Raw genomic sequence first — 121,155 nt, forward strand, 5'->3', positions numbered from 1 at the left:
CTGGCAATTTTGGCACCCACTAAATCTTGGCACTCTAGGCGACTGTCTAGTTTGCCTAATGGAAGCACTTGTCCTGCCTGCACTCATCTGTGTTGAGAGAGAATCATTGCAAGAGAGACTCAGGGTGTGCTCTGCTGACTTGGGAACAACCATTGGAAGGATGATTCAGATCTAGGGCGTATTAACGATCAGTCAGTTTTGGGATGGGGTCAGGAGGGAGATTATGGGAAGAAAGGCAGATGATGGGCAGGAGAGAAAGAGAGCAAGAATAGAAAGAGAGAGACGCTGGGCAATGTGGTCATAGCATGGGTAGAAAGAAAAGGAGAGTTTCTGGGCAGAGAGTGAGGGGAGAGAGTTTCTGTCCCAAAGAGCTTACAATCCAAGAAGCTGGGCAGAGGTGAGGGAAGAGAGAGAGACTTCAGCTTTCCTACTGATTTTCTTGGGGTTATGCAATTTTTTAAAGATATGGATCAAGCAAATACAACTTGAGATGAAATATCAGATTTTGCAGATACCACAATAATATAATTAACATTTATCAAAAATAAGAAAAACAAGATTTCCTTATCTTCAAGTTCACACAAAGTCCACCATAAGAGGAGGGGAATAATACCAAAATCCAAGAAGAAGTAAAATAAAAAGGAAAGTAAGGGGCCCCAGTGCAGTCTTCACACTCAGTTATAGAAGAAGGAAATAACAGAGGAGTTCAGGATATAGATAAAAGGGATAGGGAAACACTCAAAGGCACAATCTTATCACTTAAGAAATACCTCAATTGTCCTGGCTCAAAAAACATTAATATTTAAATCACCAAGGAGATGCAGGAAAAAAGTCAGTCCCAAAAGTTCCAAAATAATTTTGATTATGCAAATATTTTTATTCATCAAATCGGCAACTCCATTGCTCAAAAGACACAGAATTTTTTCAAGCTTGGAATGAAGAAACAATATCTCTTTAACTATAGCCTGTTGAATCCCAGCAGCTTTGCTAGTCTGACTCCTACAGTCTCTAAACATCTCCCAACAACAGTTATTTCAGCATCTTGAGCAGTAATTTTCCCTTCAAAAAGACTGATTTTTATCCACAATAAGTGCCATTTGCACAGTCAAAGTCTTACTCTAACCCCAAATGGCCTTCCAAATCTCCTCCAATACAAACTTGAAAGGTTGTTCCAGTTGAAAATCAGCCCCAATACTTCTCTGAATGACCTAGTAACTGCATACCTTCTGACCACCAATATCTCCTGTGGATGTTATTACAACCTTTTACAGATCTGCCAGGTCCTCTCCAGTACTCAAGTAGAGTTTCCTCCCACCACTCTTGGCATCACTGATCATATCATCAGCTGATGCCAGAACCTGAGGGGAATATACTGCTTTTCCCTCCAAGTAATCCACAGAAGGTTGCCTCTCATCATGATTTAAGGAGATACTCTGGTCTTGGGAGGTCGAGGGCACATCCTCCCCCCTCCTCCACACTATACAATGACCACAAACACCTGTATCCATCAAAGCAAAAAGAACAAAGGGTTCATCAGGCCAGTTGATGAAGGAGGCACAGAGACTACAGGGTAAGTTTGAGGCCTTCTTTTCCTCTTCCTTATCAATTAGAGGATATTTATGATCTAACCTTTCTGTTGGACAATTTTTAAGGTTGACATGGTTGAGTTCTTTCACAGATGATTTCATTACACAAATTTCAAATATGCGTTCAAGATTCCTGCAATGAGTGTATCCTCCAAAGTTAGTGCACAAGGCCTTCAAAAGAGCACGATGGCCGATCGTGACTGGTTACTCACACCTAATAATAAATTTCAAGACTCAAGAATCATGTGTGTACTTCCCTATAACCTCAAGTACTTTTAGTTCGACAAAGCATTAAGAAATACTAGCCGATATTGAATTTATATCCGGTTTTTTCAAGACATTCCAGTATTTGTATTTAAAAGAGCACACAATCTTCATGACAGTTTAGTACACTTTTCTTTTTACTCACAAGATTTGGCTCCAACTGAAACAATATTAGGTCACTTGCCATGTCAAAGATGTAGTGTGTATCAATTATCTTTTCAAGGGAATACATTAATTTTCCCAGATCATAAACCATTCATTTTGAGTCAACATTCAACATGTAAATCTAAGGATGTCATCTATATCATTTTGTGTCTGTGCCCGCTATTATTCATAGGTAAGACCATCTGAGCCATTGGCACTTGAGTACAAGAGCACGTTAAGTTGTATTTGGAGAGAAAATTTGGAAGCTCCCCCTTGTGAACCATTGGATATCAGCTTCTCATACATTGGAAGATCAATGATTTTCAGTCCTTTGTCAACTGTTTCCAGCTGATGACATTCAACTTCTAATTCCCATCCAAAATTCAATCGAAGACACCTACAAGAAAACCTCAGCTCTACTTATCTCAATTAAACATCTCCTAAATTCTCTGAAGCTCATAATAAACATCAACATGGAAAAAAACCCAATCCAACTCTGCCACCCCTGCCTTTACTTGACAAACAAATGAACTCTATACTCCCTATCACCCACACCAGGAACCTCGGAATTATCATTGATAAAGAACTTTCATTCAAAAACCACATATCAAAAAAACTAAAGAAGGATATCACAGACTCTACCCTAAGACATTTAAAATAGTTTCTTAACCCTTATGATTTCAGAACTGTCTTACAACTACTCATTTTTCTACTTCGACTACTGCAACTCCTTACTAATTGGAATACCTTATTCAAACCTCAAACCGCTCCAGATTCTGCACAACTCAGCAGCCAGAGTTCTGACTGGAACAAAGAGAAATGAACACATAACGCCCATATTGATCTCACTTCATTGGCTCCCAATTAAAGCACGCATCGAACACAAATCAATGACCATCATTCATAAAATTCTAAACAATGATCATCAAGGACTAAATGGCTTAAACATAACCCCCCAGAATCCTCAAGAAACCTACATTCAAACAACTCAGGATGCTTAAACACCCCCCATCAGAGATGCACATCTGACAACTACAAGAGAAAGAGCCTTTTCCATTGCCTCCCCTAAATTTTGGAACTCCCTACCTAAAGATCTGAGAACCCAACCCAACCTCAAAACGTTCAAAAAAGACCTAAAAACATTGCTGTTTCGCAAATTCTACACTGACCTTCATACTTCTGAACATCCTAACTCCCAATCGAGCTTTCATCCAAAAACCTCAAAATAACTTCTCTCCAACCAGAACAAACAAGCCTCCTCCCATTAATGATACTTTCTGGACTTGAAATGTTTAACCTCTGTTTAATATGCACATTGTTATACTTTTGCACAACTGTTAAAGAGTTACAATTTAAATTTTGTAAACCGTTATGATGGCTTTACCGAATGACGGTATAAAAACTCAACAAATAAATAAATAAAAATAAATTACAGGGATTTTGCAGTGATTTTAAACAGAATATGATGTATATGCAGGATCAATTTTTGCAGTGTGGTTACCCAATTAATGTGGTCCATAGGGCTTACAAATTTGCCCTATATATTAATAGACATGTTGTGATCCTGCCCGCGAGGAGTGTGGGCAGGCTCTTACCTTCTCGCAGCCAGTCGGGCTGCTGACGCTGCTGCTTCTCTCTCCCTGAATCAGCTGGGGCCGTCCCCGCAGCTGTTCCCATGCGGTCGACTCCTCTGCTCCTGTTTCTGCCTTCCCCTGACGTGCTGCTGTGATCCCTGGACCTTCAGCCAGCAGGGAGGCTGTCCCTGCCAGTGCCTGCTTCAGCCCGGGTCCTCACCCGGCCGGGAGCCATCCCTGCCGGTGTCTGCAGCCTCTTACAGCTCCCTGCAGCCAGCACTTCTCTCTTCAGCCTTGCAGCGTGGAGCAGTGCCTGCAGCCTGCTACAGCCCCCTGCTTCCCCTGCAGCCAGCCTTACCTCTCTCTGCTTCTTCCTGCTTCAGTCCTTGCGGCTGGGAGCTGCTCCAGCGACCTGCCTTCACCCAGCTCCAGTCCAGGGCTGCTCTGTGGCTTCCTTGGGCCCTCCACGTGGCTGAGGACGCCACCAGCTTCCAGCTCTTCTCTCCAGCTTCCTAGGGCGCAGGCGCGCGCCTCTCTGCTCCTCTTCAAGGGCCAGCCAGGTGTGGCCCCCTGCTGACCCCTCCCTGGGCGTTGTCCACCTCAGCTCTACTAAAGGGCTCAGCGTTCAGTCTGTCTTTGCCTTCGCAAGGAGTTGGTCACTCCTGAGATCCTTCGCTCCAGGAAGTCGTCCGTGTTCCAGCACTTCTGCAAGGTCCTGTGTTTCTTGTTCTCTTTCGGATCTCCTCGTCCAGTCCTGATGTCTGCCTGCTGTTCCAGTCCTAAGGTCTGTCTCTTGATCCAGTACTTGTGTTCCAGTCCTGATGTTACCTGCTGTTCCAGATGTCCATGTTCCAGCCCTGAGGTGTGTCTCCTATTCCAGTATCCGTGTTCCAGTCCTGATGTTACCTGCTGTTCCAGATGTCCTTGTTCCAGCCCTGAGGTCTGTCTTAGTCTTTGTTCCTGACCCTGATACTTTAACCTGCCTTGAGCTGCCAGGAGTGCAGTGTATCTGCCTTGAGCTGCCAGGAGTGCAGCGTATCTGCCTTGATCTGCCAGGAGTGCAGCAAACCATGCCTTGAGCTGCCTGGAGTGCAGCAACCTGCTTCTTCCCTGTGCTCTTCCGCTCTCAGCGTGGTCCGCGACCAGCCTTCCAGGGCTGTGTAGGGCGCGCATGGGACAGGGTGGTCCGCGACTTCAGTCCCGCGGGTGGTCTGAGTAGGGCGCCCCTGAGGGACAGTGCCCATGTCTTCCTTCAGCCCTCGTTCCTGACTCCACCTCTGTGCATCCAGTACCTCGTCCTGAGTCCACGTCTGTGCCTGTCCATGTCTATGCATCCTGCACCTCGTTCCTGAAGTCCACGTCTATGCCTGGGTCTACGTCGTTCCGAGTCTCGTCTGAATCCATGTTTCAGTCTTCGCTGCCCTGGCCTCCATCTGGCCTGCCCGCTTCGAGCCGTACCACTGCGGCAGGTCTGAAAGGGACTGGGAACGGTCGGGAGACTGTATTCACAAGACCAACATTGCGTTGTTGGGGTCTTCCGAAGCGTGCAGGACCAGAAGAGGGCCTGTCTTCCCAGTCATCACTCCAGCCCTGCTCCCGTCCAGCCCATGCTCGGGCATGCCACGCCACTCGCGGCACCTCTTCAGAGTTTCACTGGGGTCGAGCCGTGGCCCAAGGACACACATCTCCCAGGAGTGGGATCGCTCTCCTAGCGCTCCACAACAAGACATTTGTTATTTAAGAAGGCACAAAGGGGGGTAAACTGATCTGATTGTCCTTATTACTGTTACGGGTAGACTTTTTAAAAAGTTGCGCACATTAATAACGGGGGGTTACACATGTGGCTGGGCCTTGCGCGCCCCGCACGCATTTTCAAAGGGGACCCGGCCACACAAATAAAACCCGTTACGAGAAGAACTACTGGGCTTCGTTGAAGGGGTGGGCCTGGCGGGCATGTTCTGGGTGGGGAGGGACGGGTTGGGGGTCGGGCCGGGCTGGCGCCATTCATTGCTGTGCCAGAGCCTCGTGAGCCAGCCGGCATGCACAACTTACTCTTCAGTTTGGGCCCAAAAGTCAAAAAAGGGAAAAGGAATGATTTAGAGGTTGGGGGAGGAGAAGGGAAGGGGAAGGTTCTTCCCCATCTCTTGTCTTTAACCTCTAATTAAACAGAACAAGCAGCACGCTCTCCAGAGTCCTGCAGTCAAAGGATGCCATCAGTGGATGCATGGGGGCATGCATTCTCAGGACTTTACTCCAGGGGGAAAGATGGTTCCTATTGGAGGTGCAGTGTTTTCTACTCTATGCCTGCTGTGCTGTCGGTAGCTTTTCTGATTGACTGTTCTTTTTCCTTTCTTTCTGTCTCACCTATACATTTATCCTCTGTTCCCAGGAGCAATAGTAAGAGGAGGTTCCCCTGCAGGCAGGGATATGACCCAATATTTTACCCAATAAGGCGCTGGGAGACCCTCTTCTTTCCTCCCCTAATTCTCTCCTCTAGAAAGAAAGGAAATACAATCTTTTTAAAACATTTCTTTCATATAGCTTTGCATGTTATTGAATAAAGTATAGAGAGTGATTGGCCCCTGCACTATAAATGTATCAGCGTGAATGTGAACGAGAAGTAAGATACGAATGTTGGAAGCGGGTGAAGTATGGTTAGGGAGGTGTGTTGTGATGCCTGCCGGGTTACCTAAGGGACTGTCAAAGCTGTTTTGCAACAGGCAAGTGTCAGGATATAATGCAGCTTTTGCAGTACAATCTCTCCAAAAGAGAAAGACAAGGCTCTAAAATAGGACCTTTATCTCACTTTTTTCCCAGGACATTTTTTTTCTGATCCTATTCCAATTCAGTCAAACAGAGTAGAAAGATGGAAGGTGGCACGGGCCTCTCCTGATTTTCCAGGGGAGGGAAATAAAATGTTTTTTTTCCTCCATAAGAAAAAATGGGAGGTTTTGTGGGCAACAGGAAAGCTATCCAGATTTGCTCCTACTGTGGGAAGGAATAAATCTATTAAGGGTAGTCACCAAGTAGAGGTCAATAAAAGCTATGAGGTCAATGTTTAATAAAGTGGAAAATGGATAACTTAGCCGGCTAACGTTAGCCAGATAAGTTATCAGGGATATTCAGCGGGATAAACATCCCGCTGAATTTTCTCAAATTAAGCTATCCGGATATAAGTAGTCAGCTAATTTTGAAACCTAATTGGCTATGTTTAAATATCAGGATTCAGAGTTATCTGGGTACGTCCTAGATAACTTTAATCTTAACCAGCTATATTCAAAGAATATAGCCGATTACGTGGTGATGAGCCCAAAAAAACAAAACACAACTTAGCGGGCCTACTGGTGCAACTCCCACCTCTTACCCCAGCGACACTTAATATCGAGTCTGCCAGTTCATCCCCCTTCCTCTCCCACTAAGTTAGATAAAAGTTTAAAACCTATTGGGCTAATAGATGACCTTCCCCCCAGTGCTTTCTCATTGTACCTGAATGTAACTCACCTTGAGCTACCAATGAAAAAACTTGAGCTAAATACACAATAAATAAGTAAATAAATAAAATAACCCTTACTTTTGGCCCTTGCTTTATTTCCCCTCCCCCTCGCCACACAGCATCCCCCAAAACCTTTTGAGCTGCTGACAGAGTGGAACACTCACACCACTCCCAGTGGCTTCCAGCAAAGCTTTCACAGCAAGCTGGAAGAGTGAGCTCCACTCTTCCAGCTTGCTGGAGTGTAGTATGATCCCAATGGGCTGAAGGCCTGGGGCTACTGGGTGGGGATGGGAGGAGGGGCTTGGAGGAGGAGTTATTTTGCGAAACCGTGGGGAACAGGTGTGGCTATTGACCCTTAAACATTTTATCTTTTTTTGAGGTGGGGGGAGGTAGGGGGAAGGGTGATAGAGCCGATAGGCCCACTAAGGGGGTCATTATTTAAAGCTAGCGCACGCAAAAAGGGACCTCGTCTGGGGCGTCTGCCCCGGAAGAGGAGGAGTCGGGGCGGACGCCGCGAAGACAGTGTGGACGGCGAAAAGGTAAGGAGCCTTTTCGCTGCCCATTTCGTGCCCAATAGCACCACCATTTATGAAGTTGCTATTGGGTGCGATAGCTGCCGGCTTTCGCAGACCTGCCCCCGCTTCACCTCCCCTGCCCCCCTGCACCGCGCGATTCACGCCGCCACTGTGTTTTAGAAAATATAGGCCTAAGTTGGTTGGTTTATTTTGGAGGGGGCACATGTTACCATTTAACTGGCTATATGTTTTTTTACTATAACCAGTTAAGATTAAAGTTATCTGGGAATACATTCCCAGATAATTTTAACACTGCTCTTGGTCCCATCTAGAGTTAGCCAAATAACTTACTCAGTTAACTCTAAATATCAGAGTTAGCCAGATAAGTTATTCAGCTAAATTAACTCTGCCTCAGAATGTGCCCAAACTGCATTCAAGTAATCCGGATACATTTTATCTGTAAAATTAATTATCCGGATACAGGTTATCTGGATATGTGGTGATGATATTCAAACCTTGGCTTTTATATGGATAGCTCAGAAGTTAACCAGAAAAATCCCATTGAATATCCACCTCTATATATCTAGTTGGATAAGATAACCCTTTGTGGTTTGAAATGGAGGTAGAGTGAAGTACAATAAGTACAGGCCCTGCCTCTTGCACATCCTAAATGTCTATTGTGAGACCCTCCATGTAAACTATTGAGTGTTGCAGAACATACTAAGTAGCAGCCAAATATCTCTTTTTGTCAGCAGATAGTCAGGGCACCCTGATATTCAACCTTTGCCTTGTAGAGAGTAAACCTCTGGGTAAACTGAGCCTACTGAAATTACAGCAGAAACAATCATCAAGAATCAAATATTTTACTTACTTGATTGTTAGCTCAATACAAAACTCTATCTAAGCTTTAACTCTTTCTAGAAGATCTGTAGCTCTCAGCTGCTCTTCCTTTCATATCTCAGGCATGAACTGCAGCTATCCTCCTCTAGAAGCTTCAACCCCACAATAGTTCTATGCCAAAGGGCTGGGGGGATGAGAGGAAAAGCCGGGAGCACTGCAGCCTGTAACTGTTCCCCATAGAAAGCAATGGGGCATTTTTAAGCTCGGTTCTCCTAACATACTGATCCAATGTTCCTAGTTTTCAGTCTTGACCAAGACTTCCTGCATGCCAAATGTGGTGAATTTGCATCCCTTTTTTGGAGCATTATTATGGACAGACATGCATTGATCCCTTCAATATAATTTTTTCCAACATTTTGAATGTTGGAAAGCAAAAACATAAGTATTGTAGAAAAATATTTTATTTTAAAGTACCCGGTCTCCAAGTCTGAGGTTTATGCCGTCCAGCTCTAGCAGTGAAAATGGCTGAACAGTTGTCTCCTGCCGCAGTTCTTCCTTGATTCCTTTAGAAGAAAGCCTGGACCATGCTACAGTAAATCCCAGGGAACTCTTTGTAGAAGATGTGTCAAAGGAACATTTTAGGTAAATGCTGTGACCCTTCAATTCTGCCACAATGTCAGGAATAGCTGGAGGTGGTGGTGGCAATGATGACGGCACAGACAGTTTACCTAGCAAGATAAATTATTTAGTTATTATATTTTGTTCTTAAGCAGAATGGATAATGGAACATGGACAATAAGGAGTACATTTTAAAAAGGGTTTCATGCATAAAAATAGCATATATGCACACAAAGGGCCAGATTTTAGTAGGTACGCGCGGGCGTAGAATTGTGCGCACAACCCGGCATGCACAAATCTACGCCCGATTTTATAACATGTGCGCGCAGCCGCACGCATGTTATAAAATCCGGGGTCGACACGTGCAAGGTGGTGCACACTAGTGCACCTTGCACGCGCCAAGCCCTCGGGGAGACCAGCTGGCTTTCCCCATTCCCCCCCCCCCCACCTTCCCCTCCCTTCCCCTGCCTATCCCGCCCCCCAAGCCCGAAACCCCCCCCCCCCCCCGTAGCTTTATTTCACAAGTTACGCCTGCCTAACTTGCGCACACCAGCCAACGCCGGCGTGTGATCCCCCAGCCCTGCAGAGGCCTCTGGCCATAAGAACATAAAAACATAAGAACATGCCATACTGGGTCAGACCAAGGGCCCATCAAGCCCAGCATCCTGTTTCCAACAGTGGCCAATCCAGGCTACAAGAACCTGGCAAGCACCCAAAAAAACCAAGTCTATTCCATGTTACCATTGCTAGTAATAGCAGTGGCTATTTTCTAAGTCAACTCAATTAATAGCAGGTAATGGACTTCTCCTCCAAGAACTTATCCAATCCTTTTTTAAACACACCTATACTAACTGCACTTACCACATCCTCTGGCAACAAATTCCAGAGTTTAATTGTGCGTTGAGTGAAAAAGAACTTTCTCCGATTAGTTTAAATGTGCCCCATGCTAACTTCATGGAGTGCCCCCTAGTCTTTCTACTATCCGAAAGAGTAAATAACCGATTCACATCTACCCGTTCTAGACCTCTCATGATTTTAAACATCTCTATCATATCCCCCCTCAGCCCCCATCCCCACCCCATTCCCAGACCGCCCATTTGTTCAAGCCCCAGGACTTACAAGCGTCCCGGGGCTTCATGCACCCTGCCGGGCCTTTTGAAAATAGGCCTGGCGCGCGTAACCCCCCTACGTGTGTAAACCTTTGAAAATCTGCCCCTAATTTTTTTAACAGACTCTCAGGAAGGAGGGAGAGAGGGTGGCAGTCAGATTTAGGACAGCTGTTGTAGCACTTACAGTTGGCTAGCGAAGTTACTATTAGCTTCCTAACTTTCTACCCACCTCCCCGCTGACCTAACTCCACTATTTATACACATGTAATTTCAGGCATCTTAAATTCCACTTACCCAGATATGGCTGACTTAGGTGGATTACCTCTTTTTACAAGGGAGTTAAACTTGTTAGAAATAAATGGGTAGAACAAAACAAATGGTCCCATTTTTAGTTTCCATTGTTTCATGTGAAACAAATGGACATGCTTTTAGAAAATGACTACATATTTTGTTTGCTTTCATTTTGGATCCCATTAATGTCTATGAAGCAAGAAAAGTTCCAGGTCTGATTTCTCTTCAAGCCAGGCAAAACAGAGTCAAGAAGGGAAGGGACAAAAAGGAGCAAGTCCAATAAGAAAAACATAAGAACATAAGAAAATGCCATACTGGGTCAGACCAAGGGTCCATCAAGCCCAGCATCCTGTTTCCAACAGTGGCCAATCCAGGCCATAAGAACCTGGCAAGTACCCAAAAACTAAGTCTATTCCATGTAACCATTGCTAATGGCAGTGGCTATTCTCTAAGTGAACTTAATAGCAGGTAATGGACTTCTCCTCCAAGAACTTATCCAATCCTTTTTTAAACACAGCTATACTAACTGCACGAACCACATTCTCTGGCAACAAATTCCAGAGTTTAATTGTGCGTTGAGTAAAAAAGAACTTTCTCCGATTAGTTTTAAATGTGCCCCATGCTAACTTCATGGAGTGTCCCCTAGTCTTTCTACTATCCGAAAGAGTAAATAACCGATTCACATCTACCCGTTCTAGACCTCTCATGATTTTAAACACCTCTATCATATCCCCCCTCAGTCGTCTCTTCTCCAAGCTAAAAAGTCCTAACCTCTTTAGTCTTTCCTCATAGGGGAGTTGTTCCATTCCCCTTATCATTTTGGTAGCCCTTCTCTGTACCTTCTCCATCGCAATTATATCTTTTTTGAGATGCGGCGACCAGAATTGTACACAGTATTCAAGGTGCGGTCTCACCATGAAGCGATACAGAGGCATTATGACATTTTCCGTTTTATTCATCATTCCTTTTCTAATAATTCCCAACATTCTGTTTGCTTTTTTTGACTGCCGCAGCACACTGAACCGACAATTTCAATGTGTTATCCACTATGACACCTAGATCTCTTTCTTGGGTTGTAGCACCTAATATGGAACCCAACATCGTGTAATTATAGCATGGGTTATTTTTCCCTATATGCATCACCTTGCACTTATCCACATTAAATTTCATCTGCCATTTGGATGCCCAATTTTCCAGTCTCACAAGGTCTTCCTGCAATTTATCACAATCTGCTTGTGATTTAACTACTCTGAACAATTTTGTGTCATCTGCAAATTTGATTATCTCACTCGTCGTATTTCTTTCCAGATCATTTATAAATATATTGAACAGTAAGGGTCCCAATACAGATCCCTGAGGCACTCCACTGTCCACTCCCTTCCACTGAGAAAATTGCCCATTTAATCCTACTCTCTGTTTCCTGTCTTTTAGCCAGTTTGCAATCCACGAAAGGACATCGCCACCTATCCCATGACTTTTTACTTTTCCTAGAAGCCTCTCATGAGGAACTTTGTCAAACGCCTTCTGAAAATCCAAGTATACTATATCTACCGGTTCACCTTTATCCACATGTTTATTAACTCCTTCAAAAAAGTGAAGCAGATTTGTGAGGCAAGACTTGCCCTGGGTAAAGCCATGCTGACTTTGTTCCATTAAACCATTTCTTTCTATATGTTCTGTGATTTTGATGTTTAGAACACTTTCCACTCTTTTTCCTGGCACTGAAGTCAGGCTAACCGGTCTGTAGTTTCCCGGATCGCCCCTGGAGCCCTTTTTAAATATTGGGGTTACATTTGCTATCCTCCAGTCTTCAGGTACAATGGATGATTTTAATGATAAGTTACAAATTTTTACTAATAGGTCTGAAATTTCATTTTTTAGTTCCTTCAGAACCCTGGGGTGTATACCATCCAGTCCAGGTGATTTACTACTCTTCAGTTTGTCAATCAGGCCTACCACATCTTCTAGGTTCACCGTGATTTGATTCAGTTCATCTGAATCATTACCCATGAAAACCTTCTCCATTACGGGTACCTCCCCAACATCCTCTTCAGTAAACACCGAAGCAAAGAAATCATTTAATCTTTCCGCAATGGCCTTATCTTCTCTAAGTGCCCCTTTAACCCCTCGATCATCTAACGGTCCAACTGACTCCCTCACAGGCTTTCTGCTTTGGATATATTTAAAAACGTTTTTACTGTGAGTTTTTGCCTCTACAGCCAACTTCTTTTCAAATTCTCTCCTAGCCTGTCTTATCAATGTCTTACATTTAACTTGCCAATGTTTATGCTTTATCCTATTTTCTTCTGTTGGATCCTTCTTCCAATTTTTGAATGAAGATCTTTTGGCTAAAATAGCTTCTTTCACCTCCCCTTTTAACCATGCCAGTAATCGTTTTGCCTTCTTTCCACCTTTCTTAATGTGTGGAATACATCTGGACTGTGCTTCTAGAATGGTATTTTTTAACAATGACCACGCCTCTTGGACATTTTTTACTTTTGTAGCTGCTCCTTTCAGTTTTTTTCTAACAATTTTTCTCATTTTATCAAAGTTTCCCTTTTGAAAGTTTAGCATGAGAGCCTTGGATTTGCACACTGTTCCTTTTCCAGTCATTAAATCAAATTTGAAGCACTTTTTCAAGCAGCCCATATCAGCATGACTTCCTCATTTTTTTAAATCTGAAACTTAAAGCAAAACTTAACTTTCAGCAGTCACCATTTTGTTAAGTCATTTCTCTATTGGATTTCAGAGAGAAGAAAGAGACTTTATGAAGCTCTTAGAGTGAAAAAAATGTTTTAAAACACCATTTAGCTAAAAAAGAAATATGAGCTGTTGCCTGTTCTTTTCCCCTATGAGGAAAGGCTGAAGAGGTTAGGGCTGTTCAGCTTGGAGAAGAGAAGGCTGAGGGGGGGATATGATAGAGGTCTTTAAGATCATGAGAGGTCTTGAACGAGTAGATGTGAATCAGTTATTTACACTTTTGAATAATAGAAGGACTAGGGGGCATTCCATGAAGTTAGCAAGTAGCACATTTAAGACTAATCAGAGAAAATTCTTTTTCACTCAACGCACAGTAAAGCTCTGGAATTTGTTGCTAGAGGATGTGGTTAATGCAGTTAGTGTAGCTGGGTTCAAAAAAGGTTTGGATAAGTTCTTGGAGGAGCAGTCCATTAACTGCTATTAATCAAGTTGACTTAGGGAATAGCCACTGCTATTAATTGCATTAGTAGCATGGGATCTTCTTAGTGTTTGAGTAATTGCCAGGTTCTTGTGGCCTGGTTTGGCCTCTGTTGGTCTGACTCAGCATGGCAGTTTCTTATGTTCTTACTGTGTCATATTAGAAGTCACTAATCTCTTGAATATTACATTCAGTGTACTGTCAACCAAAGTTAAAATCAGTGCTGTAGAAAGATTACAAGTCTATCTGAAGTCTCTGCATTACAGTACCCAGATTCTATGTTTCATTGTGTATGACTGACAGGAAGGTGAACAGCAGTCTATGCTCTCTCAGCCTTTCTGTAAGTGTCACTTAGTTTATGTCAATGAGCACACGGTAGTGTGTGCTTTATATCTTGAAATCTTAACTGCTTCTTCTCAGTGTCTATGCATGTGCACACTATTGGGTGCATTATAACACTAAAACCCCACAGTCAGTGCCACTAGTGATCTGTTTAAAATTTCATCATCCACAAAGTTGAGGTGGTAAAGATTCAACAAAAATTGAAAAACCACACCAAGGGAATCGCAGAAGTACATTTAATCAAAGCTGCAATCCGTGTAATAGCAAATATTCAAAAGCTGTTCATCCCCTGATGATTAAAATTCATCATGCCATTGCCAGTGGCATCAAAGAGCAGTTATAAAAAGAATGGGAGAGGAAGCGGAAAGTTTGTTCCTCTGCAGGTACATAGGATGAGCACAATCAACACTGATGAAAGCACTGATCAGACAAGGAGTCCCCCAACCAAAAGAAATATTTTTTTAGAATGTGGAAACTAGATATACACATACAGACAGTGTCAAATAAGAATCTGGAATATTAGATGCCTGCTCCTATTTGTATTGTTCCTATCAACCAGGGGCAGAAGATGACAGAGTCACTCATCAATGGGTGGTCAATAGCAGTGGAGAAGCCAACACCAGTAAATCTAAATCTTGTCCTCCTGAACACCGTCTGCAGGAGATCTATCACATCATCAATCTATCACTTTCTATTGCAACTGTCCCTGCTGCCTTCAAACATGCTGCGATCACACCACTCCTCATAAAAACCTCACGGGACTCTACATGCCCTGCTAGCTATTATCCAATCTTCCTCCTCCCTTTCACATTCAAACTACTGAAACATGTCGTTCACCACTTCTTTTCACTTTTCTTCTTATCAAGTCATTCTTGATCTACTCCAGTCTGGCTTTTGCTCTGTACATTCCACAGAAACAACCCTTGCCAAAGTCTCCAGTGGCCTTTCCTAGCCAAAGCCAAGGGCTTTTGCTTTCAATACTGATGATCACTCTTTTCTCTGTCCTCATTAGGAATTTGGGACATCACTATGTTAAGAAGAAAAGGAAGATAAATCTGGAGATATATCAATGCTACCATTTGATGCCTCACCTTCTGCACAATATCCCATACAACCCTGGGTAGGCTGCAGTAAATATACAAAGAAATCTCCACAGTTTGTTAAAGTGATAGGAATTCGGAAAAGGCAACAATTCTTTGTGGTGCTAAAGAAAAACTGCCATGTTGCACAAGCTGTAAGCTTCTTGCTTTCTCCAGGCTGAGGCAAGGTCTCTGACTCCCTCAAAGACAACCAGATGGGGGCTTGAGTTCCACAGTGGTTCATCTGTAATAGAAAATAAAAACAGCAGTAAGAAACATGTATTGGATTATTTTTATTTTTAAAATCTTTCCAAAAGGGAAATTACTTACCAAAATGAATATGCTATTTTGATAAATGAAAGCTAATAAAGTGGTTGGCTAGAGGAGAGGATTATTAACAAGCATATCATGGCCCATTTTCAAAGTGCTGCTGAATAGCCAAGATTGCTAGCTATATTAAGAAAGCTACTGTTATCTATAGGATAATTTTCAGACAATTTAGCCTGCTAAATTGTAGCAGAAAATTATCCTAAAGTTAACTTAGCCAGTTATAGACTGCTGCTGAGCAGCTTATTGAAAAATTACCATATGCAAGCCCACCTCAAAGCCAGGTCTGCAACTAACGTCCACCACTCCAACCCTGGGCTCATCAAGCTCTTCCTGCAAAGTCCAAACATCCTTCCAAAGTCCCCAGCCACCCCAAAATACAAATGTACTTCTAATGTCCTCTCCAAAGCTCAATCAAACCTCTAAACCTACCCTTGAAGCCAAATCATATCCCCAATGTCTTACATAGAGCAATCTCTCTCTCATCTAGATGACCCACCCAGCACTTTTCCATCTCCCCTTCCTCCAAGCATCCCCAGGAGACACTACCCTCCATTCAAACCCCTCTCGCTATCTTTTCCCATCATTCTGCTACATTTTGTTTACTCACTCGCCCACTCAGAAAACCCCATTCTATCTGGCAGATGAAGGACTGCTTATGTCTTCTCTGCTCCAGCACAGAGTTCCAAATGAGGTGTATAGCACTACTTATTGGCCTTTGGAGTCCAGCACTGGAGCAGGGAGGAAGTAAGCATAATTCCTCTTTTCAGCCAGAGTGGGGATTCTGGATAGACTAGGGAGGTGAGTAGAGGAGTAGAGAGGTGGTAGTTAGTGTCTGGTTTGGAGGGGGATCATTGGGACAATGCTGGGGAGGTGATGTCTGTACAAGAGGAAAGATGATCTGTGGGAGACAGGGGGAGGAGGTCATAGGTATGATTGGGCTCTAGAGGGGACACTGGCAGGATGTTTGGCTTTCTGTTGAAGGGAGGAAATCAGGAGGATGTTTGGACTTCTGGAAAGGCAGGGGCCATTACAAAGTTGTTTGGACTTTGTGCTAGTGAGGATCAGGTCACATTATTAAATGTTTCACGTGCCGTCCACAGCAGACCGGCGGCACAGCCCCCTCACCTCTCTTCAGTAACTCCAGCGCCTGATCCCTGGTCTCTGGCGGCGGTAGGCCACCAGCTCCGTCCTCGGGCCACCCCGGTGCCTCCGGCTCAGCTACAGACCTGGTGTCCCCGCTCCATGTCGGGCCTCTCCGTGTGGCCCGAGGAGAGATGCTGCTACTCAGCACCACACCCCGCCCTAGGCACGCGCGCATCACTGAACCTTAAGTAGGGCCCGTGGCGGGAACTGAGCCGCAGCCCCGGATGATGACGTCAGTGGAGCACTGGTATTTAAGCCCTGTTATGGTTTGTGGGTATATGGGCCCTGGGCCGAGGTGAGAGACGACACCGCTGACAGGGAGGAGCCCCGTGAGCCTCACCATCAGGAGGCAAGGTCTCGGCTGCTAGTTGTGATTGACAGCAGGAACTGGAGAGAGAGAGAGAGAGAGACTCTGCCCGCAGAGGAGGGAGTGTGGTAGAAAGTCACACAGACACTGGAGTGCCACAGAGTCTGTGAAATGGGGTATACCCAAAAGGGGATTTCTCTGTAGAGCAGGTCCATCAATGGTCCACAGAGCAGGGTACACCGATGAGGTCTCCTCTGTAGAAATGATACGGCAGTGGTCCGTGAAGCGCGGTACATCAATGAGAGCTCTTGTAGAGATGAAGTATTAGTGGTATGCAGAGCAGGGTACTCACAGTAGAGATGTGAAGGTTCCAGGATTAGCCCTGAGGAGCGGGGCATGAAGAGGTCTTCAGCGCAAGGCCCTCCAAGGAGCGGATAGCCAGAGATGAGGAAAAGGGCCCCCGAGGAGCAGGTACCCAGGAACATCTCACACCAAAGGCAGGAGCTGGAACGGAAGTCGGAAGTGAGCGAAGGATTCAGCAATGAAGGAACTTGTTGCTAAGTCGTAGGCAGGCAGGACCAGCCAGCTTAAGAGTCTGTGGAGAATGACGTCATTCGGGGGGGGGGGGGTGCCCCCAAGGTTCCCGCCATGATGTGCCTAAGACTGGCCCGGGAGTGCGCACGCATGCCTAAGGAACTCCAAGGGCAAGATGGCGGTCGGCAGCGTCCATTGAGGCCCAGGAATATGGGTGTGAAGGTCCGCATAAGCTGGGTGAGGCCACAAGGCTACCCATAGGAGACAGTGCAGTGAGAAAATTGGTGAGCAACAGCGGTCACAGCCGTCTGCGACCGACAGGCGCAACAAGCCCAGGCTCCACTCCCTATCTTTGCCTTTGCCTTTGCAACAGGTCTCCTTGCTGGTCAAGTACTCGTTGCCTCCTGAGAGATTCTTCTCGTTCCTGTGTTCCTGTTCCTCATTGACCCCAGTTCCCGTTTCCTTCGTTCCTGCGTTCCTGCTCTTCAACCCTTCCTCGGATTGCCTACACAGACTTTGACTCTGCTTTGCCTGACCACGTCATTGACTTGCTCCAAGCCTGGACCTCTGCTTTGCCTGACCACGTCGAAGCTCGGACCTCTGCTTTGCCTGACCACTCCGTTGCCTCTCTCCAAGCCTGGACCTCTGCTTTGCCTGACCACGTCGAAGCCCGGACTTCTGCTTTGCCTGACCACTCCGTTGCCTCTCTCCAGACCCAGACCTCTGCATCGCCTGACTACTTTTGACTATCTCCATGATCAGACTTCAGCCTTGCTTACCACTACTTCCAGATTGCCGCCAGCCTTGACTCAAGCTTGCTCTACGATGCCTCTTCAGCCTATGTCCTGGACTTGGCCTATTCAGGCTTCGGCCTGCTCTTGCTCGGGCGCCCCCTGTCTGAATTTGTTCCTTTGGCGCCTGGGTCTCCGGGACACTACCTCGTCCAGTACTAGACTGTATCATCTCTCTACTGCTTTCTCTGGGCTGACCTCAGTCTCTCCATTGACGACAACATATGGAGGCCCATCTAAGTCTGCTGGCCCTGGCACCCAAAGGCTCAACCCGCGGGGAACGAGGACTGGTATTGGTGAAGCGCCAGCTGGTCTCCGTCCATCAACCCACTTCGCCTGCCGACGGTAGGGACCTGTAGGTCCCTACCTACGGGCTGTGTCAACCCCACCTCGGTCCAAAGGTCCACCTTCAGCACAACCCTAAAACATCAGGGGGTTCAGGATGGGGGACACTATAAGGGAGATTGGGTATGAGAGGGGCTGGATTGTCAGCTCTTGATACAGGCATAGCATGACTAGATTTAAGCCAGCTATTCCTGTGCTCAGGATTTTATTTTACTTATATATTTGACACCATTTCTTAATCACTTTACAGATAAAAATCGTCCAAAGTAAAGTAAAATAAAACACAAAAAGCAAAAATTACACAGACAAGACAGCAACGCACAATACACTTCCTTTACTCATATCCCATATGAGCAGATAGCAGACTGATGCACTGCTCTCAGATGCCATGAAACAAGTCTGTAGTGGTTTATGATCGGATTGGCCAGTTAATTAGCCATCTAGTTCTGAAATTAATGCCAGCCAGGTAACTTCTCTTCCACCCTAGCCTTGGGACTGCCCAAAATACAAGTGGTGAAATTTAGCCTTTACAATGCATTTTTAAAGGCTTTGTTCTAGCCAAGGTTAGCTCTCTCTCTATATATATACTGTATATATGGCTTTGGAAAATACCCTGAAAGGTGCAAGCTTTTAAGTCTACTAAGACCCCCTTCCTTCAGACATCCCATAGCTTTTTATTCTGCTATTTCCAAATACACAAACTAGATTGTAGAGATGTGCATTCATTTAAAAAAGAATGGTAATCTGAACTGAAAATAGCCATTTAGTTAAATCCAAAATGCATAAAAAATGGCCATAAAAACTATGAAAAATATTTTTTGCTTCAGAAAATAAGTAAATAAGAACATAACAAGTTGCCATACTGGGCCAGACCAAGGGTCCATCAAACCCTGCATTCTGTTTCCAACAGTGGCCAATCCAGGCTACAAGTACCTGGCAAGTACTCAAACACTAAGTAGATCCCATGCTACTGATGCCAGTAACAGCAGTGGCTATTCCCTAAGTCAACATTATGATAGCAATTGGCAATTTCTTATGTTCTTAGGAACTTAGCCAAACCTTTTTTAAACCCAGCTACACTAACTGATTGCTATGTGCAAGTAGCACACACTATTTTCCAAAAATAATAAAAACTAAATTCATTGGAAAAAAAATAGCCCCTAAAATGAAATTCAGGCTGAAAGTGGCCTGAAAATGAAAGAAACAAACTGAAACAAAAACATTGTCTGTGCATTTTCCTATTAGACTGAGCAATCAGCACAAGTGATAGTTCAAGCTACTGAACTAGAATTTTACTAAGTGAAATGAACTGACTTTTTAGAAAATCATCTTTGCAATAGATTTTATTTTCCTAACTAGATGCATTAATACTAAAGCATGCATAGGCATTCTCTCTGCCCAAACAGGCATCAGCTCAACATGGCAAGTTCAGGCAACCTCTTGAATATTGCAAAATAGCAGTACTATAGGTCTCCAAGTTCATAGTTCACCTTGTTTGTCAGATGTAATAAAATAGCAAGATTTACAGGCACTGCTCTAGAATTAAGGAACAGTTGTTTCATCTAATAGTAAAAACAGCTGGACCAATACCTCCATGCACCTTGTTGGCATCTCAGCTGGTTTATCAAAGATCATAAAACGGTACCATCCTGGTGACAGTGAGTAGTCACATATTAGCTCTTGATTATCTGATTGTTGTAGTCTTGAGGAGTCAAAATCAGCACTTCTGTATGGATTCTGAAGAATTTGATGTCCACCATCGGTACATTCTGCAGTTAAGAAACATAACATCAAAACTATCTCTCTAAAATTCTTTGCCAACATGTTTTGGATTTGATTTTGTCTCTGTTGGCCACTTCCTACTTCATATTTGTCCAAGCGTAATAATTGTAATTTACTTTTATTATGACACTGTAGATGAGGGGTCTTTCTTTCATAGCAAACTAAAACATTTTGGGAGGGAGAAGCTTGTAGGGAGATATCTCATGTTTTACCACTGAATCACAAAATAAATCAATAATAGCCAAAGAAGTGTACAGGCCCCAAATGCTTTCACAGCAAGAGAAAGAATCTACCAGGTGAACTTTAAAACAGTACTGTCTAGGTGGAAAAAATAGGCCTTGCCCTGATGCACTGAAGGATACTCTATCAAGATGTGCCTGTTTGCAAGTTCCTGTGTCAAAAGGAGCAAAGCAGATAGAGAGAAAACAATTTAAGCTCATAAGCAGGAGTCATGGATGGGCCAAGCAACTAGAGATTACAAAGACCCCCCACCTTTGGAAGAGAGAGGAGGGGCAGTCATAGATGGAGAAAAAAGGTTACATTGGCGGACAGCTTGGCATACAGATGTGGCAGTTCTCCCCCTGAAGCAATGGGAAGAGGGAAGAAGATTTGCAATGTGGCAGGACCCCCCGAAGTAATGGGGAGGGGAGAGGGAAAGACCTCCAATGCGGCAAAAGATCTTCCACCCACCATGTGATCATTCATTAGCTTATGCATTTTAGCAGATGGAAAGTATAGTAAATCAGTGATGGACTGTTAGGGGATTTCCTTGCAGAGGACTAAATACTCTGGTCAAAGAATTGGACTACAGATGGCACTGGAACTTATGGGGGAGGGGGTAAGGAGGGTGTAACTGGGATTTCTTGTACCATTGAATATTCTTGTTTGTTATGGAGGGACTGATTGTTTAGGAGCCCTCCCGGAAAATGTTAGTGGTGTTAAAATCAATAAAAAACCGTTTAAACATAAAAAAAGATTAATTTTATATTATTATGATTGTATTTTTGCTTTTACAAAGAAAATGTAAACCATTGTGAAGGTCAACACCAAACATCAGTATATAAAACCTGCTAAATAAATAAAATAAATAGTAACTGTTAAAAAAAAAAAAAAAAAAAAAAAGATGGAGGGGGGGGGGGGGGGGGTGGGCAAAGAAAAAGGAAAAAAGGAGCACAAACCCTAAAAGTGAAGGGCCCCCTGGGGAAGCAAACCCTGAGGGGAGTGAGTCTGGAGAGCATCTCTGAAAAGAAAGGGAAACCTGAAGCAAACCAGCAGCCCTGCTATTGAGGAGGGAGATTAGGTGTGGCCAAGAGACTGGGGCAGGAGATCAGAGAGAGGAGACTCATGCTCAGGTGTGGAGAGTGACATGGAGTCTGAAATGGTGAGGGGTGAGAGCCAGCCCCATACAACCTGATAAGTACCAGATCCTGAAGCCCGTACCACCAGCAGCTCTGCCTGTGCCAAACCCAGGAAGCAAATCTTTCCCCTGCACACATTCTTCAGACCTCCAGTCAGTGTCTGCTTCAGAGGTAAATAGAGGGATATCACCTGAAGCAGTACCAGGGGTAAGCGAGTTAGCCATAAGTATTAATAGATTAAGCAGGCTGAGGTTTATGGCATGTCTGTTACCACCCATGACACAGACCTTTCTTTAGGGAAAACTGGTGCTTAGTGGCCAGGACGTTAGAGACAGAAATTGTTATTTTCTAAATGCTAAACCCTGCCAGATCTAATAAATAAAAGCCTATTTCTGAGAAGAATACACATTGTCTTTTCCTGATTGCAAGTAAGGTGGGAAGGCAACTGGCAGTGTCCCTGTACCCCTAAACTTGCTTACAAGCCAAAAGTAGTCAGTGGTAGCAAATAAAGATATTTTGTACAATATCACAGTAGTGGGCACAAATGTGATCAGTAAAACAATTTTTGGGTAAAGCATAAGTTTTTTATTCTAGTTCAAATCAGTAACATTTGCTTTTTGCCACAAAACAAAATCCTATTCTTGACTTTTGGCACTAAATATAATCAAAAGGAAATGCTGCTGTTGTATTTTGACTTAATTTAGGGTCTTACTCTTGAGCTGGATTGATACACTGTGAATGGTTTTAGCTATGGATATGGTTATTAATTATTAATGGATTATGCTTTCTCCTGCCCAGTAAGTGTGGGGTGGTTTGGATCTCAATGTTAGATTTTTAGTGTATTGATTGTTTTGTTAATGACTGATATGCGAAATGAATGATTTTTAGGTTCTATTTTATAGAATGAATTATGTTTTGTATTTATTTATTTAGGAATAGTACTGAATTATGTTGCATTTTTTTGCTATTGTAATTTGAAATAGTTTTGTAATATGCATTGAGAATGTTTTTTCCCATTAAAAAAATGTCCAAACCAAAAAAGATTAGAAATATTAGATTTTACATTTTGTAGCTCAATTTCCTTTTTATCAGGCATATTCATTCATTTCCAAACTGCCCCCTTATAAATATACATATAATTAGGGATGAATTTTCAAAGTGTGTAAAAATGAGCATATATGCCCATAAGTAGCATCTATATATGTACATGAATTTTTACAGATCTCAAACTTACACACATATTTTTTGCTTTCACATGAACATATATGAGCTTAAAAAGGGGATGATTTAAGGGCATTCAGGGATGGGGCAACAGTTACGCACACTGGGCCGGATTTTTAAACATACGCACGCGGGGTACATTTGTGCATGCTACCCAGCGCGCACAAATGTATCCCCAATTTTATAACATGCACGCGCAGCCGCGCGCATGTTATAAAATCCGGGGTCGGCACATGCAAGGGGGTGCATACTAGTGCACCTTTTGCGCGCCGAGCCCTAGGGGAGCCCCGATGGGAGGGGAGTTCCCTCGGTGGGAACTTTTCTTCGTCCCCCCCACCTTCCCCTCCCTTCTCCTATCTAACCCGCCCCCCAGCCCTACCTATATTCCCCCCACCTTTATTTTGTAAATTACGCATGGCCAGCTGCCGGCGCGCGATCCCCCAGCATGGCCGCTGTGCCGGAGGCCTCGGTCTCGCCCCCGCGCCTTTCACAAAGCCTCGGGGCTTTGTGCCTGTCACCGGGCCTAGGCAAAATAGGCTCGGCATGCGCAGGAGGATTTACGCGCATAACCCTTTTCAAATCCACCCCATAAGTTGCTATTTTAAAAGACAGGTGAATTCTCAAAGAAGTTACACATGTAAATGTAACATAATATCATAGCAATTTTGAAAAGCCACTTAATGCAGGTATAGCCTATTAACAATGGAATGGCATATATTTGAGCCCATTTACAAGTGCAAGGTGCCTTTATACATGTAAAACCCAGTTTTAAGCATGTAAATTACACAAGTAAATTAGAAATTTAAGCCCAAAAGATTTTCTAATTGGTAAAACTGGAAATTTCACTTATGAAAATATATTGACTTACATGCATAAATTCTGATTCACACAAGTCTCATTTTATTTTCGTGTGTAAAATATACGCATATATATTTTTAACGTGTTCAATGCATTGAAATACTTGCTGTCAACTGATTGCATGTATTCACAGAGAAGCATACATATAAGCATATGTTGCAGGGCAATAAATGCCTGTTTTATAGTACATGCATATGTGCTACAGGCAGTTTATAAAATACTAACTATGGTAAAACTACACATGCTGAATCAGCCATATATGCACATATATGCTGCTGCATGGCAGTCATTCAAAAGTTATCCTCGTAGTGATTTCAATGTGTTATCTTCATATACCTAAAAATGAAATTTTCTACCTTCAGCTCAGGAGAATTCTGAACTTTAAAGCTCCTGGACACCAAGATTTTCCCTCTCCTTTTCCCATTTCAATGCTCTTTAAATTACATTTCTTTGTTATATGAGGCATCAGAAAAATATAAAAATTCCTACAAGATTTAAAACATAAGGGCTAAAATTTTTGTTTGTATACTTTACTACTTAGAAGACTTCCTATTTAACATATAGGAAAGTCTCTAAAAATGTGTTGTTACTTTAGTTTATATCTCTGAATTGCTTGATAGTCTTAGTATTCCATGGTTACTAATTGAAATAATTTGATCTAGCACCCCTAAGATCCTATATGGTATTAGGACTATTGTAACATATCTTGAATGTGGACTTGGTACCCAGAAAACCATGAGTAAACTGAATTGCAATTACAATATAGAAAACACCTCATACCATAACAACACTAAGTGCTAGCACTTAAACTGTTACAATCTTATCTATGAAAAGTCAATACTGTAAAAAATAAAAACCAGTACATCTCCTACTAAGAAAACAAAACAAGTCCTCCTGAATTGGTGTGTCATACTCCCTCTCTCACAGAGTTTAAATCCCCATCTAAAAACCAAACTTTTTGAAGCTTCTTTTAAATCTTAGGCCTGATTGTCTGCTTTTAGCCTCATCAACTAACTTACTTTTCTTACTTTTTTTAACTATTGTCTTGCTTTATGAAATACCCAAGTCTCTTCTCCTATATATTTGTCTTATTAGATTGTAAGCTCTATTGAGCAGGGACTGTCTTTTTTGTGTGTTTGTACAGTGCTACGTATGTCGTGTAGCACTATAAAAATGTTATGTATTAGTAGTAAAAAGCCAGACTCTGTATGCAGTGCAACAATGGAAAAACTGAATCATCACCATTCGACAGAAAACATAAAATAAAATTAAGAAATATAAAACATCACAATAGTGAAACCATACTAATAAAAGGTATACATATTTCAAAACAGTTGACAAATAGAATAACATTCAATAATTAAACCAACATATTTTTAAATGATTTCTAGTCATCTTGAGATTGTTGTAATTTGATAGATGGGGACTGCACAAACCTTCTATTCTCTCTCTCTCACATTCACACAATCTCCAACTTGCACACACTAGGTTACTCACACATGTCACATGCATACATGCTCTGTCATCCACATGCTATCTCATTCTCTCTCTCTCACACACATACACACAGGTGCTCTCTCTCCTACATGTGCTCTATCTCTCTCACACACATGCTCTCGCTTTCACACACATACTCGCTTACTCACATGTGCTCATACACACACATGCACTCATACACACACATGCTGTCTCCCACATACTGTCTCTCTCTCTCACACACACACAGATGCTCTTTCCCACATGCACTCTATCTCACACACATGCTCTTGCTCTCACATTCATATACACAAGCTGTCTCTCACATGCTCACATGCTTATGTTTTCACATTCCCTCTGACACATACAAAAGCATGTGTGTGTTTATGTGTATTAACAGTCCAGCCTCTCCCTAATGGACCCAAGTGTACAAGGAGGAAAGTTTCTGAACTTTCTGAAAGAAGCTTGTTCTCCTTTTGCACTTTCGCTCTTGGTGGGTTGGGATAAGTTTAGATCTGCACTTGGTCATATCTAGCATTAGAGAAACAATTTATCTGACTAACTCTTAATATTGGAGTTAGCCACATAAATTATTTGTCAAATCTGCCCTGTCTTGGAATGCTCTCAACTTGCCCCTTTTTTATTTGTCTAGCCAGATAAAGACGTATCCAGTTAATTTTTAGATGGATAAGCAAAGGGAATATTCCAAGCTAGACATTTTGATGGATAGCTCACAAGTTATCTATCTAAATAACTCTGAATAGTGACCTCTTAGAAAATAAGCCCTTTACACTGTAAGCAGAGCTGGTGTAAGGGTATTAGGCACTTTTAGCAAGCCTTCAGCCTTGCAGGACCCCCCCCCCCCCCTCAGCCCTAGCCAAACCTTCAACACCTGGCCCACCCACAAAAGTAGAAATTAAGCTTTTATAATAATAGATTTTACATGACAAAGGACATTCAAAGTATAGTTTTCTGAGATAAAAATATCACTTGCAGCAGTGCCTGTAAATATAATATACAGATTGTATGTCAACCAGAAAACCCTGCTAAAAGGCAAAAAAGAAGACACTTAAAACTCACTTGGTGTTAGGACTATTTTACCATGTTGGGTGTAAGCTTGGCACTCAAAGTCATGAGTAAAGTGAATTCTAATTACAATTTAGTAAACCTCCCATATCAAAACAGCACTAACTGCCAGCAGTGAAATAGTAACAACCCTACTATTGAAAAGGCAATGCTGTGAATATTACCCCAGGCCTTAAAACACTAATTCATGTACTATTACAAAACAGAACAAATCTAGCTGCTATAGAACCCTACATTGATACTATACGCTAGCAGAATACCTCAAGTTTGATAATGCATGCAGAACATAGACACTCATCAAATACAGAAGAAAGGCAGGCCATAAAGTAAAAATTAAAAATGTGCAGACAAAAACTGAACTGAAAAGCACAACACTAGGCTCTGTATGCAGCATAACAATGGAAAAACTGACATATTGCCATTCTTCATAAAATTTCAAACAATAAAATCAAGAAAAATAAATCATCAATAGTAAAATCATTCTATTATAAAGAAAATTTCAAAATAGCTGACAAATTGAATATCCAATAATTAAAAACTTCTAAAACTTACTAAAAATATGTTCCAACCTCAAAAACATTTTAAAAATAGAATACATATCAAACAACAACCAATGATTAAAACAAACAAGGATATAAAATCTATCATACCTGGGAACATTTGATTTCCAGATGGCCTGTGATTGTCATGGATTAGCTGACTGAGTGGGGAGCAGGGATTGTTGTGCACAAGCATTCTCCTTTTCTCTCATAAACATATATAGATACACATTCGTTCTCTCACACACAAACACACACATACACACAGGCGTTCCCACACATACACACTCTACAACACATACACATATGCTCTTACTTATGCACACACATTTGCTTTCTCAATCTCATACCCTCTCTCCCTCACATACACATACTCTCGATTATCCATAAAGTTATCCACAACCTCACTGTCCTCAATACCTCAACTCCTCTAAAACTGCATACCTCCTCTAGACCTATTAGAGTGCCTACCAAGACACCCTATTCGCTCCCCAAGCTAAAACCTCAATCAGAAAACGCGCCATCTCGACAGCTGGCCCACACCACTGGAACGCGCTACCCCACGACCTTAGATGAGAATCCTGCCCGACTGTCTTCAAAAAGAGACTAAAAACATGGCTATTTAGCCAAGCCTTTCAGGACATTTAACTTATCCTCCATACAACTTATCTCTCTGCTAGCTATCTCTTTAGCTTAACCCTCTCACCCACCCCTCTAATTGCTAATTGCCCCTTCCACTTTCCTCATCCGTCACTTACCGTATTTTCCGGCGTATAAGACGACTTTTTAACCCAAAAAAATCTTCTCAAAAGTCGGGGGTCGTCTTATACGCTGGGTATCGTCATATAGGGCACACCTGCTCTCTGACCAGTTTCTCTCAATCAAATGCATTCTCTCACTTACACACAGGCTGGCTGCTTTCTCTCTCTCTCTCTCTCTCACTTCCTCTCCCCCCCCCCCAGCACAAATGGTAGCTGCAGCAGCCTCCTCCTCCTCCAGCCCCCGCAGGCCAAGAAAGAAGAAACCCATCGGCTGCGGGAGGCTCATGCTGCTGTCTCCTTGCCCGATTACCAGCTCCTTCAACTGCTCGGGGCCGATGCTGCTATCGCCGCTGCTATTTTTTCATGCGGCACGGCCTTCTCCTTCCCGCGCACCGCACTGCCGTTGCCGCTGGGCTATCAGCACGTTCAAGCCCAGCGGGAACGGCAGCGGTGCAAAAAAAAAAAAAAGCTGTGGTATCCACGGCTGGCCTTTTCTTCTTCCCGCCCCCCCCCCCACCTTTGAACCGGAACAGGAAGTGCCGCGTGAAAAAATAGCAGCGGCGACAGCAGCATCGGCCCCGAGCAGTCAAAGGAGCTGGTAATCGGGAAAGGAGACAGCAGCATGAGCCTCCCGCGGCCGATGGGTTTCTTCTTTCTTGGCCTGCGGGGGCTGGAGGAGGAAGCTACTGCAGCTACTATTTGTGCTCAGGGGGCATGGAAGTGAGTGAGAGAGAGAGAAGCAGCCAGCCTGTGTGTAAGTGAGAGAATGCATTTGATTGAGAGCATGTGTGTGATTGAGAGAAACTGGTCAGCGAGCTCATGTGTGTGAGAGACAATGAAAGTGACTGCTCAGAGAGATGACTGATGTGTATGTGAGTGTGAGAGAGAGAAAAAGCATGGAAGTGAGAAATCTGGGTATGTGAGAAAGCATGGGAGTAAGAAGCCTGATTATGTGAGAGACAGCATGGGAGCGGGAGGGCTGGCTGTGTGTGTGTGTGTGTGTGTGCGTGCATGAGAGAGAGACTGGTTGATAAGGTGACGGTGTGTGTGAGAGAAAGAGACTGGTGTGTGTGTGAATGTGAGAGAAAGAATGTGATTCAGGGAATGAGAAGCCTGTGCACGTGGAGAGTGAGCATGGAAATGAGAGAGAGACTGGTGTGTGTGTGTGAGACAGAGAAAGTGATTATGAGAGTGAGAAGCCCGTATATGTACGGTAAGCAGAACACGGGAGTGGGAAGCCTCTGTGTGTATGTATGGCATGAGAGAAACTGTTCAGGAAGGTGTCTGGTGTGTGTGTCAAAGACTGTTTGGGAAATGATTGGTGTGTGAGAGACAGAAACTGGTCATGGGGGCATGACTGGTATGGTGTGTGTGTGAGAGACATGGGCCCTAAGGAAGAGGAAGAGGAATAGGAGAGCTGCTGGAGGGGGTAAGGAAAGGTGGCTTTTTAAGTTTATTTTTCTTGATTGACTGCCATTTTAATTATTTAATATTATGTGATGTGTCTGCTTTTTTGAAATATTTTATTGGTGTTTGGAGAATGTTTAATAGTTTTTATGAGTTTCTAATTGTTGGATATTATTCTGTTCATAGCTGTTTTGAAACATTTATTCTGCTTATTAGTATAGTTTTACAATTATTTATGTGTGGGGATCTATAGCTGCTTGCTAGTTCTGTTTTCCTAATAAGAGGTATATTGGTTTTTAGGGCCTGATATACGGTATTTGTAGTGTTGCCTTTTCATAGATAGGGTTGCTCCTGTTTGAGTGTAAAATTATTTTTTTTCTTAAAAATATGTATAAAAAAGGGGGGGGTCGTCTTATACGCCCAGTCGTCTTATACGCCGGAAAATACGGTAATTTATTTAACCTTACTCTCATCCCTTTAGGATGAATATTTCAATTCCTCTTATTTTTGGATGAACTTAGTATCTGAAATGTTTAAATAATTTCCCTTGATCTTATAAGGCTATGATTAGTCCAGAGTGTTACATTTTTTCCTGTTAAAATTTTTTAATATTTTTGAATTTCTAACTTGTTTACTGTACCGCTACATGGCGAAATTTAAGTTAAATGTAAACCGGTATGATTTGTATCTCTACAAGAATGTCGGTATAGAATAAAATAAAAATAAATAAATAAATAAATAATTTATTCAGGCAGGCTACACTCTCTCTCTCACACACATGTAAACTCACAAAGGTTCCTTGTCTCACTGACACACCCTCACACTCTCTCTCTCACAAGCACCCTCATTCCCTCATACACACACAATCCCTTTCACTCACACACATATCCTTATACAAATTCCCTCTCTCTCACTCACATACACATTCTCTCAGAGGCTCTCTCTCTCATGCACACACCCTCACACTGACTCCCTCTCTCTCACGCACACACTCCTTCACACAGGCTCTTTCTCCCTCTCAGACAGTAACCGTCACTCTTTCTCACACACACACACACACACACATACACAAACACATATATACCTTTTCCAATCTCTCACTATCATAGGCTCACATGCTCTTTTGGTCTCTCATTCTGGGCTTTTCCCTCTTTTTCTTTCTGCAGGTGGTATTGATTCTGCCCCCATCTATCCCTGGCCTCTCCTTTCTATATCTTTGGCCATTCCCAGGCCTCTCTCTTCTGCTGTGGGTGGGATGGACTCCACTTACAGCCTTGCTGGGACTAATCTTTGGTCCAAGCGGGATGGGCTCTGCTTGTGGCCTGACTTCTAATTTCTGCCATGGGCAGGATGGGCTCTGCTCATTGTCTGCTGGCCTATCTTCAGGTGTGAGAGGGATGGGCTCCACTCATGCCCCCACACAGATTCTCTTTGCTGCTCTCTAATGGTTGGCACTCTAGATTACTGCCTAGTTAATCTAATGGAAGTGCTGGGCCTGATTGTAAGCCCTTACAAAATGTAACTCATGAGCTGCCAATGAAAAGGCATGACCAAAATAAGTAAGCTATTGATTTATCATATGAAAACAACTATTTTGGCACAACAAATTAATCACTGGTAAACAAATTTCTGGGAACATTGTTTCCTCCACAACCTTCGGTGAAACAAGTAGTTTTTAACAAGCTGAACACAAATATGCATTTATTATGTCTATATCACGTAACGTTTGCCAGAAAAGTGTGATATACATTAAGCACTGTTACATGTCTGTTGCGGCATAAACTATAATGGCAATGTTGGCACCAGAAAACAAAACTAAAAATGTTTTGCCACATATTTTCATTTGTAATCACTGTCCGACGCTTCACGGATGAGAGTCCAACAATAATCACCCAGCATGGAGGGGTTCCACTTGCCTTGATACCGTTTCTCCATTTTGACAATGTCTTGATGAAACCTTTCACCATGTTCGTCACTCACAGCACCAAGTTTGTCTGGGAAGAAGTCCAAGAAGGAATGAAGAAAATGTATCTTCAATGACATGTTGCACTTCATCAATTTGTATGCCTGAAGCAGATTTTCAACCTGTTTGACATAGTCTGCTGCCTTATAGTTGCCTAGAGTGTTACAAACAACATTCTTGAAGGCTGTCCATGCAACACGTTCTGTACCTTGCAGAAGACCATCAAAGAGGCCGCCCTTCTTCACAGCTCGGATTTGTGGGCCAACAAAAACACCTTCTTTTATCTTGGTGTCACTTATGCAACATTTGCCGCAAATAATGAAAGGCTTTACTTTGCTTGTTCATTGCCTTAACAAAGTTTTTCATCAGCCCAAGTTTGATGTGCAAAGGTGGAAGAAATATCTTACTTGGATCCACCAATGGGTCGCGCGCAACATTCTTCTGCCCTGGTACCAACTTTTTGCGGAGAGGCCAGACTTTTCTGACGTAATGCAAATCTCTTGCTTGACTGTCCCACTCACAAAGGAAGCAACAATACTTGGTGTAACCAAGTTGCAGACCCAGTAGAATTTCAACTACTTGAGATCACCACACAAATTCCAGTTGTACCTCGAGTACTCAATGTGGTTCAGCAGTAGCTGCATGTTCTCATACATTTCTTTCATATGAACAGCATGTCCGACAGGTATTGATGGGTAGATATTGCCGTTGTGCAGCAAAACAGCCTTCAAACTTAAGATTGATGAATCAATAAACAGTCACCATTCTGTTGGGTCATGGTCACATCCGAGAGCACAAAACAATCCATTGAATTCACAGCAAAAAGTCAGACTGTCTACTTGGTTGAAATATTTTGTCAAATCCTCATGATGGCTGTGAAATACTGAAATTTTCATATCAGATGACAAAAGATTCCATCCTTCCAGCCTTGACCCATGCAGCTCTGCCTGACTCTTTCGATAAAGCCAAATCTCTGACCAGATGGTTCAGCTCTGACTGAGATATTAAATGAGGATTGCCGGATGTTGATGGCACAAAGTCAGGATCAGCCACAGCTTCCATCTGCGATGGCTCGCTATCATCGCCTACCTCCTCATCCTCATCATCAAGTGTCAACACCTCTGGCGGTTTTGGAACAGGAAGACTGTCGTCATGTGGCACTGGTCTCATTGACGATGCAAGGTTAGGGTACTCAAACTTTTTGTTCTTTGATGAGTATCTGTTATGGTTGAGTGGTGTTTGGGTGGATTCTTGGGTACTGTGGCAGATGACCTCACCCACGGGGAGAAGCCCCGTGGGGAGCCACAGTACTGGGCTAGACGCAGGATGCACAAACACAGAGTTAGTTTTTTTATTATACAGCTTGAAGTATACCACTAGAGGTGGCAGTAGTGAGGTAGTCTGGAATTAGCAGTCTCAGGACCCTCGGCAGAGGGAGCCCTTCTCACCCCGCAGGTATAGGGGGATTCTGGTGTAGGTTTCCCAGAAAGGTAGTACTGTGGATGAGATAGACTGAGAGTTAGATTACTCACTATATGGTTGCTGTAGGTGTGCGATTCCACCAGGTTGAAGTAGATGGTACAGGCACCGAGGCAGGGAGAGCAGGCCCTCGAGGAGTGAGTACCTGATCCCTGTAAGGCACCTGAAATAAAGCAGAAGGCCTCCGAGGAGCAGGTACCCAGGTTAGCAACTACCCCGAAGGGCAGAGAGAGAGCTTCCAGCAGCAGCACGGAAGCAGCAGAGTAGCTTAGACCGGCCGAGACCAATCCGATGCTAACTCAACGAGCTAGCAAAACAGTACAGGCTATATACCCGGATGGTGTGACGTCAGTAGAGGGGGTGTCCCCGAGGTTTGCGCCAATGCTGGAATAAAGACGTGGGTGGCACGTGCACCAGCACCCTAGTAGGTCCTTGGGAGGAGCATGGCGGGAGGCAGCACCATAGCCGTTCCGGGGATGCCGGAGATTACGGCTTGTAGACGTGGCGGTAGCCATTTTCCCAAGGTAAGCGGGAGGAGCCGTGAACAATGTGAGGCAAACAGGGCGAAGCCGTCTAGCACCGACGGACCCAACAGTATCCTGACACATTTGTCATGCAGAAGTAACAGTCAGTTATATGATCTTTCTGTTCCCTCCATATCATTGGGATGGCAAATGGCATGGATGGTCGCACACCTTTCAGCCAAGCTCGCAGACTATTGGCGAAAGATGTGCAACATATATGAGAAGCCCATGCTCTGTCCTGGTCACCAATTTTGCAGCTGAAGTATAATTTGTATGCCTTCTTAATGAGTGCAGTCATACTCCTTTTCTGTGCTTTCAGAGTAAACTCACCACAGATGTAACAAAACGTTTCACGGCTATTACGACATTAAAGCAACATTTCACAAAGTATATGAAATTAAATCCACAAGCTTTAAACTCAATAGTTTTAGCGATATGATTCGCTCATTCACACAGATGTTGCATAGGAGACTACTCATTGCTGCTGCTTATATAAGGCTGCGTCGTCAAGGAAAGAAGCTGGAATCTTGCAGCCGAGCTGGGGCTTGCCCGAGCAAGTTCTAGCATGTTCAGGCAGAGTTTCTTGGTGTATTTTTTTTAAAAAGTTAGTCTCTGTTAGATGTCACGTTGCTTATGGCACAAATGTACGCCCGATTTTATAACATGCGCGGCAGCTGCGCGCATGTTATAAAATCAGGGGTCAGCACATGCAAGGGGGTGCACACTAGTGCACCTTGCACGCGCCGAGCCCTCAGGGAGACCAGATGGCTTTCCCCATTCCCTCAGAGGGAACTTTCCTTTCCCCCCTTCCCTTCCCCTACCTGTCCTGCCCCCCAGCCCGAAACCCCCCCCCCCCCCCCGGTACCTTTGTCTCACAAGTTATGCCTGGCAGAGGCAGGCATTACTTGCACACGCTGGCACGCAATGCCCTGGCCCAGGGACTTGCAGAGGCCTCTGGCCATGCCCCCGCCCCGCCCCCGGACCGCCCATTTTTTCAAGCCCCGGGATTTACACGTGTCCCGGGGCTTTACACGCACTGCCAGGCCTTTTGAAAATAGGCCCGATGCGCGTAACCCTTTGAAAATCTGCCCCTATGGATTTATGCCTAGCAACATCCCTGGAAGGATAATCCTAGTAACTATAGACCAGTTTCAACTCTATCCTTTTTAGGAAAGATTATTGAAACTGAACTGGAGGAATTTTTGGAAACTGACAACAGCCTACTTCTGATACTATTTATCACTTTTAAAGTGCTACTAGACATATGCAGTGCTGTACAAAAACACATAAGAGACAATCCCTGCTCTTTGCAACTTACAATCTAATCAAGACAGATCTGTAAAAAGTGTATTTATTATAGAACAGTACTTGGGATTTAAAAGCAGTTGCAAGTAAGTTTTTAAACTGGAAATGAATATGGCTAGAGAGGGAGCATGATACACAAACTCAGGAAATCTATTTCAGGTATTTGGCATAGCAAGGTGGGAAAAGCTGAGTCAGGATTTGGCAGTGGAGGAGAAAGGCACAGATAAGAGCAAATTGCCCAATGAACCAAGGTCAAGAGGAATGGTACAGGAAGAGAGAAGAGAAGATAGGTAATGAGAAGTTGCAAAGTGAAAGAAGCTTGAACTATATGAGGAAGCAAACAAGGAACCAATATAGCGACTAGCGAAGAGGGATTATATGGTGATGACAATGTTTAAGAACGTTAAATCGTACAGCTGAATTCTGAATAGACTGCAGTGGGGAAAGACCAATGGGAGGAACGCAAAGAGTAAGTTTACTTCTAGGGGAAGTCTGCATTATATAGTTGCACAAAATTTGCACAGAATTGAATTCCTGTGAAGAATTCTGCTTTTGTCCAACAGAATTAGGCACAGGAACAGCAGTGGAAGACTGCATGGACTGGAAGTCTGCATTATATAGTTGCACAAAATTTGCACAGAATTGCATTCCTGTGAAGAATTCTGCTTTTGTCCAACAGAATTAGGCACAGGAACAGCAGTGGAAGACTGCATGGACTGGAAGAGAGGAAAGAATAGTGACAGTGTCAACTAGAAGTGAAAAAAGAGCAGCAGTAGGCTGGTTTATGAGACTCAGAATAGAGTTGGGATGGTCGGTGTTGGCCTAGAAAGGGCAGAAGAGATAAGCCTGCAGCACTGGCCATGGCCTGGCTGGCCTCGAAGGAGGCAGCAGTGGGGATCCAGTTGAGACTCAACAAACGAGATAGACCACGAGCTTGGTAGAAGTTAGCTGTGTCTTGCTAAAGAGGAGGTGGCAGACAGAGAGAAAACTAGGGGTCTTGCTTGAGTGAATGGAGATAACTGGGGAGGGGGAGGTTTTTCTCTGTCCCCAATCCAGAAGTCAAATCTGGGTGATGGCAAACAGAGAAAAAGCTTGGGGTTTGCTAAATGGGTGGACAGAAAGCTAGGGAGTCTTGATGGGGTGAAGAGAACTGAGGGGAGCATAGAGAAAGAGTGGGAGAGGGATTTAAGCCATGTGAAGTGCTTTCTGCGAGGCAGAGAAAGGGGCAGGGTGTTGGTTTGAGCCTGTGGGGTAGAGAAAGAAAGCTGGTGGGAAGAAAGTGATGGATGTGGTGAACCATTGGGGGGGGGGGGGGAGGTGAAGGGAGTGAGCAACCTGGGGGATTGACCTAAGGGGAAAGAGAGATCAAGCATGGAGAAGGATTTCAAGCTATAAGGGTGAGAGATCTGGGTATTGAGCCTGGGGGAGTGGAGAGTAAATTAGGAAGAGCCAGGTCTTATGAGGGGAAAATTCTGCAAAATAAAATTTAAAAATTCTGCATTTTCTTTGAATAATAACATGCTTCTGTATTGCATTATAAATTAATTATTAGAAAAAGACAGTGATTATATTATGTGATAAGAACAAATAAAGTCTGCAGAATTCGAATATATTGTGTGCAAAATTTTTAATTTTTTTGCACAAAATTCCCTGGAGGGCAAGCTACAGTTATCTAAGCAGGAGATGAAAGCATATGAATAAATCTTTTGGTAGCATGCTCAGGAAGGAAGGGACACATTTTTGTGATGGTACAGAGGAAGAAACAATACAATTTAATAGTGTTTTGCATGTGCATAGAGAAAGAGAAAGACACATAAAAGATAACCCCAAGTTTATGAGTCAAGAGAACCAGGAGGATGAGTGTACCAACCACAGAGAAAGAAAAAGAGGAAAGAGGGGGTGTAGGTTTTGGGGAGAAGACAAGAAGTTCTGTCTTGGCTTTGTTAAGGCGTTGTGATAACCAGGTGATAACAAGCAGGCTGAAATTTGGGACTGGATTTGAGGTGAAATTTCTGGCACAGAGTTACATCTGGAAGCTATCGATATAAAGGTAGTATTAAAAGCCATGGGAGGAGATCAGAGTATTGAGGAAAGAAGTGCAAATAGTAAAGAGAAGAAGGACCTGGTCAGAGCCTTGAGGCACGCTGATTGATAGAGAACAGCAGTGGAGGAAGAATCATTAGAGGACACAGTAAAAGTATGATGGAAGAAGAAAATCAGGGTATAGCAAAGTCCCAAAATCCAAAAGAGTACAGTGTCAAGGACTAGACGGTGATCAATGATGCCATAAGCAGCAAATAGATCAAGAAAGATGAGGATGAAGTAAAGATCATTGGCCTTTGCCACAAAGAGGTCATTGAAGAGAGCAGTTTCTGTGGAATGTGGCAAGAGAAACCCAGACTGGAGCATATCCAGAAGGCTTGAATTGATAGAAAATCAAGACAGTGGACATGAATGACGCATTCAAGCAGTTTAGATGGAAAAGGAAGGAGAGAGATGGGATGATAGTTAGCAGGGCAGGTAGGTTACAGTGAAGGTTTTTTGAGGAGCGGCAATATCACAGTCTGTTTGAAGGAAGAAGGAACAGTCTCAGTAAGATGACCCAACTAAACCCATATCACTTTGGTTTTCACATGTTATAGTACCAAAACAGTACTATTAGCATTAACAGATGACTTATATCAGTGCTTAGACAGTGGCCATACTTCCCTTCTAGTGCTTCTTTTTCTTACAGTGGCTTTTGACATGTTAGATTGTTTGTTATTACTGGAAAAACTGATCTGTGTGGCCAAGCCATGCATTAAATTGTACTTATAAAATCCTTCCTACTAGGTAGAATCCAGGAAGCTGTGATAGAGGATATGGGCTCTATTAGGTGAGTCTTGGATTGCAGGGTTCTGCAAGGCTCAGTACAGTCCTCCCTTCTTTTGTTTACTTGTGATCACTAGGAGAAGTAATGCAAGACCATTACATAAATTATCTTTTTTGACAGTTATTTGGGTCTGATTCCGAGAGTGCTTTTGTCAGCTGAACCTCTATTTTTTCAGATTGTTTCATGGATGAAATACTCTAAGCTCAAAATTAACCCCAATTAGACTGAGGTACTATGTGGGTCAGTAGAAAGCCAATGGATGACAAGTCAATTATTTTAGAGAGATTAACCCTGCATTTTAGCCCTCAGATTAGGAGCCTTGGCATTGTATTAGATTTGATACTGTCTATGGAATATCATGTGAAAGCAATAGCAAAAACAGCTTTTCTTTTTTATAATTAGCCAGAATTGAACATCTTTTCTCATTTCGGGATAAAGCTGTTTTTCCAATGATTATTTATACTCTTGAACTCGCCAGCCTTAACTATTGCAATTCAGTTTTTGCTGGTCTCCCAAAAAAACACTTTAAGAAAGGTTCATTTAGTGCAAAATTCCTCGATCTGTCTGCTGTTGAACTCCAGCTGGTCTGACTGAATAGCTCCATTCAGAACTCATTTACATTGGCTACTTTTTAAATATCATGCTAAAGTTTTAAAGATCCTTCTCTTGGTTTTTGAAAATGTTAAGAGTTACTGGTGCAGTGACTTTAAGAAACTGGCTGACTTACTATTTGCCTACTTGCTGGAGACATCTGCTTTCTCTGAATTAAGGCTTAACCAGTACAAGACATCAAGCCTTCTCTTGTCTTGGTCCTCCTTTGTGAAACCCTCTCTCAATGGAAGTCTGCCTGTCACAGGATCTCCTTCTCTTTAGGAAGCTTTTTACTCATGCTTTTGTTTGTGTTTAGGGGTTAAGTTGGATACTGATTCCCTTAGTAGGTTATATCTTGACCTTAAATGTATTTTGCAGTCTTCCTATTTAAGCTTAGCACAAATGTCCATGAAGGAGTGAATTTTTCCTCCAAAGTAAATGGGCAGCCTCCCAGCACAGATGTGCGGGCACCGCGAGTAACTGGGCGCCTGATGCACCCATTAGGGCAGCCGCCCCCACCGCACTGGTGCTTTGCCTCTGCCCGGAGGAGAGGGGTGGTCCAACCCTACCCCCCTCTGCGTGGTGGGAATGGCGCCGGCATCGTGTTGCCAGAGCTGCAGGGTGATGTGGCGTGGCGGCGCTGCCTGTGATGTTGCTCCTACTCAATTGGCCCGGCATTGGGGGCAGCGACATCATCAGGGTGTGCCCCGACACTGGGTTACCTGATTGGCACTGGGTCACTTACATCAGGGAAGGACGACGGGCAATTTAAAACTTGCCAGCTCCCCTTCATTCCTCGGAGCTCTGTGATTCTGGGTGAGTTCTCTTCCTCTTCACACTATAAAAAAAAAAATTATAACAGGAGCTCTAGAAATGTAATCACTTCCTTGCTTTAAGGAAGTTTGCGCTGCTGTAACTTTCCGTGAGGAATTTTGCAGCAGAACCTTCGGCTGCACCTCCCTTAGACTCTAAATTTAGAATTGCCCACTGCTTTTCGCTGCACTCCTGCCTGTTCCTGTCGCGCTACAAAAAAACTATTACAATAAAATCTTATCTTAATATGTTTGCAATTCATCCAATACCTGTTTGGGTTGCGTTATCATAAGGAGGTGCAGCCAAAGTTTGTACAGATGTCCTTGAGGTCCAACTCCTTGGCCGTAGCTCGGCAGGCCAAAGAACCATGCGCTAAGGGGGTTTTAGGTACCCTCGACCCTGAGTCCAGAACCCTCTGGTTCCGTCCCCGTGGTCCTCCCGCCTACAGGCGTTTCTGACCACAGGGGAGCTAGAAACCGACAGAGAGGAGGTTGGGCATTTGGGCCACCTCGAGGAGCAAAAGTTACTAATAAGGGAACCGTGAAATGTGGAGGAAAGTCCCATAAGACCCCTATGGGAGAGCATAATCTGGCTAAATTGTCAAAAAATGGGGGCAGTAGAGGAAAAGTGTCAGAGGGTAGCAGCAGCGGCATCAGTGCTCTCAGACCGAAACGACACAGCTAGCCCCCGAGGAAATCAAGGATTGGGCAGTCATCCAGATGCAAGTCACCCCACCTATCCCTACTAACACTGTGCCTGATACAGATGTGCAAAGTCTGGTTGGCCGTGCGGAACATGCCTCAGCATCCCCTTGCAAGCCCAATGTTAGGATCTCATGTAGCCAAGGGATGAGATGAGGTACAGATTCCCATCATGGCCAGCTTCCCACTTACCATTTGAGCGTTTCTACACCAGTCCAGGCCCACGTGATTGGCACAGGCCGTACCAGAGATCCACGTACAATGGTCACCTCTATGGGAATCCAGACAGTGTCACGAATTACTGGGGATACAGGTCTTACGATGTCTACCCATGGCCCAGGTGGGACAGATGGCCTCGCTATTCCCCCAACTGCATTTTGATCTCCACTGCCCCCACACCGTGATTTCTCACCATATCCCAATAGTTGTGAGGAATCCAGAGAGCTCAGACACTTCCCAGCCCAATTCAGAGGTAGCCACAGTCGGAGAGCGGCCTGCAGCGCCTTTGGACAGCCCGCAGCAAGATGGAGATATTGACGCTCGCAGTAATATACATCGCTAGTCGTCAGTGCACTCAGCAGAGTCCCATCACAGAATCGCTCCTCGCAAATCCGTGACACCATGGATCCCTTCAACGTTGGCACAGCCTGACAAGGAACAGGGTAAGCCTGATGTGCAAAGCATAAAAGAAGTTCCACTAAAGGAGCACAAAGGCAGGGATAGGCGCAAGCTGCCGAGACACAGGCAGGTGTCATTTTCATCTTCCTCACTTATTGGCTCTTCCAGCTCCTTATCTTCTTCCTCCCAAAGTTCAGGATCTGGTTCTATGGCATCCAAGTGTGACTGGGAGGACACTGTCCACCCCCACGAGTGGCTGGAATTGGAACATGAACTTTGAGAACTAGTGCCCAGGTCCCTTAGGCAACGTATCAGACACAGGCAATACATTGATTTGTTCCTCCTGATGGAGGCGGGGTCAGTCTAAGCGGGAGAGGAGAAAGGAGCTAGAAGCAGCCAAGCCCACCCAAATAGAGATCATAAACTAGGTGCTTGCTTTTGTGTGATTGGCCTCAGTCATGCTGCATTCAGAGCCCGCTGCAATGCAGCCCTTGCTCTCTTACTTAGACACTATCCTGGGTGCATACAGAGAATACAGTGGTTTCGCATGGCTCAACTATGATGATGCCTTCCATGAGAGAATGGCCAGCAGGTCTGCCATTTCATGGCAAAGACAGGACATCAGCCTGTGGTTCAGAAAAATGACTACCCCAGCTATTGACTCCAAACCCAGTTTGCGACCTTTTGTAGAGAGATTACATGCAGCGGGCAAACCAAGTGTATTCAAGGCACAAGTGACACCTGCTGGAAATACAACCATGGCACCTGCTCCATGACCAGTTGCAGATATAAACACATCTGCAGTCAATGTGCTGCATTCCACCAGGCTAACCAATATCCTCATGACAAGTGAGGGGAAGGAACTGGCCCTAGCCCCAAACCCTGTGAGGTGGCAAGTGATGCTTCCATGTTTGGATCATTATCCTAATAGGGCTGGGGTAAATACTGTACTGAGTGGTTTTCAAGAGGGTTTCCTTATTCCCTTCATGGATCAGCCACAAGGGACCCTGCGCAACGCTGGAGGCGTGCACGCCGCGCACCGAAGGAGCGCAACAAAGGGGCACGCCCCTTTGTGCGCTCCTGAGTGCACGACTTATCTTTTACTTTTCACAGATAATATAAGACTTTCTCTTCAAGCATAACATGAAGATTTCTACAATATTTGGTCAAGGAAGATATGTACCTCTACAATCAAAAACTACGTATCCCAGATCTCGGCAAGTAACCCCAATCATGACTTATAATACATACCCTATGCTGAATGCTATCATGTTTACAACATTAACATTTTTCTTAATAAATATTCAATCCACCAGGAAAAATACACCAATAATTTACAATTTAATAACCACCTCTTCAGCTGATATAATCTTACTTACTGAAACATGGCTATATGAACACGATATTGTGACTCTAAATAATCTATGTCCAGATGGTTACATTCCTATATCACAACCCTGTGCTGATTGTCGAGGTGGTGGTTTACTAGCGATAATCAAATCTTCACTATCTCCAGTTAAAAAAGCTATCACTATAAAGGAATCAAGAATAGAAATTCTTCTAATCACTACTAACATTGTGAACATCTGCCTGATCTATAGCTCCCCAGGAATACTCTACACTCATGAATCTCCATTATTAGAAACATTAGTTACACTACCCTGTGATTTATCTAACACAATTATTACTGGCGATTTCAATTTACATTTTAACAAGACCCAACAAAACCTTGCCCAAACAAATTTAATAGATACATTAAATGGATTAAACTTTATTCCTCTCTTGAATGACCTTACACATAGATTAGGAAACACCTTAGACCAAATTTTCCATAATCAATCTATCATTGAACTTAATCCACACATTATACCTGTTCCTTGGTCTGATCATTATCTCATAAAAGCCACAGGTAAAATTAAAATCCCATGTAAAAATATTAGTCCTTATAATTGTAATCCCATAACCTTATGTCGAAAGAAAATAACCATTGAATTATTTCTTGATACTTTGATACCAACAATTAATCAAAATCCACATTCTGACGTGACCAAAATGCTAACCTTTTGGAATAAATCAACCACAGAGACTTTAGATCAAATTGCACCTTTGAAGCCACAGAAAACAACTAGAAAAAAATCTGCTACATGGTATAATGATTCCTTAAAAATATCCAAAAGAAAACTCTACAACTTAGAATGAAGATGGCAGAAAAACCCTCTTCTTATGCATAAACAAGAATATTATGCTTATCTACAAAAATGCAAAAAGGAAATAATAAACACTAAAAAAGCCTTTTACACCACAAAAATCAAAAACGCATATGGTAATGCTAGAATATCATTTTCGATTGCAAATGATTTAACTACAATACAAAAGACACCTTCCTCTATTACATCTAATGAGTTTTGCGTTAAAATTGCTACATACTTTAGAAACAAAACAGAAGACATTTCAACAGAATTCGTCTCATTACCTATCCCAAACAACACCCTCCCTCAAATGATTTATACCTTCTCAGATTTCTCCCCAGTCAATGATAAAACCATCATCAACATATTATCAAAATCAAAACCTTCTAACAGTCCTTTTATCCCTTGTTCAGGTTTTTTACTCAGAGATTCAAAAGATCATCTTGCTCCTGCCATTACAAATTTAGTAAATGCCTCTCTATCCCAGAGTATTTTTCCAGATTCCTTAAAACAAACATCTATTCTTCCCATCCCCAAAAAGAAAAATCAAGACCCTACAGACTTAACCAATTACCGACCAATTGCCTCATTACCATCCATTGCAAAAATTATAGAATCTGCAGTACTACATCAGATATCTGAATATATTGAAGAGAATAATATTTTGCAAAACAATCAACATGGTTTTAGAAAAGGTCACAGTACTGAATCCTTACTTATATCATGATTCGATACAATCATTAGAGGCTTTGATTCTAACTCCAATTACATACTGGTACTACTTGACATCTCAGCTGTGCTTGACACGCTAAATCATGACATTTTACTTTCCACTCTGTCATAGATTGGTATTACAGGTCTTGCCCTACAGTGGTTTTCTTCTTTTCTAACAAATTGTAAACAAAGAATTATGATAGGTCATTATCATTCTGACTGGTACTCCACTAAGACAGGTGTACCACAAGGCTCTGCACTTTCAGCTTTGTTGTTCAATCTCTATCTATTACCTCTTTGCCGTCTTCTTGCTGGATTAGACCTAAATTTTAAAATTTACGCAGATGATATACAGTTTACTATACCTTTCACGGATTCCTGGACCAAAACTTTTTCTCTATTACATTTATATCTATCAACAATAAAAACATGGCTTTCCCATAACAGGCTGAAATAAACACAAACAAAACAGAACTAATCTATCTATCAACCGTACCTGATTCAATTCACCAACCACCATCAACTTTCACTTTTGAGAACCAAATCATTAACATAAAACCTCATGCAAAAAACCTGGGTATAGTTATTGATTCCAGACTTGCAATGACTGATCACATATCTGAAACTGTAAAAAAATCTTACAAAATTTAAATGTTAAAAAAGCTTAAACCACTTCTTTCGAATGATTTCCGATTGATCACCCAAGCATTAATCCTATCCTCTTTAGACTACTCTAATTCATTATACCTTGGCTTACCTCAATCTGTGATACAACCATTACAGCTAATACAAAATGCAACTGCCCAAATGTTATGTAATGTATCCCGGAGAGACCATATCACTCCTATTCTACAATATCTGCACTGGCTTTCAATTTCATATCGCATAACATATAAAATTTTGTCCACAATACACTGCTGTCCCAATATATGTGAGTATGGAAAACTGCCCACTGACGCCTAGTGCACTGCCTTGTTGGCTTAAAAGAGTACTGCTGTCCCAATATAAGCGAGTCTGAAAAACTGCCCACTGACACCCAGTGCACTCCCTTGTTGAGTTCAATTAAAAAAAACTGCAGTTAAAAAAAAAAGCCTGGCTTGCCCAGCAGCAAAAACGACAAAATATCTTTTTCAATGGAAAATTCTATCAAACTAACTAGAAATTGAATATCTTCCACCCACAACACCCAAATCCTGCTTGCAACCTACCCCAGGGGGTAAACTAAACAGCAAAATGTCACTGCTAGCAACTTGTCTCAGTGGGAAGAAACAGTTTGAGTTCAATAAAAAAAAAAAAAAGTGCAGTTAAAAAAAAGCCTGGCTGACACAGCAGCACAAACGAAGAAATATCTTTTTCAATGAAATATTCTATCAAAGTAGCTAGCAATTGAATACATATTTGAGACACTCAGACTAGCTCTGAGTAAAGCCACTTCCCCGGACCACCCCCACAAAGAAAGAGCATGGCACGCTGCATGCTTAAGGTATAAATAGTATAGCGTCTTCAGGAACAGCGTCACAGAGCACTAAGTGAGAGCGGCGATTGGCTGCGTTAGAAAAATGCTTAGCTCTGACAGGTTGCATTCTCGTCTCCTTGCCAACCTGTCTGACCCACTCTATCACAGGGCTGTGAGGTCACTTATGACTCACAGGAAAGGGCTGGTTTTTGCTATGGATACTCCCACATGGCCTTCTCCTATTTCAAATGGCCTCTAAGAAATCACTGCGAACCAAAAGAATGAAACTAATATGATATGTTTTATTTGTGGGGGATTGCCATGTGTTTCACGAACCCATGAATACAACGAATAGGGACTTATGCGTTGCGGATTGCACATTTGTTGAAAATGAATACACATCTCTAGGTTTCAGCTCTCTCAGTGTTTTGACTTTATAAAAAGCAGTCTTCAGAGCATTCTGAATCTGGGCTTTTAGCAATAGATTGGAATCCAGATGAATTCCAAGATATTTTATCATAGAATATTTTGGAATTAAAATTTTATTTATCTGAAAAGTGAATGGAATTTTTCTTATTGATGAATGGCTAATCCATAGCTCTTCTGTTTTATTCATTGTATGTAACAGTCTATTTAGTGTCATCCAATATTTTACTGCTTGTAGGCATGCAATCACAGAACTAACTGAAGGAGAGGCCTCTGTAGTAAAAGGAAACAGAAGCTGAATGTCATCAGCATACAAAGAAAACTGAACTCCAAAGCAGTTCTGTCAGAGTTAGCATATAAATAATGAACACGGCTGCTGAGAATGCAGAAACCTTCGCTGCTTAGTGGCATCCACATAGAGCAGAATGTCCAGCCCTTACTTGTTGGTATCTATCAGTTAGAAAAGATGAAAACCATTAACTGTCAGCTAGGCTGCTTTAGTTTCTGGCCATGGGTTTGCCCCTAGGTGAGAGATAAAGCTGAGCTGGACTTACTTATCTACTCAGAGCCTGATATTTTAAAACAGAGCAGGGCTGTGCTGTACTTGGTAGTCACTCAGCTCTGACACTGAAGACAGATCTTTTCACTCGCCTACCTCCTGTGAATATTCAGCCATGATATACAGTGTTTGCAGGTCGATCTTTGAGCTGTCTTAAGATGTCAGAACCCTGATTCAAATCTCTGTTAAGTGCTGCTGTATAAATGGTCAAAATGCCAGAGACTTCAAAGTGTTTTATCTTGAACTGACTGTGTTGGCTCTAAAGTTGCTCTGCTTGGAATAAACTGCCTTGCTTCTAATATTGTTGGCTCTGTTTCCTGAGAGCATCAATTCCTGGCTCCCTCACAGTATATTTATTTTAATATAGTGGTTGTGCAATGGTTATTTTATTTATCTGCTTCAATTACTATGTAGATTTAATGAACCTGATATCTGGCTATGGTCACAGTCGTCACTTAGCTGGATAAGTCACTTATCTGGCTAAGTTTTTAACTGGATTTCTCAAGGGTAGTGAATAGGTGGATTATCGATGAGTTGAGTTAGCCAGATAACCTATCTGGCAAACATATGTTTATGTGGCTAACTAGCAGAGCTGCACAGCAGCTGAATATGCATCCCATTATGTTTTATTATTTATGTTTATGTACCCCTGTTTCATGGATATTTATTAAGGTTTTAATTACTGTATATTTGTTTTGTGTATTGTTAACTATTACAAATGTATGCTTATGTATTGCTGTTAACCATCTTGGATATATATGGATGTAAGCTAGAGAATATTTCAAAACGTTTTCTCAGGACAATAATGAAATCTAAATACTCAAGGTCCAAAAAGAAATTCTCTCCAGTGCTGTTAAAATTTCTTTATATAAGTTATTATACTATACTCCAGTACTGCAGTCCTTCTATCTTAATTTTTTTATCTAAATTTTGTATCTAACTGAATGTGCTCATGCTAATGCTTATAAGCAGTGTTGCAAATGATATCACAAAAGATCCTCCCAAGTGAGTACTATATATTAAACACCCAATGTTCACTCGGTAACTTTTTATTCATTTACTTACTGGAAACGATTTACCGCTTAACCATACAGCAACTCTAGATGTTAAAGAATTAACTACTGTGTGCTTAATAAAATAATTAAGGATGATAGGTGATCGTTTCATATATTTCAAGACACCATCCAGGTGTCAATTATTGGTGTAATCATTAACAACCAACCACCATCCAAATTTTACTACTAACTTTGTTGTGTATTTTTTATTTTTATGCTAAAATTGCTGTAATGATATTCGGAAATCTTCCCATTCCACTGTGCATGAATATTGTGTGTTTTTATTTATTAATATTTTAATAAAAGTTTTTTTCTTGTGACTAGCACTTTTTTTCAATTATTGCATTTGTTTTAATGCCGTCAAGTTACCGTCGTTGTTACTTAGCTTATAAGAATGTCTCATGGTCTCCCGACTTGCGCAAGTTTCGACAAGCTGTCTTCATCAGGGTACATTCAATCCTATAATCCGGTAATGGCTTTTTCCTTTTCAACGGTGCTCAACAGAACCTCCGTGCTTCATTGCTCTCCTGACGGCGTTCACTCGCTCTTACTTCCTGTCTCCTTTTAAACCCACATCCTGGGTGCTGGACAACCAATCCACAGCTTCTAAATCAAAGAAAACCAATCTAATTGGTCATTGAGTCCCCTTGGTTGTTCCGTATGGAGTCTAAATATCCACGCCTGTTCTCGGCGATTGAGTGCTGCCTGTCCACCTTGCCCCTCCCTGATACTATCAATGACGGTCCACCGCAGTTGTTCAAAGGTATGTTGCTGTTCTATACAGTGCTGGACAATGGGAGCTGTGATATTTGCATTGTTTATACGTGAGCGATGTTCAGCTATTCTAAGTTTCACTGCCCTGCTGGTACGACCCACATATACCTTCGGGCAGCTGCATACAATCGCGTATATTACTGATTTGGTTGTACAATCAGTATTGGTTTTTCTGAAAATTTTATATCCAGAGACCGGGTCAATCCATTCTTCTCCCTCAATAGTAAATTCACATACCGTACATTTACCACATTTAGTGTGTCGATTGATTCCTTTCTTTTCACAAATTTGGGATTTGGAATGAATTACATAATCCCTGATATTTTTTCCTCTGCTAGTTGTTAATAGTGGTATTTCATTCAACACTTCGTGTAAAGCAACAATGTGCCAATGATTTTTGATTGAATTCATAATTACAGTGGTTGACGTGCTATGGGGTAGTACACATACCATTCTGTTCTGTGTCTTCACAGGTCTATATTGTAACAGAGAATCTCTGTCACTGTACCTGGCTCGTTTATAGGCTTTGCGAATCACCTTACGGGGATATCCTCTTTCAATAAATTTGTTACTGAGAATCTCTGCCTGATGTTTAAATTCCTCCAAAGTAGCACAGATTCTTCGTATACGGAAGAACTGTGAAACTGGTAAACCCCGTTTAAATGCCACCGGGTGAAAGCTCTCATACCGCAATAAATTGTTTCTGTCAGATGGTTTCCTATTGACTGTTGTATGAATGCTGTTACCTCTAATCTGTATCAAAACGTCCAGGTATGCGATGCTACTCGTACTACTTGTATGGGTAAACTTTAAATTATCATCCTGAGAGTTGATCCATACCATAAATTCACTCAGTTGATGTGCCGTGCCTCGCCATATCAAAAATATATCGTCTATGAATCTATACCAATTACTGATGTACTTCCACCAATGCGATGTATATACTGTTTTAGCCTCAAAATCAGATACATATAGATTAGCTACCGCGGGAGCCAATGATGATCCCATCGGGATTCCATGTTCCTGATGGTAAATTTTATCCTTAAAAGTGAAATAATTATTAAACAACACTAACTCCGTCAACTGTATTAAAAAATGGACGGGAATCCTGTTGGTTGTCTCATTAACCATTATTTCCCGTTTAACAACCTCCAGAGCTGAATTTTGGGGTATCTGCGTATATAAGGACTGTGGGGTAGATTTTCAGACGAGCGCGAACAGCCTACTTTTGTTTGCGCTCCAGGCGCAAACAAAAGTACGCTGGATTTTAGTAGATACGCGCGGAGCCGCGCGTATCCACTAAAATCCTGGATCGGCGCGCGCAAGGCTATCGATTTTGTATAGCCTGCGCGCGCCGAGCCGCGCTACCTCCCCCCGTTCCCTCCAAGGCCGCTCCGAAATCGGAGCGGCCTTGGAGGGAACTTTCCTTTGCCCTCCCCTCACCTTCCCCTCCCTTCCCCTACCTAACCCACCCGCCCGGCCCTGTCTACACCCCCCCCTTACCTTTGTCGGGGGATTTACGCCTCCCGGAGGGAGACGTAAATCCCCGCGCGCCAGCGGGCCTGCTGCGCGCCGGGCCGCGACCTGGGGGCGGGTACGGAGGGCGCGGCCACGCCCCCGGGCCATAGCCACGCCCCGTACCCGCCCCCAAACGCTGCCGACACGCCCCCGGAACGCCGCGACGACCGGCCCGCCCCCCGACACGCCCCCCCTCCGAGAACCCCGGGACTTACGCGAGTCCCGGGGCTCTGCGCGCGCCGGGAGGCCTATGTAAAATAGGCTTCCCGGCGCGCAGGGCCCTGCTCGCCTAAATCCGCCCGGTTTTGGGCGGATTTAGGCGAGCAGGGCTTTGAAAATCTACCCCTGTATGTCCATCGTCACCAAAATAGTAGTTTCCTGAGTGACTTGCACTTCCTTCAAAATATTCAAAAAATGAATAGTATCTTTCAGATAAGATGGTTTTTTCTGTACTATTGCCTGGAGATGTTTGTCAATGAACACCGCCGGAGGTTCCAAAATCGATCCATTTAAGGAAACTATTGGTCGGTAAGGTGGATTATTTATATCCTTGTGGACTTTAGGAATAGCATAAATTACTGGTGTCCTAGGGGCTTCCTGTACTAAATAAGATTTTTCCTTTGCTGTCAAATAAACAGCTTTCTCAACAAGGTCTGAAAGTAATGATGTCAACGCCGGTGTAGGATCTTCCTCCAAAATTGTATAATATTTTGACTGTGATAAATGTGCCAAAACAGCCTCCTCATATTTCATACGATCGATAACCACAATGCCTCCCCCCTTGTCAGCCGGTTTGATTGTGATTTCTTCCATAGCCTTTAAAGCTTGTAAAGCTTGCCTCTGTTCTTTAGTAATGTTATAAGGAATCCATTTCTTCTGGTGTTCAAAATCACCAATATCTTTTAATACCAACTGTAAAAATGTTTTAATGTTGGAATCCATGGGTCCAGGGGGGTTCCAGCGAGATTTAGGCTTCACTATGGACATATCACTGGTCTCAGCATTTTGATTCTGAAAATATAATCTCAGATTTAATTTTCTTATAAATCTGTACAATGCAACTCGACTTTCAAAGGGGTCGTGTATCGCGGTGGGAACGAATGACAATCCACTGTCTAATATCTGTAATTGTGCGTTTGTCAATGGTACCGTAGATAAATTAATCACTGCTGTTGACTTCTCGTTCGAGTCGTTCGTTCTGTTACTCGATTGGAATTTGTTAACGCCGGTTTTAATTTTTTCGTTTGTTTTTTTGTTTCTTGCACATTCGATAAAAAAATTTTTTTTGTGTTCTTCTTATCTCGCTGTGCCGGCATCTCATTATCTGGCTCATCCGACTCATCAGATCCTCCCGTACTCTCACTTGAAGTTTCAAACTGAACTCTCCTTCCTTGTAATTTGTTCCTGTTTTGCATCCATAAATATACTTTATTCGAGGAGTAATCATTCTGGTCCCTTTTAAATTTATTTATTTTGGCTTCTTTAATAGAATCCCGAAGCTGTTCCAATGTGATTTTAAACTCACCCAATTTTTCTTTGTAAGTAGAAAATGTTGAAATCGATTTCTGTACCTCTTCTATCTCCGACTTAATTTCTTCAACATCCCTCTTCACTCGATTTATTATCAGCAACATTAAGTCCATCGAACATTTGTTCAAAATAGATGAATTCAATCAAAAATCATTGGCACATTGTTGCTTTACACGAAGTGTTGAATGAAATACCGCTATTAACAACTAGCAGAGGAAAAAATATCAGGGATTATGTAATTCATTCCAAATCCCAAATTTGTGAAAAGAAAGGAATCAATCGACACACTAAATGTGGTAAATGTACGGTATGTGAATTCACTATTGAGGGAGAAGAATGGATTGACCCGGTCTCTGGATATAAAATTTTCAGAAAAACCAATACTGATTGTACAACCAAATCAGTAATATACGCGATTGTATGCAGCTGCCCGAAGGTATATGTGGGTCGTACCAGCAGGGCAGTGAAACTTAGAATAGCTGAACATCGCTCACGTATAAACAATGCAAATATCACAGCTCCCATTGTCCAGCACTGTATAGAACAGCAACATACCTTTGAACAACTGCGGTGGACCGTCATTGATAGTATCAGGGAGGGGCAAGGTGGACAGGCAGCACTCAATCGCCGAGAACAGGCGTGGATATTTAGACTCCATACGGAACAACCAAGGGGACTCAATGACCAATTAGATTGGTTTTCTTTGATTTAGAAGCTGTGGATTGGTTGTCCAGCACCCAGGATGTGGGTTTAAAAGGAGACAGGAAGTAAGAGCGAGTGAACGCCGTCAGGAGAGCAATGAAGCACGGAGGTTCTGTTGAGCACCGTTGAAAAGGAAAAAGCCATTATCGGAGAAGTCATCGATTATAGGATTGAATGTACCCTGATGAAGACAGCTTGTCGAAACTTGCGCAAGTCGGGAGACCATGAGACATTCTTATAAGCTAAGTAACAACGACGGTAACTTGACGGCATTAAAACAAATGCAATAATTGAAAAAAAGTGCTAGTCACAAGAAAAAAACTTTTATTAAAATATTTATAAATAAAAACACACAATATTCATGCACAGTGGAATGGGAAGATTTCCGAATATCATTACAGCAATTTTAGCATAAAAATAAAAAATACACAACAAAGTTAGTAGTAAAATTTGGATGGTGGTTGGTTGTTAATGATTACACCAATAATTGACACCTGGATGGTGTCTTGAAATATATGAAACGATCACCTATCATCCTTAATTATTTTATTAAGCACAGTAGTTAATTCTTTAACATCTAGAGTTGCTGTATGGTTAAGCGGTAAATCGTTTCCAGTAAGTAAACGAATAAAAAGTTACCGAGTGAACATTGGGTGTTTAATATAAGCAGTGTTGGGCTATATTATTTAATTATTGCATATTTGTAATGTGATACTATCTAACAGTAATTCAACACACCAATGTAAAAGCCTTCACTGCCTTCATTGCTATTGCAATAACTCGAAAGAAAGCTCCATATAAATCACCAACAACTTATCTGTGATACTTCTGCTGGTAATAGTCCCCCATTTTGATTTCGCTTTCAAGTAGACCTCCTACATGGAACCATGGTTCACCAAATGCTTCATCAGGGATACTTAAATTGGAGTGAGTGATTTATATGGAGCTTTTTCCTGAGTTATTACAATAGCAATGAAGGCAATGAAGCTTTCACATTAGTGTGTTGAATCACTAGTAGCTAGTATCACATTACAAATATATGATAATTAAATAACATAGCCTAACACTGCCTATAAACGTTAGCATTGTTGGCCTATGTATGAGCACATTCAGTTAGATAAAAAATTTAGATAGAAGAACCACCTTGGATGCCATTTTAGCAATAAAGTGTAGAAAATAATGATGATGCCCTTTGTTAATGTCCTGTTTTTTTAAATATGTGGTTGCCCTTTGAAGGAACAGATGACCAAAACTCTACCCCATGCTCAAGTTTTAGCCAAAAAAAACGTTATGCATGTGATTTAACATGGGCAAATATAACTAAGTCAGCCTTCAATCACCCTCAACAAACAAATAACACAAGACATGGATAAATAAACACCCTGCTTGATACAAGAATACAGCGGAAAATAAAAGCCACCATTTGATTTGATAACCTAAGAAGGGAAGTTAGGAGATAACCTACAAAAGGAAATAAAGTACCCAAGCTCTTCCTAAGTACACACTTCCTCAGTCTCACCCCCCTCCCCTTCCACCAGAAAGGAGAGGAGCTACAGTGGTGGTGGCCTGAGGGCAAACCTCTTTTGGAGTCCTACTGCGCACCACTACAAGCAAGCTGCAGTCCTTTCTGAGAGTCTGTCATATCTGAGTGTAAACAAGCCATGCCAAAGCCTGCCAGTCCATATCCCCAAACCACAACAGCAGCAGGGGTCAACCTGGTTGATGCCTGATCACAAGTGAGCCCTGGAGGCAACGAAACTCCAACTTGTTAGAATCTGTAAGTATGTGGACCCTTTGGCCGAGGCGAGAGGTGGTACTGCCCTGGGAGGAGCCCCAATGAGCCTCACTGTCAGAAGGTGGAGTCTCGGCTTCAGGATGGAATACAGCAGAGGTAACGAGGAGAGAGTGACCCCTGGAGGCAGGTCACAAGCTGATAACACAGAAGTTGGTGGAAAACACAACTTTGAGGATAGGAGATAGGCAAGGAATATGGCACACCCGAGGAGTGGGAGGTGCTGAGCAAGGTTACAGTCACTGAAGATTACATGGGGTCCGTAGAGATGTTACTCAAGAGGGTTCCTCGGTGGTAGGTCATGGTAGTGGTCCGCAGAGTGGGGTACACTGGCAAGGGTTTCTCTGAAGATATCACGGCACGGGTCCGTCGAGCAGAGCGGATCCGGAAGGGCTCCTCATGGGCAATGGTCCGCAGAGCGGGGTACACCAGAGGGGGTCCAAACGCGGATATTCCAGTCTAGGTCTGCAGCGTGGTTACTCACAGCGACAGGAGAAAAGGAAGAAGTTCCGAAGAAACCTCGGGAAGCAAGGCAGGCAGGAGTCCGGGTGACGGCCCTCCAAGGAGCGGATAGCCAAGAGACAAGGGGGGCCCCCCTAGGAGCAGGTATCCAACAGTCTCACACCACGTAAGCTGGAACCGGAACAGACGCTGAGTGAGAGTAGGTAGTTTTAACAGGATGAACTCGTTCCCAAATCGTCAGCTGTCTGGGACGGTGAGCTTAAGTATCGGAGCAGAGTGACGTCATCAGGTGGGGACGCCCCTGAGGTTCCCGCCATGACATGGTTAAAGCAGGTCGGGGAGCACATGCACGTGCCTAGGGAACCCCGCAGATAAGATGGCAGTTGGCAGCGTCCTCGCTGCTCAGGTGGGCCCGAGAATGGAGGCCAGAGGCCTAGTGGTAGCTGGCAGAAGCCGCAGGTTCGCCCAATGGAGCCAAGGTAGCAAAAAAGGAGGTGAACAGTAGCGGTTACAGCCGTCTGTGGCCGTGGAGCATAACAGTACCCCCCTTCTTAGGGCCCCCCCTGGAGGTTTGGGTTTTCTTGGGTGAGAAGTATGAAATTGCTTGATCAGTTCTTTATCGAGAATATTGGCCGCGGGCTCCCAGCTATTCTCTTCAGGTCCAAAGCCCTCCCACGATATTAGATATTCCCATCATCTACCTCTTTTCCGTACATCCAGGACGTCCTGAACTTGGTATGTGATGTCTTCCTCAGATGCCAAAGGCTGCAGTTCAGGCGGCTTTTTGGAAAATTCGGATAGAATGAGAGGTTTCAGTAAGAGACGTGAAAGGCGTTATGAATTTTGAGTGATGTGGGCAGGCGAGGGCTGTATGTCACTGGGTCCTGATGACGAAGTACGGGGAATGGCCCAATGTACCTGGGAGCAAAGCGGACTGAAGGGAGTTTCAGACGAATAAATAGAGTACTAAGCCATACTTTATCACCAGGAGAGAATTGAGGAGCAGCTGGATGATTTCTTGGACTTCTGAGCAGCTCGTTGAATAAGTCGTTTAGTGTCGTCCCACAGTTGATGCAGTTCTTGGGCGGTGGCTTGCACCACCGGAGAGGCCACTGTTAGAGATAGCGGAAGCGGAGGCAGGGGCTGACATCCATCTACCACTTGGAAGGGTGAAGACACAGTAGATGCAGAGAGATGAGAATTGAGGACAAACTCAGCCCAAGGTAGTAACTCGGACCAGTCATTTTGTTGTGAGTTCACGTATGCCTGGAGAAACTGCTTCAAGGTCCGATTTGTCCTTTCCATCTGACCATTGGCCTGTGGGTGGTAGGCCGACATGAGATCCAAGGCAATATCACATTTTTTACATAAGGCCCTCCAGAACATGGCCGTAAATTGCACTCCCTGGTTGGAGAGTATATGCCTCAGGAGTCCGTGGAGGTGGAATATATGGCGAATGAACAGTTTCGCCAATTCCGATGCTGAAGGTAGGCCAGGCAGAGCCACAAAGTGAGCCATTTTTGAGAACTGGTCCACTGTGACACAAATGGTGTTATTGCCGCTGGAAGGAGGAAGGTCCACTATAAAATCAATGGCAATGTGAGTCCACGGTTCACTGGGCACGGGAAGTGACTGCAAAAGACCCCAAGGATGGCCCGTAGGTGGCTTCTGATGGGTACAGGTGGGACACAACTCCACATATGCTTGAGCATCCTTCTTCATGGTTGGCCACCAATAGAACCTCTGGAGTGAGGAAAGGGTTCTGGCTTGACCTGGGTGGCCCGCTAGTAGAGAATCTTGTGCCCATCGAAGGATCTTTCTACGAGTGGATGGGGAACCACCATTCTCCCAAGTGGCACGGTGAATGTGTCAGAGAGAAGAACCTTGTCCGAATCGATGATGTGACACAGAACGTGACGCGGAGCATCCGGGACATCCTCAGTGGTAAAGGAGCAGGAAAGAGCGTCGGCTCTAGTGTTCTTGTTGGCTGGCCAGTACCGTGGCATGAAATTGAACCGAGTAAAAAAGAGAGACCAACGGGCCTGCCGGTGGTTAAGGCATTGTGCATGATGCAGGTACTCGAGGTTCTTGTAGTTGGTATATATGGTGACCTGGTGCTGAGCCCCCTTGAGCCAGGGACACCCCTCTTCAAAGGCAAGCTTAATTGCCAATACTTCTTTGTCCATGATTCCATAATTGCACTCCGCAGGTGAGAAGTGGCGAGAGAAGAATGAGCAGGGATGCAGGGTTTGACTGGCAGAATGCTGGCTCAGGACTGCACCAACTCCGTCATTGGCTGCGTCAACCTCGAAGATGAAGAGTCGTCGGGGATCCGGGTGGCGTAAGCAGGGTTTTTTAAGGAATGCATCCTTAAGTTTTTGAAAAGCCAACATGGCTTCGGGTGACCACTGTGAGGGGTTGGCTCCCTTGCGGGTCATAGCTGTGAGAGGGGTGGTCAATGTGGAATAGTGTGAAATGAATGATCGGTAATTAGTAAATCCAGGAATCTACGGAGCACCTTGAGGCCCATTGGTTGGGGCCAATCCTGGATGCTCTTGGTTTTCTGGGGATCCATCTGGAAGCCTCGACTTGAGACCACGTAACCGAGAAAAGGAACAGTCTCTTGTTCAAAGGAACATTTTTCTAGCTTGGCATACAAGCGATTGTCCCTTAGGCGCTGAAAGATGTTACAGACATCTGGCAATGATTCTGGAGGTCTCAGGAGAATACTAGGATGTCATCCAAATATACTATGACGCACTGATAGAGCATGTCTCTGAATACCTCATTCATCATATTCTGGAATATTGCTGGGGTGTTACAAAGGCCGAAAGGCATTACCAGGTATTTGAAGTGGCAGTTGCAGGTGTTAAAAGTGGTCTTCCATTCGTCGCCCTGGCATATTCGGACCAAATTGTAGGCCCCTCTCAGGTCCAATTTGGAGAATATTTTGGCCCCCTGGAGCCTGTCAAACAGTTCAGATATTAGTGGCAAGGGGTATTGGTCTTTCTTGAGTAATTTCGTTTAAGCCACGGTAATCTATACACGGTTGGAGGGAACCGTCCTTTTTCCCCACAAAAAAGAATCCCGTTCCTGCGGGAGACTTGGAAGGCCGAATGAAGCCTTTTGCCAGATTCCCTTGTATGTAGTCTGACATGGCCTTAGTTTCTGTTAGCGAAAGTGGGTACACCCTTCCGCAAGGAGGCTCTGAATTTGGAACCAAATTTATCGCACAATCAAAGGAGCGATGAGGTGGTAGGGTGTCCACAGACTTTTTCGAAAATATGTCAGCATACGTAGAATACTGCAGCGGGAGACCCAGAAGAGACAACGTGGTAGTTAAACAAGGCATGGGTGACATGACCTCCAAGCAATCCTTATGACAGGAGCTGCCCCATTGGGATAGTTGTAGTGTGCTCCAGTCGAATTGCGGAGTGTGAAGTTTCAACCACGGTAGTCCAAGAACCACTGGATGGATGGCCTTGTCCAGCACCAGAAAAGAGATGGTCTCTGTGTGCATGGAACCGGTACATAGTCATATGGGAACTGTGGAGCAGGTAACTTCACCAGGTAAGGGCTCACCGTGGATAGAGGAGAGCAACAGTGGTGTGGGTGTGTGGACCGTGGGGATCCGGAGATGCTCCACCAGCTGTCGGAGGATAAAGTTACCACCAGCCCCGGAATCCACTAAGGCCAGAGTGTGAAATTCCAGGGTACCTGAGTTGATGGAGACAGGTACGGTTAATGGAGGAGATGGTGACGTCAGGCCTAGGAGAAGTCCTCCGGCAGAACCTAGGCCTGGGAGTTTCCCGGACAAAGTGGGTAGGCTGGTACCGGATGTCCTGGCTGACCACAATATATACATAGGCCTGAGCATAGGCGGCAACATTTTTCCTTCGAGGATAAGTGGCTGCGACCCATCTGCATCGGTTCCTCTTCATCTGTATCTTGCGGAGCTGCGGTCTTCATAGAAGGTGCTGGGTGGATGCGGGGGGTACCCGTAGACAACCTCTTGGGTGCTCTGGTCTCATGCGAGCGTTCACGAAGACGACAGTCAATGCGACCTGCGAGGTCCATGAGGGCATCCAAGGTGTCAGGAAGTTCTCGAGTTGTTAGCTCATCTTTGATGTGCAAACTCAATCTCTCGAGGAAGATCGCACGCAGGCAGGGGTCCTAAACTCGATGACGTAGTTGGTGAGAGATCTGAAGCCTTGATGTAGGTGCAGTAGATTGGAACTGGCGATGGCTTTTCGAGCGGGATCATCAAAGACGGACCGGAACAGGACGAGGAAGCCCAGTAGATCCTGGAGGATCGGGTCCGCTCGCTCCCACAGGGGTGACGCCCAGGTCAACGCTCGTCCCTCCAGAAAGGACAGTATGTATGTCGTCTTGGTAGCCACTTCAGGAAAGTTTGTGGGTTGTAAGGAAAAGTGCATGTTGCACCGATTCAAGAAGCCCCTACAGGACAAGGGGTCACCTGAAAAACAAGGAGGTGCCGGGAGGGGCACTGGTGGCCGGAATAAAGGCGTCTGTGGAGCTGGGCTCAGTTTGGCAGACATCGAGGCAGTGTTCAGCCGGTTATTTAAAACATTTATGGCATTAGCCAAACTCTCCAAGGCTTTCTGCTGGTCTGAAATTCGCTGTGCCAGGCCAGGGATGGCCTAGAGGGCTGAGATCTGTGCCAGGTCCATGGACTTGGCAATCTGTTAGGATCTGTAAGTATCTGAACCCTTTGGCCGAGGCGAGAGGTGGTACTGCCCAGGGGAGGAGCCCCAATGAGCTCTGCCGTCGGGAGGCGGAGTCTCGGCTGCGGGATGGAATACAGCAGAGGTAGAGAGTAGGAGGAGAGAGTGACCCCTGGAGGCGGGTCACGAGATGACAACACAGTAGTTGGTGGAAGACACAACTTCAAGGATAGGAGATAGGCAAGGAATACGGCACACCCGAGGAGCGGGAGGTGCCGAGCAAGGTGGCAAGGGGGTTAGGAAGGGTGCTGTAATATGCAGCAGAGAAGGTTTGGGGATATTTTTGATGTGTGGTGACGGTTTGTGTTTAGGGGTGACTTTGATGTACAAGAGGTAATATTCCTAGTTCTCACCAAATACTTATTTATCTTGTCTGTCTGTCTTGACTAATTTGTAAGGTCTGTGGTAAAGGTACTGTTTCCTGTGAGTCTGTATAGCACTGTAGGAATCTTATAGCATTATAGAAATGAATGGAAGTAGCAGGAGTAGTCATCCTTCTGGTGCAGGGGGTGGGGGAGAAGATCACCATGCTAACCTGCTCTTTCTCTTCACATCCTGATTTTTCACTGCACACCAGTTAACACAGGGGATTTACAGCAGCAGCATGCATGCCAAAAAGTTAACACCTGCATCTCCCAAGTTTGGTCTTGGGAGGTGCAGAATAAATAATGGCAGAGAGAACAGAATATCATGCTTTTCACATGTACCCACAAAAGTCCAGTCTACAAAGACATTCATTAATTTACCTGCAGATAGGTGCACGGTTTAGCACATTCCCAATAATGGCATACAACCCTGACATAGCATGCTCTATAAACCTTTACTGTATAGCATGTTACATTTAGCACACACAAAAGGTGCTTCTTGTACACATTAACCTTTATTATATAGGCCCCAGGGTATCACCTGTGGCATCTTAATTGATTAAATTAAACAAAATGGCTCTCTCATAAGAACATAGGATATGCTGTGCTGGCTTAGTGCAAGGTCCACTGAACCCAGGATCCTGTCTCTGGCAGTGGTCAATCTAGATCACAAGAACCCAACAGATCCCTTAGACATGGCAGGACAAGAGTGACTGGGGATTGGTCTGCACCATTTGTACTTAACCAGGGACAAGATAAGGGTCGGGGTTTAGGGAAGGCAGTGTTGGAGGTCGGTAGGAACCATTTCTTTGTTACTTTTTGTTCTAGTCTGTTTACTTTTTATTTCAATTCCATTGGAAAAAATATATAAAATTAAATGAAAAGGAAGAAAACAACATAGCATTTTTGTATGTGTGCAGATCCCTCCTGCACAGCACAGTCACCACCACTCTGACATGTCTTTTCATAAAGCAGCCATCTTCTGGTAAGATTAGGCATACTCCTATGTAGTGAGGTAGTTTGAATTTTAAACTAAAGCCATTTGTTCTTCAGTAGTACAGAAGCAGATTATTTTGGGAGGCTATCTTCCAGCTACCAGATTCTGAGAGGATAAGAGTAAATAAGGTCTGAGAAAATCAGTTAAATTAAACTGGAAAGTTTCTTCTGATCCACAATAGAGAGAAGCAACACCACCAAGAACCACGGTGCTCAAACTGCAAGGAGAAAGGAAAGATAGCTTTTCTTTTTTTGAATAATCATTACAGGAACTGACAGTGCTATTAACATAAGAAAATCAAATCACAAATAACTACAAAATCAACATTACAAAGAAGTCCCCTTGCAGAAACACCGTGCAGAATTAGAGTGTGGTGGACTTCTTCAATAATGTGACTAAAGTTGTGACTAAAGTATTGCTTTTATAATGCGCATTGCGCAATACATATCTGATTTACTTTACAATGCAAACACACATTTTCTAAGGACGCGTTGCATAACTTTTCTGGTTAAGACTAATTTCAATGTTCATTAAATAAGCTTATATTTCTAATTTTCAGGCACAGATTCTGATGAGGTCCTCACAGACAGAACTACTGCTGATGCTGAATGAAACCAGAGCAATACCTGTCAATAAAACGTGCAAAGCTGAAGAGCCTCAGAACTGTGTACAAAGACTGACAGGAGAGGTACCCACTCTTATTTTATGGCGTTCTTTCAGAATTAACATTCCTTCTTTAAGGCACCTCACTAAAAACACCTATCTACGAAAAACTGCACTTTCAATTGAGAAACAAACGTAACCTGCTCCCCCCAGCTTTCCCCCCTCCCCCAGGAAGAAAAGTTTCCTCCATGGTGGTAATAGTAACTGAGTAAACTAAGCAAAAAGTTTATTATAGCACATAGAGCCCTTTAGAAATAGACCACGGTTAGGAAAACAAAACCTTGGCTTGCAATAAAGCGCTGGGTTGTGTACGTTTCTTCCTCTCTCTCCTCCCCACCACCCCCAGCTGCTCGTTTAACCTACAAAAGCCCCCCGAATCGGCAGCAGCCCCCTCTCTGATTCGCGCTTACCTCGCTGACAGCGTGCAGCCTGCAGGCACAGCACCGCCACCCAGACGCCCAAAGTGCTCTTTCCGACGCTGGCCGGCATGGCCAGGGTGACCCGGGGCAGGGCTTCCTTCGACGTAATCGTTTTTAAGTTCTCCTGCAATGCCCAGGCACGACTGCCCCGTGGGAGAGCAGGCGGGTGAAGTGCTGGGAGAGCCCAGCTAGGGCGGCCACCGGCGCTTTCACTGTCCCTTCCCGGGGAGGGCCCTCTTCTGGTAAGACGAGGCATAAGGAATGAGGCGAGTTTCACTTTAAACCCAGCCGACAGGAGCGGCTAATGTTTGGTGGCTGCCCTGTGACAGGACAGGAGGAAATAGGGTCTGAGGAAATCAAATAAACTGGACGGCTTCTCCCGCTGCACACTACATATACCAGACTGAAGCCCCAGCAGGAGACTCCGTTCATCGCTGGAACTGAAAGGGGAAAAGGAGGATTGTTTTCGTTCAATAATCTTTAAAGAAATTGACAGGGCTTTTAACCTAAGAGAATCAAATCACAAATGATAACTAGAAAATAAACATTACAAAAATGGGCAATTCCAGAAACTCCATGCTCAATTAGGGGGTCATTTTCAAAGGAGTTACGCATGTAAATGTGACATACTATCGTAGCAATTTTCAAAAGCTATTTACTCGAGTAAAGTGCACTTACTTGAGTAAATCCTATGGACAATTCAATGGCATATATTGTAGCAATTTTGAAAAGCCCACTTACTTGAGTAAAGTGTATTTACTTGAGCAAAAACCAGTTTTGCTCGAGTAAATGCTTTTTAAAATCTACCCCTTAGTATATAATGGGGTAGATTTTAAGAGGCGCGCGAACAGCCTACTTTTGCTTGCGCATCAGACTCAAGCAAAAGTACGCTGGATTTTAGTAGATACGCGCGGAGCCGCGCGTATCCACTAAAATCCTGGATCGGCGCGCGCAAGGCTATCGATTTTGTATAGCCTGCGCGCGCCGAGCCGCGCTGCCTCCCCCCGTTCCCTCCAAGGCCGCTCCGAAATCGGAGCGGCCTCGGAGGGAACTTTCCTTTGCCCTCCCCTCACCTTACCCTCCCTTCCCCTACCTAACCCACCCACCCGGCCCTGTCTACACCCCCCCCTTACCGTTGTCGGGGGATTTACGCCTCCCGGAGGGAGACGTAAATCCCCGCGCGCCAGCGGGCCTGCTGCGCGCCGGGCCGCGACCTGGGGACGGGTACGGAGGGCGCGGTCACACCCCCGGGCCGTAGCCACGCCCCGTACCCGCCCCCAAAATGTGGCCGACACGCCCCCGAAACGCCGCGTCGACCGGGCCCGCCCCCCCGACACGCCCCCGACACGCCCCCCTCCGAAAACCCCGGGACGTACGCGAGTCCCGGGGTCTGCGCGCGCCGGTAGGCCTATGTAAAATAGGCTTACCGGCGCGCAGGGCCCTGCTCGCCTAAATCCGCCCGGTTTTGGGCGGATTTAGGCGAGCAGGGCGCTGAAAATCCGCCCCAATGGTTTTCTTCAATAATGGGGGTCATTTTCAAAAGGAGTTACACATGTAAATGTAACTACTATTGTAGCAATTTTCAAAAGCCATTTACTGGAGTAAAGTGCACTTACACAAGTAAATCCTATGGACAATTCAATAGCATATATTGTAGCAATTTTCGAAAGCCCACTTACTCAAGTAAAGTGCATTTACTTGAGTAAAACTCTGTTTTACTCGAGTAAATGCTTTTTAAAATCAGGCCCAATGTGCGCATTGTGGGGGTCATTTTCAAAGGAGTTACGCATGTAGGGGGTCATTTTCAAAGGAGTTACGCATGTAAATGTGACATACTATCGTAGCAATTTTCAAAAGCTATTTACTCAAGTAAAGTGCACTTACTTGAGCAAATCCTATGGACAATTCAATGGCATATATTGTAGCAATTTTGAAAGGCCACTTACTTGAGTAAAGTGTATTTACTCGAGCAAAAACCAGTTTTGCTCGAGTAAATGCTTTTGAAAATCTGGCCCGTAGGGGGTCATTTTCAAAGGAGTTACGCATGTAAATGTGACATACTATCGTAGCAATTTTCAAAAGCTATTTACTCGAGTAAAGTGCACTTACTTGAGTAAATCCTATGGAGAATTCAATGGCATATATTGTAGCAATTTTGAAAAGCCCACTTACTTGAGTAAAGTGTATTTACTCGAGCAAAAACCAGTTTTGCTCGAGTAAATGCTTTTTAAAATCTACCCCTAAGTGTGCGCTTGTAAGCTTAATATGCACAAGACATACAGAGGTCAATATTCAAAAGCCCGCTGAGCAGCAAAGTTACCCGGATAATTTTAGGTGGGTAACTTTTCCCGAATATTCAGTAGCAGTTATTCAGGCAAACTTGCCACCACATTTACTCGGATAAAATTATCCGGGTAATTTTGCTGTTCACCAGTCTTTTGAACATCAACCAATAACTTTTATTTATTTCATTTATACTCTGCCTTTCAGACCCTTAAAAGTGGATTACATTCAGGGATTGTAAATATTTCTCTCTGTCCCCATGGGGGCTCACATTTTGTGTATGTAAACTTTACTCCGGATGCAGTAAGGAGTTTTCCACACAAAAAATATGTGCATAGAACTGAATACACTGCTTAGGGTCCTCCATAGAAATCCCATGAAAATGAAGGCATTAGCCTTTTATGCCCCAAAGCAGACAGAGACACACTGGCTTAATTTATGATTTTGCAATGCTGGAAATCTTTCCAGCACTAGTGTTAGTCTATGAGCAGAAGTTAAGAGTTCTGGTGCCAGGACCTGTGGTCAATATTTTATGCACAGAAATTGTGTTTTTCTGTGCTCTAAGCCTTTTCTTTGTACACATTTTCTGCGTTGTGTGCATTTTTTAACTCCCAATCCATTAGAATATCATTAGCTTGCTGCATTGGGAGTTAAAAAAAATAGCTCGTGCATTACATTGGCCCCCACTGTCTGCCAGATCCCATCCCCTACCTCCCAAAAGTGTGCCTGAAGCAGTGGTGTACTAAGGGGATGGGTGGTCCGCCCCCGGGGACAAGAGGGGGTGGACCACTCCTCAGCAACACATGCAGAACAGACCACATCACCCCGGTCCTTACGGACCTGCACTGGCTCCCCATCTCATTCCGTATCCTGTTCAAAACCCTCACCATCGTTCACAAATCTATTTAGAAGAGTTACTCCTCATGGCTCAGCGAACCTCTCCGACTCTCCCAATCGGCACGCCCTACTAGAGCAAACCTCGCCTGCACCTTGCAAGTCCCACCCCTCAAGAAGGCCCGCCTCTCCGCAACCAGGGACCGTGCCCTATCTATCGCCGGTCCAACCCAATGGAACGCCCTACCTGCCCACTTCCGCCTTGAGCCATGCCCCATGAAGTTCAGAAAAATGCTCAAAACATGGCTTTTCCACCAGGCCTTTCCGGACTAGCCCCCCCCCCCACCCCACTATTCACCCCGACCCCCCCCTTCTTCGATGTAAATATGTTCATTCTCATACCCACCCTGAATTTTTGTAAATATGTATTATGTATTATCATTTTCAATTTTTGTAAATATGTTCATAACTCTCTCCACCCCCCCCCCCCACACTTTTTTTTCCTCGCTTGATTTCTGGCTCCTCCTCATAGCCCCTATTCTGTTGTTTATTGTTCTCATGTTTCCCCCCTCCCCATTCAATGTAATTTCAACCTTTCGTTATGATGTAAACCGATATGATGTGTATTTTAATGTCGGTATAAAAAAAGCTGTCAAATAAATAAATAAATAGATAGGGGGAGGGATGGCATTGCCGCCAGCAGGAAGGTCCAGCAGCAGTGTGACGTGCTGGCAGGGTTCTCACTCCCTGCCAGCAAAAGCAAGGTCCTGCGGAAGAAGAGGCCAGCAGCAGATGAAGAAGTGGCCCTGTGGTGCCACCAGCGTTTCCTGGGGGCAGGCAGCAGAAGACAAGTCCCTGTGGTGCTGCCGGCATTTCCTTGGAGCCGGCAGCAGAAAAAGAGGCCTTGTAGTGCTGGTGGCATTTCCTCAGAGCTGGCGGCAGAAGAAGAGCCCCTGCTGTACAGCCAGCAGCCAAAGAAGAGCTCCAAAATGTATGTGAAAGAGCGAGAGACTGGCCCTGTGAGAGTAAGTGCCAGTATATGAGAATGTGTGTGTGTGTGTGTGTGTGTGTGTACGATAGGGTGCATATATGTGTATGATAGGGTGCATGTGTGTGTATGAAGGTATGTGTGTGTGTGTGTGTACGATAGGGTGCATATATGTGTATGATAGGGTGCATGTGTGTGTATGAAGGTATGTGTGTGTGTGTGTGTCTGTGTATGAGAGGGTGCCAGTATGCATGCAGGGGTGGGAGTGGGGTTGGGGGGTGAGAAACAGAAGAATTTGTGTGTGTGTGTGTGTGTGTGTGTGCATGTGTGAGACAGAGGAATCGTGTGTGAGAGTACAGAGGAAGTGTGTGTATGTTAGTGTGTGAGAGACACAGGAAGCATGTATGTGTGTGTGTGTGTGTGTGTGTGTGTGTGTTAGCATGTGAGAAAGACAGATGGAGGAAGTGTGCCTGTGTATGTCTGTGAGAGAGAGACACACACACACACACACAGAGGAAGTGTGTGTGTGTGTGAGAGAGACACACACACACAGAGGAAGTGTGTGTGTGTGTGTGTGTGTGAGAGAGAGAGAGAGGTACAGAGAAAGTGTATATGTGTGTGTCTTTCTCTCTCACACACCCACGCTTCCTCTGTCTCTCACCAAGCATGTATGTGTGTGTGTGTGTGAGAGGGAGAGAGCAAATTGTGTGTGATTATGCATACATACCCCAGTCTACAACCATGTTATAGGGCCATTTATCATTTTGCCATAAGGGTTTAATGCCTTCATTATAGTGCTATAAATGCAAAGTGAACCCACTTTGCTATTTTGAGGCTCTCTCGCTCTCACAATTTGCAGTAGGATGACAGCGGGAGAATTTTAAAATCCTTATTAGTTTTAATTATTGGGTGTTATTTGATGTGTCCACTGTTTTGAAAAATGTTATCGATGTTTGGGAAATTTTAAAATTATATATTGGGGGGGCGGTGCCAATGGAGGTATCCGCCCCGGTGCCAAATACTTTAGGTACGCCACTGGCCAAAAGCCCAGGGTTGCGCTGGAGGTGGACCCTTGGCCTGGTGCAGGATTGGTACAGCCCTCTGGTTGGACCCAGAGAGCACCTGCCACAGGACGTGGAGCACAGGAGGAGACAGAGGCTATCTGGAGCTTCGCCAATAACAGTCCGGGGTTTCCGCAGGTTGAGCCCTTGGGTACCCAGACCCCCTGAACTTAGGTGGGCCGCAGATGATCTCCCGGAGAGGTAGTGGAGGGGTGTGCCCACCACGAGCAAGGGTGCGCGGCTGATGCAGAGAGGGTGGACTAGACCCGAACTGGAAGCTCCGAGACCTCAGGGAGGTAACAGTTCAGGAAGGTTCTCCAGGTGAGACAGGCAGCGCCTGCAGGTCTAGTCGGGTGGAAGCCGCGGGTGGATTCCAAGCAGGTTAGTCACGGTAGGCCAGAAGAGAGTGACTGAAGTGCAAGGGTCGGAGCCAGAGTATCAGTCCAGAAGTGGTCAGCCAAAGCAGGGGTCAAATACCAAGGTCAGTCCGAGCGTAGTCAAGGCAAGAGGGTCAGTTCCAGGCAGCAAAGAGAATGGTCAGGCAGGCAGAGGTCAGTACCAGAGATCAGTCCGGGAAGGTACTACCTGGGAAGGAAGCAGGAACACACGAAGGCTCAGGAACAAGGAAACACTGAAACAAGGAAACGCTGGAACACAGAGAAGGCAAACTCAGAAACCACGGTGTTGACCCGATTGCCAAGGCGAGGTCCTGGGGGCAGACCTCGCTATTTAGACTAGGGGTTGGTGATGTCCCATTCCTTTATGTTTTCCATTCATTTCTTTGGCCCATTGAAGTATATGGTTGTGTACTGCTGAGAAATGAAACAACTGATAACTATAGCAAGCAACCAGCTCTCACTGTGTAACCTCACTGCCTTGTCAGAGCTAAGGCAGGACAAGTTGGCAAGGAGATTAGCCAGAGGAGAAATCACGGTGAAGCATCTTTTTAATTAGCCTATAGTGGCTGTCTGGATCAAGTGACACTGACCCACTCCCCTTGTAAAGTCAGAACATATCTTTTTATTAGCAGAAAAGCTAATAAAAAGCTTACTAGGAAAAGCTCTCAGAAATGTTTTAAAAAGCTTGCAAACTTTGGGATTTAGCACTGGTAAAGGTTCATTTCTGCTCTTCTGTGTGCTGCTGTGGTTTCACATAATCACTGTGCCAGACAGACAGGTCATGCATTGCTGCTGATTTTTATTTTTCTCTTCACTGGGTGAGGGTCAGGGTGGGAAAAAATGTGGACATTGCAGTTCCAGCAGTACTAGTGATTTTCTTTTTGCATCTGGACACCAGTTCGATGAGCAAGGCCTTCTCAGAGACTGAAGAGAAGAATATTATCAGGTTGCCGTTTTGTTTTTTTGTCTGTTAGTGTTTAACAGTATATTTGTGTGTGGCGTCAGTCAGTACCACTGCACATAGCACAGCACACATACACTATATGTTGTGACACCTACTTACTGGATTTAGGGCCCATGATTGCAGGATTTCAGAGGAAGCTCTAGTCAGTGGCCCCTGCCAAGGACTGTTGCTGCAGTAAATGGACTAAGTAAATTGGGAAAAGACATAAAATAAGGAGAAAAATCCCTGGGTAAATATGAATGAAGGCCTATGTGCCAAATCCCTGCTTTTCTTCAACTGAGCTGGAAGCCCAAAGAAACAGGAAGAATCTGCTGGGTGAAAAAAAAAATAAAAGAATAAAGAAAATGGTAAAGCTATACTGTGGGGGTAATTTTCAAAAGGAGTTACGCGCATAAATGTAACTACTATTGTAGGAATTTTCAAACGCTATTTACTCACGTAAAGTGCACTTATGTGAGTAAATCCTATGGACAATTCATGGCATATATTGTAGCAATTTTCAAAAACCCACTTACTCGAGTAAAGTGCATTTACTCGAATAAAGCCCAGTTTTACTCAAGTAAATGCTTTTAAAAATCAGGCCCAATATGTTTACACCTTTGTATATATATATATATATATATATATGTGCTCAACTGTGCATGGGTGAGGAGAGGCAGGAAGGGAAGGGAAGCCTGGAAGCATGGAATGTAGTCTGGCAGGAGAGGAGAGGAAGGGAGGGGATGGGGAAACCTACTATCAAAATGTTTGTGCACCCCTGCTGTAAACATTGGCATGTCAAATAGTGTATGAAGTGTAACACATTGCTTCATAAATTCCTACTTGGCGGCATGCTATAGCTTTAGACACTGGGACAGCTTGAGAGGATTTAGACAAAATGAGTTTACAACTGTAGGCTATCATTAGGGATTATTAGCATCATACAGAACATAGCTCTCTCTTTCAAAGTAAGGATTAGGATTCCATCCAGAAACACAAGAGACAGACAATGAATCCGCCCATCTGCTGCAGTTTTCTGGAAAGATCTTGACTCAACAATATACAATGGTTCCAAATGTGCAGCTTTTGTGAAAGTGAGTATGTGCATCTAATTAACTTGCATAGCCATGTCCCATTGTTTAGTATCACCCTTTCAACAAAATGCCATGGTGTGACCACATCTTGAGTATTGTGTGTATTTCTGGACACCCCATCTCAATAAAGACATAACAGAACTAGAAAAGGTGCATGGACAAAAATGAAAAAGGGGATGGAACAGACTAGGGCTCCTCAGCTCGGAAAAGAGATGGCTGAGAGGAGACCTGAGCAAAGTTTACAAAATCATGACTCAAAAATTACTAAAATAAGGAGAAACTCCATGAACCAGCAGATTTAAACCAAATAGTAGTAAGTACTTTTCACTTAGAACACAATCAAGTTGTGGAATCTTGTCAGAGGGCATGATCACGGTGTCTAGCATTGCAAGGTTTAAAAGAGGTTTGGACAGGTTGCTAAATGAAAAGTCCATAATACATTAATAACCATATAGATTAAGGAAAGATATTGCTATCTCTGGGAGCAGCCCTTGATTGTCAATAGGCACCAAAGCCAGGTGATACACAATCTTAGCTGCTGTAACTGGTAAGCCCTTTACATAAAAATCTTCTTGCCATCTCCTGTGCCTGAAGTTTAATATCTTGTAGATCAGAATAAATTTAGTGTAGATGAAGAAACTGGCTCATAGGCAACCCCATCTTAAAGCCCCATAGATGACAGCTTTTGAACAAAAGAAAAAAATTCACTCCATAGGTTTCCAAAATAGGATAGTCAGTAACGTCTGCTGATACTTAATTATTACAATGTCTAAGAAAGGAAGGATATGAAAATATGAATATATGGTAAGTTTCAGGTTAGAGACTAATGAATTCAGCTATGCAATAAATTCACTTAATCAGGCAGCTTGATCTATGTAGCAGTTCCACAAGGCATGTATTGAAACTACTCATATTCATATAGAAAGGTGTCCTCAAAATGTGAAACATGCACATTGGTGATACTGGGGGCCATGGTTGCCCCCATTGCCCCTCCATGAATAAAACTCATACAAAAAGTAAAAATAAAGAACAATTGTGGCTAATTCAATAATAAAAATATTGGGGGGTTTATAGGTGTTAGGACACCTCTCCACTATAGATAGTATAATATCCAATGCAGTATCCTGAGAGACATTGGTGCATAGTGAATCAACATCAAGTGTGATTTTAGAGGTTTACTTTCTCCTTCCTGCTTAGAAAAATATAAATGTAACTGGCTAACTGCAGTGTTCTATTGACCTAACTTCTATAAGGGTTGCTCATTGAACCATCTTTCTTCAGTGCAATCTATTCAAATGTGGTTGCATGACTTATCTTCCTTCAAAGTTGCTCTGATCTATCCCTTCTTTTCAAGTCACTACATTGGCTCCCTATTTGCTTCCTCATACAGTTAAAGCTTCTTTTACTCATCTTTAAACGCATTCACTCAATTGCTTCTCATTACCTCTCTTCTCTTTCCCTAGACTCTTACCTCACAAATTTCACTCTTATCTGAGCCCTTTTGCTCCACTGTCAATGTCAGGCTTCAAGCTTTCTACCTTGCTGTGCTATATGCCTGAAATAGACTTCCCGAATCAGTGTGTCAAGCTCCATTGCTGGCCATGTTCACATTCATTATAAAAATATCATTTTTTCGAGGTTTCTTTTAAATGCTAACCATTATCTATAATAAATAGATTTCCCATAGACTCTTGTTTGTCTTGACTAGATTTTAAGCTAAGCTCCATGGAGTAGGGATTGTTTTTTTATGTTTATCTGTACTGTGTTGCATGCATCTTGTAGTACTTTAGAAATTATCAGGACTCTTTTTTTTTACTTCAGTTTCATGGTTCCTAATTTCACACCCTTGTGAGGTCAAAACTAAATTTTTGTTGCAGTATATGGTACTGGTTCTTTTGAGTGGTATTTGTTTTTCAAAATGTTAAATCTGAAAAAGTGAATTTTTAACTTAATACTAGTATATTCAACACACATCTTTTGATATGGTTTTGAAGTTTTATATAAAATAACATCAGTGATGTGCTTAATGTTAAATGCTTTGTTTTATGTTTCTCTTGAATATACATTAGGGATGTGTGTTCAGAAGATCAGAATGTGAATTTTTTCTGAATGAGTTGATGTTTGGTTTAGGTCATCTGAACAGAATGGATGCAGTCTCTTGAAAATTCTGAATTCTTATTTGCTCATTTTGATCAATCCATTACAGATATGGGGGAAGTAAAGTCAGACAGAGCAGAACTGTGTTGGGGATGGAACAAGGAAGACGCAGAACCAATCATGTTTCAACCAGTCTATCCCAGTTGGTAGCTTCATCATTTTTTCTCAGTGAAAGTGAAAGATACATTTGAGCAGCCAGTGATCATATTTTTCTCAGTCATTCTTCTGTTGGATCTCAACGAGAGAAGGCAGAGATTTTGAATCTTGTTTTTAAGTTCCAGAGTTAAAGAAAAGATTAGAAAAAAAGCTTCAGATTTAAAGGAGGAAAGCAAAGTGTGCCCTTTAATCACTCTCACTATGTTTTAGCTGTGCTGATAGCAACAGGAATAACTTTAATCTCTTGGGGGCAATGTCTCCAAATAGGTTTGTTTTGTGCACACCATGACAAAAAAGAGCCTTAGTTATATGTCAGGCTATGCTGAGAATGATCTCAGCCTTTCTAATTTAGGGCCTCATTTTCTAAAGTATCGCAGGCCTGTGATACTTTAGAAGATGAGGGGCGGGGGGCCGAAACGGGGGGTGGGCCTGCGCTAACCGGCAGTGATCGCACTGTCACGGTGCGATCGCTGCCGGTTTCGCACCCAATAGCACCACCATAGGAGGTGGAGCTATTGGGAGCGACATAGGCAGCGAAAAGGCACCTACCTTTTCACTGTCCACGGCGGCGCAGAGTCGGCCCCGGTGACGCCCTGACTCCTCCTCTTCCAGGGCCGACTCCGCCACGACTCCGCCCCCATCCTGGTATCGTACGCGATTAGGGACTTTTTGCGTGCAAAAGGTCCTTTATCGCATGCGAGTGGCTTGGAAAATGAGGCCCATAGTCTTCACTTCAATACTTGCATTGTGCCAAAAAGAGCTTCCTTCTACAGTTCATAAAAAGTAATATGATGAATAGTGTACACTTCCTGCATTACTTACACAGAAACTCTAGAAATGCTGGGCCAGGGTTGTAGTAAGAGTGTACCACGATCCATCTGAAATTTAGATTTCCAAAGTATCGGAAGGGGGAGAGATGTAGGATTAGGGTGATGGGGAGGTAGATGAGAGGCAATTTGGGGCTTTTCCTGATGAATCAGGGATAGAGTGGAGGAAAGGGTTGGCCGATCAGCAGACTCCCACCACATTTTTTAAATGTGCATTTGGATGGGGTGCTTGGCCCAGGAGGGCCATTTCTTGAATACTGGAGATGTGTGGGAATCAGGCCACAAGCCCACACTTTACTTCCTCCCCCTTCAAAAAAAAAAAAAAAAAAAGCAGTGCCACTTAACTGAGAATATGCAATTAAGTGCAAGTTATCCAGCCATACAAGGCTGAATAACTTTAGAACTGCTCTGATGGAGGTCTAAAATTATCTGGCCAATTTAGGCAGCTACAACTGAAAATCAGCTAAGTGAGCTGGATAACTTAGGGCTACCCTCAGAACACCTCTTTTTTATCCTGCTAGATTTTAGCCAGTCCTAGATTTTAGCTGTCCCTAAATTTTAGCTGGTCCTATAGCAGGGAATGATCTCCCAGAACCATTGTGTCTCTTCTCTGACACTGCTCATTTAAAAAAAAATGCTAAAATCTCATGTATTCCGTGAAGCTTTCGATTCCAGAAACTAAGATTATTATTAATAATACCTTTTTGGATGACTTGGAGCACAAGTCATTCATGTAATTATTTAATCGTATGATTGTTAGCCATCTCTGTGATTTTAGTTTATACATTTTTTTTTTACTGTAACTCGCTTCAGTCTGTATTTGGACATAGCAAGGAATAAATTAATAAAGTATAAACTATCAGGCACGATGGTGGCGTAGAGAGGCTGCTGAACGCAGGCTGCCTGAGAATTTGACTTCCTGAACTTCTTTTTGCCTATCATGCCGTCCAAAAGAAAGGGGAAGGTTAGGATTCCCCCCCCCCCCCAGAACCCTTACCTCCTCCAGGGCAGCTGGATATCCTGCGGTTCATGAGCCAGCCGGTGCAGGAGGGAGCTGGTGAATCTGATGCGAGTCTCGGCGGGGGAGAGCGGGGATCTCCGGCGAATGAGGCGTCCCTCAGCCCTGACTTCCGTCCGCCTCCGGCGCAGCGTGACCCCGGCAGAGATGCTCCCCAGTCGCAGATCGATGACGCGGTCAAAGCGACTGGGGTGGAGGGAGCTTGTCCTTGTTGCACGCTGAGAGCAGAGAAATCTCCCCCTGCTGTAGCGGAGCAGGTCCCTAGCTTGGGAGACCCGGGAGCAGGCCAACCCAGGGTTTTGTCCAGGGAGGAGAATGGAGGAGGCTCCAGAGGACGGTGGCCAAGCTTCAACATCGATTAGCGTGCCTGGTGAGTCCCTGCAACTACCAGCGAGACCGGAGGCGGTGATCCTTGAGGCACTGTGGGACTTAGTGGCAGGGTATGGGTTTTCCATGAAACTTCTAGAGAGTAAAATGGACTCCCTCAATTATAATTTCCAACAAAAAATTCTTGGGATTCAAGAGCAAGCCAGTGAGACTTCTAATAGTATCTTGGAGACTGAAAATAAAATTCAGTCACTCCAAGCATTGAATGTGATTACAATTAAGGAACAAATGGCTTGCTCCAGACGCCTGGAAACCTTAGAAAATAATATCAGACATTTAAACCTTCGGATCCTGAATTTCCCAAAAATTGCTGGTGAAATTCCCTTTATAACACTGAAGCGGTTCCTAAGAGAACTTCTTGGTTTCTCTGATGATAATATGCCTTCAATTAACTTCTGTCATTTCCTGAATAGTAGATCTTCTTCTATAGGAGCAGCCGCTGTTTCTAATATTCCTGCTAATTTATCCAGATTTTTAGAAAATTCAAATATGGATGTAATGGATAGAAATACTTTACTGGTCGCATTTATTTCAGTTCAAGACCTAAATAATGTAATGCGTAATTTCCTGTTATATTTTACGGTCAAGCAGTAAGGATTATATCCTGATTTAGCTCAGGTGACACAAATCAGGAGAAGGGAATTTCAGTCTTTAAGGCAAGATGTTATCTCTTTAGGTATTTCCTTCACATTACGCTATCCATGTAAATGTGTTCTAAAAAGAGGTGATGACTGTTTTGTATTCTTTCAATTAGAACAGCTTCATCAATTTATGGATGCCCATAGGCCAACCACTTCTTCCTCGGTTACTTAAGTAAGTGAGATCTAATATATGTTTAGTTCCGGTAGATCTCTATGTTAATGCCCGGAATGTCATTTGAATTTCCAACCCCTCCTCTTTTTCCTCTTAGCTTATTCTTGATATACAGATTGGATAAAGGTAGATTAATTTTCTCTTTTGTCTTTATTTTGATATACAGTTTGGATAAATGTATAAATAATTGTCTTTGTAAAATTATTTGTATTGATTGATATACCCATATTATTCAACAGTAAAACTAATCCTATTTTTATCTTTTTGTAAATTATATGAAAATGATAAATAAAGAATTTAAAAAAAAAGTATAAACTATCAGCCAAATAAAGACTTACCTGACTAAAATCTATACAGATAAGTGGCCCAATATTAAAAAAACTTGCCATTTAGCTGGACAACTTGTGAGCTATACAGTTAAATGGCTTTGAATATTGACCCATTGGTATCTTGGGGTGTTGTTGCCTCTGCTGCTGATGTCTGTCAGCAAATTTCATAGAACTTGAATGGAAAGCCTCAGAGTTAAAGTCATGAATAGGATGCATTGCTTCCCCCAATGACTTTAATGAAAACAAATGAAACAAAAGAACCAAACAAAAAGAGAAACTGAACCAAAAAATCAAATCAACATTTTTTCCATGCACACCCCCAGTATACATTCTCTCATGTTGGATTTATATGCTGTAAGGCAGCAAATTAACTTCAATTTTTATTAAAATGTGTAATATAACACCTGTTTATGCTTTTATAGGTATTCTCATGATTTATAATAGAAAACCTTTTTCAGAGTCTGCATAATATAACCTTCCACATTTAGCGATTTTCCTAGAACTCATTTCATTTTTGTCCTAGTACATTTCTTAGAAATTACCATGGTTTTGGAATAAAATATAAACACTTTTTATTTATGATTGTTCCCGGGATTTTAATCATCTTCTTCCCTGAGCTCCATGGGCCGGAGGATTTACGCGCATAACCAGTCTTACGCGCGCCGGGCCTATTTTCAAAGGGCCCGGCGACGCACGTAAAGCCCCGGGACGCGTGTAAGTCCGGGGCTTGCAAAAAGAGGCGGGGAGGTGGCGGGGCGGGGTCAGAGGCTCCCGGCACAGCGGCTGTTTGCCGCTGTGCCGGGGATTGCGCGTTGGCAGTTGGCCAGCGTGTGCAACTTACTTCAGCCCCAGGGCTGAAGTAAGTTTTACAACAACAACAAAAAAAGAAAGAGATAGGGGGGAAAGGGTGGGAGAGGTAGGGGAAGGGAAGATGGGCTGCCCAGGTGTTTTCAAATGGGGGCATAAGTTCAAACTCTCCAGACATCTAGGAATTAAGAAAACCTTTGAACTGATCTCCAGGTATTTTTGGTGGCCTTCTCTGTGTAAGGATTGTAAGACTTATATCTCAGCCTGTCCAGTATTTTCTAGAAGCAAGGTCCCTCAAGCTAAACCTTCTAGTGAATTGCATCTGCTCCCAATCCTTTCTGTTCTGTGGATCCACCTCTTCGCAGACTTCATAATGGATCTTCTCATTTCCACTGACTGTACTGCCATCTTGATGGTAGTAGACCATTTTTTAATGACTGGTGCATTTCATTCCCATCTCTAAGCTGCCTTTGGCCTCTCAACTGGCTATCATCTTCATCAGGGAGATGGTCCATTTACATGGAATCCTGACCACTATCATTTCAAATTGAGGTTCCCAATTTATTGCCAGATTCTGGAGGGACTTTACGCGCGTAACCTTTTGAAAATCCGGCCCATACTGAACTGCTCCCTTGGGTTTTTGCAACCAAAATGCATGATTCTGCATTTTTTTAGCAATAAATCTTAGTTGCCAGACTCTACACTTCTAGATTAAGTAACCTGTTGCAGATTTTGGTATCTGTAAAATCACAAAGAAAAAGATGATTGTCCCAACCTTATAATAATCAATTGATATGTCACTGTTACAGCTTGTCATTGAAATGCTGGATGCCATACTCACCAAATACACAAATATCCCTTAGAAACAAGCAAAGAAAAGCTATCTTCACTGTGTGACATTCGGTTCCCGCACACTCTCTACTAGTGGAGTTGTTGTTTTGTTTACATGTAGATCTAGAAGCTGGGGATTATTGGTCCCTCCCGACGTAGTTGTACGAAACACAGTCCGTGTCACGGGACCGTGGAAATTTATAGTAAATCCCTTAGTTCTTTGTGACACATCTATGCAATTATAAATAAATATCTTTCAAAGATAAAGACTTTGGACAATTTGAGATTTCATTGTCCCATCATTTATTGTCTGTAAAACGACAAATCTTTCCTGATTCCACAATATTCCTTACAAAATGTTAAACAGAACCAGACCAAGGACCAATCACTGAGACACACTACTGGTAACCCCACCTTTCCTCAGAATAAACTCTGTTTATCACTACCCTTCATTGCCTGCCACTTAACCAGTTTCTGTCTCCATCAATCACTGTCAGGCCGATTCAGTATGGCGCGTTCGGCCAAGCACACTGTTTAGCACCTTTTTGGCCGCAGTGTTTTCGACGTGCATCTATTACCACCTTGAAAACGCCCAGCGAAACTCATGAAAACTAATAGAGCTCATCACATGCATTGCCACACATTTTACTCTCAGAAATTAACGCCTGCCCAAAGGCAGGTGTTAAGCATAGACAGCATCGGGAAAGTGTCCAGAAAAGCAGAAAAAACTGCTTTTCTGTACACCCTCCAACTTAATATCATAGAGATATTAAGTTGGAGGGCCCAAAATAAAAAAAAATAAAATAAATCTGTCCGTCGGTCTGCGGGTTCAAAAACAGACGCTCAATTTTGCCGGCATCCGTTTTCTGAACCAGTGGCTGTCAGCGGGTTCAAAAACCGACGCTGGTAAAATTAAGCGTTGGTTGTCGGACCCAATGATAGCCGTTGCTTCTGCTAATAAGGAGGCGTTAGGGACATGCTATTGTCCCTAGTGCCTCCTTATTAGTGCCCGGCCTCATTTAAATAGAGAATGGTGTGCCCAGGAGAGGTGCCTGGGCGTGCGTCGGGAGAGCGGGTGCTCAACACGGAGCACCGGCTCTCCCGCACTTTATATTGAATTGGCCTGTGTGTCTTTATTTAAAATGTATTAATCTCTTAAGATTATGCACTAAGCAATGTACAAAAGTACATACATAAAGTTAGAACAAAAAATTAGAAATCGAAATATAATAATAACATATAAAAACAGAGTATTAGCTTAAAGGCCTTAAGTAACACAAAAAAATGCAGTGGAGATTATTCAATAGTAGACTTGTTTGAAAAGAAATTCTTACAATTGGCGGTCCATAGGTTGCCTCGTGGACTGCCACTCCTATTTTCAGGTCCAGTCCTGGCACATATGGCGGGTCGCCACTAGTGATCCCAGCTGAGCTGGCTGACCCTCAGCACGGCAAGATACCACTGATGAGCAGTAGACGCTGCCACTCCTGCATTTGCCCAGTGCTTCTTAGACACATGCGCGTATGACATTGTGTAATTTAAAGGGACTGCAGCAGGAAAAGCCCTGTTGCAACCCTGGATGACGTCAGATGTGCTGATTCCTCGGCAACAGGTCCATCTGCTTCATTGGTAGTGTGTGTTGCCTAAGCGTCTTGTCTTCAACTCCTGTGTCTTCAGTGTCATTGTCTTCTGTTCTTCAGTTTGTCTTCATCTCCATTGCTGGCCCGCCTGTTCTGCTCCTTACTTTCCTGCCCTGCTTATCCATTCTGCCTTTCTCTTCAGATGGATACTCAGTGTTGACCTCGGCCTGATCTTGGACCTGCTTGACCTCTGCCTGCCACTGACCACTGCCTGCCTCTGGATATTCTCAACCCCCATCCGCAGAGACTCCCTCCTAAGACCTGCCTGCCCTGGCACCCAAGGGCTCAACCCGAGGGGAATGTGGACTGGTAAATGCGAAGCTCCAGTTGGGCCTGTGCCTCATCCGGATGCACCTGCTGACCTGCAGGGCTCCTCCCTGCAGTTGCGTCAACCCCACCTCAGCCTAAGGGTCCACGTCCACCACAGAGATATTTTTAACAATAATTTGAAGTTCTTTAAGCAATCTGCCATATGCAGAGCCTCAAGTAAAAAATTCCAAAAAGTAGGAGCTGCAATGGAAAAGGCATAATCTCCTGTTGTTGCCAGTTGTACTTGTCAGATGGTAAAACTCCCAGAAACCAATAGGATGGAGGTCAGGCACATTAACATGCTACTATGTTGATTTACAATATGTAAATATTTTCTATAATATGGATCTGCAATAGATATGTAATCGATTTTTCTCTATCCACAATGTATCTGATACTGTGATATTGAATGCTAAATGTTATTAAATTTTTATTTCAACTGTTTCAGTATGTAAATGCCTTATACAATGTAAGAATCTAAAAATACAGACTTATTTGCCAACTTTATCAATTTATATGAATGAGTTTTTTAAATAATTTTATGGGACCATCATATAACCCCTTAGTTCATATCTTTTAGAACATAGCTTATGCTCTGTTGATAAATCACAGGGGCACATGTATAATTATAGGTCCATTTTAAGACATTTTTAAAACATTTTTCAATACTATAGATTATAAAAAAGTGCACTACTTCCTAATTTTTGTGTGAGTTACTTCAGGCCCAACACAGTACCATGTTTCGCAAACTGCTGCTTCAGGGGCTGGAATCAACGTATATTCAGCCAAAGTTTTTACAGTCCCATCTTAATTTTCTGCAAAATAATAGAACATATTTAGACATCTCATTCTAAAAGTCAGATTCTTTAAAATGAGCAAAGAACTTACTTAAATAACTGGACAGCATTTTTCTTTCATGGTGTCTCGGCTTTTCAAATGCTCACGTCTCTGGAGCCTACCTGACCAGGTTTTTTAAATTTCGCGCAATGACGTGCCTTTGCGGACGTGATGACTTATGTGAACTAAGGAAATTTAAAGGGCTCCAAATGATTACGTAATGACATGTATGCACTTGAATTTGCACCTCCACTTGATGAAATTACAAAAATCCCTTTAAAAACATCAACAAAATGCCATCCATTCTATTTCTCTGTTTAGTCCAAAGGGGACCACTGTATGTAGCTTATGTAATATGCCAACTTATGTAATATGTCAGCTGTCGTTATCCTGGTTAATGTTAGCAAGTGTTACTCTACTTAAAGTATATTGCACTTGCCTCTTCTTGTGCCTCAAATGCATTACCCCATGCTTATTTACATTTCATCTGTCAGTTGACAATTTGTTTACTTTAAATATCAATGTCCTGTAAAATAAGTGAGTCCTGCTGTCTATTTAAAATCTGACAAAATTTGTTGTCATTTGTAAGAATAGAAATATTGCTGCTTATTTCTTCTTCTAGATCACTGCAAAAACATACATTAAACTTCACATTAATGCATGCTTTTAATATAAAAACTTTAACTACACTTCTCACATGATGAACGCAGATTTTTGCACTAACAATCTGTGTTAGATTTAAAAGAGCTAAGTGGCATAATTTTTCAAATTAAAAAGCTCACTGACGTTTCTACACAAAATCCACATTAACACAGAAATCTGCATGACGGCTAATGCAAATGCAATGCATTAATACCAGGTTAATGTGCGTCAAGTGCTAATGAACAGTTAACATGCATTAAAACATAAATGCCAATTAGTAAACAAGACACCTTGTTTGAGTTAGAATAAGTGATATTTACAGTGCATGTTCCCTTCATTAGTCTTGAGGAATCTGCGTATTCTTAAATTAATTCCTGGATTTCATTTGAGCATGATTGATTTTCACATTGGCTAGTTCTTATTGTTTTGTCCTTTCTGGGGTTATGCCAACTTGATTTTACTAAATTTTCACTCTCTCTTTCAATAGCCACCTTTATAATCATTGATCTTATCTTCCTCAACCTATTTCATTAACTTTTTTTTTGAAAACTGTGGGTAAAATTATTTTGCAATTAAAATATATCTTTATATTGTAACTAAAGACTTATCTTCCATACCAACTTGCAGGAAATCAAAAGGGACTGGAAGGTCGATTTTACAAGTGTTGCTTGCGCAAAAATGCACACATACATGCGTGTGTGGGCCTCGAGTGAGTAACGTGCACTTTAAGAAGCTGCAAAGTTACACATGTACATATCCATGCATGCATCAAGAATAAGGGGGAGGAAAGGGGACGGGACGTGGGCATTCCAGGGCAGGGACTAGATTTGTGTGCGTAAGTCCGTATTTTAAAAAGGCTGAACATGGCGCGCATCGGCTTGTTATCCACATAACTTTACTGCTGGTCCTGATGAGGAGCAAGTCTGGAAATCTTGAGTTTTAGGATTTTTATCACAGCTTGAGGGTTCGGGGTCAAGTGGGGTGCTTGCATGATGAAGAACCAGAGGGGTCTTGTAGACCTCGATATGAAGTGGACAAACTTTCAGACTACTTAGAAAAATTGGTTTTTCCCTTGCACGAGCATGTTTTAAAATGTGCCTGCATAATCTGTAAAAGCCACTAAAGCATAGGAGGGGCACTTTAAATGATAAGTGTGCACTTACAAGTAGAGTTTAAAATTGCAATGACTCTCCATTAGCACGTCAGTATGTACATTTGTGGACACACGCACGTTCTTTTTAAAATCAGGGGTAATTTTCAAAAGGATTTACGCGTGTAAATGTAACAACTATTGTAGCATTTTTCAAAAGCCATTACTTGAAAAAGTGCACTTAGGCAGGTAAATCTTATGGACAGTTCAATGGCTTATATTGTAGCAATTTTCAAAAGCACACTTACACATGAAAGCGCATTTACACGTGCAAAATCCATTTTTAAGTGTGCAAATTCAATTGAAAGTCAGGCCCTTAATGTTGATCTGTTTTCCTCAGATAGACTTTCTTTTATAGAAACAGAATATATGTTTTGCCTCTGTCTCCAGTAATTATATTTCCCATTCATCTACAAAACGACTACTAGCATCTCAACCTCTGATTATTAATAAAGAAGTATTTTTTAGATTAATTTTTCTTTTTTTTTTAGTAATATTTCTATAATTATTAATTTAAGAATATTAAAATCTAGATTGTTTGATCACAGTCAAAGCAGAGGTGCTTACCATAACAAGTGTTCTCCGAGGACAGCAGGGTACCAGTCTCACACATGGGTGACATTGTCCGATGGAGCCCAGCACGGAACAATTATGTCAACGTTTCTGGAACTTTGACTGAGCCTCTTTGAGCACACTCGGCATGCCATCATACCATTCATCCATGCAGGTCCCTTCAGTCCCATAATATTGAATTCATTAATAACCCTTGAAGTGGAAACCCATCTCCATGGGGAGGTGGGTGAGTTTCTTGAGGACTGGCATCCTGCTGTCCTTGAAGAACACCTGTTACAGGTAAGCAGCTTTGCTTTCTCCAAGGGCAAACAGGATGGCAGTCATCACACGAGTGAATCCCTTTACAGGTTGCCTCCCAACAAAAAAGGGGACCAACAAAACAACAAAGCACGTGCCCAATGGGCACAACAATCATCAGTTTTGTTGGTAACCAGGAGGGCAGCCTGAACAAAAACAATGGGCACTAGGTGGAAATGGAGCTGGGTTCTAAACCTCAAACAAGTTCCAAAGGACAGACTGGCCAAACCTCCTGTCACCTTTGGCAATCCCTATCCAGACAATAATGCAAAATGAATGCATGGAGGTCCCTCCAATTGCAGCTCTGCAGATCTCCTCCAGTTGATTGAAGGAAATTTCCATTGGAGGACTTTTCCTTTGCAGGGTTTGTTAGGTTGATGGCGGAAGCCATCCCTTTTCAGTTAGTGACGGGTGCTGTATATCCTCCACTACGTGCAGCATCCCAAGGAAATTATGGCAGTCCCAGTACATGAGATCCTTGTGGAGCAGGTGATGAACATGTGGGAACAACCCCTCAGTACCTACTGTAAATAGGAAAGTGGACTTGGTTTATCTCATCCAATGGGCTCTGGGATTCAACAAGTGTCAGCTACCACTCCAATCTTTTGTCGTTGAATCCAGTCTCAAGAAGGCCTAGCACCTTTGGACCCATTCCTTGGCACCACTGGAGAAGGATCAGATGCTCTTAGGAGGATGCTCTTAGGAGGAAGATCTTGCAAGGACCTATGCTTATTGCCCGCGTAGCAGCGCACCAGCTCTATATGGGCCAGTATATATGGGACATTCTTACCCAGGAGGTAGCTGAGCAGTTGCCTCAACAGCAGCAGGATATGTTCCAGACCCTGGTGCACAAGGGCCTGGACTGCGGGAAACACGGGGTCTGGTCAATCTATGATGTTTTCAAAATGGCAATTTATAACTTGAGCGCACATATGTGCACATGTTATAAAATATCCTGGACACATGCATGTGTGTGCTTAATTTTCAGCTTATGCACGCTGAGCCAAGCACCTCAGGTTTCTGCCATGTAAGTCGGGGAATTTTAAAATGGGCGCATGTCCACGCCATGACCAGTTTCACCAGTTCGTTCACCAGTTCCCCCAGAATAGAGCTAGCTCCTGCAAACTCCCTGGTTTAATAGCCTACACTCCCCCCGGGTACTCCAGACCCTTTAAACTCTGCAGGGTTGGCTAGTTTTTTGGGGTTTTTTTCATTTTCTAGCTTATAACTATTCCATAGCAGAAGTAAAGTTCTGCAGCAGAGGACCTGGGCGCTCACTGGGATGCGTGCGTATTTACATGCACATCTCTTGGCCGTGCCCTGATACGCCCATGCCCCCCCCCCCCCTGACCACATCCAAACCACACCCCTTTTTGAACCCGAGTACAATATGTGCAGAGCGGGAGACAGGCGCACAATCTGGGTGGCTTTTAAAATTCGGTCAGTGTGCACCAGCCCGGCTTGTGCACGCATTCCTCAATTGATGCATGTGCCGCCGGGCTTTTAAAATCTATCTCTTAGTCTACATAAAGAAATAACAAATACAGCAACGTCACAACAAGATAAAGTAAAACATAGCTTGACCTCTAGTCCACTATGAGGGGGAAAGATATTGTAAGATGGCATAAACACAGCCTACGGATCATCAAATAGATTAAAGCTGAGACTGAATTAACTAAACTTTACTGCTATTTAGATTTTGTCCCATGCAAAGAACTCCAGAGATGTTCTGATCAAAAAACATATTTATTTTCTTTTTAAGTTAGCATACATTTACAAGAATTACACATACTTTTTGCCAGCTATTTAATGTGGTTTCTAACTTAGTCCACTAAATAAAATATTTTTAAATACTTCCCATCTGCCTTCTGTGTCCTTACCTTCAACATATTTGGTTCCAGTTTGCACTAGCCAGCAATTTATACATAACCTTAAATTTGAAAGTTAGCATTTAATATCTTGTCTTTATCCTTGACCCTTTCTGCATGTGCATTGATCTCAAAAGATACAATGATGTGGTCACTCTTCCCTAAAAGCTCTATGGCCTGCAGATCATTCACAGTTCCTTCCTGGTTACTAAAGATGAGATCTTAATCTAGTCAGGGTTTTGAGAAGTAACTCTCCTTAAGTGCCCCTACTTGATTTACTTGTTTCCTTATCTCAGTCAATGTTTGGATAATTAAAGTCCCCTACTGTTACTACTTGCCCAACCTGGCTGCTTTCTGCATTTGATTAAATTATTTAGGTTCAATTTTCTCTGAAATGCAGGGTGACTCATAGAATATATTAACCATGGGGGAGGGGGAGGGGAGGCGGGCATAGTAGTAAGCTGCGCTAGGCTGAAAGCACATTTCTACTTGAGTTTCTGTGCACATTTCACAAATTTACTCACTATTATATATGGATTTTAGGTTTTAACTGTTAAACTACGATAAAACACTCCAGTGAAAAAAAAAAAGGTATTTATTAGACAAAAAATGGAATAACATGACTTCCCCTAATATTTCCTCACCCTTCCTTTTTCTAATCTAGATCCTGTGCTTTGTTTTTGTGCCTTTTCTATACTAACTCCTCAGCTGCACAAAGGAATGTATTTGATTCAACTGGAAAAGGTACCCAGCAATAATAGGGGCAGATTTTATAAATCTGCGCACACGCGTACTTTTGTTCGCGCACCAGGCGCGAACAAGAGTACGCGGGATTTCAATAGATACGCACGTAGCCGCGTGTATCCATTAAAATCTGGGGTCGGCGCGCAAGGCTGCCTAAGATCGACAGCCTGCGCGCGCCGAGCCGCACAGCCTGCCTCCATTCCCACCGAGGCCGCTCCGAAATCGGAGCGGCCTCGGAGGGAACTTTCCTTCCACTCCCCCGCACATTCCCTTCCCTTCCCCTACCTAACCCACCCCCCCGGCCCTATCTAACCCCACCCCTACCTTTGTCGGCAAAGTTACGCCTGCTGGAAGCAGGCGTAACTTTGCGCGCGCCGGGCTGGCTGCCGCGCTCCATGTTCCGGTCTGGGGGCTGGTCCGAAGGCCATGGCCACGCCCCCGGAACGCCCCCGGCTGAAACCACGCCCACAGCGCTGCCCCCAAAACACCGCGTCCCTCGCGACACGCCCCCGAAACGGTGCGTCACTTGCGGCATGCCCCCGACACGCCCCCGACACGCCCCTCCATGCAAGCCCGGGACTTATGCACGTCCCGGGGCTTGCACGTGCCGCCGAGCCTATGCAAAATAGGCTCAGCGTGCGCAGGGGGGGTTGGGGGTAGGTTTTCGGGGGGGTACGCGCATATCTTACGTGCATACCCCTTTGAAAATCTACCCCATAGTACCCTCACTGCAAAAACACCAATAAACATATTTTTTTATACCCTCAAGGAACCCCCAATTAGCTGGAAAATAAACACCTACATTTACAATTTATAAACACATAAAATCAGAAGTCCTATCTATATAATAAATATAATAATGATTTTAGCACACAAAAATGTGCTCATAAATGGCAGTAAAATTGTGTACACAAACTATCACAGCTCCATGCAGATCTCATGTTAATAAAGGCAGTAACTATTACTCCACAATGAAGGGAGTAGCATTACAACTCCAAAGGCTTAACATATGTTTTTTGGTTTTTTTTTTTAATAATGTTTGAAATTTAATTCCTGGGTCACAGATAGAAGAAAAGTGAACTCACATTTCTGGTGGCTATTGTTAATTTATTGGCTGAACATGCATGGTTTCAGACCTGAAGTTCCTGGGTCCAGGGTGGACCATTGCACCTTTTCAACCCTAAGGGGTCATTTACCAGACGGATCACATGCGATACCAAGATGGGGGCGGAGTTGGCCCTGGAAGAGGAGGAGTCGGGGCGTCACCGGGGCCGACTCCGTGAAGACGCCACGGACGATGAAAAGGTAAGGGCCTTTTCGCATCCTATTTCGCGCCCAATACCTACACCTTCTATGGTGGCGCTATTGGGTAGGGATGTGAATCGTTTTTTGACGATTTAAAATATCGTCCGATATATTTTAAATCGTCAAAAATCGTTAGGGCCACGATACAATACCAATTCCCCCGATTTATCATCAAAAAATCGTAAATCGGGGGAAGGGGGAGGGCAGGAAAACCGGCACACTAAAACCCCCTAAAACCCACCCCCGACCCTTTAAATTAAATCCCCCACCCTCCCGAACCCCCCCCCCCCCAAATGCCTTAAATTATCTGGGGGTCCAGCGGCGGTCTGGAACGGCAGCGGTCCGGAAATGCCTCCTGCAATTGAATCGTGTTGTCTTCAGCCGGCGCCATTTTGCAAAATGGCGGCGCAAAATGGCGGCGGCTATAGACCAACACGATTCGACTGCAGGAGGTCATTCCGGACCCCCGCTGGACTTTTGGCAAGTCTTGTGGGGGTCAGGAGGCCCCCCCAAGCTGGCCAAAAGTCCAGCAGGGGTCCAGCAGGGGTCCAGAAAACGATCTCCTGCCGTGAATTGTTTTCCGTACGGAAAATGGCGCCAGCAGGAGATCGACTGCAGGAGGTCGTTCAGCGGGGGTTCCGGACCGACTGCAGGAGATCGACTGCAGGAGGTCGTTCAGTGGGGGTTCCGGACCTCCTGCAGTCGATCTCCTGCCGGCGCCATTTTCCGTACGGAAAACGATTCACGGCAGGAGATCGTTTTCCGGACCCCCGCTGGACCCCCAGGGACTTTTGGCCAGCTTGGGGGGGCCTCCTGACCCCCACAAGACTTGCCAAAAGTCCAGCGGGGGTCCGGAACGACCTCCTGCAGTCGAATCATGTTGGTCTATGGCCGCCGCCATTTTGCGCCGCCATTTTGCAAAATGGCGCCGGCTGAAGACAATACGATTCAATTGCAGGAGGCATTTCCGGACCGCTGCCGTTCCAGACCGCCGCTGGACCCCCAGGTAATTTAAGGCATTTGGGGGGGTTCGGGAGGGTGGGGGATTTAATTTAAAGAGTTGGGGGTGGGTTTTAGGGGGTTTTAGTGTGCCGGCTCACGATTTTCACGATTTTCACGATACTTTAAACACCCAAACGGCAACAATACGATTCCCTCCCCCTCCCAGCCAAAATTGATCGTTAACACGATCGAGGACAAGATTCACATCTCTACTATTGGGTGCAAAACCGGCAGCGATCGCACTGCCGTGGTGCGATCGCTGCCGGCTAGCGCAGGACCGCCCCCCCCCCCCCGGATCGACCCCCCCGCCCCCCATTAGCGCAGTTTTCTAAAGTATCGCAGGCCTGCGATACTTTAGAAAATTAGGCCCTAAATCTGGGATCATCTGCTTCAGCACTGTAGACTAACACTACTCCCAGAAATGTGAGTTCAATTTTTATTGTACCTCTGAATCAGGAGTCCAGTCCTAAAAATACAACAGCTAAGCGCTAGGGTACTTGAGTCTAGGATCCTAAAGCCAGATGGACTCTGCCCCGTGACACATGAGGTGCAGAACCTCTGCCCTGGAACCACTGAGTCAGAGACCTGTTCCAGAACCCCTCCCCCACCTACCCACCCAACTACTTACTCCCACTCACTAACTCCCACCCACTGACTACTCCCCATCCATTCATTCACTAACCCATCCCCCACTCTCATCAAATCCTCCACTCATCCACTAATCCTTTCCCCACTCACCTAACAACCCAGAACCCACAAACTAACCCAACTCGGCCCCTGTTACTATCTGTGCAGAATTTGCTACATCGTCTCTCTAGATGTGTAAATTGTAAGAAACATGGGACAGAAAATTTTCATATACTTGACCCACTATTTGGAATTCATTGCCTAATGGTCTAAGAGATGAAGCCGACTACTTGCGGTTTAGGAAAATAATACTTTACATATGTGAGTTCTGTTTTAAGTCTATACTTGTTGCATTTTTATGTGCTGTCATTGTAGATGTTTTTACTGGAAACCGCCTAGAAATGTTGATAGGCAGTTAATACATTTTTTAAATAAATAAACCAAAGCAGAATTGTTTAAGTAGGCTTATGAGTAATTTGGCATTTTTAACCATATATAGTTTGTTTGATAAGATTTGATATGGATATTAGTCTGTAATGTATGTGTGAGTCTTGCATGTTTTAATATTTATGTATGCTATTTGTAGTCCACATTGAACAATTTTGATTGGAATCACCTCCCACTTTCCTAACAACATCCTACCCACCCAGTATCCCGCACCCCTCGCTGAGATCTCTTTGCATCTGACTAGTGTGCCTTTTATGTGTACAAACAATGCTTTATGCTACTCATATTGGGGCCATTGTAATAAGGCTGAGCTTACATTTTTTTGTCATGTACATTTTTGTGTTTGTGTGCATTTTTTAACTGCTAGTGCATTCACATATCATTAGCTTACTTACTTTTAAGCACATGAGTACAGAAAATGTATACTAAAATTTAGCAAATATTTTTTACTCATGTTTTATTACATCAGCCCCCTAGGTTAGCATTTTATGTTAAGACCTAGGTTAGCATTTTATGTTAAGACCTTTCTGTTTATCGTTTACTGTGCTTAAACTGTTATATGTAAAGCTGGTTGCTAATTTATTGTTTCACTGTAAACCGAGGTGATGTATTGCTATACGTACCTCGGTATAAAAGAATCCACAAATAAATAAATAAATAAATAAATAGGTGAGCCTAACTTTGTTAAGATGGAGGAGTATCTCAATACTGGATGGAGTAAACTGGAAGAAGGAAAAGAGCAGTGGGCAAAATTGAAAGGAGATATTTTAAGAGCATTTTGTTAGGAAAGTAAATAAAGGTAAAAGGAAAACGAGGTCACTGTGTTTCTCTTCAGAAGTGGCAGAAAAGGAAGGGAGAAAATAGGTTAGTGTTCATAACCTACAAGAGAGTGCAGAAAGAGGAAAACAGACAACAGAATTTAGAGAAGCTAAGAGAAGTGGGGTGGCTTGCTGGAATGGAGGCTACTACCTGGTGATTACTACCCTTACTCAATAAGCCTTCACATGGTTAATGCAACTCCAACATTGCTCTCTGCTTCAATGGCAGGGGGAAATGTGGAAAAGACGATTTGCATTCAGACAACAACCAACAAGGACTGAAATACACAGTCTGGGAAACAAATAAGTGTAAGGGTAGCTTGCTTATTTACTACCCTAAACCAATTAAGCCTGATATTTCACTCTGAATGCATATACAGTGTTGCTCTCTGCTTCAACGGCAGGGGGAAATGTGGAAAAGAGGATTTACATTCAGACAACATCCAACAAAGCATCGATCTGTGCAGTCTGGGCAAACAAGCATCGGGGTAACTTGCTGGATGTGGCGATTACTACCCTTAACCATAAGCCTTATGCTCACCTTTGATGCAACTCCAACATTGTTCTCTGCATCAATGGCAGGGGGTGGCAGGAAATTTGAATCAAACAGTTACCAACAAGAGCCCTGAACTTGGAGGTCGGTGAAACAGATAAGTATGGGAAAATAAGTGTGGGAGCTTGCTGGGCAGACTGGATGGGCCTTTTGGTCTTTTTCTGCTGTCATTTCTATATTTCCATAAGCTAGGACAGTAATCAGGAGAGTAAAGGCACAAATGGAAGAAAAAAATATTTTCACACATAAATTCTCAGATTTTTACAAAGGTGACAATTGGTTTAAAATGATTATCACCCTAATTTGAGGCTGATTAATAAAGAGCAGCTCCAGAGGTGTGGATGCAGAGTCTCAAGGCTTCCAGCCACTTCTGGCCAAAGTACAAGCTGTGTTTTAGGTCCTGTCCCCCACCAGTGAAAATGCTTATCCTCCAGTTCTTCCGATGCAGCTTTTCAATTCCAGCCTTTTAACCCCTCAAGAAGCCAAACTGCCTGTTTTCCAGTACCATCAATGCAGTTTTTGAGGTGGACCCTGCCTATTGGAAACATTTCCTGGCAGACTTCCTGGCCCCACAAAAGCAGAAGTGCAGGGCTCAAAGCCCAGGAGCCTCAGCAAGTGTGTTGCTATTGCTTAAGGAGAAAGGAGAAGACTGGAGCCGCAGCTGATAAAGGTGCAGTAAATGATGTTACATTGTGAGGAGGCAGAGAGGGAGATTCTTAGTGGGGGGGAGGGGGAGAAAGAGGGCTTCTCGAGGGTAAGAGGGAGAGAGAGGGACATGCTAGGCAGGGGATGTGGTAGAGAGGGAGATGCTGCTGAGTGGGTGGATAAAAGAATCTGATTAATATTGTTTTACTATCCTGGCTTTTATCCACCAAAATAAACTCTGCTATTATCCCAGAAAAATGTCATTTTTTTCCACAGATTTTCTTCTGTTTTTGTTCTTTTCATAATAAACCCTCATAAATTCCTGGGAAAACATAATAATAATAATAATAATAATAATAAAAAACCTGAAAATGAAGGTCCTGCCAATACAGTAAACGATGGTGACAAGAATATTTTAGATATATTTGTAAAAAGAGAAAGTGCAAAAATGTGATTGTAAGACTCAAAGGTAAAGTGTGGGTGGGTGTGTAGGGGCCGAGGAGGAGAAAACGTAATGCTTAACAGATTCTGTGCAGGGCTCACTGAGGTAGGGCTTGGAGTAGGACCACAGATAACTGCCACAGATAGAAGCAGAAGAGAGTTAGACTTCAAACAATCTTCAGAGACTGTGTCCGTGAGGAGCTAGAAAACTAAAAGTAGATAAAGGAATAGGTCTACATGGAATACATCCAAAGGATTTAAGGGAACTTAGGGAAGAGCTTGCAGCAAAGTTGTCTGACATTTCCAACACTTCTGTTCTGGTCTCCTTAGCCTCCTCTCTGTTGATCATATCATGCATAGTAGACATAGAAGCTGCCACCCCAGGCTGCTTCATTGGACACTCGCTCGGTCCTCTGTATATGCTGGCAGGGTAGGGCTACCTCCTTTCTGCCATGTGTCGTTCTAAAGCGTTCCTGGCATACATAGAGGTAGTGCAGCTATACCTGCTGTACAATCTAGGCGACAGGTTTTGCTTTGCACTTTTGGCGCTTCACTTGTACACTAACAACATTTCCCTTCGACACCGCTGTGTACTTGGTGACTGTTGGAACAGAGTGTCAGCAGCTGTGTGACAACTAGGGAGGAGGAGTGAGGGAGTAGATCTTGTCAAAAATGTCCACAGGCGAAGAGCAGAGGGCCTAGAGGGCTTCCACTGCTGTTTGGGACCAGGCAGACTTCCACAGATTGACTGCCATGCCTGTAGCAGGTTGCCTTCGGGATCTGGATACTACCTGTAAGGTCATCCTTATTTTATACTTATTGTACAGATCCCCAAGGCATGCCAGTACAGGGGTGCTAGCCAGGCTGTGGAAGTGTGTCTTGTCCCAAGCAGCAGCAGGCCTCTAGGCCACTGCTGTTGGCCTGTGGACATTTTTGACACAAGAATACTTCCTCATTCCTCCTCTCTAGTTGTCACATAGCTGCTAACACTCTGTTCCAACTATCAGCAAGTAGACCTCATATTTGGTTTACTGTGAAAGGTACAAATGGTTGGATACAGATAGCCTTTGAGTTATGACACAAATTATAGGGCCGAAGATAAAGTCTTGTGTTATGATGACTCTAAGTTTCCCTTAATACCACACAAGCTCTACATGTACACAATATACTGTGTTGGGCAGCTAGCTACTGTCCATCTCACGTACAGGCCCATGTAAGCAGGAGTCAGTATGCATGGTGAAGAAGGCTACAAGAGGCATTACTGAAGGTCCCCAGTAAGAAACGTCTACTTTACCTCTTTCTGTCTTCCTTAGGAGCATACACTGAGCATTCAGTTGTATGGCTAGCCCATATGGTCTTGCCTGCTAGATAAGTGGCTAGTTGAAATGTACAAGGGCATTCTAGCATGCAAGGTCATGTGGAGGGCAAACCTTGTACCTAGTGAACCCTTTACACAAAAACTACACAATGAAAGGAGCCAACTAGGAAGTGTTTTTTTCAAACCAGCGACCACTTTATTAGGAAAGTCATATAGGGCAATGTTTGAATAAAGTAAAAATCTTAGGTAATTTTACCTCTTGCTGTCTTCCTTAGGAGCATACACTGTGTTCAGTTGTATGGCCTAGCCCATATGGTTTTGCCTGCTAGATAAGTGCATTCTATTATGCAAGGTCATGTAAAGGGCAAACCTTGTACCTAAGTGAACCCTTTACACAAAAAACACACAATGAAAGGAGCAAACCAAAAAGTGTTTTTTTTCAAACCAGCAACCACTTTATTAGGGAAGACATGTATGACACTGTTTGAAATCAAGTAAAAGTCTTAGGTAATCACAATCTGCAAGAACAAGATAGCAAATAGCATAAAACCATAAATTTATAAGCACAGCACATTCTGTGTAGACGTGTACATATATTGTTTGAAATGGCATCATTACATATACGAGCTTAGCATCTTATCCTTTTGGCACAATCATGATAACAACAAGCACCATAGAAAACAGAAGTGGCACCCCCAATAGCTACAGTACAGCTCTAATGTTGGAGCTGATAGCAGCCTTGGTATGTGATAGCTGGGAAAAGGCCCCAGACAGTCCATGTTGTAAGAGTACACTCAAGAGGACAGCCTAAGGGCCAAGGCAGCAAAATTCAAGTGAAAGGCCCAGACAGTCCATGTTGAAAGAGTGCACTCAAGGGGACAGGCTAAATGCCAAGGCAGCAGAGTTCAAGTGAAAGGCCCAAACAGTCCATGTTGAAAGAGTGCACTCAAAGAGACAGCCTAAGGCCAAGGCAGCTGAGTTCAAGCGAAGGCAGCAGGACCAGGACCAAAGAGCACAGCATGAAGGTAGGAGGCCCAGGAAAAGACATAGCAGAATTACTACCTTGGGAAGTTTGCAGGGCAGACTAGATGGACCATTTTGGTCTTTTTCTGCCATCATTACTATGTTACTATGTTTGAAGGCAGGAGATCCAGGAGAAGACATAGCAGCATGGAGGCAGCAGCAGCAGCAGCAGCAGCATGAAATGAGATGAGATGAGACACCAGCATCCAGAGCAGTATATGAGACATGATGAGAAGAGGCAGAAGCTGGACCATGACTGGAGGTTGCTTCAAGGAGGATGGAATACGGGCAGAGCATCAAGTAGGGCCTTAGAGTTAGGTTGCTGGACCACAATGGGTGACATTAGGCCATCCCTTCTGCTTGCCGGCACAGGAACTCTGTAGTCAGGACAGGCCCAGCAGGCTTCTTTCATCTAGCCAGCACAGGAACTCTGTAGTGAGGATGGGCCCAACAGGCTTCTTCCATCTAGATCGCACAGGAACTCTGTAATCAGGATGGGCCCAGCAGGCTTCTTCCATCTAGATCGCACAGGAACTCTGTAATCAGGATGGGCCCAGCAGCTTCTTCCATCTAACTAGCACAGGAACTCTGTAGAGGGGCCCGCCCAGGATTGTGGATACAACACTTCTTATTTGGCATTCGAAGCCATATCCTTTGCCCCTTTATGGCCCATTGCTGCTTGTGGGGGAGCAGATCTTTGGGGGCCTAACCCTCAGGCATCTGTCAGCCTGGAACTGCTGCGGGGTGTGGACTCCATTGATGCTGGGGAATATTCTGATGGCTGTTCAGGCATCCTTTGCAAAATCTGTATTAGCATGTCGGTCATGTTATTGACGGCTGCAGTCAGCATCATTACATTCTGCGTGTTTGCAGCTGTCTGATCTCAGAAGATGTAGTTTTGCCTATTGACAACCCTCCTAAGACACACTAGCTCTGCCCTTATGTGTCAGAGGTATACCCCATGCCTCCTTTTCAGCTGGTCCAGCTACTCATGCATGGGCTCCTCTGTTGTTGGTAGGGATGTTGTTGGTGCTGGTGCTGGGTCTGGTGCCGGTCCTGTGATGGTGATGTGGAGTGCAGGAATTTGGGCCTCCAAATGTGGCATGACGGGGCTTCTGTGCGACCACTGCTGAGGGCGTGGTGCTTCAGGATGGTGCTGTGTTGTGCTGGCTCAAGGTTGTGATGAGTCTATAGGCTCCCATTCAAGGCTGTGCTCACCCATGAAGCCAGAGAAGTTGAGGGACACATTGAGTGGGCTGGCTGAACCCAGGGTTGCAGCATTTGCAATGGTTCCTGAGTCTGTGCCTGCTGCTCTTTCTCCTACTCCTCGCTCAATTGGATCTGGGCATCCATCAGGAAGGGCTTGTGCAAAAGGGGTGCTGCGCTGCTGGTCCTTGGGGCTTGCTGACTGGTCCCTAGTACTTCCTGGCTGGTCTCTGGGGCTTTCTGACTGGGACCGGCTGCTTCGTGGGCAAGAGTTGTCAAAACAAAACATAAAAAATAAGTACCAATGGTAGTAAGTATCCTTTTTTCATTTGACATCGGAGATGCAATTTGCTTCTTAGCATTGTGAGCATCTTATGCCAAATGATGTGTACACCCGTTGCTGCCTGCCCATTTACAGGTGAGGTGAACTTACTGGCTGCAGCTCATGTGGTATCCAGCCACTCAGCCATGCCCTCTAAGACATCTGGTCCCAGCCTTTGCACAATGCGCTCCTTCATGGGGGTCAGGACAATGGGACAATAGGCTCCTCCTCTGGTCTGCTTATATATTTATTTCTGGCCACATTCTTGGCTTTCAATTGCACCTTGATGCCCCGGTACCTGTGGACCACTTGCTCCCTGCTTCATTTGACTCCGCTCTGTCCCGAGATGCCCTGAGCTATGTTTCACCAAGTCTGGCCCTTTGAGGTCTTAGCTGCCCGGTTGACAAACAGCGTGGCATAATGCTCCAGGACTCCTGCAATGACCATCTCATTATTCTGGATACTGAACTTGATAGCCCTGAGATGAGGACGTCCTGCTGCCTGGCTGCCAGAAGGGGGTGCCACTTCCACTTCCGAAAAGGTGTCCTCCCTTTCCTCACACTCCCTCCCACTCCCCTCTCCCCTCCCTTCCTCCCTTCTCCCGCATCTGCACTGCCAGCTCCTTTTCCCTCTGCCCTCTCTGTCTATCCCTAAGCTGGTGATCTCCACCCTCCGTCCTTGCCTGCCATTCCCCTTCCCCCTTCCCCCTTCTACCTCCTCCTATCCCATCCCTCCTGCCTAGCTCTACTCCTGTCCCTGTCCCTACTCCTACTCCTCCTTCCCCTAGCACTCCTGCTGTCATCCTCCTGCAGCCTCTTCTCCCTCTTCCCCCTCCTCTCCTCTCTCTCCACGCCTCTTACACTCCATCCTCCTCACCACAAACACCACTTCTGCACAACACTCCTCCACTTCTCCTCACTCCTCCACACTCCTCCACAACACTCCTCCACTCCTCCTCACTCCTCCACCAGCACTCCTCCACTTCTCCACCAGCACTCCTCCGCTTCTCACTAGTCTACACTCCTCCACTAACACTCCACACCTCCACCACCACTCCTCCACAACAAAAGACAGACAAACTGCACTAATAAACAAAAACTTTCACTCCAACAAAGAAGACAAAAGACCAAGGTAAAAGGAAACAGATGGCAACAGAAAACAAGACATCTCACTCAGTAATCACTATGAAGAACCCCAATTAGCCACAGACAACACCTACTTATCTCCTGTCTCCAAACTCCTGATGCACCCTTAAAGAAGTAGCTGCAGGAAGCCAGGATATATAAACCGAAAAAATAACACACCATGCACTAATTTACACTAGCCGTGTACAATGATGTGACACATGCTGATGCAATGTGGCACGTGCTGACGCAAAGCGCAACGCATTGACACAACGCAGCATGCATTATTTACCTATGTGATGTGGCAGGCTGCAAATTTCCTAACCATGCCCTTTTTTAACACAGGCTTTTGCTATATTTATAGCGATTTGATGAATATAGGTCTGAGTTAGAAATTGTTTGAATGGGAAGAGACAATAAACAACAGAGTTCACCCTGAGTATAGGGGGGTTACCAGTGATGTGTCACAGGGATCGGTCCTCAGTTTGATTCTCTTCAACATTTATGTGAGCAATAATGTGGAAGGGCTATCAGGAAAGGTTGGACACCCTGGAAAGTATGGAAAATATAATGAGTAATCAAAGCTAGAAGAATACTTGGGAGTAAATGGAGAGAAATAGCTAGAAAAAGGAAATGATATTGCTTCTGATTAAGCCTCTGGTGAAACCTCATTTGGAGTTCTGTATACAATTCTGGAGACTGCACCTTCAAAAGGATGTAAACTAAATAGAGTCTGTCCAGAGGGCAACTACTAAAATGGTCAAAAGTCTTCATCATAAAGCATTTAGGGGCAGAGATAAAGATTGTATTTATTTATTTTAAACATTTCTATTCCACACACATCCTCTGTTCAAGACAGACCACATGATAAACGTACAAAGTTAAAAAAACCCCACACAAAACAAAAGCTTTTCAGACAAGATTTAAACATCTATATCCTGTCAGAAAAGGGGGCAAGGGGAGATATGATAAAGACATCAACCTAATAAATGAAGGTTGACTGACGTGCCGCAAATGCGCAGTAGAGAGCAGCTCTACTGCGCATGTGCGGGCGAGCACGTCGGTCTTAGGCAGCGTAAGGAAAAAAAAAACATGGCGGCGGCGGGTGGCGGCGGGCGGCGGCAGTGGGCGGCGGCGGTAGCGGCGGCGGCAGCGGGCGGCGGTAGCGGCAGTGGGCGGCGGCGGTAGCGGCAGCAGGTGGTGGCGGTAGCGGCGGCAGCGGCCAGTAGCGAGGGAGGGAGGAGAGAGAGAGGGAGGGACGGACTGAGTGAGAGGGAGGGAGGGAGTGGGAGGGATGGAGAGAGGGACTGGGAGGGAGTGACTGAGTGAGAGAGAGGGACTGAGTGGGAGGGAGGGGAGGGATTGAGTGAGGGGGAGGGAATGGGAGGGAGGGACTGAGTGAGGGGGAGGGACTGGGAGGGAGGGACTGTGAGAGGGAGGGAGGGAGAGGGAGGGAGGGACTGAGTGAGAGGGAGGGAGGAGTGGGTGAGTGTGTGGGAGGGAGGTAGGGGTGGGGAAGAGTGAGGGGAGAGGGAGAATGAGGGAGAGGTGAGAGACAGGGATGTGAGTAAGTGGAAGGGGGAGGGGGAGAATGAGAAAGAGGTGAGAGACAGGGATGTGAGTAAGTGGAAGGGGGAGAGGGAGAATGAGGGAGGGGTGAGAGACAGGGATGTGAGTAAGTGGAAGGGTAAGAAGTTGTGGAGCAGAGAAAAAGGGAGTGGAGGAGGGCTGAGGGGGAGGGGATGGGATTGAGAGAGGGTGGGGAGTGACTGAGGGAAGGGGAGAGAGGTGGGAGTGACTGAGGGAAGGGGAGGGAGGTGAGAGTGAGGGGAAGAAGGCAGTGGGAGACAGAGGGTGAGGAAGACTGAGTGGAGGAAAGGGGAGGAGTGAACGAGGGGAAGGGGGAGAGAGGGAGAAAAAGTGTAGAAGGGTGCTGTGTTAGAAAATGGACTGAAAACAAAATGTAATGTAGCCCGTTTTAACGGGCTTAACGGCTTTTTCTAATATATTTAAGGAGGCAGTCTCTTTCCACAGAAAGGAGGCTCTGGAATGAGCAGTCATGGGATGAGAGTAAAATTAGTAGGCTCAATAGAAATGTAAGGAAATATTTCTTTACTGAACGTGTGGTAAATGCATGGAGCAATCTCTCATTGGAGGGGACTGAGATAAGGACAATAACAGAATTCAAGAAAACATGAGAAAAGAGCAGAGGATCTCAAAATGAGAGGAAGGGTCTATAAAGTTTGAACAGGAGATGTGAATGGGCAGACTGTTTGGGCCATACGGTCTTCATCTGCCATCATGTTAAGAACATAAGAAATTGCATGCTGTGTCAGACCAAGGGTCCATCAAGCCCATCATCCTGTTTCCAACTGTGGCAAATCCAGGCTACAAGAACCTGGCAATTACCCAAACATTAAGAAGATCCCATACTACTGATGCAATTAATAGCAGTGGCTATTCCCTAAGTAAACTTGATTAATAGCCATTAATGGACTTCTCCAAGAACTTATCCAAACTTTTTTGAACCCAGCTACACTAACTGCACTAACCACATCCTCTGGCAACAAATTCCAGAGCTTAATTGTGCGATAAGTGAAAAATAATTTTCTCCGATTAGTCTATTAGTTCTATGTTTCTATGTTTTTATTCTTCTCGAGGTCCTTATTCAGAAGTATTTAGATGGATAACTCAGAAGTTATCTTGCTAAATGAATATTTGGGCACTTAGGGATGATGCATCAAGCTGTGTTAGTGCTCTAACGTCTGTTATATTGCGTATATTACGTGATACACGTGATATTTTAGATCTCCCTGCCCAGCTAACCTCCCCTGTTACAATGACTTTCTTTGCATGCAATTTACATGCATGGATAATGCAAATGTTGCAAATAAGGTCAATTTAATGTTAATATTTTATCATGGTTGATCAAGAAGGTGGTCAGCTAAAACAAAATAATACCACCTATTTGAAATGTGTTAGATACGAGGCGGGAGGCCCATGACCCTAACACAGGTCCTAAGGCTACCACAATACATTTAAAGTAGCAGAAAAAAAATGTGGCAAACAAGGAGGTTGAGTGGGGGGTCACTGCTCACCCCATCTCAACCCAGGGCCGCCAATCAAGGAGGCTTCAACTCCACCAAAATGTAATAAATAATTAAAAAAGAACTGCACGGCAATGGCCCCAGTACCCCTTCCCCCTCCCCATAGCTAAAACATAAAATGTGGCCCCAGCTTCCCACTGCCATACCCCCACCCCCTCAAGTGATCCTCCAAAAGTCCATAACCCACCCCCACCCCAAAGTGATTCCCCCCTGAAAGTCCATACTTCCCATCCTCCTCCCCCCAAATGACAGAGATCCTTGTGTAGGCCTAACCCTACTAGGTTGCTGCTACCTTGACATAGACCCTTCACAAAGCCAAGGCTTGAAGGCCTGGATATGACATCTAGGCCTGGGCCTTGGCCAGAGCCCTGGCACAGGCTCAATGCCATGGCCCAGCCTGAAGGCTGGGTCCCTACATCAGGGCCTTATCCCAGACCCAGGCCAGATGCCAGGATCCAGCCCAGAGGCTAAGTCCCTATGCCTGGGCCTCAGCCTAGGCCAGGAGCATGGATCCAGGCTCAATGCAAGGGCCTTGGTCGAGACCCAGACCCAACACCAAGGTCCAACCCGGAGACCAGCCCTGATGGCTAGGCCTCAGTCTAGGCCAGGGCCCAGACCCAGACCCAACACCGCAGCCCAGTCCAGTTTCTGGCCCAATGCCGGGACCTGGCCAAGAGGCTGGGGTCCCTACATCTGGGCTTCAGCTCTCAGCCTAGGCCAAGGCATAGACCCAGTCCCAATGCTGTGACCTGGCCCAGAGGCTGCTGTACATCAAAATGGGGCCCTCTGCTGGGGAGAATGTACCAGAGTTCATTAACTCCGGTGCAACAATCCCAGTGAAATCGATTCAATTGACGAAGAAGAGTCGAATAAATAAGATGCCAAAGAGGAGCTCTGAGTTCTGGACTCTTGGTCTGGGCCTGTCCTTGGGTCATGGCCTTAGTGTTGGGACCCAGTTTCCAGGCTGGGCTCTGGCATGGGGTCTAGATCTGGAACGAGATCTTGGCATCATGTTCAGGCCAGGACGCGGCACCGGATTTGGCAAATATGGGAAGGGGGGTCATCAGGAAATTTACCATGTCTGGGCCTTTGTCAGGATCATGGCCTATGCCTAGTCAAGTCCCAGGCTTTGGGCCTAGCCCTAGGCCAAGGCACCGGAATCATGCTCGAGTATTGGCCGAGAAATGAGATTCTCACTAAGTTTTGTTGGAATTTAACTCATTCCATTTTGTCTTGTTTCCTATTTTGTTTCTCCTAAATGCCCATTCCTATTCTCAAATGTGTTTGTCAGCTCATACTCCCATGATTATAGGAATCGTCTGCTATTACTTTAGTTTCCTCTGCTTTGACAGCAAATAAAGATAGCTTAACTTTTTTGGCAGTAGACATAGCTTGCTTTTCATTTCATATCCATACGAAAGCTGCTTTTCTATACTTGCAAATTAAATTATTAGAAAATACATTTTTTTTCTATTTTAATGGAATGTTTGTTTACATTTAAAAATAAGCTGAATGGTTAATAATAATCCATTAGAAAAGGAGTGTATTCATTCTTTTCGCATTTTTTAATAAATGGGCTATCATTATAATGGCTCAGAGAACTAGCATGCCAGAATAATTCAGGTCAGGCAGTAGTGATATTACTTAATCTCAAGAATACAAGACACTTGAACAAAAAGAGTTAATGTTCTGAAATACTACAGACTTCTAGAGCCTTTCTATTTAAACAGTGGTCCTTAAAATTACATCTCCCCCCATGCCAGGTCACGCATACCAGAATTTAGTGGCAAGGCTCTGTTAGGAACCATTTGGAAGTAAACCAAGTCTCACACGGAGTTAGATGCACTAGGCATTTTTCCCATACACACAAAATGGGGAAAAGCCTTTAGTACCAGAATGTGAGAAAACTGGGACTGAAAAGCACTATACATAGAAAAGTTGCTAGAGAAAGTTCATGGCTTATGATAACAGTGGCTCTTAGAGTCAGTAGGTAGCAAAATATTTCTGGCACAACTTCTTACAAGTCTTTCTTTGCCTGGCAATTTCCTCATACATGGTAGTCGGACGTTAATAATTCTTTCCCTATATAGAACTTAAATGCAGTTTGCGGGCACAAATATGAATATTGTTTTCTTCAGCCCAGTGGTGACTGAACTTTGCCCTTCTGTATTGATGAAGCTCTCATGTGAACAACTTGTATGGAAAATAGATAGGTTTGTTTCCTTGCTTTTTTAACTAAAAACAAATATTACAGATATCTTAAAAGACTGTACAATAAATGCCCTTAATTAAAGCACAGGCATTTTATAAGAACAGTAGAATACATGTTTTTGTTCAGCAGACAAATTATTTCTTCTATTTGCTGTGGATTTAATGTAAAAACTTGATTTTAGTTAATCATTTTTTTGTTTTGATTTAGATTTTATTTTTTTGAAAGAAGTAAAAACCTGGATCAAGAAAAGCAGGAAACACTAATTAGCTTCCATCATTCTCATTTCTACCCCAATTAATGAAAATATTTCTATATTTTAGAGGCACATGAAATTTTGTTACTTTACAGTATTCTTTTTTAATATAAGGAAATATATATCCAGATAGTCCACCATTTATGTAGCTCACCTAATGAAATAAGCCCTTGATATGATATTCAAAGTAATCATGTTGGCAACATAAAAGTTCAGCTTGGACTGCATTCCATAGGTGATTATGAGAATAAAAGGCTACTGTTCTGACTCTCCGTCTTATATATAGTATACTCATTAATATTGTTATACATTTGACTGTTGATGCTCTCCTTCCTGTCTTTAACGAAATTCCCCATGCTTAATGGCATTTCACCATGTGCTGGAGAGCATGGAGGAATTTCGAGATGCTGTATACACACTAACATTTAATATCCAAAACCCACTCTGAGACGGATGTTATTGATGTTTCTGTTAAGGATAGTAACTGCTACTGCGTGCAAGTTACCCCCCAGCTTTATTTTAAGGATAGCAATATTAACAATCAAAACCACGCAAACAAAAACAAAATTTCTGCTAGCAACATTTTTACAGGGTGAGCAGCCTTCTTGACAGTTCATACAATGCTGCTGCTTGAATGTGCTCTGCTTTTGGACTTTGCTGTAGAAGCAGTCCTGCGCTTTTTCCCTAATGTCTGCGTATCAGTACCCGGAACTGTAAAAGTCAGGGCCTAGCATTGGCAGTTGTCTAAATCCAATTCCCATTCCCGCCCCATCCCGCCCCCCTGCCGTCGAAGCAGACAACAATGCTGCAGTTGTGTCAAAATCATGTAAGCTAATTGGTTAAGGGTAGTAATCACCATGCCTTCTTAGGGGTAGTAGCTGCCAGTCCATGCTGGTACTCCTAATGCACCCTTTTCTTAAAGTCCAACTCTAGCCTTTAGGTATCCAGTGTTTATCCCATGCCATTTTGAATTTGTTTACTATTTTCGTCTTCTCTACCTCTTCTGGAATGGTATTCCAGGAATCCACCACCCTCTTCATGAAGAAAATATTTCCTGACGTTGGTTCTGAGTCAACACACTGAAGTTTCATATCATGACCCCTAGTTCTATTGTTTGCTTTCCAATGGAAAAGGTTTGAGGAATATGCATTATTAAACCTTTCAGGTATCTGAAGGTCTGTATCATATCTCCCCTGTACCTCCTTTCTTCCCGGTTATACATTCAGATCCTTCAGCCTCTTCTTATAAGATTTCTGATACAGACCCCACACCATTTTATTCACCCTTTTCTGGACCGTCTCCATCCTGTCTTTGTCCTTTATGAGATATGGTCTCCAGAACAGAACATAGTACTCTTGGTGAGGCCTCACCAATAACCTGTTCAAGGGCACTATGACTTCCTTATTCTTATGGGTTATTATTCTCTCTATGCAGCCCAGCATTCTTCTAGCTTTAGCTATTGCCTTGTCACATTGCTTCGCCGCCTTCAGCTCACAAGACACTATCATCCCAAGGTCCCTTTCCCAGTCAGTGCACATTAGTCTTTCACTCCCCACCAAATGCAGCTGTTTTGGATTATCACACCCCAGATCCATGACTCTGCACTTCTTGACAATGAATCCCAGCTACTAAGTCTTCAACAACTCTTCAAGCTTTCTTAAATCTCTTTTTGTTTTCTCTACTCCTTCAGGCATGTTCATTCTGTTGCAGATCTTAGTATCATCCACAATAGACAAACTTTACCTACTATCCCTTCCACAATGTCACTCACAAAGATATTGAACAGAACTGGTCCCAAAACCAATCCCTGTGGCACGCCACTTAATACAGTTCTTTATCTTTATTAAGGATTTAATAAATCATTTACGCAAAAGCTCAGTTTTGAACAAAAATATTTGGGGGTTTTTTTGGAGATTTTTATATACCGCGGTACGTAAAGGTCTACATCACCTCGGTTTACAGAAAACAATAACATAGCACAATGCTTTACAAGTAACAAGTTATACAGTAAGAAAACAATAAATAGCAACAGGTTTTGCATACAAATAAATACATACAAAATAGTAGAAAACAACAAAAACAAACTAAAAACTAAATATAAAACAAAGCATAAAAGAATCAAAATTTGAAAAACATCATTCATATTAAGATAAAGAGCTTACAAGTGTATTTAAATAAAGGTTATTTTTATTTTGTAAATTCAGTATGTACTTTCCTTTGTTTCCTGTCTCAGTTCCATACAATAAATCTCTATATGATTCAATATTTCCTGTTACCAGTCTGAGGCATAGCACTCTATTATTAAATTTCAGCAGGGCCAAAACAGGCAATGAGACTGAAACTGGAATTGGAAAGGACTGTGTAATCCTACCAATTCAGGGAATCTGATTTTATGAAATGAATCTCTGTAACAAGCTGTTCAAATTATCGAAAGACCTTCTGTGCAAATGTGCCTTGGCAGGGTTTCAGTAAACTGATCTTGAAACTATATTCAGTTTTCCACACCTTCATCCTGCCGTCAAGTAAGAGGTGGACAGAAGCTCATCTGGATAGCGTAATGATCATGGGATTGGGAGGAAGGGAGAATGGAAGAGAGATCAAACAAGTCATAGATAATCTCAAAGACTGAATCTGTCAGGCATTTATGTCAACATTCTGTCTACTGGAGCGGGATGCTTGAATTTCAGTGATGTTGCACCAAACCCCTCCACACTCCAAAATTAACAATGTTGCTTCTGATGCTGCCCCTCCTTATGAATTTCTATTGCAATATCTCTCACAAGTCCAAAAATGTGGAACTCATTCCCCACAGTAACACGCCTATAGCCAAATTTAAAAATATTTAAAAAAGATGTCAAAACCTGGCTTTTTATGAAGGTTTTTAATGACTCCCATTGAGTCACTCATATGCCCCAACTTGCTACTCTTATGTTTTAATATTTGAAGATTTATTTCATTTTAGTAAACACACTAATCACTACTCTTCCTTGCCTTAAGCTCTCAATTATAATTTTAATGTACTTTTATTCTTATTGTACTGATATTAAGTTATATTTTTATTGTAAATTTTATTTAATATTTTATTTTACTTTGAGTTATTTTATTGTATTTTATTGCTGTTGTAAACCGTTGTGATGGCTACACCAAATGACGGTATATAAAATCAGTAAATAAATAAAATAAATACATAATTTATATTTTGTATATTGTCTACCTGGTTTATTAACATATAACTTCTCTTCATTGACTGAATTCTTAATTAATGCTAATGTGAACCTCGAGTCCATGCTGGTAATGGAGAATTTTAATTTACATATTGATTGTCAGCCAATTTTACCACCATGTGAGGCCTTTCTTGATTCCATGTCTGAACTATGCTGAACATAAGGAAATAAGATGCCAAACTGGGTGAGACCAAGGGTCCATCAAGCCCAGTATCCTGTGTCCCACAGAGGCCAACCAAATCACAAGTACTCGGCAAGTACCCAAACATTAAATTAATAGATCGCCAGCTACTAATCCTTATTGATTAATAGCAGTTTATGGACTTCTGCTCTAAGAACTTATCCAAACCTTTTTTAAATCCAGTTACACAAACTGCTGTAACAGCATCCTCTGGCAATGAATTCCAGAATTAAATATGTGTTGAGTGAAAAAGAATTTTCTCTGATTTGTTTTAAATGAGTTATTTGCTAACTTCATGGAGTACCTCCTAGTCCTTGTATTATCTGAAAGAGTAAATAACCAATTTACATTTACTCGTTCGAGTTCTTTCATGATTTTGTAGACCTTTCTCATTTCCACCCTCAGCAGTCTTTTCTCCAAGCTGAACAGCCCTAACCTCTTTAGACTTTCCTCATAGCCATCCCCTTTATCATTTTGGCCACCCTTTTCTGTACTTTCTCCAGTGCAACTATATCTTTTTTGAGATGCGGCGACCAGAACTGCACACAGTATTCAAGATGCAGTCTCACTATGGAGTAATACAGAAACATTATGATATCCACCATTTTATTTGCCATTCCCTTCCTAATAATTCCTAACATTCTCTTTGCTTTTTTGACCGCCACAGCACACTGAGCTTACAATTTCAATGTGTTATCCACTAGAAGATCTCTTTCCTGGGTGGTAACTCTTAATGTGTAACCTAACATTGTGTAACCACAGGAAGGGTTATTTTTCCCTATATACATCACCTTGTGCTTGCCCACATTAAATTTCATCTGCCATTTGGATGCCCATTCTTCCAGTCGCACAAGATCCTCCTGCAATTTATCACAATCCGCTTGAAATTTAACTACTTCGCATAATTTTGTGTCATCCACAAATTTAAGCACCTCACTCGTCGTGCCCCTTTCCAGATCATTTATAAATATTTTAAAAAGCAACGGTCCCAGTACAGATCGCTGAGGCACTCCACTCCACTATTTTTCCACTGTGAAAACAGATCATTTAATCCTACTCTCTGTTTCTTGTCTTTTAACCAGTTTGCATTCCATGAAAGGACATCACCTCCTATCCCATGACTTTTTAGTTTTCTTGGAAGCCTCTCATAGGGGACTTTGTCGAACGCCTTCTGAAAATCCAAATACACTGTGTTTATTCAGTGGAAACAGATTATACAGCATCCCACTCACAAGCTAGGCCACATCTTAGATTTAATATTTCTTAATATTTCCAACATACTCTATGACCTGTCTGCAATTTTAATTGAAAAAATAGCATGGTCTGACCATTTTCTTATATTTTAAGTATTAAACAACCATCTGATTGCTCAATCATTTGTCCTGATCCCAGCTGTCTATAGCCATGGACATATGATTCAGACCAATTAAGGGCATGCTTTTTTTCCCAATTAGCCTGCCTTTTTGCTAGCAACATCTCCTCAGCAGTGAACAATGGGGACTTTAATCATCAGTCAACTTTAGACTTGTTGGCTCCTTAAAGGCCCTTCTGCTAAACCATCTAGGCGCAATGGTTTACTTCAAATTTAATAGATTCAAAGGATGCACTTCATTGCTCTGAGCATTGGTGGCATAGAGGCCCTTGCTCTGAGCATCAAGAAAAATATTACTCTGATTTAGACACGCTATTTATCTGGCTAAGTGGTGACCACTGAATATCGGGCTATGTTCAGCAGTCACTGCTTAGCAGAATAAGTCATTTAGTTGGCTAAATAGTTAGCTGGATATCCAGAGGATGGTCAGTGGGTGGATCAGAGCAATGCTACTTATTTAGCTAACCTAGCCAGATAAGTAGTGATATTTGTACTTCTCCAGTTAAGTTAATCAGAGCAGGACTAACTTAGCCGGATATAAGTTATCCAGCTAAGTAGCACTAAAAATGGGGATATTCAGCAGTATAGCCATGCTGCTGAATATCCTATGTAAATTAGCTGTAGAAGTTTTAGCCAGCTAACTTACCTGTTTCCCTCTGAATATAGAGCCTCTATAAGGCAATGATTAACAAGGCTAAAAAAAGACCACTACTCTCAGAGAATTCTCTCCGTTTGCAACAATCCCTGAGAACTGTTCCAAGCATTCAAGCATCTCACTAATTCAGTGTTAGGGATCAAGGCTTGCAGGATGGCCCCACGAGCCGCTTTGCTCACCACAGAATGGTGCTAGACCGCCAGACGCTGAACTCTGCTTTGACGGCACAAACATTGTCAGGATGCCGCACCTCCATGCTGGCATTAGGCATGCACACAAGCCACAGTTTGGGAGTTAAAGGCCCCACAGCAGGAAGACTCAGAAAGCGCCGAGTTATGATGTCAGCATGGCTGGGTATTAAAAACCCAGCTGTGCCTCCCTTCCTTGCCTCTGCAACGGGGCTTCTGTATCCAGCAGTACATGTTACTCCGTCTTGATTCCTATCTGCTCTTGCTTCCTGGTTCCTGTACTTTGTATGTTCCTGTTGTTCCTGCCTCATCCAGCCTTGCCTCGTCCTGCTCTGCCTCATCCAGGCTTGCCTTGTCCAGCTTTGTCTCGTCCAGCCCTGCCTTTTTCTGTTTGTCTCATCCAGTGTCTTTCCATTTCTTCTTCCACTCTGGCCTGATCTCCTGGTATTGACCTCTTGCTTTAGATCTGATCATGTTTGCCTGCCATCTGGACCTGAGCTCTTGCCTCAGACCTGACCATGTTTGCCCACTGCCTGCCCCAACTCTTGGCCTGTCTTCACCTTACAGGCCTGTCCTGACCCTGGTGTTCCTTTGGACTCTTGCTTTCTTCACTGCCCTAGGACCCACCTAAGTCCTTCTGGCCTCCAGAACCCAAGGGCTCAACCTGAAGGGAAAGTGGCTGGTATAACTGAAGCTCCAGACAGTCCCACTGCGAAGTGATATCGCCAGCTGCTGGCATAGGCTGTGTCAGCTACAATGCAGCACAAAGGCTCACTTCCATGCCAATCATTAGACTCAGCCACTGGGACAAAATATACCCAAAATTCTGCTCTTGTTCCAGACCAATATGTTGAATCTGTGGACCCTTGAGCCAGCTAGAGGATGACGTAGACTTGCTGAGGGAAGGCCCACAGCGACTCGTAGCCGGGAGGCGGATCAGGGCCAGGAGACCACACAGGACTTAGGCGGGGTCTCCTGGTGAAGAGGAATCTGGAGAACTGTCCGAGTTGGGGCAGGCAGCGGTGCAGAGGATCCAGTAGAAGTCCAGAAGTCTGGGATGGCAGCCGCGATGCACAACGAGGAGATGGAACAGCGGTCAGGGCAGGCGGCAGACAGCAGAAACCGGAGACGGACCAGGACTCAAGACAGGCAGTGAATCAGGAATAGCAGAGGACGTACTGAAGTCAGAAGCCAGGAAGAAGCGCCAAGGGGAGAGCAGGAGCAGGAGCAGGTGAGGACAGAGCAGGAATCAGGAACAAGCTGGAACAGAGCAGGAATCAGGAACAAGCTGGAATCAGGAACAAGCAACTTACTTTTCAGCAGAGACGACCCGTTGCAAGGCAAAGAATGGAACTCACAGCTGGCTTTAAATAGTTGAAGGCGTCTAACGTCATTTCCTGGGGTGGAGCTACGTTTCCCGCACTGGTCCCTTTAAATTCCAGGCACTTGCTCGCGCACGCACCTAAGGGGTGGGACCAGCAGCAGAGAGTCGGCGGCATCTCCCTTGTGGAGGGAGTGCCACGGAAAGGCCCCAAGAAGGCCCGAATGGGCAGTGAAGACACCATGGTCAGTCGGGGCAGCTCCGAGATAGGGAGAGGAACTGGCCGAGGATCGGAGCCGCAGCACAATATGATAACTCTTCAACTTTTTTTTGTAAGTGGGTGGCTGAGATTAGTTAACAATTCCCTATTAACAATGCTGTTGTGGTTTCTAATGGCAGGGTTGTTGAGTGAAAGTGGGATACATTCTTAGCAGTATCTAGACAAGAGATTCTTCAAATACTCTAAAAAATTAACTCCTCTTCCCTTTGAAACCCTGCTCTACTGCTTTAGTGAAACCAATCTGAGAAGATATCAGTGAAAACATTTCTAAGATTGTGGAGGCGAAGGTAGAAAGTTCCAAGGTAGTTATATTTCAAAAAGAACAGCCAAAATATAGTAACTTACTTTTAAGGTGAAGGAGTCTGGCGGGAGAAGTTTTCCAGGCAAAGCCGCGCACAGATTGGGCGACGCATGTGCCATGGCAGCTGCGCGCCATAGATGGGCCAATTTTATACGGCCCTTAACGATGACGTCAGTGGGCGGGAAAATGCTGAATCTGTCGGGGCTAGGATTTCTCCTTACCCCCAGAGCAGGCAATCCATTCAAGGAGGAAATAATGCAAAGCAAAGCAGTCCCAGCCACTTCCTGGTAAGGCTCCCTTCTCTTTTACCTCTATTGGATGTAATTCTTGATCTGGACCTATCCATGCGCTCTCATATTAAATCCATAGTAAAAACCATCTTTTGTTAACCTATGGATGTTATTCAAGCTACAGTCTTTGCTTGAGAAGGATGACAAGTTGTATTGACAGGAATAGATTAATGTAACTCACTTTACATAGGTCTTCCTCAGAATGCCCATCAGGCTATTCAGATAGTTCAGAATTCTGCTGCTTGCACTGGATTGCACATGAAAGATGACATCACCTAGTTCACTACTCTTGATACTGGTTTCCTGTGTTATGGTGGGTCAAATATAAGTTAATAATGCTTATTCATAAACTTTAAAATAACTCCGCCTTCCCCTCACCATGGGTTACATCTGCTCTTCAGTTTTAGAGTCCCAGATGCACCCTTAGACCTGCTGGTCATACCCTTATTCCGGAAAGGCGCACCTTATGGAGACCTGCGAGTGGGCATTTTCCATGGCTGGCCCCCAAACAGTTGCGAACCCTGTCTGACACACAAACTCTTGGAAAGGCACTAAAAACTTTATGTTCTGTTGTGCCTTTGAGTCTGATTGCTAGGTAATGGTAGGGTGAGCCATCCTCCTCAATTTACTTTTTAGTAACCTCTCCTGGCTTTGTTTCTTTTTGAGTTTTTAATATATCTGAATAGTTGACTTTCTATGAATGTATTCCTTTTCCTACCATGAACATTGGAATTTGTGGGTTATAAATCCTTTGAATCAAATAAATAAATAAAGTTAAGCAGTGAATCCCAGGGAATATTGATTTTGTTTTGTGTATGATTAGTTGTTTCATGTATTGGATACTGGGTATCTAACAAATCAGTATTAATTTAATAGAGCTAGAAAATGTGCCTCTTTGCCATGGTTTAAAGGTTTGCCTGTTTGAGGTTTTTGAATGTGCCTCAAGTCCCTTTGAAGATTTCTAATGATATACATTTTGGTAAAATTAGTTCCTTCCTATAGATGGCTGGAACCCGCTGAATAAATTAAAACAGACAGTTGTGGCCATCAAATAACTGATTGATGATATGGTTTTTAACTACCCTTTTAATTAAAATCTTAGAGTTAATAACAGTAGCAACATGTGTGCTTTGGATGTGGTTTGATGTTTGAGAAAAACATATCCGTTCCAATCAGTATAGCACCAGAAAACTAGAACAACCTGAGGAAAAGAGTTTCAAATTAAAACTATTTATTTTAACTCTCTATATCTTTGACTGCATCATCGTCAGCATTGCCTCTCTCTCACTCCTATTTATGCCTTCCTCCCAATGATAGCAATCACAATCCTCTACATTTGGTCAGGGAGAAAACACATTTTTATTGACCAGTTGGATGCACTCCTAAAACATAGAGATCAATATTCGGCAGGATTGTCAAGCTAATTTTGTGACTCAGCCTGACATAATCAGGGTTTTGAATTTCCCACCCCTTGCAGCCAGAGCTAGATTTAAGAGTTTTGCGCCCATACGCAGGTTTGGAGAGAGAGTGTGTGTGTGGTGGGGGGGTGGGGGGAGAGGCGAGACCCTGGAGATCAGAAAGTGGGGGGAGTCCCTTCTCCTCCACCATGCTCAGAGTACCAGAGCATCACGATAGCATGCCGATAAAGTGGACTGTATGAGCAGGGTCCTCCTTGGCATAATTTCACTGCTTTTACATAATAACATGGTAATGACGGCAGAAAAATACCATCAGGTCCATCTAGTTTGCCCAGCAAGCTTCCAATAGAAAAGGTTTGAGGATCATGCATCATTGGCCGGCCCCTGTCACATGATTGGAGCACTGGATGGGCGGCGCCATCTTTAAAGATGGCACCGGCTATCTTTACTCATCAGCCCCTATTATAGAGTATAGTATAATAGGGGCTGATGGCCGGCGCCATCTTTAAAGATGGCGCCGGCCATCCAGTGCACCTACCATGTGACAGGGGCCGGCCAATGGCACGGATACCCTGTCACATGGTAAGGGCAAAGGGGCATCGGCGCCATTTGTTTTTAGCGCAGCTGATGCTTGGGAACGGGAACGGGAAATCGCTCCCCGAGGCCCCCCTGGACCACCAGGTAATTTTAAAAGATTTTGGGGGGGTCAGGAGGGTGGGGGGGTCGATTTAAAGGGTCGGATGGGTTTTTTTTTAGCGGCGCGGGCCTCCCTAAAAAAAAAATTAGCGATGTGAATTGGAATCAGAAACGATTCCAATTCACATATCTTATCGATCAGATTCCCCCCCCCCCCCAGCCGAACCTGATCGTTAAGACGATCTGGCACACGATTCACATCTCTAATATTCAGATCCTTCAACCTCTCCTTGTATGTCTTCTGATACAGACTCCACAACATTTTGGTCACCCTTCTCTGGACCGCCTCGATCCTGTCTCTATCATTTTAAGAAACGGTCTCCAGAACTGAACACAGATGAGGCCTCAGCAAGGACTGATACAGGAGAGGAGTGCTGTGTTTTGGCCTTGATATTTGGAGCCTTAGGTAATTGACTGTGTTGCCTAAATCTGTGCCCTGCTCACAGCAGATCTTTTTTAACTGGCTAAAACATACCTGAACAAAAAGAGAGGTAATGTGGAGGTGGTTCAGGGGTAAGCTTAAATGTATCCAAGCAGGGCCAGCGCTGCTCTGCTAAGTTTAGCCAAGTAAGTATGGTCTTGGTGGAGAGCAGGTGTAAATATATCCATCTAAACTTAACTGGATAACTTTAAGCCTAATCAGGTATATTCAGCAGGACATGTTTCCAGCTGAATATTTTGGCTAAACTTACCCAGGTATATTTACTTTTGTAAATTGTCACTCACCATGCCCCTGAATATGGATATTATACGGTCCTAAGACTATATAGATCTCGCCATGTCCTATGAGTGTTACACTATTGCCAGTGTCAGTGGTGTTAGTGCATTATCAGATAATCCACATACTGTATATTCTAGGGACATGGGATGAGCCTGCCTGGTCTTGAGACATGTGGCATTATAACATATAATGAATATGAATAATGCTATTTATATGTCATGGACTGCCATAATCTGCTTCACAGTATACCTTGTACATACTACTTTCATTATGTGGTAATATATTGACAGCACAGGCAGGGTAGATATGAATTTTTTCATGGATTTTACATTTTTTAAGCTTTACTCAAATGTGGCTTTATTTAATTGTGAGCACCCAATTTATATATTTATACAGCAGATATATATATATTTATTTATTTATTTATTTATTTTTTACTATTACATTTTAATTTTATTATCTCATGTTATTTATTGATTGTATTGTTTTATTGTTGTAACTTCCTCCTGTCTATATGATTTAATGTTTTTATATGATTTCAAATTTGTATGTCAATTTGTACTCTGCAATGAACTATGGAATATGTAGAATATAAATGTTTTTAAATATATAAATATTTTAGCCTAGCAGTTTCTTCTCATGTTTTTTGATTCCAATTCAATTAGAAAGTGCAGACTGTAGCTCCCTCTGGAACTTGTAATATACATGCATCCTGAGCCAGGTATCAGCACTGTGCTATAGCTGCGACCCTCTTTTGCAGCGTTCTCAGCTCTGGCTGACTTAAGTAGCAGAAGTCATGCTTGGGAATTAAATCCAGGTTCCTTGTATCGTAGTGCCCAACACTGCCAGTGAGCCACTAGACCAGCCCCTATTCAAAATTATCTTTTTAAGTCAAAAGTATCAGTGATTCTTCCACAAATGGACAATGCAGCCATAGATGGTGTGGGAGAGGTAAAAAGAATAGGCAATCATATTATCCAGAATGATCAGACAGTCAATAGACTGCTGCATGTAGAAATGATCCTGTGAGCAAGAGTACTCATTACTTCTCTGAAAGAGGTAATTGACAATAGTTTACGGTTAAATTCATCAAAACAATGTGCCCCACAGTGGACCCATCATCTGTTCCAGCAGCAAGTTTTGGACAATAGCATGAGACTGCTGCCTCCCTCCCTCACCCTCACCCCCAACACCAAAATCTCTTCCCTAACAGGAACAGCAAGAAACCATCCCTGGATAAAAGTAATTCCTGTTGGGTGTGCTTAAGGAATCTCTTGCCATTAACTAAGTGGGAGGAGCTGGTTTTAACTAGGTCACTTTCTAAATGTGAGATAGCTCAGACAGAAGTTTTAATATCTCAAATAAATTATTTTAAAAAAGAAGGTAAAATAACTTCAGGTGCATAAATTATTTAAAAATGGCCTAAACCTCTTGTACGAAAAGCTGTTAAAGTCTACTTTTTCTCACTTCAGGCTTTTGTATTGCTTTGTATTGGAGATAAGTATTGCCAAGCCACCTTTTTCCTCTTCCTCCCCCCCCCCCAAAAAAAAAAAAAAAACCTATCTTAACCTTTCCTTTGTTATAGTACCCAGGGAGGTTTTTTTTAGGAGAAGCAACTTTAACTTTCAACTGTTTTTTATCTCCTGACCCCTGACATTATGACCTCTGCAACTCTGGAGATTTTATCAGACCTAAAGAAATAAAAAGGAAAAGCACAATCTAGTCCATTATTAAGAACTGATTACACCTTAGTGCCTTAAGCTCTATGGAATATGCAATGCATTCCGTCTTCAATGCCATTACTATTTAATAGTGGTATATTGGTTGAATGCTCATAAATAAAAAAATACTTTATATTTCAGCCTTTTAAATTAATAGTACCACTATTGTGCTTCTCCATTGGGATTTGCATTCTTGAGCAATCTGCTTGTTTATTTATGTACCTTGTCTTCATCTGAATTTTGCCAAAATGCCTTCCGTTGTTTCATTCTTTGTATAGTTGATATTGAGTGGCAATAGTATACCAGCAGAGCATGATTCTTTCACTAGATTATATTATCTGAAAGGTAGGCTGATATCCAGGCCTGGATTTAGGTATAGGCAATGTAGGCAATGGCCCCTGGCACCGCATTTTTTATAGACGCCAGAGTGTTGTCATCTCTGCCGCTGCATGTCTAAATCCAGGTCTTCTGCCTCTTGCCGGTGCACTTCATGTCACGGTACCGGCCCTAAAACAGAAGCGGCGGCAGCAACAGCAAGCAGAGCCAGGAAATTCAGCAGGTGGCCTCCTGTACCTCTCACGCACTGACTGGCTCTGTGCTGCCCCTTTCCTCGCATGGGTTTCCATAATAAGAGGAAACCCGTGTGGGAGGAGGAGGGCGGTGCACTGCTGGACTGGTGGGCGCGCAAGGGCTGCTGAATTTCCTGGCTCTGCTTGCTGCTTCTGTTTTGAGGCCTGCACCATGATATACTGGTGAAGGGGGTGGGGGAAGTATTTAATCAGGATGACAGAGGGAGGAATTGTCTCCTGTCCCCGTACACAAAGGGGGATGGACAACCCACCCCCCTCATTGCCTATTGGCATAGACAACATAAATCCAGCCTTACTGATATCAAATAATGTCAGCAGAAGAAAGCAGAATCCCGAACTTCCTAACGTGTCCTCACAGGACAGCAACTGGATGTATAAAGATATGTTACTGGATATGATCTGAAAACCATAATGCAGTCAGTTACAGCTAAATGGTACAACAAAGCTGGGATGTGTAACATACCTCTAGGAACTAGGGCAGAGAAATGTTGAATCATCATTGTGACATGAAAAGACTGACAATAGAGTGCTGTCTCTTTAAGAGCTGAGGGGGGGAAAGGAAATTCAAAATTGGATTGTATTGAGCATGTGCGAACAGATCACTGCTTCAGCTTGAACAGAGTTCCTGCCCTGCTCTGAACTAATAAATATTATCTGTGCTGATTAAGGTGAGCAGCCCTCTATAATTGTATTCATGTGTAATGTATTTATGTTAGCTAACATTGTTTTGAGATGTATTGAAGTTGTTTTTTTACTTTACCTAAAGAGATTTATAAAAATTGGATTGATTTGAGCATGTGCGAACAGATCACTGTTTCAGCTTGAACAGAGTTCCTGCCCTGCTCTGAACTAATAAATATTATCTGTGCTGATTAAGGTTCTCTTTTCTGGAACCCTGCTGTGGACGACTTGGGAGTAGTTGAACTGTGCCCTGTCAGGATTTGAAGCTCTTCTTTCGGATAGAGGCTGCTGTATTGTGGATTTGACAGTTGAAGCAAAGAGCAGTACTGACACCCTCTTCAGCTCTAAATTCAAATGGACACACAGTAGGATACAATCTGGGACTTTGCTTGTTCAGAGACTGCTTAAGGTCGGGTGCTATATCACATGCTGATTCTGGTTGAAATACTTAACATGAGTTTATGACAAAGTTGAGTTTTCTCTTGTACTATATACATGTGTTTATATGACAAATGCAGATGCTTAGGAAGTGAACAGATTTATTTCAGTCATTCATTCCAGTAAAGATAAAACTGTTACTCACTAAAGAGCGTGTGGATTCATTTCTGATACTGGGTTGGGAATCAAAGTGCAGGTTTCAGACACAAGGAGTCATAAAGAAAATTGAACTTCAAGGGTTACAGATGCACAGTGCCAAAGTACATACTGTTCAGCTAAAAGTCCCAGCCTAAGAGCACTTGAGCTTTCTTCAGCTGTAGGTGCCCACCCCAGAGAGCTTATCGTGGAGATTTATCTCCTTCCTTTGTCTAAAGTGAAGTAAATGTGAGGTAAGTTTTAATCCTGCTCTGAAAAATTCTAGTGTTAAGAAAATATTAGGGATGTGCATTCGATGGAAATGAATTATGAAATAACAATGATATTTCCTATTTCATTTCATTTTTTCAAAAAGAAATAATTGAAAATCTGATGATATTTTGTTGGTTTTCATGTTTCATTTTCTAAAAACAAAACAAAATATCACCGGTTGGGCCTAGGCCTAGGCTCGAGGCTGGGGCCTCGCCTAGGCTGAGGCCCAAAGCAGGGGCTGCAACTTACCCCCCAAAGTGATGCCAGTGCCTCAGACAAGGCCTGGGCCAGAAACCAAATACTGTTCAACTGTGGGTGCCCACCCCAGGGAGTTTACACTGAAAATGTAATTCCTTTCTGGGTCTGAGGTGAGAATCACATTGGGCACAGCAATACATAAGAATGTCTAACAAAAATATGATTTTACTCCATCTTAGATTTAGGAGTTCAATTTCCAGGGTGCTATCTCAGATGGGCATCAATCACAGGTTTCCTGGATAGGCCCAGACCCAATGCAGGGGCTGCACCCTATGCTCGGACATGAAACAGGGGTCTCAGCCTAGGTCCAGACCCAGAAATATTTTGCCTGGGTCAGGAAATCGTCTACACCCCACTTACCACATCCATCGAGGTTCCAACACCGTGGCTCAGGTTCAAAGCTAGGGTTCAGCCTGGAGGTCCGGTCTCGATGCTAGGGCATCAGCCTAGGCCTAAGCCCAGGCCCAATGCAAGATGCCAGCATGGAAGGCCCAGGCCCTGTCCCAATGCCTGAGCCTCGATGTGGGCTCAGGTTCGATGCCAGGACCTAGCCCAGAGGCTGGGTTCCAACACCTGGATATTGGCTCAGAGGCCCAATCCAATGCCGAGGCCTCAGCTTTGACCTAGGCCTAGGCCTAGAGGACAGAAACCAGGCCACAGAGGTCCTTTTCTTTCTTCTTTTCTTCTTAAAATGATGTCATTAACTGGGAACATTCTGGAGTAACTTAACTCCAGTGCCTTCCCCCTCAGTAAAGGGCACCATTTTGATTTATGGTTCCTTCCACCGAAGAGGAACGTGCCAGAGTTAAGTTAATTTGGCACGTCCTCAAGCAGACAACATTTTAAGAAGAGAAGAATAAAGAAGAGGAATTCCGCAAACTGGCCTTAGGTCTCTTGGCCTGTACCTGTGCCTCAGCCTAGGCCAAGGCGCTGGCATCAGGATCGGGCCTAGTTCTTGGCCTTGTCTAAGGCCCCGGTTGTCGGGATCGTGCCTCCAATTTAGCCCCAGTGTCAGCACTGGGTTTCTGGGCTGGGCTCTGGCGTTGGTCTTGGGCCTAGGCCAAAGTCCAGGCATTGGGACCCTGCCTCCCGGACAAGCTCCAGCATTGTGTTTGGACCTAGGCCAAGGCCTAGATGTCAGGACTGGGTCTCCGGGCTGGGACCCAACATTTGGCTTGGTCTTAGGCTGAGGCCAAGGCTCAGTGTCCAGCCTAGGCCCCAGTGTCACAACCAGGGCACCTAGTCTTAGCATGTGGCCTAGGTCATGGTCACGATGTCCTCCCAGGGCCTAAGTCTATGCAAGGCCAAGGCTTTGGCCTGGGCCTAGGCCTCATTACCATATCTCCCCCGGACTGGGTAGGTTGGGGCCAGGGAGGATCTTGGCCCTGGAATTTTTTCCAGGTGGGAGGGATGGGTTGTAGGGAGGCCATATTTCTTTTTTAAGGCCAGTTTTTGGGTTTATTTTTTTTTTAAATGTTTATTTCATTTTTGGAAACTTAAGAAAACAAAATAAACATTAAATGAAACTAAATTCGTGGAAAAGCCTCTCCAATAACAAATTGAAATATGAATTTTTTTTTCTAAGCATGTCCCTAGAAAATATTCCCTAAGCTGTCTGCCCTTTAACACACCTCCCGGCATTGCTAGGGAATAGCTAATGCCGTCTTTTACATGAGATTTGCATGCACTCACACTAATTTTACTGCTGATTTTTACTCCTGTTCTAGTGCACATTTTTCAGAGTTAAAAACCCTGTAAAATACCAGGGCTTTCTTACCACAGAACAATGTGTGTCAACACATCTTATTATATTGGCTCCTTCATAGGCAAGCCAATTCATCCCTCAAATCATTTTTGTTACTCTTCTCTGTATTTTTACTAGTTCTACTATATCTTTTTGAGGTTTGGCAACCAGAATTGCAGATGATTCTCAAGGTGTGGCCACATCATGGTTCAATACTGAGGTGCTATTATATCCCTAGTTTTGTTTTCTATTCCTTTCTAGCAAGGTAAGTGGCAATGTTGTTTGGGTTTTTTTTTTCTGATTTTGGCTCTGTTTCTCAGAACTGCATGCCTGTTACTTTTTAAAAACATGTGCTTCTCTCATATCCATCGCTCCCCCACCCTCACCCCACTTCCCTGGATAATCACATCTACCTGCAAACTGTTCATTTATTGATATTTAAATTTTCCCAGGCAACTACTTAAGAGCTGCAGTCTAACGCTATAAATGCTGATCAGCCATTACAGATTTAAGCATAAAGTATGTAAATGTGAGATATACTTTCCACTTTAGACAGATTTTTTGAAAGTGATTGAACTATGAATGTGTGTAAGAGATGCATGAATAGACAGTTGCCAAGTGTGAAGCCTTGGATGATTGATGCTACTGCTCACAAGTTTCAACTTGTGCTAAAATCAATCCCCCTATGTTTCTGTTACCATGCGTCTAATATGATGACTTATTTTTTCTGAACAATTCTTAACTCTATTTTCTTTTTGGACTGCCTAAAATTCCTCTCAATCAACCTGTGTTTTAACTACTTTGAATAATCTTGTGTCATCTGCAGATTTGATCACTTTTCTCATTATTCCTTTTTATAGATCATTTATGCAAACGTTAAACAATTATTGTGGCTTAGTAAATCTAGGCCCTAGATTGTAAATCCTCTGGGGACAGGGAAAAATACCTGCAGTACCTGAATGTAATTCACTTTGAAGTGCCTGAAAAGCAGTAACAATCAGATTTTTGAAAAAAAAAATATCCTTTAATTTTATTCTAGGGATGTGCATTTATTTTAAACAGATGTGCAATATGAAATGAATGAGACAATTTTCATTTCATTTTACTGAATCTGAAACAAATCTCTGATGCCTCTGAAAAACCCAAAAATGTTTGGATTTTTAATTTGACAAATAGCACATATTATTTGCACTCTATTTGCTGAATTGAAAAATAAAACTATGAATAAACCCACCAAAACAAAATTCAGCCAAAATTGAAAGAAATGAACCAAACCAAAAATACTTGACTTACACATCCCAATGATTCAGTCTTGCTTTTATCATTAATACTAATTTGATCATGAAGTCTGCTCTAATGTACAGTGTTCCATAGAGAATATACGATCTGAGCCTGCTTATCTGTTATAAGGTATCCATGACTTTTTAGATGAGTTGAAAGTTCTTGGATGTTTTCTAAAATCTACATCAGAGCTTTCCAAACTTTTCATGTTGGTGACACACTTTTTAGACAAACATAATTTCGTGACACAATAATTCAGTCTACTAGAAAACCAGAGGTTAAAGGTTAAACGAATGAAATGTATTTCAACAATTTATGTATGTTTCCTTAAATATATACATAATAAAATGTTTCACGACACAATCTATCTTGTGAAAACCTTTCATTTATATTAAATATATATAATATTCCAAGATAAATGTTATTGTTATAATTTATCAGTAACAATAATAAAACAAAGTTATTGTGTTATTCAATTTACCTCTTTAATGAGATATATGAGCTTGATGGGATGAACACAGCTTTTGAATATTTGGTGTTAATAAAAAAGTCCAAAGGGTATTCTGCGTAATTTTAAAAAGCTGGCCAGTTTCACACTATAAAATTTTTTGATAGCCTCATTCAACTAATTCTATATGGCTATGAGATTGAAGTCTGGAATTTATAGGAAGGGACAGAATGCCAATATAAATCCTGTACCTCCAGTTCTGTAACTCTATGCATCCACTGAAATTCCCCCAAACAATGGAGCTTGGATGTTTCCCTTACAGCTCATCATACTAAAAGATATTTTTAAATTCTGGTGTCACCTCACAGTAACAGCAGCACTAACACCTTCCGCTTCCAGGCACATTGTGAACTAACACAAAACCCCACAAAAAAAGACACTCAAAATCTATACTGCAATCCCATCATAACATAACAGTAATAACACGAAGGACTCAAACAACAATAACCCTACCTGTGAAAAAGCAAGGGTAAATATTACACTGGGTTCTAGAATACCAATACACCACCTACTGAGGAAACAAAACAAACCAGATTGCTATAGATCCCTTTGCTAGCAGAATCTCTCATCATGGTTACACACACAGAGCAGAGACAGACCCTCACCAAATACAGAATAAAGGAGCACAAATTAGACAAAAACTGAAATGGAAACCCCAAGAAGCCAGACTCTGTGTATTAACAATGGAAAAACAGAACCACCATTCCTCATAAAGCAAATAAAATCAAGAAACATAAAGCATCAGTTATAATAGTAAAACCATACTAATAAGTAGGGATGTGCAGAGCAAAATTTTATGTTCATATTTTTTATGTCCGAAAGGGGGTCCCACTTGCGGCCAATATGGACATAAAAAAAATCCAATGAGTTGGGTATATGTACATATGTGCAAAAAAAAAATTTAAACCCCCTCACCCTCCTTAATCCCCCCCCCAGACTTACCACAACTCCCTGGTGATCGAGCGAGGAGTGAGGACGTCATTTCTGCAATCCTTGGCGAGAAGCATGTGACGTCGGTGGCACGTCGAGTGACGCGGCGTCACGTGATTCCCGGCGAGTTCGCGCCGGACGGCTCGTTCGGCCCAAAAAGAACTTTTGGCCAGCTTGGGGGGGTCAGGAGGCCCCCCCAAGCTGGCCAAAAGTTCTTTTTGGGCCGAACGAGCCGTCCGGCGCGAACTCGCCGGGAATCACGTGGCGCCGCGTCACTCAGACGCGACGTCACGTGATTCCCGGCAAGTTCGCGCCAGATGGCTCGTTCGGCCCAAAAAGAACTTTTGGCCAGCTTGAGGGGGGCCTCCTGACCCCCCCAAGCTGGCCAAAAGTTCTTTTTGGGCCGAACGAGCCGTCCGGCGCGAACGAGCCGGGAATCACGTGACGCCGGCGTCACTCGACGTGCCGCCGACGTCACATGCTTCTCGCCAAGGATTGCAGAAATGGCGTCCTCACTCCGCTCCATCACCATGGAGTTGTGGTAAGTCGGGGGGGGGGGATTAAGGAGGGTGAGGGGGTTTATATTTTTATTTTGGCTCAACAATCGCGATTTCCCACATATCGAACATATCTATGTTCGATATGTGGGAAATCCGATCGTTTATGTCGAATCAATTTTTTAAGTAAAAAAAAAAATGAGTTGCGTTTCACTAATGCGGTCAATCCGAATGCACACCCCTACTAATAAGAGTATTTTAAAACTACTGATAAATAGAATTTCTAATAATTAAAATCATATACATTTTTTACAAACACCAATAAAATATTTCAAAATAGCACATATATCAAATAACACCCAATAATTAAAACTAATAAGGATTTTAAAAAGCCCCTGCTGTCCATACGTGGGAGCTCTTGATTTCCAGTCACTCTGATATTGTCAAGGATTGTCTCTCTCTCTCACACATACTCACATGTCCATTCTCTCTCACACATACACTGTCACGTACATACACATTCATGCTCTTATACCCACCATAACCTCTCGCTCTCACAGACACTGACACACTTTCAGGCTCTAAGACACTCTCTCCCCCTCCACACACACCCCCCCCACACAAACTCTTACTCCCCTGGATTTTCTCATACACACTCATGCTCTCACTCTCTCTGGCTCCCTCATATACACACAAACACACACACCCAGGCAAGCTCCCATTCATTTTCATACCACTCCCTCACCATCCCCCAGGCAGGCTCCCATTCATTCTCACACACACACACACATACACCACACACTGGCAGGCACCTATTCTCACACATACAAACCCCAGGAAGACACCCATTCATTCTCATGCACAGACACACCCTCAGGCAGGCACCCATGCATTCACACACATACACCCCCAGGCAGACTCCCATTCATACTCATGCACACACTAAAGGCAGACCCCCTCTCTTTCTTTTGCCAGCAACCTCGGAGCCTCTCTCATTCCTCTGCTGCCACTGTCACTGATGCCGCATGGCTATTGGGGAGGTGCTGATTGCTGCTACTGGCACTGAAGCCCATTCTGCTGCCTCCTCTGTGCAAGCCCCGTGGGTTTCCACTTCCTCCATGTTGATCTTGTACATTGTGAGATCCGCATAGACAAAGTGCTACTCTTGCACCATTACCAAAGATTACATGTGCCAATCAGTAAAAAGTATTTTTTTTTCCTTTGCTGTCTGATCTTAGTTTTCTAATGGGTTGTTCACAGGCTTTTTTGTTCCACCTTCCCTTTCTTATTTTTTTGCCAATTCCTTTCATATTGTCTTTTTTTCTATTTCTTTTTTCTCCATCTATCCTCTTCCCTCAAACACACAGTCAGGTTCTTATTCTCACATGCTTTCTCTCTCTCACACACACACAGGCTCTCACTCTCACATGCTCTCTCTCATACAATCATTCATACACAGTCTCTCTCTTGCACATGCTGTCTGACTCTCACACACCCAGGCTCTCTCTCACTCCCACATGCTGTCTTGCTCAAGCACAGGCTCTCACTGTCACATGCTGTCTCTCTCTCTCACACACACAGGCTCTCACATGCTGTCTCTGCAAACATTCAGGTCCTCACTCCCACACACAGTCTCTCAACTCACTCTCACACACAGACACACAATCTCTCAACTCATCTCATATACGCACACAATCTCTCAACTCATCTCATACAAGCACTCTATGGGCCCTCAGCCTCTCTCTTACCTCTGGGCCTCCTCTTCACGGGTCACTGCAGGATGGGCTCTGCAGCAGCCCTGATCTTCTTGGGCCGATCCGCGGTGGCGGCCCTGCTATCGGGCCTCCTCCTCTTCTCAGC

At 43.5% G+C, this 121,155-nt stretch overlaps 1 protein-coding gene across 1 annotated transcript; it reads right to left on the reverse strand.

The window, feature by feature from the left end:
- Positions 1 to 8,890: 8,890 nt before the first annotated feature.
- On the reverse strand, positions 8,891 to 60,437 carry LOC115082355 (von Willebrand factor D and EGF domain-containing protein-like; the record flags this gene model as incomplete). The annotated part of the gene is made up of 4 exons (XM_029586591.1): positions 60,195 to 60,437; positions 20,074 to 20,252; positions 15,046 to 15,277; positions 8,891 to 9,144 (listed from the first exon to the last, which is right to left on the reverse strand). Coding segments are annotated over exons 1-4 (744 nt in total), but the record flags the coding sequence as incomplete, so codon positions are not given.
- Positions 60,438 to 121,155: the final 60,718 nt, after the last annotated feature.

The sequence above is a fragment of the Rhinatrema bivittatum genome, unplaced genomic scaffold, assembly GCF_901001135.1.
Source record: "Rhinatrema bivittatum unplaced genomic scaffold, aRhiBiv1.1, whole genome shotgun sequence".
Lineage (NCBI taxonomy): Eukaryota > Metazoa > Chordata > Amphibia > Gymnophiona > Rhinatrematidae > Rhinatrema > Rhinatrema bivittatum.